This window comes from Cupressus sempervirens, chromosome 9 (genome assembly GCF_028749045.1).
Source record: "Cupressus sempervirens isolate cs-2001-9-10 chromosome 9, ASM2874904v1, whole genome shotgun sequence".
Classification (NCBI taxonomy): Eukaryota; Viridiplantae; Streptophyta; class Pinopsida; order Cupressales; family Cupressaceae; genus Cupressus; species Cupressus sempervirens.
In genome coordinates, this window is record NC_143126.1 from 585,673,428 (window position 1) to 585,817,606 (window position 144,179).

Below are 144,179 nucleotides of genomic sequence, written 5' to 3' on the forward strand. Positions count from 1 at the left end.
GTGTGGGAATCAATTATCAATTATTTCTTCAGTGAAATGTGTAAAAATATCATTTCTTCTAGAGAGTCAAAATTGCCTACTATTACTTAACTTGATTGAATAAAAATTGAAGGTCAATTTCTAAATGATTTTGCAAATTTTCTAGAAAGAATTTGTATTTTTTGTTATTTTTGTCAACATATTAGATTATTTTTCCTTTACTACGATGGCTTTGATGATTCAAACAAATAATACATAAATTAGTTAAATGTCTGGGACAAATCTTCTCTGTAGACATGAATTCACTTTGGAATAAATCTTGTCTCTGGGACAAATCTTCAAATCTTCTCTGATAAAACTTCACTATTGTATCCATTCTAATGAATTCTAAATATTTAATAGCTTCAGAACTTTCACTATCTTTTTCTTTCTTCCTTGCATTGAGAGTCACTTTGTTGGTATTGGAAGCTCATATTATATAGATACATGGGAAATATGTATTCTAAGTCATGATATTAAAGTGAATAAATTATCATTAAAAAATAAATACCAAATTTTTATACTAAATAACTCATTTTCTTAAACTTCGAGTTCAAGTAAAATTTGTAAGATTTAGTAATAATATTTTAATATAATTAAAAGGTTGTGTTGAAAGTGAACTACAAACTAAGACTCTATATAGAACTTATAGTCATGTGCCTTTATACATTTTTGTTTGTGTGCTTCCATTAAAATGTGTGTATAATCTCCTATCAATGTGTTACATGAAATCATAAGGGGTGCAAGTGTTAGTTATTAGGCAATAGGCTTTGTAAGTGGACTTGTGTTTCCAATTGTGCTTGACATACATATCTGATGACATCAACCCATTTGTAAACCTTTTTAGAATCATTTTGAGACAATAGCTAACCAATTTCATTCATCATATGTTAACCAAAGAATAATATATTTGGTGCAAAATAATGTAAGACAAATATTTAGATTTGCTTTTTTTGTCTAGGGTCCTAACAATATCCAATCTGCAACAACTTATCATCCATGTGGAACTTTATCATATATCTTTCAGGGATACGGTTGCTTTATTTGTGATAAGGGAAGTACATAATGACAAGGATGTTAGTTTCTTGTTCAAATCATGAAATGGTCATAAAAATTTGAATTAGATGTTGGATCTGGTTGATACTAGGAAGGGGGTGAATTAGTACATACTTTCATCTTTGTCAACTGAGATAATACAACAAATACTCTAAACACCATGCACTTTAATAGTAGCACTATGATAAAGGTAGTAAGATAAAAGCATACAAACTCACATAAAAATTCATACATTAATGACAGATGTATTTTTGTACATGGAAACCCTCAATGAGAGGATAAAAACTACTGTAGGAATAATATACCCACTATAACTTATAATTCATGTAAAGGGTTGCTTTGTTAAAGGCTACAATTGTTCCTTTTGAGAAGACATTCTATTAGGAATTTTCAAAACCTATGAGAATTTAAAAAGCTTATGAAAGATACCTAGTTAAAGGATTTATAAATACTCCTTCTAAGAGGTACCTTGAGAGAGGATTTATAAATATTACCACTAAAGCCTACTCAGTTAAGAGATTGCAAATAGATGCAATGATAAGAAAGAAACCTAAGAGACTGATATAAATAAAAACATTATCTTTCCTTATAGATATTTGTGATGACTCCTTGAATATTCAGTTATCTTTTTTCTTTCTTTGGCTTTTCCTATGAACTACACTATTTTACCTCTTTCTCTCTGTCCTGAACATCTATCCTTTTGTTCAACTCTCTTTTTTGCAACCATGATCTCCTTCACTACCTTGCACTCACAATGTGAACTAAAACTTCAATATTGAAGTTTGAGGGTCTTTATACTCTACAACATTTGGGTTTCATAACCCAAAATAAAATCCCACTCAAATTCAAATTCAAATTGCATACTCGAGCTTGTCACAAAATACCCATGAGACCTACTAGTAGGGGTGTATACTGGTAGGCCTACTAGCCCCTCTTTGAGTCTATATATAGTCTTTTCCTTGGCCTTTAGCTACCTCGGCCTAGATTCCTGTCACATCACTCTTTTTTGCTATCCTTTTGTCTAGTCACGTCTTCATTGACTATCCATGCTTGTTCCTCCATTTACCTCTTACTTTTCTTATTTATATGTTGTGACTTCAACTAAGTTATTGTATGCATGTTAACTAGTACACCATTCTACTGGTGGTTCATACACTCACTTGTAACCTAAGTAGCTTCCTCAATTGGTTTCAAATCAATGACAACACTTTGGTATACTAATTTTTAGCATTACCATTCTGCAATCTTCATGCTAGTGAGACTTGTAAGTCTAACAATCTCTCCCTTTAGAATTGATGTCAAAACATATTTACCATCCTTAATATTTTTTCATATCTTTTGGTCTTAACCTTTATGTTTGCACTCCTTCAACTTTATTGATAGAGACTTGGATGCTAGTGTATGGATTTAGTTGAAAATTTGTTTGAGCTCCCCCTCAATGCAATATCCTCTTCCTTGGTGATTATTATCCTAAGTCTCATTTTCTCTACTTCATTGAATTATTCTTTTATGTTATTCTCCCACTATCAATTTTGTTAGATCTTCTTTAGTGTGCCTTTCTCCACCTTTTCACTTCTCTTAATTCTCCATCTCCTTATGTCATCTTATTAAGTATCCTTAAGTCTTATCCCCCTTTTTTTCATCAATGACTAAGGGTTAGTATCTATGAAATATGCCCTTGTATTTACCTTATACAATTTCCATATGTGTGCTCCATGATGCCTTTAGATTGGTGAGAGAAATGGTCTCACTCCTGATATTAGCCACATGTTCTTCAATTCCATCCAATATAGTGATAGGTGATTTGGCAATGAGTGCTTCCACATCTTTGATTTGTCCTTGGATAGTACCTTACAAAGTTGACAATATACTTTGAAGTTCTAGAAGCCTTAGAGTTCTCTTTTCATGTTCTTCATTTACCCTTTGAGTTAGATGAAGGGTTCCCCAAGTCTTAGTTATATACTATGTTGTTAAATTTGTTACTAGATTGAATGTCCTTTTCATCAGTTAAATTGCTTGTTGAACTTAATGAATTATTTTCTCTAAGTCACTTGTGACCAAACGTGGATAAAATAACTTTCATAGTGTAGGTGTTACGAATTTGAGTGCTTCAATCATTTCATCCTTTTCCTCCTACAATGTCACATTTCCAAGCTTGGTAATGTTTACAAGCTACTCAATTTTCTTTGCTTCAACTTTCTTCAGTGCTATATTTTCAATAGCTCTGAGTTGTTCTTTAATATTGTCAACTAAATGAGTAATTTGACTATTTAGATCCATGTTGGGATGCTAGATGACCTTGGAAGCTATCTCAAAAATTATATCTCTATTCTTGACTAGTGTTTTAGCCCTTTGTTGTCTTTTATTTGCTACTATGATTTTTTCTTGCTTCTTCATAATCTTTGAGAATTCTTTAAGTTCTTTGGGACTCATTTTCTTTACTCTTGGTTTTATTTTTGCAATGATTTTGTCAAGAGATTATTTCTCTATTTCAATTTTTGTATCATGTTCAAAGAGATCTCCTTCATCCTCTGAACTGGATCATGAGGATGATGATGATGATAAGAGTCGACCCTTTGTCTTGTCTTCCTATTGGGTTCACCTCCTTCATCCCTCAACTTAATTCTTCCACTCCTCATACTTTTTTGTCCAATTATTTTTCTTTTGGACACCTCGGATCTTGATGGTGTCCCTTCTCTTATAGGTGTATGTACATCTTCATGTGCACTTCCTTTACTACTAAGTCAAACTTTTCTTATACCAGCGACTCCTTTTGTTTCTTGTATTTTCTCCTTCTTAGGAATATTCTTTTTCTTTTGCACTTCTTCCCTAACCAGGACATATGTTGGATCAATTTTCTTCTCCTTTTACAGTTCCTAATATTTTTTAGGTGGGTATCAACCTCTTATATAACCTTTTTGATTGTATCTTCTATCTCTAGTTGATTCATCAAAACAAGTGACTCAACTTTATCTCCACTAACTATTTTCTTTGGGGAATCAATTTTTAGCATTATATTTTATAGGACCAATGGAACATTAATTTTTTGTTCAAAGTTCAAAGTTGGGATTTCTAGTGCAATCTATTGCACCAGTGGATCAGGGTATTTTTCCTTAATGGTTAAAAGGTATCTATTATGCCTTGCATACTCGTCCCTACTTTTTGTGAGCAAAAAATTGGCTCCCCTCTTTTCTCTTTTGCCTTGTCTTGCTTGAGACAAGTTCTTTGTGTTTTTTTTAGTTTTTGGTGTTCGGATCCCCTCATCCCTATCCAGGTTGTCAGTCCCTTGTGTATGGGAGAATAAAGTAGGGATACCTGACCTCATGCCAAGGGGTCTATGACTAATAAATTAGTAATGGTTGTATATGATAGTGACCCTTTCCCTTGCATCTTCAACGATGAGAAAAGGCTTTTGTACTCTATGAATAAACACGTGAAGATGTTTATCAATAAAGGAAAAGTAAAATTAATACATCCTTTGATTACGATAATAGAAATGTTATTGAAGATGCATGAAGGAATTAATTCACTTAGTTCGATAATCATAATTGTGCTCTACAAGAATTTTTTTTTGTTTTGGGTTGCCATCTTGTTTGTGAGTGATCGTTTCTCAAGTCCACAAGTTTTCTAGTGGGTTAAGCCAATTCTAGTTTATGTTCAGACAAGGAAAGGTCCTAACACTGTAACACCTACACAATTTGGTGTTCTAGGTAGGTATTTTTCTCTTCACTTTCTTTGCTTGCAGTTCCTTAGTTTTCTCTAGTTTTTCATCGCTCGTCCTTTTTTTACCCTGTTAGTGTTGTTTGGTCTCTTGTTTTTCTTGTTCTACCTCCCAAAGCATTGTTTCATCGGTTATTGCTTAAATTTTTTTTTTTCCATGTTGTCATTTTATTTTTCCTTTGGTCATTTGTTGTAGGGTGGAGACTTTTGGCTCTACTCTCCTTGTGTGTAGAATCAGTTAACTTCCCTCCCACAAAAGGTACTTGGTAGCTTGTGTTCAGGTTACTAATTGGTGGTTTGGGTTCATGATACATGATAAATTCTACTGAAGGAAGGTAGGCCCCATTCAATTGTTTTTGTTGTTTCCTTTTTGTTGCATGGGATTTTACGGTGCAAGTTTGCTTCTTTTGGTTTTTTCACCCTACCAAGAGAGTGGTTTTGCATCTTGGGTGCCCTCTGGTGCCTTTTTTTTCCTTGGTTTTGTGTGGGGTTGGAACTCACTAGTCAAGTTGGTCTATTTGGCTTAGGTAAGAATTTGCAGACATGCATTCATGGATGTTTGGTTAGTGGCTTTAGATCTAGAAGTTAGAGTGTGTGATATGTTGTCATGGTTAGAAGTACACATATGATTTGAATCCTGGTGGATTACTGGTGGCTCGATGGCACTGTGCTAGTATTCTTGTTCATGCTCTTGGATGATTATAAGGGGTGATTTTTGCCTCTAATCACCTACTAAGTTGCATTCTTCATCCTTTGGTTGAGTGGCATGCGTCATTAACAATAATTGATTGGTATTTTAAATTAAAATGGATGTCACACCCAAAGTATGCAACATTAATTAATCCCTTGTGTCACATGAGTAAATATTAAATAGTGGTCTTGTCAATCATGTAAGGAAAGCTCAACATTGTAAGCCATATCACTAGAGTCTTTGTCTGGGTGACGTAATTTGGGATTCCTATGAAGAATTAAGAAAAAATATTTTTAAGTAGAAAATTATTTATTTTCTGCTCACAATTTCTAAAGTTGTAGGTGTTTAGGATTTGGGGATTTCATCTCCTATGACCGGTGAGGGATAGTTTTCATTCTTCCAAGTTATAGCTTTTGGATACCATATTTTATCTTTTACTAGAAGTTACTTCACTAAATTTGGCTTTTGAGTATTGTGCTCTTTCCTAAATGGTATACTTTTCTATAAAAAGTAACGGGAGGGCACAAGATTCTAAGAACCCTAAATCTTAAGCCTAGTAAAAGAAATATTTTTTATGGAGCTTGATATTAACATATGTTTGATCTTCATAGGTGCAAATGGATTCTAGCTCTGGAGGATTGAAAAAACTTTTTGAGTATCAGGGTAAGACAAGAGTTCATGTAAATTCTAAGAGATGGTTGTTGCCTTATAAAATGAGAACTTTCAAAAAAAGAAGGGAAGACAATTCCCCGAGGATTCTAGGTATGTTAAGTCTTGAGATCCTATCCATATAAGTACCAGTTGCCAACAAAAGACTTGAGGTTTCCAAGAAAGGAAATCTTTTGAAGCAATGAGTTAGAAGATGGAAGGGTGCTTGCATGATTGGTACGGTCCAAAATATTTATCTTCCTGGGTTGATGAGGCCTCCCCTTCTAGGTTTGATGCACCTTGTATCATGACATGAAAGGATACACAAAAAGGAAGCCATTACCAGAAATATTTTCAGCATCAAGGGATCCTTTTGGTTTAATTCAATACCTTCTCAAAAGGAGCTTCACTTACTTTTAGAAGTGCTACAACTCTGCAATGTACAGTTTGGGGTCTAGGATTCCTTCCTCCCTATGACTTTGTTAGGTGAGCTTGCATTACATGGTAGCCAACAATCAAGAATACAACTAAGATGTCTTGGAACATAAGTCCTTCCATGACACAACCATATGTGTTGGAGTTCCTTCTATAGTTGAGACTTGTTTCCCCACATAATCGGTGCATTTAATATTTTTAGGGAAGTACAATGCTCTTATCAATCAGTGGACACCTTGAGGAGATAACTAGCAAATATTTGATGGAAAAAAATGTAAAGATCATTGTTTAGATCAGATTTTCCTTAAGAAATCCCCTCTTTCTATTTCCCACTTCTTTTCACCCCCTTTTCATGGCTTTTCAAGTGTAACTTAGTTTTTCCATAGATGATTTTGTGTGAAGATAGTAGTAGATTTTATTAATAAAGATAGTAGGTGAGTTAGTTGGAGCAGAAAGTTGGTTTCCTATCCAAATTGTAAATACACATCTATAAATAAGAGGATTTATGACTATTCTAGGGTAAGTAAAATTGATGATTTTATCATCCATACTATTTTGTAACACTTTACTTCATGAATGAAAGCAAAATCATCCTTGTTTCACCCAGTGCTTTCTGGTATTTGTAAATTGTTTTTTGAGTAGAAGAACCTTGGAGTGCTTGCTATGGGATTCATTTACCTTCAAAAATAGTGAGATCTTTCTATTTTGTTTCTATTATCTTCCTTGGCATGGATAAAACTAAATGATTTTATTTACTTTAGTGCTAATTTTATTAGCAACACTTGTATGTGTTAGATTGATTGATCGAACATTTATCTAAGTTATCTCACCATTTAAGCATGTCTTGTTGATAATAATAGAAAAAAGTAGACTATAAATAGATTATATGTCTAACTCTATAAGATCTTTTCTTTATGTTATATTCTTTCCCTTCATCCCCTGGTTCTACCCTAAGATATTTTCCCAACTGAGTTTAAGTGATCTATTTCTTGACCAAGACATAGAGGAAAATGATGAAGCTCTAGCACCTTATTATAGGGATATTGGGAGTGGAAATTTTTTCCATCCCATTCTTGTAGGTGATATTGCTTGAACATTCTAGTCCAGTGACAATTGTTACTATGTTGGAAAGATGTGAAATAAGGTCCCATCAATAGATATATGGTGCTAGAAGGAGGGCCTATTCAAGACTTTAGGAATTTTTTCTTGCACCCTATGGTAAGTCTTGGGGTTGTTCAGTTTAGTGTGGTGTAAAAAATGGCACAAGAAAGTTTGAGACCACTAGCTCATATTGGTTTTTAACTCAAAGATCCTAACCAGTCTTTACCTAAATGATCATTTAGCAAATATCTTAGCCCCAAGACACTATGTCAAGTTGACTCCTTTTTCATAACACACCTTTGACAATTGAGATTGTCTCCCTTCTTTTCAAAATTTGTAGAATTTAGATCACTATTAAATTTCTCTAGGATTTGTTACAAATGTATAACACTACCATTATATTTAGTATATATTTTTCAAATGTATCCCTCATTGTATTAATAACCATAAGTTATGAATAGACATGTCCCTATAAGGGACATGTCTATTTATAATTTATATTATTAATATTATAACATATTTATAATACTATTATTATATAAATATAATAAATTATAATAATAATATATAACCATAGTTATATATATTGTTATTATATTAAATTATATCATATAATAAACACACATATATAAAGGATAAATACATCCAAATTGACTAAAATTTTAAAACTCCCTCTTAGTCAAGAAGGATAAATACATTTTGATAATCAAAGGTAAAAGGCGATCAATATTTTGAATAACCCAAAGATTATCAACAATTTTCATCTAAGCTCTTAATTATTAAAATGCCTAGTATGAATTTACACAAACAACCCAAAGATAATCAACATGATGACATCTAATCTCTTTGTTGTTGGACTCACAAAATGCATACTTACCTCATACCCAATATGCATCTATACAAACAACTCAAAGACAATCAATTTAATGACATCTAGGCACTCAGTTAAAAGTCTCACAAGATTCATCTTCTCATTATTTAAGTACAACACTTACTCAAAATGATAACATAGTTATCAATAAGATTATCTCCTTATAATAACTTTCACAAAAATATCATATGAAAGACATTTCTTTCAATAAGATTCACAAAATTACAACAATTTTGGATACAACAAATAATACGAATCTCAATTTATTGAGATTTGTACTCAAGAAACATTATCATACCAAGACCTTCTTTGAATGGTTCCACTTTGGTTTTTCCAGAAGACTTGGTAAGGATACCAACAACTTGGTACTCTGTACTGATGTAATTAAGCTCAATTACATTTATTTCAACCATATCTTGCACATAGTGATATGGTGACTCAATTTGCTTAGACCTATTATGAAACATTGGATTTAGAGAGAGTTTAATACAAATTTGGTTATCGCAATAGATTATAGTAGGTTTCAAATGTTTCTTGAATAGATCAAAGATAAGCTTTCTTAACCATACAACTTCTTTGGTTTATTCATGAATTGACTTAGAGCATTTACTACATAACATATATCAGGTCTAGAATTTACTAAATACATTAAAGATCCAATAATGTTGCAGTAAAGAGTGGGGTCAGCATTTGAGATTCTTAAGTTTCTTCTTTTAGTTTTAGAAGATTTTTTTTCCATGGTTGTCTTCATAGGTATGCTTTCCATCATTTCAAATCTTCTTAATATATCCAATGTACAACATAGAATTTAGACAACTAAAGTTTACACACATCAACACTTCCTCTTAGCTAGGGAGGATAAACACAAGAGATATATTACGCCATTGGTAATATTAGGAATGACAAGGTTTTAAGGATCTCTTTGATTAGAAGATATCCATCATAATGATATCACATTTGATATCACAAGTCTTGGTCTCTTGGAATATCGACATTTGATATCCACCAAGTACTTATAAGGTTTTGATATCACATTTGATATCAAGAGTATTGGCCTCTTAGAATATCAATAATATTCACCAAGTACTCAAATGGTTGAAACTCATGATACATGTTATTGTAAGATTGACACCTTACAATAACTTCTACAAATACAAGTGAAACCATTTGAAAGTCATCACTTCCTTATGAACACAAGGGGTAGGCTCATTAAGTCACATAGTCACAAGATATATTCAAGAATTACAGTCCTCTTGACTACTCCAATTTACTAGAGTATCCATCTTAAAATGGTTTACTCCCTCTGAAACAATAAGACCAAGATCACTGAAAGTTAACTAAATATCATCTTCAATCTTCTCCCTCTCTTCCAAGGTTTCCTCTAATAACATGTCAAGCTCCCTCTAAATCTCAATCTTCATTTTCTTGCAACAAACTTCTTGGAGGAAAAAGATCAAGGCAAATAGTTCTTATAGTAAAAATCACCAATAATAATTATTCTCGATAATAATATTATTATTACAAGAACATTAGAAATTTTATCCTATGCTTAATTCATAGTAAATTAATTATATTCCAATAACCAATATAATTTTTATAGTAGTTTACAATCATAAATCTTGGTAATAAAGAAAAGAACATCAAATTCAAACCTTTAATGATGGTTGGCCATCAAATCCTATGAGGTTAAGAGTCTGATGAAGGATATATTTTATTTTCATTACTTATCCTTTTCTTTTCAATATCTAATTTCTACTCCTTTTATTATGTCCCTTGAATTATTCATATGTAACATATCTCTTACCCTATAAGACACTTACAACAATATATTCCTTAATAACATGAAAGGTAATGCATTATATATACTTACCTGTAAGGCGTCAGTGTCTAATATGTTGTTATTTATAACATGTTATTGCTATTGATTAGATGGCCCTCTTTGTGGGATATCCCTCATCACCAAGGTCTCAAAACATCAATGTTGATGCTTTATATTTACCTTATAGACCTTGTGGGACCTGATTCTCAAGCTCACTTCGAATTTGTGTGAATGTTGTATGCATAAAATCTATTGAAGTTGTGGTATTAATTTTATCTCATATCTTTACTATGCCTTTGACCTTCTAATTGTTTTGTCAACTCTATGATTTTTGTTGACACCCTCTCATAATATTTGATCAGTGATATATTATTATATGCATAATGTGTTAGCTAATGGATAATTGGCCCTTTTATTTTTAACTCTCCTTTTGCGATATATATTTTAACTATAGTTTTTATGAACAATAAAAAAATTATTAATTTTCTTCCTCATGCATGTCATGTAAAATGCCTCCAATTAAGTTTCTTCTAGATTATATCACAATCATCTTTTGATTTGTATCACCTAGCTAAATCAACACTTGACTAAGTAAAGGGTGTGACTAGTCTCCACTATTTGTTGAGCCATGTTAAAGGCACCACAATAGGGCAGGGATTCAACCGAATGGTCAATACAACCATTTTGAAGGGAATGAAAAGTATCCCCTTAGGTTTTCTCGAATCATCTTGATAACAATAATTTCAATATGTCACAACAATTGTTAAAATGAATTTGGGATAGACTAAGGTCTTTAGTGCCCTAATATATCTTAAAACTAAATTCATATAGGAAAAATTTTAATGTCACTTTTGTAAATGAATTCGAACTGAAATGAATTAACCACAATCACTCTATTAACTATAAACATTAACAGTTGAGTGGTCCACATAGATATCTTTATAGAGTCTTTAAATTATGTCATGTGCAGTGTTATGTTATTCTTGATGCCATTCCAATAGTGATAAGAACATGAAAGTAGCATTTGAAAGATAAGTGATTTGCATGAGTATTGATTGAATATGATGAAATATGCTCAAATCAAGACTTCCTTTTTCATTTGTGGCCATATTTTGGGACTTCATTGGTGTTTTAACTTATATCATATATTTTTTGCCTTTATAAAATTATTTGCACCTAGACTATCGAATGGGAATTTCCTTTGATGCCCCTTTAACTTTGTGCATTTTTTTTTTGGCATTGCTCCCATATGTCATCTTATTCTGTGTTGAGAGAATTGGTAGGTCTTTCGACTTACTCTTGCCACACCCACGACCTTAATCTTAAGCTTCAACTTAGTCAATCTTTGCTCACTTGTACATTATTATAATTTCAAAAGTCTCACGAGTCAAGTAAGGAACTTGGCTCTAATAACATGTTAAATTTCCCTAGGATCTGTTGTAGATATATAACACTGCCCTTGTATTTGGTATATATTTTTCAAATGCATCTCTCCTCGTATTCATAACCATAAGTTATGAATAGACATGTCCCTTATAGGGACATGTCTATTGGTTAATTTATATAATTAACATTATAACATATTTATAATACTATTATTATATAATTGTAATAAATTATAATAATAATATATATAACCATAGTTATATTATTATTATATTAAATTATCTAATATAATAAACACATATATATATAAAGGATAAATACATCTAAATTGACTAAAAATTTAACAATCGTAGGTATGAAACAAGAAAAACAAATGAAAGAAGAAAGGTAAGGCATTCACGTCCCAACCTACTACTACTTAGAGTATACCTAAATTCAAATTACCAATAGGAAAATGGCCATTCCACAACAACTTGCATTCCTCGGGGCATAATTGTCACCTTTGGCAACTTTTGCAACAATGCACGCTATGCCTTCCCACCCTAAGAAAATCTATCAAAAATTTGAACATATGGGTCCTTAGAAGATGGAGGAGCACATATAGGAATTTAAGGATGCCTTGGTTAAAAATAATGTTGAATAGAAGGATGTTGCTTGCTACCTATTCTCAATGACCCTGGGTCCCAATGAGCTGAACTGGTACCTTAATATCCCTACTAATTCGATCAGTAGATGTGTCATAGATGTGTCAACATTGAGATAACATTTGTCTCATCCTTTCAATCCCATATCAACCCTATCTTATTTCATCGATGGTTCATCAGAATCAAAAAGGAACCCAACGAACCTCTTTGTGCCTTTGATAATCAATTCTAGTATGTTCTTAGGTGATGTTTGAATGCCTTCACACCCACCCTATAACTTTCTCTATAGATTTATTTGGATTCTATGGATCAAGTCATGTCAATGTTCATTCTGTGGACCATACCTCGAGGAGATAGAAGTACCTTGACCAAAATCTACACCTTGGCCTTGGAAGTCTATCCAACTTAACTATCGCCCAATGGACCCAAGACAAAGTATGATATGTCATCCTCACCGCCAAGGAGCTCCTCACTTGGGTAGCTATAACATGATCCCTATGCCAGGACTTCAAGCTTATCCAACCTCTCATTATACTTATGCACCACAAGATTCTCCTCTCCTAGAACTAGAGTATTCTCATTGGACTCAATGAACGATACCACAAGTACTAGAGACCACATTTCCTACCTCATCTCCTTAGGTCATATAATCATTTGAGGCCCCTTCATTTCTATCTACAAAATTGAATAGTGAGAACCTCACTATCCCTATCAACCATGACAAGAATGTAGACACAATCTTCACAATCACCTGATAAAGTTACAAGTCTCACAACTGACATGGATACCTTCCAAATAATTATTACTGGTATGGCTAATAACATGACCCAACTTAAGTTAGATAAGACTGCAACAACCAATCAACATTCTAGCCCCCAATAATAGGGGAATACATTCTGAGGTGCCAACAATGTCAATAGTTAGGTAATCAACAATGGAATAACATGCAAAATAATGGGGGTATTCTCCCAAGTCAACCCAACCATCAAGGAAATGCATGACCTCACCATTTTGCCTAGCTGGTAGAATTTTACCCCTTAATAAACTGGTGTCACACTCAGAGGCCACTAGTGCCACCTTGGAGAAATTAATTTAGATCTCTTACTTGGACCTCAAAGAGCAGTCTGTACAAACATCTCGAAAGGCATCAGTGGAACCTTCTTTCTTTTCCTTCATTTTCAAGATTATCTTTTATGGGTAGGACAAAAAGGAAGATGAAGAGCCCATTCTTCAAGGGTTCTTTAATGACTCCATCCTAGCTTATGAGGCTAATGATTTTACCAACTCATGACCTCCTTAGAACACAAGGATATAATTTAACAAGGGCCCCTTCACAATGTCATTTCCACCTAAAAATACACATGTTCCCTCATACCCTCATGCTAATGTAAATACACCTCCTCCAAAGGGACCAACTCCACAACCTCATGATTCCATGATGAAAATCTTTGGGCCCTCTAGAGTGGAGATTGATATTAGAAGGGTAATGGAAAGTACCAACATCACCATGTCCCTAATGGAAATATTATTGAGCTTCCCAGAGAAACAGAAGGCCCTCATACAATAACTTGACCTACCTAAAATGTGTCCCACCACTACTAAGATATTTTGAGGAAATATTGAGGATCCTCCCTTCCTTCTCAATCTAAAAATTTATGGTAAAAACTTGCACAATTGCTTCATTGACTCTAAATCTTTTGGAAACATCATGCCCTTATCCATATGTAAGAATCTCAAAGTGGTCCCCATTCCATTGTAAGGTGTGATACTATAGCTTGATAAGACTACTGTCAAAATGGTAGGTGAGCTAAAGAATGTTCAACTCTAGCTCATTTAAGAACCTAGGGTGTCCAATGTGTCATTGGAATCCAAGTGGTAGACATCCCTAAAACTTATGGGATGTTGTTAATTTAGAATTGATCAATGGCCCTCAACGGTTATATTTTTACAAAGTTTTCCCACTTATGACTTCCTTGAAGAGGGGAAACAAACCTAATCAAAGTTGATAGCGAACCCCAAATAAAACACTCTCACTGATTATGGTTAGGTAAGTGAAGCCACATGTTCCCAACTTGACCCTGCCCTATATTAGGCCATGGAGACCTTGGCCCTAGATTTCATTCTAGGAGGGAAATTCCTTGATGAGGACCCAACCACCACACATAGGATTCTAGACCTCACTATTTGGTTGAAACATGATATCAACCTTCAAGGTTATTGTGCCTCCCTATCTGATTAATGATGCATGATCCATTATGAAGGGCATTCAAGTTGGAATGTGAGCTTTGTGTGAGCATAGCCTCCACCCATCTTTTCAACATTATCAAGGGAGATCAACAGGAAGAAACCATTATATTAGACAACCATCCAATGATCATATCCAAAGGGATAACCATTGAGGGACCCATCATGGTGTCTCCTCTAGAGGTAACTCCTACATCCATGTCCCCCACTAAAGAATATCGGTTGAGATCTCCTCCACCACAAGTCTTACCCTCTATGCCACTCATGATTCCTTCATACAAGTTTATTGACCCTAAAGTTTGATGGATCCTAGGCCAAAGATGGATCACGTGGGAGATGGCATAGCATTGATTAATCTATGGGGATAATCTTTTCTCACTTCATATGATTTTTAATTTGAATGCACAAATAATGTGTCCAAGCATGAAGCTTTGGTTTTAGGTCTCTTATTTTTCTATAGAAAGGAGTATCTCACCTCCAGGCACTGGGGGATTCAGAGCTCATCGTTAAAAAGTTCAAAGTCAATACATGTGTCATGATAAATGGCTAACCACCTACCACAACTAAGTTTGGGGCTTGAGTTATGATGTAAGAGAAATCTTGCATTACCCAAAAATATTTCCTTTCTATTCTTGAATAAGGGTTTTCTAAATGTAGAGTTATTGTTTGTGGATGCTTGCTACTTAATAATTCAGTGATATAAGCTTAGAATGTCCTAATTTTAGAGGGGGAAAGTACATCTTGGATGTATCAGCCTGCTAGTTGAGGCTCAGGGCCTTATCATGAGTAATTTTGAAGTTATTGTGGATTTTTGGTCTGTGATTTTGGTAAAAAAACTTTAGGCTCAGTTTTGAAGGCCTTACAGGCTCTAGATGACCTCCAAAATGAGGTCAACTAGAGCTTACCCAAGTTTGGTTCTATAGATTAGAAGATGACAATTCCAAAATGGGGTTATAATACCCGATCAGATTAATGGTTCACAAGTTATGGTCTTTTGAAGTTGGGCCAACCAAAATTTCCAAAATAAATGTCATAATTGATTTGAGTCAATTCTATGTATAATTTTAGGGTTGGTCAGCCTCAAGGGTTAGTGTTTGATGTTTAGAAGCTTCTTGGGTGGTGTAAATTTTCCAATATAAGCAAAGCCCATAGATTGTCTAGGACAACTATGGGTGATATTTCATAGCTCCATCTTGCAAACTATTGTAGGGAAGGAGTCCATGTGGATTTACAAATTGTATTTCAAAATTTTGTAATTCTGCATTTGCAACAATAGTAAGAAGCCCATATTTTGTTCTTGTAAATTGATGTTATTTCTTTATTTCTATTATGTGTTTATGGTATTTAGGGGAGAACCCTTAATCATGTGGTATCATAGCAGGAGTTTTTGAGTGTGTGGACAAATCACCGATTGTGAGACAGTTTGCACTAGGACTGTAGTTTGGGCTGCATGTGTAGACAAATCATTGATTGTGAGGCAGTTTACACTAGGGTTTCAATAGATGTGCAAAAATGCCTCCACAAACAGAGTGTGGTGGAAGAGTTACAAGTGTTACACCTAAGGGTTTTTTAGCCCTCCAAAGACAAATGCAAGCATTGGAAGAAAAAATGCATAGACGGATGAACCTTGGTGTAAGAGATGAAAGTGAGGATGAAAGAGAATGAGGAAACACTAATAAGGAAGTAGAAGATGAAGTTATGAACCCAGAAGAGAAAAGGCCTTTTAGGACCATTTCCAAGATTGAAAAAAGACCTAAATTTGATGTTCCCACATTTTCAAGAAATCTTAACCTGGAGGAATTAATTGATTGGATCAATGAATTACAGGAATATTATGAGTATGAAGATAGTGAGGATCCTAATAGGGTCAGGTTTGCAAAGGCCAAACTGAAGGGCCATCCAAAGATCTGGTGAGAGGAGATCCTAAAGGATTTGAGCAATACAAATCCACAAATTGCAAAGAATACCTACATGCAAGAACCTGTCACAAAGAAGAAAAAGATAAGAAGAGGCAAGGGTTTTGCTCTAAAAATATGCAAATTGTATTCTCAAAAATGAAAAAGATCAAGAATAATTACAAAAGATCAATCCTTATAGAAGGAAATTGAAAACCTAAAAGGGAACCCTAAGAGGTAAATGATATTTAATAATTACTAATTAATTATTAAATTGAAATGTAAACTGCATAAAGGAAAATCTTAAGAAGGGAGAAAAGGTAATTTATTAAATTAAATTAAATTAACACTTTACTCTAACACCCCCCTTAATATGAGCAACAATGTGGCTAAAAATATTGCAGAAAGAGCAAGGAAACTACAATGCAATGCAGAAAGAAAACTTCAGTCCTAGCAACAAGGCCTAATGAGGTACCCAATCACAAGAAAATATCTATGAAATGGATAATGTGTGAGCATGTTGCTTCTTGCAAGACCATGTGATAGGACCAGAACTAAGACAAAATAAAAATCCAAAAGTAGACTTGTAATCATCAATATCACCAACCCAATCTGAGTCTGTATAACCAACAATGTGAGGATCCCCTGACATATAGTGAATGCCATAACATGTAGTACCCTAAATGTACCTAAAGATACATTTGGAGGCTTTCCAATGACTCTCATGTGGATCATGGGAGAATCGAGAGACAAGTCCAACTGCAAAAAAAAATCAGGACGCATGTGTGTCAAGTATAAAAAACTACCCACAAAGTTGTCTGTATGAAGTGGAATCCATTGTAGGAGTAGTACAAATGGTAGATAAAAAAACACCTAACTAAAAAGGCATGGGAGAAGGCTTTCAATCAAGCATGTTTAATCTCTAAAGCATATCAAGAGCATACTTTTTCTAGAGTATGGCTATCCCATCTAAAGACTAAATAACCTGTAGGCCAAAAAATAGTACAGAAGTCCAAGGTCTGTCATCTCAAACTGCTCTCTCAAGGCTTGATGAACACTCTTTATCATGGAGACTGGGCTACTTGTAATGATGAGATCATCTACATAAAGCACAATTATCAATAAGTCAGCCCCATGACATTGAATGTAAATTGTAGGATCACAATGACATCGAGTGAACTATGAAGCAAGAAAGAAGGAATCCATCTTCTCATACCAAGCCTGAGGGGCCTATTTGAGACCATAAAAAGAACTCTGAAGCCTACATACTAATGAATAGTCTTGTCAAAAAATATGAGGTTGCTCCATATAGATCTTCTCATGAAGATCTCCATACAAAAAGGCACTCTTTATATCCATCTGATAAAATCTCAATCCTTGTGAAGTTGCAAGAGAGAGTAAAAGGCAAATAGAATTCATCTTGGCAACAGTGGCAAAGGTCTCAAAATAATCAATACCCTCAACCTATGAAAAAATATTTGCAACAAGATGTTCCTTGTACCTATCAATAGGACCATCTGCAACATACTTGGTATAGTACACCCATTGACATCAAATAGACTTTCTTCCTTTTTGGAAGAGGACAAAGATCCCATGTGTAGTTCTTCATCAAAGAAGAGTACTCCTCATTCATAGCCCTATCCCAGTCTTAATGTCCTATCACCTATGAAAAACTACGTGGATCATTTGAAATGGCGTGACTCAAGAAGCCATTACTTCTAGTTTGAGCACGTGTGTGACAAGCATTGGTAGGATCACCTACCAGAGGTCCAGTTGCATCAACAGTATCACAATCCCACTTGGGCACTCGCTAAACAACTGGTGGAGGTGGTGAAGTGGGATCAATATCAAGATCTTCCTTAGAGGATGCATAATCCTATGGAGGATTAGAGGAAGTACAGGGTAGCGAGGAAGAAGCTGGTGATGGTGGGTCTATCTGAGGATAACGCTCATCAAATTGAACATCTCATCGAAACAAGACATCTCTAGAATCAAGATCAAACAACTTGTACACCTTCACATGCTCATAGTAGCCAACAAAGATGAGTGGTCAACTCTTCTTCTCCATGGCTTTTTGCTAAGCATCTGGAATAAATGCCCAAGCCTCACTACCAAAAATGCAGAAAGTAGAAATATTGGGCTTGACGATTCCAAGCCTCCTCAGGAGTCAAGTGTCGCAATGCCTTGTAATGCAACCAATTTTGAATATAGTTGGCACAATTGATAGCTTCAGTCCAAAATGAAGAACTCGTAGCTCATGACTAAATCATACAATTGGCCATGTCTCGTAATGTCCTATTCTTTCTCTTTGTAACCCCATTCTGCTAAGGGGTGTGGGGAACTATGAATTATTTTTGTAAACCATACTCAGTGAAAAAATCTCTAAAAGACTAATTCATATATTTCCCCCTTGTCAATGTGTATACACCTAACAAAAAGACTAGACTACTTCTCCACAAATATCTTAAAGATTCAAAATGAATCAAAGACATTAGACTTGTACTTCAAAAAGTACACCCATGTGTGTCTAGAGAATTCATCTATTAAGGTGAGCACATATCGAGCACCTAAAAAAGATGGAGTGGGAAATGACATGAGATCATTGTGTATCAACTCCAATGGTGCCTTAGCACATGTGGATCTACCTGCTAGAAATGGATTGTTGTGATGTTTTCCAAGTGCACAACCTTGACACACACCGTTTGTACAAGAGATATGAGGTAACCCAATCACTAGCTCTTGTGTACTCATCTACTATAGATATTTGTTGTTGACATGGCCAAAATTCTCATGCCAAATTTTTCTCACTGTGTCTACATGAGAAATGAGAGAAACACCAGTAGAATTAGAGCTCTCAAGGCCATCAAACTAATATAAGTAAGATTGAAGATCAACAATCCCTATAGCAATAACCAAGTTAGGATCATGGAGGTCTCGAACAACCACATAATATGGTGAGAACTCAACTATATTTCTAAAGCTAGAATGACAAATCTAAAAGATAGACAACAACTTCATAGAAATGGCAAAAACCAAGAGAATCATGTAGTGAACCACTTTCTAAAGAGATGGTTTCTGAACCTATTATTGAAAGTTACGTAGAATAACCAACTACAATTTGTGTAGTAACACTCTAAGAAATTGAGGTAGCCAAATTAGGTGAGTGTGTCATATGATGTGAAGCTTTGGAATCAAGAATCCAAGTAGCTATAGAAGAAAATCCTCATGCAGAAAGAGCATATCCTTTAACTAAAGGAGGAGGTGGTGGCTTTAGAGAAGCAATACTACATTGTTGCATGGCCTCCTCTAAAGCTTCAAGATTTTTCCAACACCTAGAAACTAGATGTCCTTCCTTGCCACAAAAATTGCAAGGATCACTTGTGAACTTCTTAGTCTTTGAGGAAGACTCACCTGACTTAGAAGATCCACCCTTATGAGATGGTTTCCAAAGATTTTATTTAGGATTAGGCTTGGAGGAACTCTCATTTCCTGTTGAATCTATCTTGAGCTTTGATTTCTACATCTACTTCTCTATAGATGTCTAAAAAACAAATGCATGTGTCTTTGAACTAGCAATAGCATCCAACTGTGTAATCTTGGACTTCCCTCTTGTCAATCGATCATAAAAGACCTCAAAAGTGGGCATGGTAAATATGGGACCCAAGGCATCCATATTGGAATGGAAGGTAGAAGAGAAAATTTAAAAGTTTCCTCAAAGCTTGGAGAGAATCAGGTAGATGCACTCCTTATTTGTCTTCTCTTTCCTTCATCCCTGTAACAAAATCTTTTATTTTTTGAACCTCATAAGAAAGTCCTCAATAGAGGGGAAAGCATCAGGTACGAGAGAAGTAAGCTCTGCCTCAATCTAAAGTGCTCTAAACACATTGATGGTGCCAAACAAGTCTTTAAACTTGTCCCACATTTCTTAAGGAGTGGAACACTCATCAAGATGAAACTGTAAGTTGTCTGAAAGACTCAAAGAAATTAGATGCATGGTTTCATCCATCTTATTTCTATGTTGCTAAGTTTGGTATTGACTCTAAAAAATTGGTTACATTGTATCTAGACAACACCACAAACACTTTGAAGGGAGAAGTTGTTGCATATGGGATTTTCATGTATGATAGTTGTGTGGATTTAGAAGTACTAGACAAGAAGAGGCCTCGGCCACTTTTTTAGAAGGGGTTTTTGAAGTTTTTTGATATGTTGATGTAATAACATAAAGTAATATAAAAACACCCTTCACAATGTAAATAACCAAACCCTAGCTTATAGAAGGAATTTGTAATCGAGAAAAGAGAAAAAAACTTCAAATGTGAATAAAAAATACCTAGTACAAGATACTATTGAAATGGTAGAGAATCTAGAAAGTTCGTGAGAAGATCTTTTCGACACTATTTCTAGATCAAAAAATGGAGCTATAATGAAGAAGTTATGCCCCCCAAAAAATAGAAGACATCAATGGAATTCAAGCACAAAAATAGGTAACAAACTAGAAAAAAATCCAAAAAATACCTACTCCATTGTCTCTGTCTCTCAATCATCTTCCTAATGCTTCTTTTAGATTGAAAAAAGACCCCCGTATGCTTTAGATATTGCAAAAAAATTATAGGGCCCTGGAAGAAGAAAAAAATTATTTATTTTTTAAAAAAAACTTTACCACTGTTAGTGGTGCGGTCATAGCCAGATGGTGGAGCCACTAACAACCAAGCACAGGAGCACAGAAGGGGTGGTGTCAGTGGTGGTGATTGGGCACGAGAGGTCAGAGGTGGTGGAGCAACAAGTGGTCACTTAGCGGTGGCACCGCTACTGTTGGAAACACCACTAGTGATGACTACTGCACACCATTAGCAGTTTTCTAACCTCACAGTGTTTAAATAGACCATCATGGTTTTAAAATCTACAATTTTCATTTTAAAAACTTTTTAAAAAAAATTCATCTTAGATTGCATGCAGAGGTCGTACAACCCTATTATACAAAAAATTTTGTCTCCTAGATTGACAAACTTTATATTAAAATAGGGGTTTTGATGCCTTTTGAATCCATCCGTGAGGTATTTTTGGCCTCAAAGTGCTCCAAAAATCAAATGCCCCCTTGTTTTCACAAAGAATACCCAAAAAACACCATATATGTTCTATCAAAACCTCATTCTTATTTTTCTCCAAATATCGAACAAGCTACAGTAGATCCGACTTTGATACCATGAAATATTTGAGAAAAATAAAAAATCCACAAAGCCTAAAGAATACCTACATGCAAGAACCTATCATAGAGAAGAAAAAGACAAGAAGAAGCAAGGGTTTTTCTCTAAAAATATGCAAATTGTATTCTCGGAAATGAAAAATATCAAGAATAATTACAAAAGATCAATTCTTATAGAAGGAGATTGAAAACCTAAAAGGGAAACCCTAAGAGGTAAATGACATTTGATAATTATGAATTAATTATTAAATGGAAATGCAAACTGCATAAAGGAAAATCTTAAGAAGGGAGTAAAGGGTAATTTAATAAATTAAATTAAATTAACACTTTACTATAACATATCCAATTGGAGTGAAATAGGAGGGAAAGATAAAATCACAAGATAGAATTAGATGATAGCTAAGTTAAAGTGATAATTCATTCTCTTTGATATACAAAAGAAAATGCAAGGGTTGAAGCAAGCGAAAAGATCTATTCAAGAGTATATAGAAGAGATCTACCGAGTTCTCATTAGTATTGGTAATGCAAAAGTTGATAAGGAGAAAGTTACACATTCCCTTAATGGGTTGAGGTCAACCATTTAGGAGGAGCTAAGTTTGGTTCAAATGAATAGTATAGAGGAGACATACCAGTTTTACCTAAGAGTAGAAGACAAGTTGAACAAGAAGTTTGAGATTTGACAAAGCAAAAGAGGTCATGGTGGAAGACTCGAAAAATTGTCTTATGGAAGCTAAAATTATTATCCAAAGAAGAAGGATGGGACTAGTAGTATAAGTCAAAATTAGAGGAGAAACAATTATTTCCATGATCATAATAGTAGAGATTAGAAAGGAAGAGGAAGAGGAAAAGGATCTGGAAGATAGAGTGAGTTTCCATGGACAAAAATTCACTATAGAGAAGAAGGGCATAGGGACTTTGAATGTCCCCAGCACCAAGGAAGGATGGATATGATAACCAAAGTCTAGGCCAAAGTTACACATGTGGATGAAGATGCCATATCATCACATTCTAAATATGTTGAAAAAGGAAAAGTCATAATTAATAGAAGAGTCCTACTGAGTGGTGATAATGAATTTGATCAAAGGAGGAGCTTGGTTCACACCAGGTGCAAGTGTGAAGATAAGTGTTGTGATGTGATCATTGATGGTGGAAGTACTAAAAATCTAGTATCATAAAATATTGTCATGAAGTTAAAGCTCGAAAAGAAGAAACCCCCACATCCATACCATATTTCCTAGGTGTAGGATGACCACAAGGTCATGGTCAATGAGTAGTGTCTAGTAAAGTTTAAGATTGGAAGCTACAAGGATGAAGTACTCTGTGATATCATACCTATGGACATATGTCATATGTTGTTGGGAAGTCCATGGTAGTTTGATAGGAACATTGTACATGATGGTCATGCTAATACCTAAACATTGACAAAGGATAGGGTGTAACATAAGTTGAAGCCATTGAAGGGTGCATATGAAAAGGTACATATGGCTACTAGAGTACATTTTGTTGATGGAAAGAATTTCTTAGAGGGCATGAGACATGAGCATATGTATGGTAAAGAAGAAGTAGAAGATGTACTTGCAGAAGTTTCATATTTGTTGGAAGAGTTTCTTGATATTGTATAGGAAAATGTATTTCATGGATTACTACCAATGAGGAAGATCAGTCACCAAATGGACCTGATTCCAAAAGCTAGTTTTCCAAACAAGGCAGCACACAAAATAACACTAGCAAAAAGTGAAGAATTGAATAGAAAAGTACATGAGTTGTTATAGAAGGGGTTGATTCAAGAGGGTCTGAGTCTATTTTTTTTACCAGCAGTACTAGCACAAATGAAATTTGGAGAATGGGGGATGTGTACATGTTATCAGACTATGAATAAGATCACAATCAAGTACAAAATTTTTTTGCTGAGAATGGATGATATTATAGATTGTTTGAGTGGGGTTGTGTATTTCACAAAGATAGAATTGAAGAGTGGGTACCATCAAATTTGGATCAGAGAAGGATATTAATGGAAGACTACATTCAAGACAAGGGAAGGATTGTATGAGTCGTTAGTCATGACATTTGGGCTAACCAACACACCAAACACTTTCATGTGGCTCATGAATGACATACTGAAGAAATGTATGGGTAAGTTTGTCATTGTTTACCTAAATGATATTTTGATCTTTAGAAAGACACTGGAGGAGAATATAATGCATACTCATAAGGTGTTTGAGAAGTTGAGGGAGGAAAAGTTGTTGATAAATTTGAAGAAGTGTAGTTTTGGGAAGAATGAGTTGGTGTACCAGGGATTTGTAGTTTTAGTAGAAGGTGTGATAATGGACCTTGAGAAAGTTAAGGATGTCCTCAAATGGCCTACTCCAAGGAGTACTATGGAGGTAAGATATGTGTATGGACTGGCTAGTTTTTATAGAACGTTTATCAGAGGTTTTTGCAGTCTTTATGGACCCTTGACTGAAATAATGAGAGGGAATACAAATGAGTTTAAGTGAACTGTAGGAGAAGATAAGAGTTTTAATTTTTTGAAATGAGAAGTTATAGTAAATCAAGTTTTAGCACTTCTAGGTTTTAATTAGGCGTTTCAAGTATATTATGATGCTAGTGGTACTACAATAGGTATTGTTTTCAGCCAAGAAAGTAGATGCATTGCTTATTTTAGTGAGGATTTTAACAATTATTCTTATGATAAGAAATCTTATGCTATAGTTAAAACATTGACAAACTGGAGACATTATCTTCTTCCTAAAGAGTTTTTTTGTATACTTATCATCAAGATTTGCAATATTTGAATAGGTAAGGAAAATTGAACTAGAGACATTTGAAATGGGTTGAGTTTTTGCAGAGTTAGAAATTTATTTTGAAATATAGAAGTGAGAAGTTGACAAAGTTGTGGATGCTCTAAGTAGGAGACAATTTTTGCTGGCATGGATGCAGATTGAGGTTGTTGGGTTCAAGGAACTCAAGAATTTGTATCCCAAGGATCTTCACTTTGGTGAACCTTGGAAAGATTGTACAAAACGTGCTACACTTGACAGGACACAGTGGTTGGATTTCATAATCCAAGATGGTATGTTATTCAAAGGAATTTAGTTGTGTATTCAAAGAACTTCAATGAGGGAGAATCTTGTCAAGGAGAAGCATAATGGAGGATTGATTGGAAATTTTGGTAGAGATAAAACCATTGCTTTGGTTATTGAGAATTATTACTAGCCATAGTTGCAGTGAGATGTTAAGAATTTTGTACATAGTTGCAAAGTACATTAGTTTAGAGAAAGGGGTGAATCAAAATATGGGGTTTTATCTACCACTACGTGTAAGAGAGAAATTATGGGAGGATGTTGGCATGGATTTTGTTCTTGAATAACCAAGGACTCATCAAGAGCATGATTCAAATTTTGTGGCAATTGATAGGTTTTTAAAGATGACACATTTCATTCCCTACAAGGATGACACTATTTTTTGAAGAAGTGGTGATACTACATGGTCTACTAAAGAGTATAGTTTTAAATCAAGATACCAAGTTTGTTGGGTATTTATGGTGTGCACTCTGGAAGCTAGTGAAGATGGATTTGAAGTTCAATACATCACATCATCCACAAACTGATAGATAGATAGAGGTGATGAATCAAAGTTTGGGAAACTTGTTGAGTTGTTTGGTTGGAGATAAGCCAAAAGGATGGGATCTAATTTTACCATAGGCAGAATTTGCATACAATAATTTTTTCAACTTGAGTACTGGTAAATCACCATTTTGTATTGTATATGGAAGAAATTTCAAAAACTCTTTTGGATTGAGGCAGTTGGATAAAAGAGAGATAAGTAGTGTTGAAGCAGAGGATTTTGCTAAACATTTGAAGAACATCCATGAGGAGGTGAGGAAGCACGATACAAGAATGAATACTCAATACAAGGCTAAGGCAATTGAGAAAAGGATGTATAAGGAATTTTGATTGGAGATGAATTCATGGTTTATTTGAGGAAAGAGATATTTCTAGTGGGTACATATAATAAGCTAAAAATGAAGAAGTTTGGACCATGCAAGATACTGAAAAAGCATGATTTCAAAAATGCCTATGGAGTAGAGATGTTTATTGAACTTAATATTTTACTAGTATTTACCATTTCATATCTAAAAAAATATCATGAAAGATGTGATGGAGATGAGGTTGCAAAAATGTAGTGGAAAGTTCCAACAACTATTTCAATTATAAAGGAGATTGAAGAGATATTGGATACTCGTGTTGGGAGAAGCACATAGAAAAAAAAAAAAAAAAAAAAAAACCTATGAAGAATACCTAGTCAAAAAAAAAGAGAGGTCAATAGAAGATTTATCATGGCTAGCAAGAGAGGAGGTTGACCATATTGGTTTTCCTCTGACTACCTGAGACGTGATGAGATCACTTCTTAAATACTCCAAGTGTATGATGTAGGAGCATCTTGGGTGTAAGATAAGTCTTTCATAACCTAAAAAAATCCTTTCTATTCTTGAACAAGGGTTGTCTAAAGGCAGAATTATTGTTTATGGAGGCTTGCTACTTAGTAAGTTAGTCATATGACCTCAGAATGTCTTAATTTTAGAGGTAGAGGTTCATCTTTAATGTATCAGCTTGCCAGTTGAGGTTCAGTGCCATATCATGAGTATTTGTGAAGTTATTGTGGAGTTTTGGTATGCAATTTTGGTATTAAAACTTCAAGCTCAGTATTTAACACCTTAGAAGCTCAGTATTAAAACAAGTTAGATCATGTAGATTAGAAGATGTGGATTTTGTAATGGGATTATAATAGCCAATTGAACCAATGGTTCATAAGTTATGGTCTTTTGAAGTTGGGCTAGTCAAAATTTCTAAATTAAATTTCATAATTGATTTGAGCCAACTCTATATGTAATTCTAGGGTTGTTGGCCTCAAAGGTTAGGGTTTGATGCTTAGAAACATTCTGAGCAGTGTAAAATTTCCTATATAAGCAAGGCATGTAGATTGTCTAGAGAAGCTTTGGGTGATAATTCACAACTCTCTCTTACAAATATTTTAAAGGAAGGCACTCATGTAGGTTTGCAAATTCCATTTCAAAATTTTGTACTTTTGCATTTGTGACAATAATAAGAATCCAATTTGTTTCTCACAAATTGTTTTATTTCTTTGTTTATATTATGTGTTTATGGTACTAATGGGAACACCCTTCATCAATTAAGGACTTTGATGCCTTCAACATTGGATTCATTCTCAAAACCAAGACCAAGAGGACGCGAACAATCGAAAGACCAATGAAGCTGCAGACACCCTGCAAGTTCTTGATAGGGAGAACTAATAGTTAGTGCTTTCTTTTTGTCTCCTACATTTCTAGTGTAGCTAGTTTTTTGTATCCTGGCTGCGGGCCTATCATTTGGGTTTGGATTTTTATAAGAAGATGCATTGTAGTTGGACTTTATTTAATATTTCTATTTTAGATATATTGTAAAAAAATTTGGGTTTTAGGATCCCTGCGAAACCTATTTTACTTAATCAAAAACATTGGATTCATTCTGTGAAAATGCAATTATGTCCCTGGTACCCTCGCTTTGTCAACTAGCACCCTTGAACCTATGGCTAGTTCCCACCTTCTACACTTTTGGTAGAATTAGTAGCAATCTCATGTGTCTCAGATAACATTGAACATTAATAGGTCTTTGAGGACAACTAACATACCCTTGCCTTATTTTCCAATAATGGTGTATTTAAAGAACAAATCTTGGAAGAAGAACACTATGATATCAGGCAATAAAATGACTCAGGAGAGGTCCTTCATTTCCCCACCAACACCATCCCAAAGGGGATGATATCCCTCAAATATATCTTTGACTCAAACCCTTGGGTCAAAGACAAGCCTCATCCCTCCTCTAAGGGAGGGAAGTATGAAAAGGTAAACCTCAGTATAGACACCGAGGAGAAGAACATATTCATTGGAACTTCCTCCTCCCTTGAGGAAAAGGGGCAGATTCTCACAGTCCTCTAAGCATACATCAATGTTATAGCATGGAGTTATAAATATTTAAAACCTTATTATACATCCGTGATGACACAAACTATACACTTCTAGCTAGGCGCTAAACCATTTAGGTAGAAAAAGAGACCACAAAATCTCCTGGTCGAGCCATTGATTTACCAAGAGGTTCAGAAGCTATTGTCATGATAGATAATCTTCTCAGTGTGTCATACCACTTGGGTAGTTAATTTTTTCCTAGTCCAAAAGAAGAGTGGAGAGATTAGATTATGTGTAGACATTTGGAACCTTAATAAGGCCTCAATGAATGACAACCATCATTTGGCTTCACTTGATGGAGTCCTACAGATTGTAGATGACACACAAATGATGTCCTTCTTGGATGGATATTTGAATTACAATCAGATCATTGGAAAGTATAAAGATCAGCTCAAGACAACGTTCACTATTAAGTGGGGAATATTTTCCTATAGACTAATGCCCTTCAAACTTATCAATGTTGGGGCTACATTCCAAAAGGTGATGGACACAACCTTTGAGGGATTAGTTAATAAATGCATAATCATCTACATTGATGATTTGATAATATTTTACACAGACAAACGTGATCATCCTTCTCACCTTGCAAAAATATTCAAGAGATGTTTCCTATTTGGTATATCGTTTAACCTCAAGAAATACATTTTTTAGGATCACTGAAGAAAAATTGTTGGGACATATCATGACTAAAAAGGTTATCACCATTGACCCTGAGAGAGTAGAATTTTTTTTGAACTTATAGATGCTTGACAACAAGAAATAAATGAAATCTTTCTTTAGAAAGATAAACTTTATCTGGCATTTCATCATAGGATTTTCCAAAGTTGTAAAACCCTTGAACAACATGATAAAAAAAGGATAGTAAAATTGAGTGGAGTCTAGAGGCAAAATAGACCTTTCTTTGGAAAAAATAGGTTATAGCAAAAGCTCCAATCTTGGGTAGCTCTAACTATGATCTCTCATCCTACATCTATTCCTTTGCTTATTCTCACTCTGTCATTGTTGTACTATAATACCAAACTTACACCATGGAAACTCTAACTCAAGACCCGTAATACACTGATTTAGTATATCTCTTTCTACATAACAAATTTCTAAAGGGACTCCCAACCCACAAACATCTCATGCTTTGGCTGAAGAGCACACATTTCATGATTGAGGGTGGGACTTTATTTTTTCATAACTTTGAAGGCATATACCTCAGGTGCCTTGATCAAGAGCAAGCAAGAAAAATAATCAATGAATTCCATGGACAATTCAAAATCAAGCATGGCTCAATTGATGTTGTCGCCCATCAGATCCTTAGGGCTAGGTACTATTGGCCCTACTTGTTCTAGGAATCTCAAATCACATGAGGAAATGTACCACTTCATCTAGAGATAAAAATTCTACAATGTCCCTTGGCCAATTTTTCAAGCTAAACCATCTACGTAATGTGCATTCAATTTTATTAGTATAATAAACCCAAACTCATCCATCGGACATTGATATGTTCTAACCATGAAAAATTATTACACCTGAAGGTCCAAGGTTGTTACACAAAAAATAACACGATGGATGTAGTGATCCAATTCATTAAGGAGAACATTGCCACTAGATTTGAGATTTTTTTTTCCTCGTAAGCAATAACGGTACAACATTTGCCTCTACCCAGCTCTTGGAGTGGTCTTACAACAGAAACATTACCTTGAAATACTCAAGAAATTACTATCTATAAATTAATGAAGTAGAAGTTACAACCAGCAAGAACCTCTTAGAGGTTACCAAGCACATGCTAGAGAGAAATCCCTAGGGCTGACACCACAAGGTTAGGTTCGTCCTTTGGGAAGATCGTATCTAAACCAAAGCAAGCCTATAACTTTAGGTATGAACATTGGAAATGACCAACCTTCATTGAATTTAGACAACTCTTCCATTGTCTTGAGCTAATTCAATGACCAACTAAGAAAGAAAGAGAGAAGAGAAGAATCATGATAAGAATAGAACGAATAAATTAACCTTGATCAAACTTGATGAAATTGAATGTTAAGTGGTATCTCAAGAAGCAAGTCTCTTTCCTTCCAAAAATGGAAAAAAATAAAATGAAAAAGGATGGGATAGTGAAAGATGTACTCCACATTAATATATTGAATTTTTTGTCTAAAGAAAAAAGTACCACCTCACATGTCTTCAAAATAAAAAGAAGAATGATGGAGGAATGAGATCCCTGATTCCCAAAACTACACAATACCCAACAAAAGCTAAACAAAGGAAGTCTTGGACGAGATTGGTTTCTCTATTTTCTTTGATAATTAAATGGTATACCCCTCTCAAAGCACACACTTCATGACTTGACATCATTGAAGTTTAGGGATTATGGTGAGTTAGGATGGTCAAACCCAAAGTTCATGATTAAAAGGATTTTACTTCATAATAATAAGACATTGGTGGTTCAAAGGCTATGTTTGAGAGTTATCAAATGAAAGACACTAGCCCAATTGAGTCACCATTCGTTATACCTTGCATACCCATCCCTACTTTTTGTGAGAAGAAGGTCGGGTCCCCTCTTTTCTCTTTTGCATCATCTTGCTTAAGACAAGTTCTTTGTGTTTTGTTTCAATTTTTTATGTTTTGGTCCCCACAACCCTGTCTAGGTTTCTAGTCCCTTGTGTGTGGAAGAAGAAAGTAGGAATCCCTAACCTCGTGTCAATGGGTTTATGGCTGATGAAAAAGTAATGTCTAGATATGATAAGAACCCTTTCCCTCATGTCTTCTGTAATAGGAAAAGGTTTATGTGGTATGGGAGTAAAAACATGGCAAGGTTAATCAATGAAGGACAAAGTATAATTAATATGCCCTTTAATTATCATAGTAGACATGCTATTTAAGATGCCTAAAGGGATTAATCATCACTTTGTTCGGCATTCACAATTGTTCTCTCCAAACAAAGCTTTCCTTTTGGGTTGCCACCTCACCTGCGAGCAATCATTTTGCAAGTCCACAAGCACTCTAGTTGGTCAGGCCAATTTTGGTTCTTGTTCAAACAAGAGCGGATTCTAGTTTTGTGACACCTCTACAAGTTGGTTTTTCAAGCTGTTGTTTTCCTCTTTTCTTTCTTTGTTTGTAGTTTGTAGTTTATGGTTTTCTTTCTTTTTTGTCACTCATCCTTTTTGGGTCTTTTTTTGCTTGTTTTGCCTCAGATACTATTGCTTTGGTGATCGTCACTAGGCTTTCTTTTTTTGCATTGTCATTTTTTTTCCTTTGGTCATTTGTTGCAAGGTGGAACTTTTTAGCTCTACCCTCCTTGCATGTAGAACCAATTAACTTCCCTCCCATGAAATGTACTCACTAACTTCCATTCAAGCCACTAGCTAGTGGTTTGGACTCATGATATAAGATGCATTCTATCAGAAGAAGGTGGGTTTCATTCTATTTTTTTGTTGTATCCTTTTTTTTGAGTAGTTTTGTGGACCAATTTTTCTTTTTTAAATTTTTCCAGGTGTTGGTGCTACTAAGGGAATGGTTTTACATCCTAGGGGCCCTTTAGTGCCCATTTTTTGTCCTCAGTTTTGTGAGGGGTTAGATCTCACCAATTGAGTTGGTATATTTGGCTCAGTTAAGAAGTTGTAGGTACACCTTCATGGGTGTCTAGTTGGTTGATTTGGATATAAAAGAGTATGGGATATGTTATCATGGTTAGAAGTAAACATGTGACCTTAGTCCTGGTGGGTTAGTTGCAGATTTCTAGTGTTGCATTGGCAGTCATGTTAATTTTCTTCGATGATTGTAAGGGGTGTGTTTTGTCTCTAATCATCTGCCAAGTTGCATTCTACATCCTCAGGTTGAGTTTCCTACATCATTAACAATAGTTGGGTAGTATTTTGAATTCAAATGGTTGTAACATCCAAATTAAACAACATTAATTGATCCCTTGTGTCACACGAGTGAACATTAAATAGTGGTATTTTCAATCGTGTAAGGACAACTCAGCATTGTAAGCCACGTCATTAGAGTCTCTGTCCAGGCGATTAAATTTGTGATTTTGAAAAAGAATAAATAATCCATATTTTGTAAGTAAACAACTATTTATTTTGTGCTCACAAGTTCTAAAATCACAGGTTTTTAGGATTGGGAAATTTTGTCTCTCATGATCGGTGAGAGATAATTTTCATGATTCCAAGTCATGGATTTCAAATAACATCTTTTGTCTTTTACTAGAAGTTACTTTACTTGTTTTGACTTTTGAATACTTTGCTCCCTCTTAAATGATATACTTGTCTATAGAAAAGGATGAGAGGGCACAAGGTCCTAGGAACCCTAAATTGTACATGTGTGTGAGTGATAAACATGAATTCATATACCAAATGTATTGTGTACGTCACTTCTACTGAAGCTATACTTTAACACTCCCTCTTAGCAAGGGAGAATTGAAACACCAAGGTTTCTAATATTCTCTTGACATGTGTATGGGTATCATCTTTAATGATATCTATTAGGAGAATAGGTTATCAGATTCACAATACATAGACATAGAGATCATGAGTATTTCATTTGATAACAAAAATTACAATGTCATGAACTCTATCATGATGAGTATTATGATCTCCAGCACTCTGGGACAACAACTTAATAATGTCTAATCATAATAAGTTCATTATCAAGACTTCTAGTTATTTGGAAAAACAACACAATCTTGTCAAAACTATTTGTAAGATCATCATCTTATAGTGGTTACCTTCTGAATATATATGGCAATGAAAGATTCTTACCTTTCATTACATATCTAATGCAACCATAAGATAGTAGCATATAAAACTGAATATACATAAATAAAAGAAAAACTGAAACTTGATTTTAGCATTTACAATTACAATTTAATCATACCAAGTTTGCCTCTTAAATATTCCAATTTGGGCTTGGCAAGAGGTTTGGTAAATACATATGTTGTATGTTCATTTGTATTTATGTATTCTAGCTTGAGAACATCTTGATCTACCATATCTCTAATATAATGATGGTATTTCGATATGCTTAGATCAATTATAAAAAATTGGATTCACTGAAAGCTTGATACAACTTTGATTATCACAATGGATAATTGTAGGCTTCAAAGGTTTCCTGAATAACCCGACTAGCAATTTTCTTAACAATACTACTTCTTTGGCTCACATGGAAGAAACTATGTATTATGCTTCAGTAGAGCTTAAGGTGACTTTTTTTTTTTTTTGCTAAACCAAGAGATCATCATTGACCCAACACTGAAACAACATCCTGTAGTACTCTTACGATCAATACAGTTGCCTGCCCAATTGAAATTTGAATATCCATGAAGATTAATTTCAACTTGACCATATTTGAGACCCATACCAATTTTACCTTGTAAGTACAATAAAATATGCTTGGCTTCCATAAGATGTATTTGCTTCCGTTCACACATGAATTGACTTAAGGAAATAGTTGCATAACAGATATCAAAGTGAGTGTTTACCAAGTACATTAGTGGCCCGATAATTTGCATGTAGTAAGTAGGATCAATAGATTCATATTCAAATCCTCCATTCTTCAATTTATATAGATTTTCTTCCATAGGAGTAGTTAAAGGTTTACAATCCATCATTCCAAAATTAGTTAGAATTTCAAGAGTGTATTTTCTTTGATTTAGGAAAATGTAATTCTCCTTTTGCTAGACTTCTAGACCTAGGAAATAATGAAGAACCACTTGTTGTTAGTTCTTGTTTGCATTTAGGTATAAGATGTTCTTCACCTATTATTAGTAAATCATCAACATATAGTACTATAGACACCTAAATATGATTACACCACTAGGTAATTGTATTTAGTCATCTCTTAGGACATTACTAATTAAAAATTAATTAATTAATTAATTTTCATCCCTTAGTTAATTAATTAATTTAATTAACTATAGTCCAATTGATAAAATTGAAGGATAACCCAAAATCAATTTATCAATTAAAACCTAGATATATTTAATTTAATCTCACATCCTCCATTTATTAAATAAATCATTCAATAAATTATCCAAACCCCTAAAAACATCCCTAAACCTTACCTTTACCCCTAATCTGACCCATTCACCCAAACTAACCTCACTTAGCCTCCTAACTAACTCATCCCATCAAAGCTAAGCCACTTGCCTACTAACCCCCTCATAAGCTAAGTCTAATCCCCCTCCTAAATATGTGCACAACTTTAAGCAATGGTTAAGACTTGCTAACCCAAGCCAAAGTCAACAAGTCTCCCTTGTCCTCTTCCATCCCTATCCAAGAGCATTAATGGATCTTACATGACATTAAAGCCTCTTACATCCCTCTTACACACTCATCCTCCCTCATTACTCCCCTTGACCCTCCATTTTGACCACCCAATCCCCTTGTGACACTTGTCACAAGGTTAGAGCCTTGAACAAGCACAATCCATGTGCTCCCCTTTCAAAACATCCTAGCCCTCCCTCACCATTCTTCCATCATTGCATCCCGACCCTCCATCTCCCTACCCCTTGTCCTATAGATAAAACCATTCTCTCACAATCCATAATCTACTTCCATGCAAACTTATAATACCCCACTGACCACTACATCATAGCCATTTTACACCATAACCATCCACACCTCCATTGTTGAAACCCTCACCCATCTACATGCTTGATAAAAACCTATTTGTCGGAAGCTTGAGCATACATCCCCTATCCAAGCAGGGTCATATCTACATCATCGTAGGTTACACCCAAGGAGCTTACAATTCTTGGTTTGCCTTCCTTCTTGGTGTTAACCTTGTCCTATCATAAGTGTTTGCTTGTTTAGTTTTGTGAATACTTTTCATTAATAATTAGTATTCAATTTTGCACTACTAAACTAGGTGATACATTTTGGCATGCCCAGTGGGACCCTGCATTTGGGTTATTCTAATCATCTTTTTACCCTTATTTTTTTAACTAACCAAACTGACATATTGTACTTTTTTTGTATGTAGTTAATTACTTAATATTGTTTGTAGGTACCAAAATTCCCAACCAGGAAGCGTGCTCCTAGCCCACCAATCAAATTCATGTTAAAACACCTTGCAAACACCCTATATTTGTGATCTCGCAACCTCGAAATCATGATCTTTTATTAGCAGGAATGCGAACTTGGAAAGGTGGGATTGTGATTTGTGCTAAACCCCACCATCACATGAGAGTAAAAACCCTCCCCATCATTCATGCTGACCAATTCTCCCATAAGAACATGAGTTTTACTCGTAGGAACACCTTCCATAAACTTGCGAGATCACACTGTGAGTATTTTTCCTGCGGCTTGTTTTTTCGTTGTTTTCATCAGTCTCTGTACCACGATCCCATGCTATTTGAGTGCATTCTCATGCTATGGGATCACTATTTGACTCCCATTAGAATTCTATTTTTCCAAAAAAGAACTATAAATCAAATTTTGACTTTTGGTGGTTATGTAGGATAGGGGTTATACTAAGCATTTTTACGCTTATAAAAAAGAACAAAAAAAGTTGATTTTTTTCCCATAGTTATGTTTTGATTTTGGGGATTTTTGGGTAATGCTAATCAAGGTGCTTTTTTTAGAAACATTGAAAATGATAACATTCTAGAAACACCTAACCATGTTTCCTTGCAAGTTTTCTTAACGTTTTATCATTTTTGGATAAATGAACTTGTATGGTCTAATCATTTGTCATTGGAATGATTTTTGCAATTAATATCACAATCCAAATCAACTCTTGAATGCATTTTAAAAATATCATTACACATACAATCTTGAGTACATAAATCAAATGGACAAATCTTTCATTGAATGAATGTTGCTTAAATCAATCTTGAATGTCATTGACTAAAATTAAGTTTTTCTTGGAATGCATGATTAAAACAACAAACACAATCTTGAATGCCAAGGATCAAATACCAAATGTATTACCTCACACTTCAACTTTGGGGCTTAAAAAGAAATCACTCAATCTTGAATGCATAAAGTAATTGCCTCTTTCCTTATCAAATTTCTTATGAGTGATGAATGCTCGATTTACTTATGTTGACAAACTCTCATTTCTTATCATGTTGACAATGTTATCAAGTTGGAAAGAACATTGTGTCATAAACACATGTGTCTACAATAGTAGATTACAAAATGTAAATCATCAATTAGAAAATAACAAGTATCTTTTAAACCCAAGATCACTTATGTGGTCTTGTTTTACACTTTTAAGGAGGCCTACTTGGGGATTTCATCACCCCTTGGGATGACCTCAACTCTAGCGTTCTGGTAGAGTATAAATATCAAGAGATGAATCAAAAGACACCTCTCCTGGAAGCATAATCTTGTCACTCTTGGCTAAGCCCCAAAGAAATTTATACCTTTTGGAAGTGAAGGTGGAGATTTGGGTTACCATCTCCTCCTAGTTGTGTGGCATTATTTTCTTTCATCTACAGATTTGGGTCTCATGTACCTTGCGTATATCAAGGACACCCCTAGCTAAGCGTGTATGTCTTAGTCAAAACCTTATAGGATTATTGGTGTGTTTGACGTGCCTGAGTGTTCCACAACCCTCCCCATGTTTCAGCAATATTCAAGTCCTTTTTCTAAAGAGATCACTTATATGACCTTTGAAATGGTTGTTAGAAATTCCATTCGCAACAACCTTTCATCTACTTTGCTCTATTTTATACTTTTTATTATCCATTAGTAAATCATTCAACCTAAATGAAAGGCATACTCAGTGTAGTCACTGCCTCATCAGAGATTCATCCAAACTTCCCAACACATTGTCATCCTAATCACGTCCTTTCTTACATCATTCTAGTCTTCCATCAAGTCTTCCTTATCTTGAGATAGCTAAGTCTTCTTAGTCATCCCCACCCCATTTCAATATCTTTTGGATTCAATCTTTCCTCCTATCATGAGCTTAATCCAAAATCAAATATGATCTTACCTACTTATCCTAATTTGCATTTTCATATTCCTCCATATTCATCCTTCATCCCCAAAACATAATGTTACAATCCTATTATGATGAGTTTGGTCATCTCTCCTTTTCTCCCACTCCATCCTATTCCAATGATGATGATGATTTTGTCGATTATGACAGTTATATTGAAAGCCTTAGAGAGATTGTTCCCAACATCCTCCAAAATCCAAACATTCCTCCACCCTACTCCAACATTCCTCTGTGCATACCTGCTTATTCTCCTTATCATACCTTTGACAAGGGAAATGTTGGGTGATGTGACGCGCTCCCCTGCCCACAGGTGGTTAATTATGTGGTGTTCCATGTTCACTAACAGTCATGGCTTTTGGTGCAACGGCAAATGGGCCCTACAATTGGTATCAGAGCCTAGTTTTGGCCTGATCATGGGTTCAAATCTCTCTGGTGCCTTCCCGACCCACGTAAGCACCTGGTATGCGTGTCGAGGGGGAGATTGTTGGGTGATGCGACGTGCTCCCCTGCCCACAGGTGGTTAATTATGTGGTGTTCCATGTTCACTAATAGTCATGGCTTTTGGTGCAACGGCAAATGGGCCCTACAGGAAATTCATTATTATCCTCATCCTCACCTCCTTCCTATATTGTTCCCACATATTCCTCTTATACATTAGTCATATCTCCATCTTCCTCCACCTTCATAACCCAGTCTCCACCATTCCAGAACAATTCTAGTAGCTACATCCCTAGTCCAAACCCACCATCCCAATATCCTCCAAACCACTTCCCAAATCCTCCAACCAATCCTAGTCATACAATGCATCACCCTAATCCTCTTACCCTTCCCAATCCCACACACACATCTCCAAGGAATTTTACAAGGAAACCCAAAGAAAATCCATCTCTTGCACCCATCATTCCTCTTACTTCATCCTATTGCTACCATCCTTATTTCATCCACCCCACTTATCAATCCCCTCCCATCCCCTACCCCCCATACATTGAATCCCTCCAAATCCCATTTGCATCTCATCCTCCTAGCATTACCCAAATCCCATGTAATAAACCTAATGAGTCCCTCCCCCATCAGCTAATCCCCACTAAAGAACCTCCTACCCATCCATCTACCTCACTTAAAGAAACCATTCATACTTCTCCTACCATACCATCCACTCTCATCCATTCTAGTCAAGATCTTGTCCAAAAGCATGTTGAAATATCCCATAACACAAAAGAGGATCCCACCATCCTGCTTATTCCCCTGCATGATCCACTTTTACCATTCACTCCATCCACAGAGCAATTACCATCCCCTCCATATCCAAATCTTACCATTATATCTACTCCATCACAAGATCCATTCCCATCAACCCATCCAAATCAAGATCTTATCCTTCCATCCCCTTTGCTTCATGATCATACATACCCTATAATCCATGCTGATAGATCCATAAAAGAAGAACTAACTATCATATCCAAAGCTTTGACTCCTTTAGCTAGTAATGGATTCACATCTTGTGTTCCAAATAATGAACATCATATTGAAGAAATAAATAAAAGTGTATCTCTAGATTTTGGTATCCCTTCTATCCCTACATGGTCACAAGTCCTTCCATCTTCACCCCAAAGTTCCCATCCATCTTATTCCACATCTATTTTGGGCCCTTATCCTACTACTTATTTCCAACCCTCCATTTTGGGTTTGTATATCCCTTAACTAAATCCCCCACCCTTTCCATCCATTTTTGGTCCTTATATACCTAATATGAATCCTTTATCTCCTCCATCTATTTTGGGACCTACTCCTTCCTCGTTTCCATCCGTTTTAGGCCCATATCCTTCATTCCATCCATCCATTTTGGGAAATTATATACATCCATATCCTATATTCCAATCCATCATTCCATCCCCTCAAATCCACCAACTAGATCATCAAAGGCACTCATCCTTGAATCCCTTCCAACCTTCAAACTCTATCATTCCATCCATAATCCCTCCCTATCCCCCATGTTCTTGTTCCCATACTAGGGCTAATAGAAGCAAATTGGATGCCAAAATAAGAAAGCATAAATCCAAAAATCTAAGTATCAACATGTCCCTTCTAAAATACATGTTACCAAAGAGAAGCATTTGATCCAAATCAAAGCAAAAGTCAAGAGGCCATAAAGGCCCAAGCTGAAAAAGTCAAAAATCATGTGGATACCCAGGATGCTCATAAAAGAAATGCATCTCAGAGAAAAATCTCAATTCGCATCCATTCCTACTACTCAAAAAGCCTCATTCGTACATACTTTATCCAAATCTCCATATATACATCCTTCATCCCCCGAATCCACTTCTTGTCCCTATGCTTCTTATCCTAAAATTCCAATCCTCCATCTTCCAACTTTACTTTTAGTCCTTATATTTATCTTCCTCCATTTTCTCCTTAACCTCATTGAAAAACATTTTTCCCGGTACTTCATCACCTTTTAGGGTGTGTGCCAATGATGATCTTTCCATTTTCCCCATCCATCTACCCACAAGCCTTACGTCTTCCCCATCCATTACATGCCAATTCCCACCCATCATTCCACTCATTTAATCCAATCTTTTTCCACCCATCATACCAACATCTAGGAGTAAAAATGCATAAATAATAATAATAATATTTTAAAAAATTAAGTAAAGACAAATAAGCGTCCATTGGTGAAAACTTGGCAATTCAAGTGCCTTGGACAAGTACCATGATGAAAACTTGGCAATAGGCATCATGTGTAATCCCTCCATCCAAATGCTCTGCACACTTGGGGGCATGTTCCATCACTCACCATACCCGTCTCATCCCACCATACTAACCACATCCCATCCATTTCACCCACCATCCTCCTTCAGATCTTGATACAAATACAGTCCATCACGAGATACATGCTTTTGGTCATCCTTTTGACATTCATTTCCCATCAAAGTTTGTATCCACCTATCCTTTATCCACCCATTCTTTCTTCCATATATTCCCTCCATAAGCCTCATCTACCCATCATAGGTTACCCTCTACCTCATTCACCTTTCACATCCTAGCTTCCATCCATCTCCCTCATCCTCTTGTTGACCATTCTTCCATCATATCCCACCCCTTATAAAACCTCCTCACATATAACATATAACTAGCAGCACTGTATTCCTTGGAGATCATTTCATTTCCATCTTTCCATCCCCCCATTCTAACCCTATTTTCATCTACTCATACCCCAAAACCATTCATCTCCCAATCCCTAGCTTTTTTGTTCATTCCTTTATCCAACCTTCTACCTTCTACTAGTCATACCCTTTTCTTCTATCCTTGCACTTCTCACCATCTCTCCATCTTTCCATCACCTACTACATCCCTTGTCATCAGTATCTAGCTCTAGGCTATCCCCATATACCCCAATGTTATCCATTTATATCCTATTACTCCTAGAAATCTACCATCCACTGCACCATCACATTGCACATCTTTCAACACATCCAATCACATTCTTAATATTCTTCCCAACCTTGTTGCAAGCCTTGGTCACACCCCAATCATCATCATTGGGATCCATCCTTCCCACTCCTTGTCTTCAGGTATATCATTCCCTTATCCACATCACCCTATCCACCATCAATCCATGTTCTTTCGCTATCTCCTCATCTTAAGCTTTTTCCCCCTGCTATCTCCTCTCATTCTGAGCTTTTTATTCGTTATCTCCTCATTTTAAGCTTCTTCCCCTCATTATCTCCTCTGATTTTGAGCTTTTTATCTGCTATCTCCTCATCCTGAGCTTTTCCTGCTATCTACTTATCCTGAGCTTTTCATCCACTATCTTCTCATTCCAAGGTTTTCATCCACCATCTTATCATCCTGAGCTTTTTATCCACTATCTCCTTATCCTAAGATTTTCGTCCACTATCTCCTCATCCTGAGCTTTTCATCCACTATCTCCTCATCTTGAGTTTTGTATCCACTATCTCCTCATCCTGAGCTTTTTATCCACTATCTCCTCATCCTGAGCTTTTTATTCGCTATCTCCATCCCAAGCTTTTCATCCTCTATCTCCTCATCCTAAGATTTTTATCCGCTATCTTCTCATCCTGAGCTTTTTATATGCTATCTCTTGATCCTGAGCTTTTCGTCCACTATCTCCTCATCCTGAGCTTTTTATTCACTATCTCCTCATCCCGATATTTTTATCCACTATCTCCTCATTCTGAGCTTTTTATCTGCTATCTCCTCATCCCAAGCTTTTCATTTGTTATCTCCTCATCCTCAGCTTTTTGTCCACTATCTCCTCATCTTGAGCTTTTCATCCCCTTTATCTTCTTATCCCACGCTTTTCCTCTATCTTCTCATCCTAAGATTTTCATCCACTATCTTCTCCTCCTAAGCTTTTCATCCACTATCTTGAGCTTTTCATCCGCTATCTTCTCATCCCAAGCTTCTCATCCCCTTTATCTACTCCTCCTGAGGTTTTCTTCTATCTTTTTATCCTACGCTTTATCTACTATCTCCTCATCCTAATATTTTCATCTGCTATCTTGAGCTTTTTATCCGCTTCCTCCTCCCAAGCTTTTAATCCACTATCTTCTCATTCCAAGCTTTTAATCCACTATCTTCTCATCCCAATATTTTTATCTTCTCTCCTCATCCTGAGCTTTTTATCTGCTAATCTTGTCACCCCAATCTTGAATCCACTATCTTCTCATCTTTATCTTTCTTGTCGCTATCCTACCACGCTGAGCTTTTATACGGTACTCCCTTGTAAATACTTTTGTCTATCGGCTGTATATTCCTTGTGTATCACTCCTTATCTTAGGCCCATTGTATATCTCTCATCTCTTCAAGTCAATTCATGTTTGATCACAATTTGCCATTCTCTTGGTTAGGTGCTTTAGAGAATCCTCATACAAGATCCCTTGTCCTAAAAAGTTTTGATTGCCCGTTTGATCCTAGCCCTCGATATTACCAATATATCCTTGTAGGATTCATCCTTCCTCTCATCTAATCTTGGTCCATTAGTACCCAATCCTACCGATCTCTTTGGAAAAAGGTTAATTTTTTCATGGATTTACATTTTCTTTTGATTTATTTTCTTTTCAGGATTTGAAGTTTGGTTCTTAAAGTATCTCTTCCAATTGATTTGGGTTATTCCCTCCTCAAGGTCATCACGATCTTTTATATCATAGTGTGCAACAAATGGGGCAATTTGAGAGAAAGGTTTTATCAAGTCTCTTTCATCTTCTTTTTATGCTTGTGAGTCAGTTAGATATGACCCTTGCATAGTCCAAACATGTGATCACTTATGGTTACATGGTGCACTTGGGAAACATCATTTGCTTGTGGGTTACGCAGTATCATTTCCACTTCGATTCTTCTAGGATTCATGTGTGATGTTGGGGCAATCTTTGCATGTTTATTTTGAGTCAATCCCATGTAATATTGGTGTAAAGGCCTTGATGTTCTTGGTAAACTTGGCATATACCCAATATTCCTATATCAAAATAAGTGCTTAACTATAGTGGTGCTCCCCTTTGGAACACCCCCATGCTCAAGATTCAATGGATTACTTCACACTCCCATCCTATCAAAGCATCCCATTCTATCAAAACATCCCATCCTATCCACACATCCCATCCAATCAGTCCTACAATCATGATCCAATAGTTTCATCCATATCATAATCATAGCTCTTGCACAATCATAATCATAACTCCTACATCAATCATAATCTTAGTCATCACCAATCATAATCCTAGAATCATAATCTCCCTAACCCTACCATCTTCCAAATCACTTCTTTGGGTTCAATTTAGAATAGCCGATCATCCCCCCCCTCCCCCTATAACTAGTGTTATTAACGCTTGGTTATCCTTCCGCACAAGGTTTTCCTTTGTATCATTCTCCCATAGTGAGAGTATGCACATCCTTAAACCCCCTCTCTTATCTAGTCTTCGTCCTCCTGCTCACCCTAAATTCTTGTACTTTTCAAGAAGTTGTTGGACCTTGCCTTCTCTCCTCGCCACCTTCTTGAGGGGGCATCACGCAATCCATTCTCTCCTCATCTATTCAAGACTGGGGAAACCATGTTGCTTTAAAAAGTTTTCTTCACATTGTTTATATTCAAACTTCTTTGAAATAGTGTTGTCCCAACACTATGTCAAAGAGAGGCAAAATATAGACACCTAAATCTGATTACACTACTAGGTAATCGTATTTAGTCATCTCCTAGGACATTACTAATTAAATATTTATTATTTAATTAATTAATCGTCATCCCTAGTTAATTAATTAATTTAATTAACTATAGTCCAATTGATAAAATCGAATGATAACCTAAAATTAATTTATCAATTAAAACCTTATTCCTCTATTAAATTAAATAAATGTCCAAATCTATTTAATTTAATCTCACATCCCCCATTTATTAGATAAGTCATTTAATAAATTATCCAAACCCCTAAAAACATCCCTAAACCCTACCTTTACCCCTAATCCAACCCATTCACCTATGTTAACCTCACTTAGCCTCCTATCTAATCCATCCCATCAAAGCTAAGCCACTTGCCCCCTAACCCCCTCCTAAGCTAAGTCTAATCCCCCTCCTAAACATGTGCACAACTTTAAGAAAGGGTTAAGACTTGCTAACCCAAGCCAAAGTCAACAAGTCTCCATTGTCCTCTTCTATCCCTATCCAAGAGCAGTAATGGCTCTTACATGACATTAATGCCTCTTACATCCCTCTTACACACACATCCTCCCTCATTACTCCCTTTGACCCTCCATTTCGACCACCCAATCCCCTTGTGACACTTGTCACAAGGCTAGAACCCTGAACAAGCACAATCCATGTGCTCCCCTTTCAAATCATCCTAGCCCTCCCTCACCATTCTTCCATCCTTTCCCTCCATCTCCCTATCCCTTGGCTTAAAAATAAAGACCTTCTCTCTCACAATCCATAATCCACTTCAATGCAAACTTATAATGCCCCACTGACCACTACATCATAGTCATTTTACACCATCACCATGCTAAAATCCATCCACACCTCCATTGTTGAAACCCTCACTCATCTACATGCTTGATAAACACCCATCCATTGGAAGCTTGAGCACACCGTGAGCATACATCCCCTATCCAAACAAGGACATATCTACGTCATCGTAGGTTACACCTAAGGAGCTTACCATTCTTGGTTTGTCTTCCTTCTTCATGTTAACCTCATCCTATCATAAGTGTTTGCTTGTTTAGTTTTGTGAATGCTTTTCGTTAATAATTAGCATTCAATTTTGCACTACTAAACTAGGTGATACAAGTACAAGAATAATCATATCACCTTCAACTATTTGAAATATGTGTCAGGATCAGCTTTATTTTTGGAATACCCTAATTTTGAGAGGTAATTGTCTATTCTTTCGTACCATGCCCTAGGAGATTGTTTAAGACCATACAGTGCTTTCTTTAGTTTACATACATGAGTTTTTTGTCATGAATGAAAAATCCTTTAGGTTGTTTGATGTACACTTCTTCAATTTCTTTGTTTAGGAATCTAGTTTTGACATCCATTTGGTGTATCTTCCATCCTTTAGATGCTACAACAACTATAATGGTTCTGATAGAGGTGTATTGGGAAGCTAGAGAAGAAGTTTCTTCATAATCCATTCCTTCCTTTTGTGAGAATCCATGAGCTACAAATATGGCTTTGTATTTTCAATGCTGTCATCTGGTGAATGCTTGATTTTAAATAACCATTTAGAAGAAAAATTTGATTTATCTTTCGATCTGGGTACAACATCCCACACATCATTTTTTAATATTGATTGATATTCTTCAATCATTGCATCTTTCCAAGGTTAGCATGATAATAATTCTTCAAAATTTGTAATATATGTTTTGATGAGTTCAGAGATTAGTGCTACATAGCATGAATGGTTCCTTGTTCTCTTTTTCTTTGACTACTTCATTAGGTTCTATATGATTTTCTTCTATCATTCTTCTTGCCCAAAGTGGTCACTTTTTATTGTTAGGATTTTTAATATTCTCTTAATTTGGATTAGGAGGTACAAGATTCCCAATATCAATCTCCCTCTCATTCTCTACTGGAAGGTTCTCATCTAGTTCAGAAGTAGGTTCTAAGTATGATTCACCAATGTTCTTAGAGATATTAAACGTAATGTCTTCTTCAAATTTTACATCTCTATTGATTTCAATAGTTCTTTGTCCAGGGACATAGATATTGTAACCTTTGGATGATTCACTGTATCTGATGAATATGCCCTTCTTTCCTAATGGGTCTAGTTTAGTTTTCTTTTCCTTAGGAATGTGAAAATATATAGGGCATCCAAATATTATTAGGTGGCCTAAATACGGTTGGTTTCTTGTAAATACTTCTTCAAGAGTTGTATTTTCCAATATTGAGTGAGGACATCTATTTTGGATATAAACTACAATGTTAGACGCTTCAACCCAAAAGAAGGTATGAATACTTTGATCATGCATCATAGCTATGGTTGATTCAATAATAGATTTATTTTTTTCCTTTCTACAACTCCATTCTATTGAGGATTATATGGTAAAGAAAACTCCCTCTTAATCCCAACAGAGATGCAAAAATATTTAAAGATTTCTAAAATGTACTTCCCCTCATTATCTGATCTTAAGGTTTTGATTTTCTATTCAAATTTGTTTTCAACTAGTACCTTAAATTATTTGAATTTGGATAACGCTTTGGTTGATTCTTTTTGTTTAAGGAAGTAAATCCAGGTTTTCCTAAAATAGTCATTTATAAAAATCACATAGTAGAGACATACGCTTAGGGAAAGTAGAGACATTGGACCACATAGATCAATATGAATGAGTTCAAGTACAACTTTAGATTTGTGTTCACTTTTGGGGAAGGGCCCTTTTCTGTTTTTTTCCCTAGGGCACATCCTTTGCAAATACTAGAATGATCAGATTTTAAACTAGGTAACCCTGATACTAATTTTTCTATGGATGATAAAGCATGAAAATGAAGATGACCAAGTCTTCTATGCTAGATTTATTTTGTGTTTGCGATTTCATGATTTAGGGCTAGATTTGGATGGTTACAAATTTTGTACAAATTTCCATCTCTAAATCCGTTGGATATAGCATTCTTTAATGTTGGAGTTCTTTGGCCAAGATAGTACTTTATCTTCTTGGAATGTGATATGATACCCTTGGTTTGCAAGGCCCAAGATGGAGACCAAATTTGATTTTATACCAGGTACAAACAAAACAGTCTTTAGTTGAAGAGTGATACTAGAATTTAGTTGAATTGAACAAGATCCAATACCTTTTACCAAGTATGTAGAATTATCCCCGATAGTTACATCTTCAAAGGAGTATCCTTCAAAGCTTTCAAATTTATCTCTAAAGCCTATGATATGATGAGATGCTCCATTGTCTATAATCCAAGTATTTTTGTTAGAGTTCAGTTCACTTGAGAATGCAAAGTTTTCATCTTCTTCATCTCTGACTTCTACTAGAGTTGCTTATATTTTCTTTCATTCCGGACAGAAGTTATGAGTATGACCAAAATTGTCATATTTGAAGAATTTTACTTTTGAACAACCTCCTTTCTTACATGTTTTGTTAAATTCTTTTTTCTTTTGAATTTCCCTTTCTTTCCCTAATTGTTTGTATTAACTTGAAGAGCTTGAATATCTCCCTCTTGATTTAAACTAATTCCTCTTGAAATTAATCTCAACTCTTCTTGAGTACATTCATTTTTAAGTTGTTCAAATTTAGGAATTTGAAGTCATGAGCTTAGACTGTGAATAAAAGTTTCCCAAGATAAGGGTAGTCCTTTTAGTGCTATAATGCAAAGTTCTTTGTCATCCACTTGACTTCCAATAGTTGCAAGTTTATCTTTTAACTCTAAGATTCTTATGAAATAAGATGCAATTGATTCTCCATTGATCATTTTGATGTACAGTAGATCTTGTTTTAATGTTAACAATCTACTAGTGTTATTAATTTCGAAGGTATTCTTAATAGTGGAAAACATCTCATAAGTTGTTTGAAGGCTTGATATAGATGGAAGGATGTGATCTTTAACCAAATCTATAATAATCTTCATAGCTTTATTGTTGTCTTTTCCAAGTAGTTTTGTCTGGATCGTTTTCTAGCATAGATTTATCTTCCTCTATGTATCCTTCTAATTTCATTTCTCGTAGAATAATCATTACTTGTATTTTTCATGATGCAAAGTTGGAGACTCCTTCAAGTTTTCCTTGCAGTCTTACGTGATTCACCATCATTTTAGATTGAAGATAAATTTAAATATTTTAAAAGACTGACTAAATTTCTCTATCACTATGGCTCTGATGCCATGTAAATGTAATAGGATCTCTTAAAGAGATAGGTTATACATATTTCTTACGTATAACTGTATAGATCGACCATGGTAAAGTTCTAATAGAGAAGTTGATATAGAATTATGAGTATACCTTTTATATAGAATTTTGATATATAATTTATACTATAGTTTGTATGTATTTCAATGTCAACGTATATTCTGAAGTCTTCAAACTATAACTTAGAGTTTCATCATCGATCACTGTTGAAGATAATACATTGCCTTGTGATTGATATTTTTCTCAGTCAACGATCGATAATGATATTTATATGTGCAAGAGAGGTCATGCACCTGTAGGGACATGCCTCTACATGGCCACGTAGAGTCATGTCCACGTCGGGACATGACTTTAGTAATATAATTATGTTTAACTATAAATCAAACGGGAATCTCAATAGCCTTTATTATTATTATTATTATTATATATATAGTGAGATAATCAATTGAGTATATGAAATATTACTGAAATACATAATCAGTAACTATGTAAATATATGTCTCTGTGTGTGTGCGTGTATGAATTCATATATCAAATGTAATGTGTACTTCACTTCTACTGAAGCTATACTTTAATAGTAATGGTTTCTAGCTCCTAAGGATTAGAAAATTAATTTAGGTATCAAGACGAGACAAGAGCTAATGTAAATTCCAAGAGATGGTTGTTGCCTTGTAAAGTGGGTACTTTCAAGTAAAGAAGGGAAGATGATTCCCTAAGGATTCTAGGTTCGTTGGGTCCTGGGATCCCAACCATGGAAGGACTAATTGTCAACATAAGACTCAAGGTTTCCAAGAAAGGAAAGCTTTGAAAGCAACGAGTTAGCAAATGAAAGGGTGCTTGCGCAATCGGTTCTCCACGAAAGCAAGTCCGAAATATCTATCTTCTTGGGTTGTGAGGCCTCCCCTTTATGTTTGATCCACCTTATTTCGTGACATGGAAGGATACAGGACAAGGACCCAATTACAAGAAATATTTTAAGCATCAAGGGATCCTTTTGGTGTAATTCAGTACCTACTCAGAAGGAGCTTCACTTGCTTTTAGAAGCACCACAACTCTATAGAGTACAGTTCTAGGTTCGGGATTCCTTCTTCCCTGTGACCTGGTCAGGTGAGCTTGCATTATGTGGTCTCCTTCGTGATTTTATATTCTTTATCTAACCACTTGTATTGGTCATGAATCCTACTCAACACAAATCTAACCCATTCTTCATGAAAGATGTCCAGAATGTTACGACTTAGTGTAGAGTGGACTTCTCGAAATGCTTGTTTTCTTCTCTCAAAACTCCTTTTGTGAAGAAGATTTCATACAATATCACATGTTTCTTGTATCTCGACATCCAGATACTCAATCACATCTTCAGTCAGTAGAATGTCAGTGAGTAGTGATGACAGTGCTCCTTCCACTTCTGTATCTTCTCCCTTAAACAAAATGCCCTCATATTCAGGTTGTTTGGTGCTTCTCTTGTTGATCAATACTACCTTGTTCACTTCTTCGGTCATTTGATTTGTTCCTTTGACTAGTAACACTCCACTCAATTCATCACTATCTCTCATGCAATTATCCACTCTTTGCACTTCACTGTTTTCTCAACACAATACTCAAATCTTGACACAATTCACTTGGAAGACAAGGGTTTTACAATTTTGAAAGGTCGAGAGATTTCAATCATGCAAAGTGTTAAACAGCTTGTGGTGAATATATATATCCTAGAATTGTGACTGGGGTTGCAACGGTAAGAAAAAGCTTCACCTACCACTTGTCTTAAATCATTTAGTGCTTACAATTCATTGAGTAATGGTCACATTTCACCTTTCTTCCCTAAGCTACATGTGGTGTATGTTTGTCGATGTCCAATCACTTGACAGTCTTAGGTGTCACATCTTATGACTTATCGGCTTAGACTAGGGGATTGGTGTAAGATTTGTATTGTCTTGTATAACCCCTTAAACTAAGACTTAGCTTAGTTTGTCTTTGAGGCCTCACCACTTACCAATTAGTAATCTTTGCACGCTTGACTTCCTCCATTTCTTCCATCTTCTTAGTCCAAAACATGGTGAAGTCCTTCTTGACTTGCTCTGTATCAACAGTTGTGTTCGTTCCTTTTCTGTTAGGGGATTAACTATTTGGTAGTCCTTCTGCAATCTCTCGCAAGATGCCTAATCTTGTGACACTTGAAGCATGTTATACTCATCTTTCCAAGGTCAGGTGTTGTTCCTCTAGTTCATCCTTAACTTGCAGTGTGTCACAGGATGACCATTGTCCCCACATGTAGAGAAAATTGGAATCAAAAAATTATTCCTTCCAATAGAACTCATTGACTTGGGAGATGACTAATTAGATCTTGCTCTTGATTTGTAGTCTTCTACCTTATGTCCATACTTGTTATAGTTGTAACAGTGTCCATCTATTCTCTTCTTATTAAAATGGGATGTGCACACTTGTGTGGTATGGCCATATAGATGGCAATTATTACAATACCCATCAAAGGTACACTCCTTGATAGGTGATATCTTCTTAAACCAACATACATTTGGCGTATGTCCTTTCTTACCACTGATAGTGAGTGGTATTTTTGTTTCTTCTTTGAGCTTGTAATCTTTTCTAAGCTCTCATAGCATCTTCTCAACTTCTCGTTCCTTTCATTTGTACTCATCTCTTTAGTGGGCTTGAGTGCTTTCTCGGTTAACTTCAGTACTTGCTCAATATGGGGATGTTTGTTCTCCTCTCATTTGCACCTTCTGTGCAGTTTTTTTTTGTTGCTTCCTCATCTTCATCTTTGGCTAAGATGGTGTTATCTTGTTTTTCTTGTGCATTTCTCATTCCTTTTGATAGCTCTTCCTTTTCTTTCCCTATTTGTCCAATTATTTCCTTTAGGTTCTCATTATCAACCATTAGATTAGTTATGGATTCATCAAACTCATTAGATCTACTTTGATCTTCCAACTTTTTGATGAGTTCATGACTCTCTAAGTTGCTTTGTTAGCTTGTTCCTCTTGCTCAATGACTCAGCTTATTGTTCAAACCCTCAATATGTCAAAAGCTTCATCAAGATTTTTATGCAATCTAAATGCTTCCATTAGATCTTCCCTCTAGTTGTTAAGCTTGTTGTTGCTAGGGTCTGGTTACTAACTGTTGGCCCCAACCTGTACTGAGAGGGGAGGTGAATTAGTACAAAATTTCTTCTCTATCAATTGAGCTAACAAAAGAAATATTTTAAACACTAGTTTTAGATTAAGATAAAAGCAGGTTTTGAAGGGGCCTCGAAACCCTTTACATCTAAGAGAAAGATAAACCATTAAGCACAACCAGGTTAAAAAAGGACCTAAAACTAGCTAAACAACTAATAAACAACTAAATCAGGTTATACAAGGACCTGAGACCAACAGATGTGACCAGAAAAATTAACCAAAACAATACTGGAACCTGGAAAGTCAACACACTGGAACAGCAACCTGAAAAAACCTCCCAAACCAGTATCCAACAAACTAGTAATGCAACCAATTCACCACCACAAAAAACCGGTCATCATAAGGAAACAAAAGATTTTCCGTTTGATATGAATTTTCCCTTACCCTACCGAAGGACCCTCTCTAAAGGGAAGGCAGAAGAAATAGACTTCTTCTGTTTAACCGCAATCCAACCGTCCTCAATCTTCGTAGCCTCAGAAGACAAAGACCCGAGGAACCCAGGGGACAAAAAAGCCGCTCCAACCTCCGTGAGAGAATCAGACGATGTTTGACCCCTAGGAGGGACATCCAAACCAGGGGTAGAGACCAAAGCATCCACCTCCACCACTGGCTTGGAATGAAAGAAAACCTCAGCCACAGAATCCTTAGAAGCATCCAAGGAAAGTTCCACCAGAGCATCCTCCTCAGCCACCGACTCGGAACTAGCCTTAGCCTCAGAATCCTCAAGAGCAACCAAGGAGTGTTTCACCGTGTAGCGCTCAGAGGAGGCCTTTGACCACCAAGAAGGTGGTCACCTAGATTTGGATTTCCCAATAGCACAGCGAGCAGCAATATGACCCGTCAAGTGGCATTTCCTGTAACAAAAAGGGATACCCTCATAATCCAACAATTGTGTCCAAGAAACCCTCATGGAATCCAAGCAAATCACCTCAGGAAGGCCCTTAGAAACATTCAAGTCTACAAGAAAGCAAGCACAGGTCGAGTGGAGAATATCCTAAGTGTCAGCATCCATATATAAGAAATCCCCAATAGCATTCCCAATAGTTTCAAAAACCGAATCTTGCCAAAGATGTAACGGAAGATTAGGGAGCCAGACCCAGATAGAGAACCTATTAAAGGATTTCGAGAGAGGATCGAAATCCATGTGCCACAGTTTGGCCATGAGAGGAAATCTGCCCTACCAAGAAAAATTATTGTGACACAAAATAATCTTTCTGTCATTGGTATTTTGAAACTTAAATATAAAATAACCTTTAGCACACGGGAAGATGTGGGCTTTATTTTCTATAAGTGGCATCCAGTTCTTGGAAATCCAGCCATGTAGATCAACAAGAAAGGGCCAATAGCCACGGAAGTGAAAAATGGTAGCAAGAGAAGAAAGTTCTTCTGCCATATGAAAAATATCTTTAATTGATTCTGGATCTAAAGAAACCTTGATAAGCTTTAAAGCACTTACAGGCGAAATGTGAGAGGGACCAGATGAAATGGAAGCACTGTGTAAACTAGCTTCAAAGGTAGCCATGTCTGCAAAAGACCTACATCTAGAACCAGGAGATCCTGGATGAGGAGCAAGAGACACAGAGGTCGAGCGGGGGGCAGAAGAAGCCCTACCCCCACCCGCAGATGCAGCCAAATGAGAGGCAGACAGAACACTGCCCACACCCGCATCACATCCACCATTATCAGCACCTCCACCCAAACGACAGGCGGGGGCAGAGACTGCAACATTTCTTGAAGGAGCGGGAGAGCCATGCACAGGAAAAAATTTGAACAGGAGGAGTGGGGGCCATCAAGTGGGAAAATTTTTATTTTAAACACTAGTTACTTTAGTAGTAATGCAATGATAAAGGTTGTAAGATAAAAGCTTACAAACTCACAAAAATGCATACATCAATGACATGTTTTTGTAGGTGAAAACTCTCAATGAGAGGATGAACACCACCATGTACCTACTAGCCCTTATAATGCATGTAAAGAGTTACCCTGTTAAAGGCTACAATTGTTCCTTCTAGGAATACAGTATGTTAGGAACGTTCAAAACCTTCGATGATTACAAAAGCTTATGAAAGCTACTCATTTAGAGGATTTACAAACACTTCTTTTAGGAGGTACCTTGTGAGAGGAATTATAAAGCTTACTATTGAAGCTTGCTTATTAAGAGCTTGCAAATAGATGCAATGGAAAGAAATCAATCTAAGAGAGTGATCTAAATAATAACACTATCTTGCCTTGTAGATCTCCATGATGATTCCTTAAAGATTCACTAATCTTCCTTTCTTTGGCTTGTCCCATGAATTGCATTGGTTCACCTCTTTTTCTTTGTCCTCAATAACTTGTATGTTGTTAGACTCTTTTCATTGCAACTGTGATCTCCTTCACTAGCTTGCACTCACAATGTAAACTACTCCAAAAATGAAGTTCGAGCATATTTATACACTACAACGTTTGGGCATCATAACCCAAAAGAAAATCCTTCTCGAATTCAAATTCAAATTACATACTATAGCTTGTCACAAAGTACACGTGACACCTACTAGGAGAGATCTACACAAATAGGTCTGTTAATCTCTTTGTGAGTCTATATGTAGCCCTTTTCCTTGTGTCCTTCAACTACTTCGACCTAGATGTTTGTCACATCATTCTTTTTTATTGTCCTTTCGTCTTATCAGATCTTTGCTGACTATCCATGCTTGATCCTCCATTCACTGCTTACTTTGTTTGTTCGTTTGTTGTGAGTTCAATCAAGTTATTGTGTGCATGTTAATCGATACACCATTGTATCGATGGTTGCATACACTCACTTGCAATCTAAGTAGCCTCCTTGATAGTTTTCAATCAATGACAACACTTTAGTATGGTAGTTGTTAGCATTACCAACCTACAATCTTCATGGCAATGAAACTTACAAGTCCAACATCATATTGATGAGTTGAATGGTGCTTCCAATCTTAGATTTATCAAGTGTGAGGTTGTGTGACTATATTTAAGCAATAGAACTTTCTACAAATAAGGTAGTATGAAAAGATGTCAATGTGCTTCCTATGAATAAGGGATAAAGAAGTTTTCTAACACAAATCCTTAAAGAAAGATCATTACTCTTTAGTAACAAAAAGGATCATCTAGTTTGGGCACCATCCAAAACTGAACATAATGAGATCAAGATGGGATATGAGGGTTTCAAAAAAGAAATGTGTGGGAAGCAACATAGAGCATGTACATTTTATTGGAGTGGCACGGTGCCCCAAAATGTTGGCAGCTTCACATGGCTTGTTTTTAAGAAAACAGCCCTCACTAGTGACAAATTATCAAAATTGTTAAGCCTTTTAATTGTGTTATTTAGGATAGTTGTTAAAGGCATTCACCATCTTTTCTTGCAATGTGGGTTTGCATAACAATCTTGCCAATTTGCGATGGCAAAGTTGGATGTTGCAATACTACATATAGGATACATGCCAAAGTTGTCCAAGTCTGTTTAAGAATTCATTTTTAGCTACTCTATGTATGATTGCTCCCACAATGGTTATATGGTCTTATTTGGTGGATGCAAAATAGACGTGGAAATAAATTTTTCATTGTGGAATGCTTAGGGATTGAAAGCTTGGTCACTTATTTCATTACCCTTCCAAGGTTCTCTAATATCTCTTCCCAAGGACAAAGTTAATGGAAATTTTATCTCATGAAATGCACCTTCAACTCCTTTCTCACAATGAATTCAAAAGGAGCAACACTTGGTAATCTAGACATTTCGGGGGCAAGAGTGTTTATTAGGGATTGCATAGGTAACTTAGTGGCAACGAAAGCATCACCAATCCCCCCAATGTACAAATAATCAAGCTAAAGCCCAACACTATCATTTGGATTGAACCTCACTAGAACACTTAAGATGTCTTGGAGGCTTTGATTAAGACAATGCCACAATTAGAAATTAAAGTATATCATGAAATGTGCTTGAAGGTTGTTGGATTAAATGACTTAAAAATCACACACTAAAAGTTGATTATGAGGTTAAAAGTGTTAAATAGTCAAAGTTGACTTACTTTTTCCAAGCTTAATTTTTTCTTTAGCGTATGATGTTTAGTTTAAAGGGCCCCTACTCAACAAGTTTGATAGATTTACTCTCTCACACACATATAAGAAGAGGAGCTCAATGGCTGATCAATTAGTCAATTTGGCTAGTGAGAACAAGGGGTATGAATTTCACACTATGGAAGATTTACAACCATACCCAATGGCTGTACACGCTCTAGGAAAGGATAAATTCAATGGTTTGTAATGAAGTACTATGATCTAATTCTGGTCGTATGTATTGGTGTAGCTTTGCCATTCATAATGAACAGTCTTAGTTTGCAATGTGTTACGTGTATGGAGGCTCCTTCAAATCGTTAATGAGAGAATTGGGTGAGATCTAAGCGGGTTGGGTGATGACGGTAAAGATACGCACTCATGTTTCAAAATTTGGCATGTCAATACCAGATTATTGATGGTTTTAGCTATGCAGGGCCAAAATGTACCATATTAGAGAATTTATTTTTATTTTTAAATAATTTAAAATTCCTTTTCTGAGTCAGTCATTTCATAAGGTTTATGGAGATGTTGCAACATCCATTTTGGCCCCACTCCACATTATGTGCAGCAAATTTCTGCTGACGCTAATTACTGATTTCTGCTGACGCTAATGACATCGCACTGTAATAACAGGCCATTTTTTATGGTAAACATTTCCATTTCTTTCAGAAGTGGTGCAAGCACCGAATACAATGTTGGTGAAAGGCCTCTCTAGCTGAGTCTATGCCGAGGCTACGATGGGAAGTTAGAATTGTTGTTTAATATTGAATGTAATGTGTGTAGGCACTATTGCAGATGCATCATTTGTAAGGATGTGTTGTCACCATTAGCACGTTGAATCCTCTTCAACGTTTAAGGTTTTGTCAATCCTCCTTTCTAATGTTCTTGATTTTAACAGTCCATGGAAAAGCTTTATGAAAAAAAGTTTACATGTGAGCATTAACTACGCCCAGCATATGGACAAAATGAGTTTAAGACTTTCGAAGGAGGCCGGAAGATGACAGCGGCGGAAGAAAGCCCATGTATATAAAATCCCCAAAAGTAGAATCGCATAACATTCAGACTTGAATCCACGTTTATCGTTTTTTTTTTGACTTTCCATGTAGGCATCAGCTGATCCACCACACGAGCAAAAACATTTATTTATTACTTTAAAATGGAATTTTAAAAACTGATTTCTTGACAACCCATACCTCATCCTGATTAGCATACCTATCTTAGATAAAGCTGTCTAAAAGACACACAGATTTCCTTCTCGAAGCATTTTTTTTTTTTATCAATTTAACATGTACGAGTAGAATATCTTCCTCTTACATAGATTATATGAATAAAATATTTGTATATTTTGGTAAAATTGTTTTAATTTAAGGTGTTCAAATAGTAGTTAGTTGTTGTATTTAACTGAACGACTAAAGATCATTGCTGCAACTGCTTTTGTGTTAAATTATGTGTTACTTTCTATTTGTAAGTTGATCTGGTATATTACAGGAACTTTGTTCGGCTTGAATACCTTCATTTGTTATTTAAAAAGATCATCTTCTAGCATTGAAAAAGATTTGCAGAAACCATTAGATCATATATCCATTTGACCTCCTACGCACCATACTAGCATCAAAGAGTGAACCAAAGGTTTAATAATCTTGTACTCAACTGTAACGGAAGCATACTTATTTTCAAGATGATCTAATGATTAAGAATGACAATATCATCCATTCCATTAAACAATCTATTTGGTGGTTAGATTAGTAAATGAACCAACTCTTGTGTGGATTTTGCATCAAGAAAATATGTGCAATAAAGAGGATCCCACGGAGTGGCTTTTTCTGGCCAGAACTGTTAATATATCAGACTTGCCTTTTAAAACGAGATAAACCTACTAACTTGTATGTTAATAAACAAATGTTAGCTTTGTAGTACTTAGATGGGTGGGGAAGTTTCCAACAGAAAGCAACAAGATTTGTAAGCTAATGCAATATCAACGTAAAAGCAATCCCTGTTGAAGTTTATATTATTTATGGTCTACATGTGCAAATAAGATGTAATATGTTGCGTACTGAAGTTCTGTACAGGAAACAAGAAGATAATAAGCCAATGCACATATCAATGTAAAGCAAACCCAGTCTAATAAAGTAAATGATGAAATATGTTGGGTGTGGAAGTTTGGTATTATAACCCAACGCACATATCAATGTAAAAGCAATCCCTGTTGAAGTTTATATTATTTATGTTCTACATGTGCAATGAAGATGTAATATCAATTATGTATAAGCCAATGCACATATAAAAGTAAAAGCCAATACAAGATAATCACTGTAGCTGTGTACGGGAAGGAGACTCGCAAAAATCATTGTCTGGAACTTGCCTACAGGGATCAACAAATTCTTATAATGACGTGTGCAGATTTCTAGTCATCAAACCATAATGGTCAGGGTTCAGACAGCATTTCTAAGCAAGAATTTGTAGGTAATGACATCCATAGCTTAACCTCTTGGTCAAGTTGCCAAGTACTCCCAAAGATATTTACAGTGGAAAGAGATTTCAAGTTGTTGTCTATATAAACTCACAACAAATGATTGTTTGGTGTGATGTTATGTAAATAGTTTATCTGTCATAGGTACTTACTGTTAGAGTCGGTCCTAATACAGTTCGGTGAGTAGTATGATCTCTTTTTGCTGATCAGAAACAGAATTGCAGTACTTTGTTCTATTGAGTTTCATTAAACTATCCTTAACATAGAAATTTGAGTACATAAGAATTTTTTCTGGAATTTGATTGTCTGATTTTTTTAGCATCAACATTTCGGATCACACACTGTGATCCATCATCAAATGACATTATCTAAATAAGTGTTTAGCCTGGTTTTGAAAATCAAGTGGTATGCTAATGATGAGCACTCAGCAAATCCATGCGAAAACTTTGTGACACATAATAATGGCATGCACAATGTATGTCTCTGTTGCCTCAAAGGCCTTCAAATAAGCTTGGCGGCATGCTGACAGGGGCTCCGCCACTCAACCCACCTTGTATGGCAGGTGATATGCCAGAGAGGCAGGACCACAAACCCCACAAGGGATACTGCCTTGGACCAACCCTAATGAGGAAAGTTAGAACCACCATTGGGAGACTTGCCCCTCAACACCACAAGGAGTGCCACCCTAGGCCCCTGCAAGATTCATTATCCATCAATCATATTGGATGCATTGTCCCCCAACCCTAAACCCAGACCCCTACAAGATTCACCACCCTTTAACCCCACTGAAGAAACCCCAACAAACTCATTTGGCACATGAAAAATGCTTTGGTCTACCAAGTCAAGTATCCTAACTATGCTCACATCATACAAATCCTAGTTTTTGTTGAATTTTTATAGATTATTTTTTATATAAGAAAGAAATTTCTGCTAGAAAATGTTCTGGGTTCAATTTTGACATCTAGAAAGTAAAAGTTTGAATGCAAGTAATGAACAAGAGCTCTGGTTGAGCTGGAGTCCCTGACTTCTGAGCAGTAGAAAGTAGATTATAAAAATTCTTTGGTAGTTGTCAAATTTTCTAATAGTTTAATGTAACTTTTTGATATAAGAAATCTTAAATTCATTAGTTCAAACCAAAGATATAGGATTGAGAACATGTGTTTATATAATAACATATATTAATTTATTTTTTCATAACCCCATCTAGAACTAATGTCTTAATTTTTATTGAAGTAAATATTTCAGCATTGATAAGATAATGTTATAACATTTGGCTTAGTAATTCTAAATACTTATTTTGTAAATAAATTCTTACTTCTAACCATTGGTGCATGACTTTGTTTTCTATGAATTTTTATAGTATCATAAACGTTGTTTAAATAAAAATTGATGTTTGAATATTCTTCTTCTGCTCATTACTTTCACATTTTGCATTCATTTTTCAACAAGCATTTCTATGTATGATATCTGACAAATCCCCATCACATGTACTTTAAGCAATGCCCGCAAATTTGTTCAATAAATCTGATTTCCCCATTTTTAAGGGAAGAAGACAATGGTTGAGAAAATTTTGTTCGCATTTTCCATTGCATTTGTTTGGAACTTTGTAACAAATCAAGCGACCATGTGACATCTACCCATACCTTTGTGTATGCCATTTGCCAATGCCTAAGTTTGTTGGAAATGGGAGCAGTGTTTCAAGCACTCTACACAAACATTTTGTTAATTGATTTGACCAAAGAACGTCATTAACTTTAGACATAAACCCTGAAACAAATTTTTGTCATGTTATTTTCTTTGAAACTATGTTTAAGGAAACTTTTATCTTAATGGAACTCCAAAAGTCAAAAAATCATAGGAAAGCAAAATTAAGTGTTAAAAACTAAGCATAACTGAAGTAAGGTCAAACTATTTTAATCTGAGAAATTCAAAATCTTATTCACAATTATAACATTATAAAAAATATAAAATTTATTTATTCATTTACACTTTTCATTGTATTTTATCAAAGTTTAATATTCTAATAAATGAAATTTATTGAATGCAAAAAATTTTACTTAAACGAAAAATAATAAAAATATCATAAAACCTTCTTTTATATTTTTTAAATTCTCTAATTTTATTTCAAACTTTTCAACAAGCAAATTGTATCTTAAAATATAGTTTGAATTAATATATTATTAAACTTTAAAATAAACTAAAATCTCGATATCATGTTTTTAATAAAAATAAACAACAGTGTGGTAATAATAGTTCAGACCACAGTATAGAATGTGATAAATACTTTTTGAAGTTACAGCCACATGTCTTCTGAGGTCAATCAGGCTCATGATTTTTCATTAGCAATTTGCCACAACTATACAATTGCCTACATCTGTCTAAAGATGCATAAGCTCGTCTTTACAAGAATAATTTTAAGCTGCAAAATGGAAAACCACCAATATTGTGTCAAAAAACTGTCTGAGAACAACGTCACAGTTGGAAAAATTACTCTCTTATAAGTTCTTAGAATGCTCCCTGAAAACCAATCTCAAATTTATACACGCCAGGTAAGAATTTCGCTAGTTAGTATAAGATGGTTTTGATGTATGCAACACGGAGAAGAAATTGGAACTTTGCAAATGTTCTCCCTCATTTGTACGAGGAGAGCGCCCAATTGAAGGTCAAGCAAAACCTCGCATTTTTCAAATTCGTATGATATTTCATAGTAGATCTGCTCCATTTTCTATCTACTCTAGTGTTTAAGAGCTTTTCTAGTTGTTATGTAATAGTCTCAAAAATGTCACAGCAATGAGATTTTAAGATTATATAATGTAATGACAAAATGAATATATAAATGTCTAGCAGCGAGTCACAAAGATTGGTGGCAAAAATTGTGTTGTTCAAATGCGAGGTGCTTCCCATTGTGTGGTTCAAAGGCGTTGTTTCTGGAAATGCTATTTTTTTAGCAGTTGAGCAGTCCAGTAAGGGTTTGAATTAAGAAGGGTGAATATCTGAACCAACAAGAAAAAGGATCAGCATAGACTCGAAATACATGAAAAAAATTATCCAACTGGGGTCGGAAATGTTGCACATGATCTTCCAGACATAAATGGCGAAGAGGTGTGTTGTGTTCATATGCACGATGGGGCGTCCGAATGAAATGAGTGCGGAGAAGCAAGTCATTTCAGAGGGTGAATATTGTGGGCCTGAATTCGAAGAGGATCTGGAAACTTCGTTAGCACCGCCTTCTAATTTTCAGATTTTCCATTTACCAAAATCAAAATAAACCCCAGGAAATTAATGGCTGACCAATGGGAAAATCAGAATTAATATATCATTATTAATTTTTGAAATTCAACCTTACGAACTTTACAACATGACATAGCTTGTTACGCAAAAATTAATGGGGCGGGGCTATCGGGAACATTAGTTCCCTGCCTTATATAAGGCAGGGACTAATAAAAAATTATTGTGAAGTGTAAATCAGAATGTGAAGCCACCTACAAATACAACTAAATTTACTGGATTCATAGAGCAGAAAGGTAAACTCAATGCCATTATTGGTCTTATTCTCTTTAATTACAAGTACACCACATAGATCAAGAAAAATCATCCAAGTAAATCTAAGTAACTTATTTGAGCAAAAGCAGTCGATGCAAAGATTAATCTAGAGCTTCAAGTATTCATATTCAAGATGGTTGATGAACTTGCCATGTCTGGCCACAAAAGCAATCTAATTATAATATCTATTACTGGGGAGTTCACAAAATTCGGTATTGTGGTAAGATGACAAGAATGCCAAACCCAAATCTGTTATTTATTACAAGAAAATTATTCAGTCAGATATCTTCTCACACTTTGGAAGATTTGAATTCAACTTTGCTAGGAGAAGAAAGGAGAACACATGTAAAAGATATTGCAGATGATTCTCAAACCAAAAGAGTTTCATATTCAATGAACAATCATAGATTAAATGAAGTCGAAGTGTAGATTGGTGGATATTATTACAAGCAAATAATACACAGGATATAATAGTAGAATTCAAGCCAACAACGTTGACAACAGATAGCATAAAGATAAGAACCAAATGCTCAAAGATAAGACCAGGTGCTGGTAACGCTGAATAATTTATTCATGAATATTTCATATATTAAGAAGACCACACTTTTGAAGATAATAAAGGATCTACTGTAAATGAAGCTCAGTACCAATAGCTGCCCAGATAGTTTGGGAGTTTGTGAATCTTGGGAAATATACCCTTATGTGGTTCATCAAACAACTTGATTAAGCGTGATGGACATAGCTCAATATGGTTGGTTGTCCCGTATTATTTGTGAAGTCTGTAATTCAAGAGTTTGGAAAGATGGAATTTGAGAACAAGAATTCAACTAGGAAGCTACATCTTTACAAGGGTTACAAGAAAATGAAGTTCTACTTGGTCCAGAAACTATTTTTCGAAAAAAAGCTTTTGAAAAGAATGTGATTTTAAAATATAAAAATTGGTACTCATGCAAGTGTTTTACGTTTAGGTAGTGTTATGTTTTCCTACTGTAAGTCTTAGAAGGGCGTTAGAATATAAGGCTTACCTTTGTAATGAAGATACCAATGAAACCTATTGGCATATTGATTTCTATAAAACAAATGTTAGTTTTGAGGTAGGTACATGTGGGGGGAATCTTTGTATAGGAACCACAAGCTTTATAAGCAATGCATATCAATGTAAAAGTAATCCTAGCTGAACTTAGTACTATATATTATTTGTGCTCTACACTGCAAAGATAAAACATAAAGTTCCATTATTTGTATGTTCTATCATTTTTTTCAATCCTTCACAAGCGGGACCTTGTCTCAAATAAATACTGTAGCTTAAAATTCTGGAACCTGTAAAAATTCTCCTAAGGTGTGCACTATACTTTGTTTTCTGATTTCTTACATGCCTCTGGTGTGCTAAATTTTGCTACTTGGCCTTATGTGCTCATTCTACTCCAGGTGTTTCTTCTATTGAGGCTTTATGTGCTATGCTCAATTTTATGTTCCCTTTGGTTTCCCTGTCATCTCCCCTCTAAATTTTCTTTAAGAGCCTCCAATATTAAAAAGTTCTGAGAGTTGTAATCAATTACAGCAACCATTTTCGTTTCTCTTTCAAAGTGGAAATTTTCCTTGTAATGTTCATTTCTACATTTTACCAACTATAAACTAAGGTTTTCGTCTAAATTGTAGCCTTTTATTTTCAGTCTTCCAATTTTATTGAGAAGGATCTGGTTTTCATATAGTAATTTCTCGCTGCTGGAACAAAAATGAAACAGATTCTAGTTTGACAAGAGAGAATATTTTAACATTCTGTTGGTTGTATCCAGAATGCTCATACGTATAAACAGTTGTCAAGATAAAGGGCACCCAAAATATATGAATACCAAGGTTTTTAGGCCATTTCTGCACTTACTGCTCCAACTTTAGTCTTGCATAGGCCTGAAATTTCAGTTACCAAATCAAATTCTCATGCACGCAACAACTAGACATTACATAAAATATATCAAACAAACCTGCATGATAAATCACACATACAATCACATCAAAAGTTATTCAATGTTCTACATATAACAGTAAGATCAGAATCCTCATCAGAAATCGATTTGACAAACTACTTGAGGCAATTGAATGTAGAAAAATAAAAGTGCCTACAAAACAAATACATATATCCTGACAAGACTTCAAAACTGATCGACAACAAATGTTTCCATCAATGATCTGTAGGAAAGTATATACATTAAAAATACAAATAAAACCAATGAATCCTAAAAATTAAAATTGCCATCAGACGTTGATTTGACGAACTAATTGTGGCAATTGAATATACAAAACTAGAAATGCACAAAAAAGAAAACACAATCACACAGACTTAAGAAATAATCAATAACAGATGTTTCTCTCGAGGTTGCATGGAGACGGGTACTTTGGGTATGGTACGGGTATGGGTACACCTACTTTTCAAAGTAGGGGATACGGTTACTTGGGTACATCAAATTGGTTTTTATTATGATTTAATATTTATAGTAAATCTGAAAAAAATTGAGTCATAACAATGGTTTTTAAAACAAGAAGAATGATAAAGTTTGCAGATGTAATATATTGTTTAGTTTCAGATTTCCAATCTGTTTGTAATAATAATATATGCTAAATGTTTAGAATCTTAGATGCACGACAGAGAACACGGACTTTAATTATGAAAAATATCATAATTCATATAACAATGACATAATGCAAATGATAAACTTCTGACTTGAATAGTGATGATGTTTACTGTTAATCAGTATTGTAACAAACTTTCAAAATGATTACGTATTGAATTAAGCTTCATAAACAACAAGCTGATATGCCAACAAAAAACCGTAACAAAAATCAGGAATCTTGATCAAAGTCCTTAGCTATGATGTGCTCCACTGAGTACCCAGTACTTGGGTAAGTGGGCATGCATCCTAGGGGTATGGGTGCGTGTACCCATGCAACCTTGGTTTCTGTCAATGAATGAAAGTCTGTATACTGTGCATTAAAAATGGAAATGATCAATAAGTGTGACATTTTTCTTTGGCTGATCTTGCCACAAGGCATTAGAAAAAATAGGCAGCAACAAAACCAACATAGAAATAAAAACTATACAGACAAGAAACTTTCAAAATCCTTAGAGAGATTCAAAAAAAGAATTTAGAAGAAATTAAAAGAATAATTTTGCATAATGTGCATTAAAAAACACAAATGAACTAAGGATTCCTGAAGTTTAAAAATCCTCAAAGAATTTGATTATATGAACTGCTTGTGGCAATTGAATGTTGAAAAAATAAAAGCACAAACAAAAGGAAACAATTATATCCAATGAAGCTTCAGAGTCAATCAACAAGAGATGTTTCCATCATATGAAGTAAACAAAATTTCAAAGCTCGAAGTTCAAAATTCTCATCAGAAATTGATGTAGCAACTGTGGCACTTGACTGTACAAAAATAGAACTACATACACAAGAAAAGTTAACACATATCCAGACAAAAAGTTAAAAGAGTAACAAAAAATATTTCCATCCTATGAACTAAAAAAAGCACCAATAAATGAACCTCTGAGCTAATCAAGAGATGTTTTTGCTTCATTGAATAAACCAAAATTGATTATTTTCCATACACGCAAGCTCAATCGGCAGTTAGCTGGCAGCACTAGTTGCTGCTACCTGGTAAGAAAAAACCAACATGAGATTTTGTTCAGAACTCACCAAGCTCGTAGGAAAACCTCTTAAACTCACAACTTGGGCAAAAAGTCTGCCAGGGCTAAAAATGTTTATTTCACAACATTTTTTTCTGTGGAACACCAAGTTTTTCAGATGGGCATGGTAGGCAACACAGTGTATTTCAGGGATTATAGGGACAAGACCAATTTTATGAGATGGCAGGGTATGGCAAAAAACAAATTGAAGAAATGTTAATTTAATATTACGTACTGAAATTCAGAAATATCAATTTGGTATTTTCTTTTCTTATGGAAAGTTGGCATTTCAGTGACAGGAGGGGGGGGTAGGAATTTCCAGGACGTTTCCTAGAGGGCCAAAAATAGGGGATGAGAGTATACAAATTTATATGCTTTATTATCTATATAATTTTTAATGACCACAATTATGATTAAATCATAAAATGTCTTCTCTGAAACATTAAAAAAAAAGCCTGCAACTTCAACACTTTGATGCATGCATAAAATATCAGTTTACCCCAAGTTTCCAGGACGGGAACAGTAGGGGTCAGGGGGATGCATTTCCAGGAAGACAATTTTTTTTCCAAGTTTGGGAATGGCAAGGGGATGACAAATGAGACAGCCAATAAGTATAGGGGAATTTGAATTTATACATTAAATTCATACGAAAACATGGATAAAGCATGCCATTGAAACATAACAGAACCTTAGCACACAACACTTCAAAAGTCAAACTCAATACTCGATACACATTCATAATTTGGAATTCATTATCAATGGGCATGTAATATGAAAATAATAACAACATACAAAATTAATACACCCAAGAACATAATATGGAATTCGTTGGCAATAGCAACAAGAACAATAACCCACCTTCCAAATTGAAGAATGCTGCTATCATTTAAAAATTAAATCTGATATGGCCTGTTAATGGGATTCAAAGCGTGAATCCTTTGTCTACAGCAAGGAGGAAGGTGTGGTGTCCCCCCTGAGTCTGGATGGGTCAAGATCAACTTTGATGGTGCCTCCAAAGGTAATCCTAGGCAGTCGGGTATTGGTGTTGTTGCACAAGATGATGTTGGAAATGTATTGAACTTGGGTGCCAAGCCTCTTAGGCTGAGTGTAGCAGATGAGGAGGCAATTCAGATGGGTATTAGAAAGTTGCATTAGGAAGCGAATTCTCAAATAGTGGTGAACGAGATTATTAATTGAGAATTGGAAGGTTGCCATTTAAACAAGTATATTAAACAAATTCAATCACTACTAAATGAAGTGGATGAGTTCAGAATATCACATGTATATAGAAAAGCAAATGAATTGGCAGATAAGTTATAACAAATTGGGGTCGTCGGCTCCCTTGAAGAAAATTTTGTGCTTTTTGAAGATCTTAGAGCAATTAAAGATGCAGATTTGGATTTAGATGTTTAAAGAATAATGATTTGATTGGGGTCATCGAGAAATGTGTGAGAGACACATATTTTGATGAATTTGGGTTGAATGGATGGATGGTAAGCGTTTGTACTACAAGTTTGAAGTTGGCATGTGTGTTTTTTTCCACCCAAGTATTTTGTAATGGGCACCCCTGAATGTCCCAAAAACTAAACCAAATTGCTGAAAGGAATTATGTCAAACAGTTTGCATTCAACCTCTTATTTCTCCGTTTAATATTTTAAACCCCTTATAACTCCAGAAATCAAACGTTTATTTGTTTGTTGTGTTTGTGCATGGAATTGGTATCATACAACATAAACAAGAAAGAAACTACAATAATATGCAAAGTGGAAATGAACTACAGCCAAATAAATGTTATTTTCAGAATTCATAAAACCAAATACATGGCAGATTTATCAACTCACTAATTACTTCAGCATTATTGACATAATACTCCAGCCCATGCTTTCGAACTTGCTGCTATAGTACTTTGTCCTTCAATCAGTCCACTACCTTCGTAATATCATTCTCTCAAAGCGGCATAAGCGTCAGACAAGTAGTGAAGAAGATATGAGCAAAATACCAAATCCGCCTGTAGCCGGAAATGCAACTAAACTGCCTGATAATGAAGCTGATAACAAAGAATTCCAAAGGCCAAACCCCAAGGGAATGACGTCTAGAATGTTACAAGAGAGGATAAACGTCCTCAAATGCCAAGAACAGAGTTGCAACTCACACACCAATTTCTTCTCATATTCAACCTCTCTAATGAAGCCACAAATGCTTCCTTTTATTCTATTCCCAAGGGTCCGATCAACTCATATGGGCAATGTGGGATAAAAGATGTGTAATATATAAAACATATATTAAAATACCCCTTATGTCTCCCTTGGATACACATCACCATAAAATAAATATTAAAGTAACACTTTAATATTTTACAATTAAATTAGACGTTACCTTAATAAAACTTCAGGCATTAAAATGTATTAGCAATCGGACTCCGAATAATGCGAGTGATAGCTCATCGGAAAGCTCTCACCGAGGAGTATCAAATCCAATCACCAAAATTGACCTGCACTGTGTCCTGCCGACTTACTAAAAATAGTAAGTATGCCTAAAACTGAGTAAATCAACTTCGTTTTGGCCCAAACTGGAAATGACTAGGCCAAAACACTCCAAGATCCCATTAAACCCTTTGTTAGCCCTCGGGACCATGTAGAACAAGGCTAACGCACACACACTTGGTCAACTGCTAAAATGGGGACATTACAGTCTGCCCCTCTTGAAATTGCTTGTCCTCAAGCAATCTCAGTCCAGCCTGCTGAATAACCTGCTCACTCTCCCATGTAGAATCTTCCTCCGACAGGTCTTTCCATCTGACCAAATACTCCTTCACTATCCTATTTCTAAGCTTCCTCTCTCTGGTGTCCAGAATAGCCTCGGGTACCAACACAAGCTTCCCCTCCTCATCCAAAGGAGGTAAATCTGCAGAAGGCACTACACTCTGACCAATGGCTTTCTTAAGCCTAGACACATGAAACAAATTGTGCACTCAATTGCCCTCTGGAAGCTCAAGCTCATAGGCGACTTTGCCCACTTTGCGAATCACCCTGTAGGGACCATAAAATCTAGGTTTCAACTTTTCGGCTCCGCTCTTCTTGAGCGATGACTGTCTATATGGTTGTAGCCTCAAGTAAACCATATCCCCTACCTCGAAGCTACGCTCTATTCGGTGCTAATCAGCATACAATTTCTGTTGATTCTGGGCCTGTTGTATATTCTCTTTGAGCACTTTCAGGATGTCCTGACTATCCTGCAATAAGTTTTTGGCTTTGGGCACTCTACTGTCCCCCAAAACTAAATCCATGAAGCTAGGTGCTTCATAACCATAGAGTGCCATGAAAGGAGTCATCTTGATGGACATATGATAAGTGGTGTTATAACAATACTCTCCCATATGCAACCCTCTGATCCAAGCCTTTTGTTGTGTAGATACATAGTTCCTCAAATATCCTTCCACCCATTTATTCACAATCTCTGTTTGCCCATCTGTTTGCGAATGATAACTAGTGCTAGGTGTAAGATCTGTACCACACAACCTAAACAACTCTTGCCAAAAAACACTCATAAACTTACTATTCCGGTCGCTGACAACGAATCTGGGCAGCCCATGTAACCTAAATATCTCTCTAAAGAAAAGATCTGCCACCTGTGCTGCTGTGTAAGTGGATGGAATAGCAAAGAAGTGAGCAAACTTCGTCAAGCGGTCCACCACCACATAGATACAATCCCTTCCCTGCACTCGTGGTAACCCAGTGATGAAGTCCATCGAAATACTTTCCCATTTCCTATCAGGAATGGGCAAGGGCTATAATAAACTTGCAGGAAATGTGTGCTCTCCCTTATTCTGTTGACAAACCACACACTCCCTGACATACCTCTGAACATCATCCTTGAGCCCTTTCCATGAAAACCGCTCTCGGATCTACCTGTAGGTCTTGAAGACCCCCGGATGTCCAACTGTGGGTGCATCATGAAATGCCTTCAGTATCGCCTCTCTCAAATGTGATGACGAAATCAAATAAACCCTGTCCTGAACTCTGATCAATCCATCTATCACCTCATAGCGATCATCATGTATGGTACCTGAAATCAATCCAGAAGCCCAAACATCTCCCACATACTCTGCTATAATTCGATCTCTCCAATCTCCTGAAATCTTTGCCAGAGCACATAAGTGAGGTCTCCGAGATAAGGCATCAACCACCGCATTTTTCTTACCTTTGACAAACTCTATGTCAAAGTCATAAGCCTGCAATTTAGTCACCCATTTTTATTGCCGGTCATTAAGATCACGCTGGCTCATGAAGTATTTAATATTGTTGTGATCAGTCTTGATCACAAAACGTCCACCTACCAAATATGATCGAAATTTGGCCAATGCATGCATTATGGTCAACATCTCCCGGTCATAGACAGAATAACTTTTCTCAACTCCCTGGAGCTTCCTACTCTCGAATGCAATGGGATGCTTCTCCTGCATCAATACTGCTCCAATCCCATCACCTGATGCATCACAATGAAGCTCAAAAGGCTTCGTGAAATCCGGTAGAGCTAGAACTGGACATGAAGACATTACCTGCTTGAAATGCTCAAAACACCTCTGTGCTGCCCCTATCCACACGAAGGCTCCTTTCGTGGTAAGATCTGTCAAGGGTGTAGCAATCTGTGAGAATCCCTTAACAAACCTCCTATAAAAACCACATAAACCAAAGAATCCCTTAAGCTGTGTAAGGTTTGTGGGAGTAGGCCACTCTACAATAGCTCTAATCTTTTCAGGATCAACCCGAACACCATCTGCACTAATGATATGCCCAAGGTAAAGGAGCTCAGTCATGCCAAACTCACATTTAGATTCCTTGGCATACAATGACTCTCTCTCCAGAATAGATAACACCTCCTCCAGATGATGTAAGTGCTCCTCCCAAGTCTTACTGAAGACCAAGATATCATCAAAGAAGATCAAGACAAATCTCCTCAGCTGCTTCCTGAATACCTGGTTCATACAACTCTGAAATGTAGCGGGTGCATTGGTTAGACCAAATGGCATAACCATGAACTCAAAGTGGCCATAGTGACATTGGAAGGCTGCTTTCTCAATGTCCTTTGCTCTCATCCTGATCTGATGGTATCGAGATCGCAAATCAATTTTGGTGAAGAAGCATGCCCCATGCAACTCATCAATCAGCTCATCAATCCTAGGAATGGGATACCTGTTTTTAATTGTTTTCTTATTCAGTGCCCTGTAATCGATACACATGCGCATCGTCCCATCCTTCTTCTTTACCAATTCTACTGCTGAAGCAAAGGGGCTCTTACTGGGCCTGATATGCCCCATCTCCAACAAATCCTTAATCGCCTTCTCTATCTCATCCTTGTGTTTCTTAGGATGACGATAGGGAGTAATCATAACTGGTTTGGCTCCCTCCTCGAGCTCAATAACATGTTCCATCCCTCTGTCAAGAGGAACCCCATGAGGAATATCGCTAAATACTTTAGCGTGTCTATCAAGTATCTTTTGGATATCTGGTGGATGACTCTTTTCTTGTGGCTCTGGTGAAGTTGGCATAATGTAGCACTCTGCCGCACACTCTATGTCATCATGACGAAAAAGTTTCTGCATTCTCCTCAAAGACACTACTCTGCAACCTCCATCTAAAAGACCTCTAAGTACCACAGTTCTGCCCTCATGCTGGAATCTCATCTCCAATTTCGCTAGGTTGAGTGTGAACTCCACTAGTGAAGTCATCCATGTCATGTCGAGGATGACATCATAATCTCCCATGTCCACAACATAGAACTCATCCTCCAACTCATAGCCATCTCCAAATCTAATGCGAAGATTAGATATCTTCCGAGTGCATAATAATTTATCACCGTTAGCCACCATGACTCTAAACCCATCATGCTCCTCTGTCTGTAACCCTCTCTTGGCTACCAACTGTGAATCTATGAAGTTATGTGTAGCCCCAGTGTCAATAAGAGATATCACTTTCTGCCCCTGGATAGTACCCCTGACCTTAAATGTGATTGCCTTTTGGGCCCCTGTCAAGCGTGCCAACGATCTATCATCTTTAGGAATGCTGCTCTCCTCTATAGTGTTACCCTCATCTGAATCGGAGTGCTGACCCTCCCCCTCTAACTCTGAATCTTCTGCTGAAAAATACTCCATTTGATTTGCCTTAGCCTTGAGAGAACATTTATGAGATAAGTCCCAAGGCTCTCTACAATGGAAGCACAGCTTCTTCTTTCGAAATTCATTCAAGGTTTCATTGTCTAGTCCTTTTGATCCTTCTTTGGGTTTGCTATACTCTTTCTGAAATGGTTTTCTGTCTTGGTCCTTGCGGTAGGAAGAATCTGTTGGATGGTTTTTTCCTTTGTATACCGAAGGGGCTAAATCTCGTGCCTTTTTAGTTGCTTCAGCTAAAGTGAGTGGATCATGTCCCTTCACCCAACCTCGTAATGGATCAGCAAGACCATCACAAAATAACACCACCAATCTCCTAGGAGAGATATCAGTAACAAGTACAGACAAGCACTGAAACTCGGCAATGTAAGCATCCACAGAACCTGACTATTTTAACTGTGCTAGCTCCTTGAAATGTAACTCGGAATCCCTAGTGTAAAATCTCTCAATCAATGTTTCGGTGAATTCCTCATAGGATGTAATCTGATTATGCCCCAAAGTCACCATGCCATGATGCCACCATTCATGTGCAACGCCATCCAAGTGCATAGCCGCATACTTGATAGCCTCCTCCTCAAGCATAGGATTTAGCTGCAAGTATGTATCTACCTTCTGCACCCAAGCTCGTGCAGTCATCTTCCCTGAAGCATCATAATAAGGTAAAGAAAGTTTTTCAACTTTCTTTCTCAGCTCAAAGTTTTGATTCCTCCCTCCTGCTCTAGGCATGTGTCTCATCCTCAAGTCCATATAATCTCTGAGGGAAATATCTGCCTGAAACTCTGGTCCACTAGCCTCCCAGTCCCTCCTGAACTGATCCTGTAACTCGGTAATCTGCGGTTCGTTTACTGGTTGAATCGGATCTCTGGGTGGGAAAGTGGGTAGAAGAGGTCTCGAACTCGCAATCCGCTCTGGGCGTGCAACATGTCTAAAGTTATCAGCCTCATTCCCATTGTTGCCGTGTCCATTATTACCATTAATGTTATTCTCAGGACCATTGTTGTTGCCTTGGCCTCCATGGTTATTGTTTCCCCCGTTGTTATTGTTTCTGTTGTTGGCGTCACCTGGATTAATATTGACACCCATCTGTCTAGCCATGAGCTGCAACATCATGTCCATTCACCTATTCTGCTCCTGCTGCATACGCTGCCCCTGTTCTAATGTATCCAGTAACTGTCTGAACAGTACCTCCCCCTGATCTGGACCAGCATTTCCGCCTCCGCCTAATCCTGTATTCCTGTCATCTCGATCACCCATATTATTGTCCTGATCAAAGAATATCTCCTATGTGTCTGTATGGTTGGATTCAATGTCCACCTGCACGGATGTGCTAGACTGTTTGCTTTGCAAGTCTGAAATCCTATTTTGTCTTGCTTTGATATTGCGAAAATTATAAGACCCCTGTCGCATGCTCAAACATAAATGCTTAGCCTGTGTTTTTTATTTATTTTTGATTTTAGTGTTTTGACATTTCGTCAAACACTTTTTCCCTCTATCCGACTGTTCCAAATTCCCTATAAGACCTCCACAGGATGGCAGGACTTATAGCTCTGATACCACTGTAATGGGCAACCCTAAATGTCCCAAAAACTAAACCAAATTACTGAAAGGAATTATGTCAAACAGTTTGCATTCAACCTCTTATTTCTCCGTTTAATGTTTTAAACCCCTTATAACTCCAGAAATCAAACGTTTATTTGTTTGTTGTGTTTGTGCATGGAATTGGTATCATACAACATAAACAAGAAAGAAACTACAATAATATGCAAAGTGGAAATGAACTATAGCCAAATAAATGTTATTTTCAGAATTCATAAAACCAAATACATAGCATATTTATCAACTCACTAATTACTTCAGCATTATTGACATAATACTCCAGCCCATGCTTTCGAACTTGTTGCTACAGTACTTTGTCCTTCAATCAGTCCACTACCTTCGTAATATCATTCTCTCAAAGCAGCATAAGCGTCGGACAAGTAGTGAAGAAGATATGAGCAAAATACCAAATCCGCCTATAGCCGGAAATGCAACTAAACTGCTTGATAATGAAGCCGATAACAAAGAATTTCAAAAGCCAAACCCCAAGGGAATGACGTCTAGAATGTTACAAGAGAGGATAAACGTCCTCAAATAGCAAAAACAGAGCTGCAACTCACACACCAATTTCTTCTCATATACAACCTCTCTAATGAAGCCACAAATGCTTCCTTTTATTCTATTCCCAAGGGTCGGCTCAACTCATATGGGCAATGTGGGATAAAAGATGTGTAATATATAAAACATATATTAAAATACCCCTTATGTCTCCTTTGGATACACATCACCATAAAATAAATATTAAAGTAACACTTTAATATTTTACAATTAAATTAGACGTTACCTTAATAAAACTTCAGGCATTAAAATGTATTAGCAATCAGACTCCGAATAATGCGAGTGATAGCTCATCGGAAAGCTCTCACCGAGCAGTATCGAATCCAATCACAAAAATTGACCTGCACTGTGTCCTGCCGACTTACTAAAAATAGGACATTACATATTTCAATGATTGTAATCTTTTCATGGAACTTGGTGCCCTTCTGGAGAGTTTGTAGGAGGATTTAAATGGGGTTTGTTGTTTTGAAATGAGGTGCAGAGAACAAATTTAGGTGTTTGGTGTATGAGCTGCTGATAAGGAGGCGAACTTCTCTTTGAAGACTGATGGCCAGATTCCCTCTTTTACAGGGTCAATCCTTGTGAAACAATTGGGGAATATTCTCAAGATTGACAGTGAAGATTTTTGGACGGCTGTATGTATGGTTTTGGAGAAAAATGCCTTGATAAGGATTGGCACCCATGGTTGAACCTGGACATTTCATCATTGTTTGTGGTGTTGGCTCTGCTGGTGGGAGAAAACAGGGCTGAAGTTTTATGTGCTGCTAGGGCTTACCTTGAGCCGAAGTGGGAGATTGGTTTGGAGGATACTGTTGCTTGTCCAGAGATGGGTGTTGGGCTACATATGGGCAGGGGGTTGTGGAGGTTGACTGGGGCTGGGGGCAGAGAGTTGCAACCACTGGTTGTCAGGTCTACTTCGAACCCAAACTCAATGCACTTGCCAAAGATCAGGGAAGGGTGACATGCTTTTGGAGTTCCTGGTTTCTCTGGAGCGGGTGTGAGGACTCAATGTAGATGTGGGCAGAAGGAAACATAAAGTTACCCCTATCAAGTCCTCAGCACCAAAGTTACCCCTATCAAGTCCTCAGCACCAAGGGATAAGGATGGATGTCCTGTGATTCGGCGGCAAAATCTGATTTCTCATCATGGTGGTTGTCATGCCATGGCAGGAGGGACAGTTGGTGAGGGGTCGGGTGTTCTCATGGCCTTGGAGGAGCAAGGTGTCATTGTGGCAGGAGTTGATGTATTCCTGCTGGACCATTCTGGTGATGTGGCAGAGGGTGGTGGTGGCAAGATGGCAGCGGATGGAGTTGGTGCTGAAATCCTGGATTTCACTCCCGAGGAGGCGGTCAGATGGTTTAAATGATGACATGGCTGGTATTCGACCCTTTTTGAGTCATGGTTTATAACCATCTTGTATGTGTCTAGCTTAGTCGTAGTTCCTAGGGGGATATAAGGCGGATGTATGAAGTCCAAGTCTGCACTTGACCACTAGGTGACCTTTTTTGGTAATGTAATCCTTTATTTCTACTATTAATAAAATAACTATTACAGATAAAATAAAATGAAGTCTGATATAAAATATCAGTAAACACATTGTAGGCATAGCGTTACAATTGCTTTCGAAGACAATCATTTGCACATTAGCGCATGTACATGAAATAACGTTACTATGAAATATTAACATGAAAAAACATGGAAACTGGGTTGGAGTTGACTGTTGTATGTTTGGCATTGACTCTAGACAGGGCTGCCACAGATAGCGGATCAAGTATGTCTCCCAATGCTCTTCTTCCTCTAGACCACATTCACCAGTAATCTAAATTGGAGTTACACTGTTACACCCCAAAAACTACGCCTCCACTTCATTGTAAGTCTACTTATATTAATACAAAGTCAAAGAGGTCTGCTGTACAATTCCGATCATGATATAGCCATGTTACAGCAATTGTACAGCAAGATGGCATCTTAATGTAACCTCCAATATTCACCAAATCTTCCAAAAAGCACCCAAATCAATACAAACCAACCTAACATTGTTGTATTGCCACAAAATGACATAAAGATGTATGTTCTAGGTATGTAGTGCACTTTTCATACTTCTCCAAAACCTTGCAAATAGTCTGCTAAACGATTCTGAGCATGTAGCATGACCGTAGCAATATTCTTGATTTCATAATTCTTAATGTAAACATTGCTAAATACTAATCAGAGGACCTCAAATATTAGCAATTAAACTACCAAACAGTAATAAACATAAAAGGGCAAACTTGAAAAGAAGGGCCCACTTTAATATTAAAAAAGAAAGAGTTTTATAAAAAGAAAAATATTTATTTTTTAAAGTGCAGATGCAGTCTATCCCATTGGGAACATCTATCCGTCACGAGGACTTCCAAGGCATCCCCATCTGTCTCTAGAACATCCAGTCTACCCCCTGCCAGCCCACCCCCTGAATTTTGGGTGAAGTCCCCAAGGTTATGGGAAGTCCCCTGTCATTTCTTTTAAAATGAGGATGTGGCCCCCTGTCATTTCTTTTAAAACGAGGATGTGGGGGGACATCCCATGGTCGTCCCCAGGTCGCTGAAACGCTCCTGATACTAGAATGGAGAAATTCAGGTCGAGTTGCACTGTAAAACATAGAATCAACTTAGTGCTAGCTTAGAAACATTAGTTAATGTCAAAACCCACTTGGATTTCTAACTTTGTCTTAAGAAAAACATTGACTTGGTTTTTAACATGTTCCACAATGTTTTGGGGACTAGGACAAGGGGCAATAGGGATCTTGTTTCCGAGAGGAACAAAATTAGGGGACACATAACTATGTAAAACTGTGTTTTTTGGTTTTTAACTTAATTATCGGATTCACTCATTTGGGCGCCAGATGCAGAAGCGGATAGTTCCAAAGGTAGAGGCAAGCATGGATAAAGGATCAAAGCCCACATGGAGCATAGCATCTCCATCCCTACGCATTGGTGACCATCCACATGGAGATGTTATGCTTCCTATGCACTTTCGCCTATCATCTACTCACATTTGGGAGCATCTACACACATGAATGATGAATTAAAAAAAAATTACAAAGTGAAAATCAATTCACTTAAAACATGTGCATAAAGTGTTATTTTTTAACATCTAAACCCTAAAACAGTCCTAATAGAGGCCATTCATTGTTTGTCCCTCTCATTTTGTTTGTTGCTTTGCTCTCTTCTCTCTTGGTCTCCATTTTGGCATTTTGACCGGCAAGTGATTATTTTTAGAGAGGGTCATATATGGGGTGCCAAATATCTTCCACAAAGGGGATCTAAGCAAGGTAAGCATTTGATCATTCTTGAGTCTTTTAATAATTTTTTGGATATTTTGATGAGCTTTTTCAAGTTTGAGATAAAATGTTTTGATTTTTACCCCTTTTAAAAAAGAAATAAATAAACAAGTTTAGCTCTCAGTTGTAATTTTTTAATATTTTCTAGCACTTGTATGCTTAAATTTTTTAGTCTTTTCTTAATTAATTTTTTTTCATTTCTTATAATAGCAGGAAACCAGATTTTTTATTGTGCACGAATTGCTCGTACTAAAAGTTCAATGAGAAGGCAAGAAGTCGATAAATTCAAAATCAATGAAGGACTTTCTTAATGAAGACTTACCACAAGAATATCACAAGTTGCAAGAGGTAGTTCACCTATTTGGAAGTGCAATTATGGTGATAGTAAACCATTTAATAGTTCATATTCTTGAGTTCCACTTCACTTTATGGGTCCTTCTGGTAAAGGGACGAGGATGTTCAAATGCAAAGATATGAATGGGATGACTGTTGCACAAATAGCAAGATTTGTAAAAGAACAAGAGGCTGAAATATTGTTTAAATTTATTTTTTTAAACTTACATTGGTCCATTAGAAAGAAAAAAAGGCAATTACCCACTAAACCAGTTGTATCCTTCGAACATTCATTCTTGCACGTACTAGAAGTGGAAAAGGAAGAAGTAGAAATTACCGACCGCAAAAGAGGTCCATTAGACATGACACTTAAAAATGAGGCAAGAGAGCTTGTTGATCAAGCCAGTGGACATTGCCTCTATGCCAATGGTCTTCCTTTCAACTTGGTGCATCATTTGGTACACAAGTCCTAGGTATGAAAAGGTGTGCACCACCATATTGCAAAAAGAGAGGACTTCTATAGAGAGATCTCTTCAACTAATTAGAGATTCTTAGAAAACTTTTTGTCTATCTATAGTTTTTGATCGATGGAAAGACACCAAAAACCGCAATTGATTAATGTGATTAAAGTGTCCCCCAAAGGCCAATATTTTTTAGGGCAATTGATTGTGAAGAGGAAGGGAAAGATAACAATTCATTTTGAGTATTCTCATTGAGACCATAGAGATGGCGAGTAGTGAGAATGTGGTCCAGGTAATCATGGACAATGCAAAAAATTGTAGGGGTGCAAGTGCTTTTGTTGAGGGCCAATATGACCACATTTTTTGGTCACAATGCACCATACACTCCCTCAACTTGGTGATGCAACAAGTTGGCACACAAATAGATTAGGAGAAACAAAATATACCCAATGGGGGAGGAGATCCATACGTTTGTGACAAACCGCCAAACGTCAAAATCGCTTTCCTGATCTTTCTCCAAATTGGAGTTGTTAAAAATAAATTGTAAGTACTAATTTTATATATTTATTTAATTTTAATAAATTTTACATCATGTTCAATTGTTAAATTGTATATAAATTTGTTTATTATTTATTGACATATTGTTATTAACTTACTTAGGTTGCTAGGACCCTATTTCCATCTCATACTATTCTTATTAGACAGCTTGTCAATGTGCAAGAAGCATTGAGCCAAATGGTTATTTCCAACCAATGGGGTATACGGAAGGCTTCACATTCAAAGAGGGCCCAAAAGGTCAAGACATTGGTTGTGGATGATAGTTGGTGGTCTTGCATGCAATATGTATTGGATTTCACCAAGCCTATCATGACTGTGCTTTGGTTTGCTGATACAAATTCTCGTTGTTTAGGGGATGTCTATGATGGCATGGACACAATGGTGAAGGTGGTAAAATTGCAATACAAAGACACGAGATTGACCCATAAAATGTAAACCTTATGCTCATTGGGAAAAGATTACACCCCCATTGCAGCTCCTTGCATATGCCCTATCTTCGAGGTACTATAGCTCTAAAATTACTACTGCGCCACACAAAGGAGCACCATATGCAAATGAAGAAGCTGCTAACAGGTGCAAGAAAGCTTTTGAAAGGCTCTTCCAAAATAAAGAAGTGCACAAAAAATTTACTACAGAGTTTGGCTTATTTGCCTTGGGAATAAAACATAGTCCAATTACAATAAGGGATCAAAACAAAAAGCAAACTATCACACAATGGTGCCTCTATAGTCAACAATTTAAGTATTTACAACTTCTTAAAATCAAGATTGTCTCACAAGTTTTTTTTTCTGTTTACCACTTGTATTCTACAATTGAGTACTTAACATTCTTTGCTTTGCATTTTTACGTTTAATATTGCAAACATCAGGTTGCAGGCTCTTCTAACGCTGAACAGAATTGGAGTACATGCTATCGTTGAAGACTTGGTTTACATTCATACGAACTTGCGCATTTTGTCACGTAAGGAGGAACACAACAAGTATGAGGCAGCCAAGCTTTGGGATATAGCCCCTAAGTGTGCCAACTTGGATACAACCTTGAGAATCGTACTAGACTCATTACAAGTCATGGTGATGATTATTACATCTCAGCACATGGTGTATCTAGTGCAAGTTAAACTACTTTGGGTTCATAGGATCTTGACTTGCAGCAGTTGGAGATGAAGAATTTTTTTTTGAGAATCCTTATGGTTATGATAAGTGAATCTTGATTGATGAACATTGAATCATCGACCACATTTTGATTTTCTAGTAATAATGATTTTCTTGTTTGCATTGGAATTGTGAACATAGACATATATGGTATGGCTTATTTGAATATTTGTAAGCTATCAATTGGTGTCTAATATTTATTTTGATCAATGATGAAGTATCATACTATCAAATGATTTAATTTTGTATATTTCTTGCATTTCTTTGCTTATATATATAACACATCCAAAACCCCAGAAAATATTTGTGCCTCCGCACCTGAATCAGCCACTTGGGTTTTAAATATGAAAAACTAAGGAATCGTCTTCATCTCCTCCAGGAAGGGACTTCTAATATGAGTTTCCATGCAAATCTAGAATTAAATATAAATTGAAAATTAACAATAGAAATATATTTAACAAATAGCAAATAATCAAATAGTTAGAAGTATAAATATATAATATTAAACTTCAAAAAAAAATAAGAGATAAAATATCAAACATAAAATAAAGAAAAACCTGAAAAATAAGTCTAAATGCATATTAAAGCCATCAACATCGCAAAAACCAGCAATCTGAGAGCACCTACAGAAATATAAAGATATTTTTGACCTCTATGTTGCAGGAGACAAGTTCTTCCAGCAAAATCTAGTGTCAGTGTTGAGATTTTAGTTTTTTGCCAGAAAATTATCATACATGTTGCAGATTCAGAACTTTAAAGTCAAGATCAAGATCATTCTCCTCAACTTACGGTATTCAGATCTACAATACTTTGAGTAACAAGTTGCAATTCAGTCTAGATCTTGTGGTACATAGACATATAAAATGTTTGCATTGACGGGGCTACTAAGATGGTAGTACAAAACATTCTCCTTTTTAAGCATCTGTTTTGTAAATTTAAACAGTACATGAATTTTGAAGCTAAGACCAATATCTTCTATAGATATTCCAGAAACATGAAAAAATAACCAGGAAACAATTTATAACTGTGATATTGCTATCAGGATTAAACTGTGTAGTTATTTAGTCAAACTCATTGACCCATGTTTCCATGAGTAGTTGGTTCACAAGAACTCATCTCTCATGAGAATGAATGGAACACTTAACACTCACTGCATCTAGGTGACACTAGCAGAGGTAAAGCACTGGGACTTCCTGGGAAGTCACCCATTCCAGAACTACACCAGCTCAAGCACACTTAACTACAGAGTTTCCTCCATGGTTAAGTCTGCTTTGCTTGCAACCCCATTTGCAAAAACCTTCAGCAAGTATTGAATCTTATAAAACATTCATTAGAACACCACCCCTTAAGCTTGTCAGTTGATAAGTAGGAGATATTTTCCACAGGTCAATGAAATGACCCTAGCTATAAAGGTCACTAAATCCCAACAATGTACTGTGGCAATTCGTCAAATAGTTTGCAAACAGGCTCTGATATCACTGAAACAACCCTGACAGGTTATTGCTTACTCCCGCACCCAAAAAAACTCTTTATACTTCAGGGGTTAGATGTCTCGTCAAACACTTTGCATGTAACCTTCAGTTTGTATTATTTCCAACAAAATTCACCAAGTAATATAGATGCAACAAATAGGCAATAATACCAGCGATATTCAAGAAAGAATTTTTACTACAATCAAATGTTTCAAAGTTTAATCACAAATTCAATAATCAAATAATAGACCTGGACTTTATATCAAGAATAGAATCCTGAGACAAAGTCTGCTTAATCCCAATTAGTAGAGGAAGCTGATGCCGCCAACTTACTACCACTCTCTATTCGGTCTGTGCACAATTTCTCCCGCGAAATTATAGAAATTTGCGCACCAATACCTCTGAACGGATACGATTTGCACTCCTTCCTTAATTTGGTGATTCGACCTGTGACCTGCAGGTTTATTTTCTCATTATCTATACTCCGCGGAAAGTTTCTTATCCCAACTTTGGCGACCACTATCCTTGATTGTTTTAATAAATCGCAATCATCAGCAGGATGCCCGAACTAATAGAAGTTATGTCCGCCGGTTGTCAGAAGATTACAGGGGTGATGCGGGCCAATTTAAGACGTTTACACCCTCGCCAATTCTGGAAACCGATGTACTCCCATCTTTGTAAGATTGTTCCTATAATCGGGAATCAGTCTTGCGAATAATCTGAGCCCTGTTGATTTTGCCGGCTCTTTCAATTTGACACCAGGGATGAGGCGCCTCCACTTTCAGTGCAAATCGATGATTAAAGAACTGTCGTTTCTAGCTATGATAGCTATATACTGTGGCAGTCTCTGTGTGGATAACATTCGTTTATTTGCCATTGATGGAAACAGATCGAAGAGATGGGTCTGGATCTCCTCAATCCGCCCCGATCTTGCTCCTCCCTTCTACTGTCTGCTCACACTGCGCCCCTTTTGTTTAAATTTATATTGCCCACCAAAAAGCCAATCCGGCTGAGGACAAAGCCGTCCGGGTGCAGGTATAACCAAGTGTCAATTTGCTTGCAAATCCGACCCTGTATGAGGAAATTATAACCATAGATATGCTTCCAGCTTCCTTCCGAAATTCCCCTGATCTGCAATAATTTGATAGATGACAAATGATTCTTCTCAATCAATCAGTAATGTAAGGATTTCCCAACTTGGCCTTAGACCACATATTTTTGCTCAGATGAAATGACTGAATGTCACCTCCAATCTGCAATAATTCAGATGATATTTCACACCCTCAAAATTGCGCACCAATTGAGAGTTATCGTTCTCAATGGCCAACTGTGACAATTGTAGAAACCCTAGGTTCCACAATGCACCTGTGATTGAATCACAACCTGAAAATCAAAGAGAGATAATCAACTCCTGATTCGAATGGAGCCCCGGGGTGCCTATTTATTCTTTTTCCCTCCATCCTCTCCAGAGACTTCTAGAACCTTTTTGATCTTATCCCTCAAGTGACTTTATTAAATATTTTCCAAGTCACTTTATTAAATACAAGGTTATCTTTTAATATTATTTATTTAATTAAAATAATTAATTAGTCGTCCTTGGACAACCAGATTAATTAAATTAATTAAATCGAACTGTCACCAGAAAATTGGGGACATGACAGTCAAATTGTGATATTGCTATCAGGATTCAACTCTGTACGATATTCTCCTTCTTTGCATCAGGACTTGATACTTTCAAATTTTCAAGTATGTCTAAACTTGAGACTGCATGTTTTTTTATTGTGGCTCTCTTTTAAACTTGTTCCTTTTTGCCTTTCAATAATAAGTAATAAGCATGTTTTTGAAGAATATTATTACAAATTCAAGAATTTTTTAGTGTATTATAAAATTAGCAAGTTATTCACAAAATTTTGCCAAGTCCTAAGTTTTTAATAAACATTGGGTCACCTAAATAATTGCAGAATCTAGTTTTTCAACCATGACAGAATACAAATGTATACATTAATAGGGTCTATTTCAAACCATTCCCCTATTCATGCAGCTATAGGGTTTGAGGATGATTAAAGTGGGTACAGTTAGACACTCTTCTAACAATCCTTTCAAACTGAATGTATCCCTAATGAAAGATCAGGATAGAAATGGCAACCTGTTTGGCCAAATTTTGAAATAAAGGTTCAGACTTTAGAAGCCAGTCAGAGTCTCTTACCACCTTATGGAAAAAGATGTTCCAAATCATGAGAACAAAAAAGGCTAAGGACAGAAATATGCTGGAATTTGTTCTCCAATTTAAGCTGAGCTCCATTGAAAAGAGTCTGCAAAGGTGGGGTCTGAGACGGTTGGAAGAAGAACTGAACATTTTCAACCATGACATAAACTAAATATATGCATTAATAGGGTCTATTTCAGACCACTTCCCTATCATGCAGCTATAGGGTTTGAGGATGCTAATAGTGGGACAGTCAGACACTCTTCTAACAATCCTTTCAAACTGAATGTATCCCTACTGAAAGATCAGGATACCTTAGAGGCCATCAGTATGGCAACCTGTTTGGCCAAATTTTGGATTAGAGGTTTGAACTTTAGAAGCCAAAGGGAGTTTCATACCATCTTGTTGAGAATGATGTTCCAAATCATAGGAACTAAAAAGGCTAAGGACAGAAATGTGGTGGAGTATGTTCTCCAATTTAAGAAGAACTCTATTGAGAAGAGTCTGCAAGATGTGGGGTCCAATTGACAGTTGGAAGAAGAATTGAACGTTTACAAAACGGAGCTCAGGAAAGTACAACACTAAAGGTTTCAAGGGCAGAATATAAGAGTAAGAATGAATTGGTTAAACAAAAGGGATAGGGGAACCAAATACTTCTTTAATCTGATCAGGGCCCAACCGAAGAGAGAATATATTGAGGAAAATAACTGTGAAGAAGGTTGTTATCAGAATCCTCAAGAAATTAAAAATGCCTTCTCTTTATCTTCTAAGAAAAGTTGCTCTCAACAGAATGTCACCTGCAGCCAAGAAGCACTTAGAAAATGTCTGGAATTGATCCCCAATAAGATATTTAGAGAAGATGCCAAGGGGTTAAGTAAGGAGATCACTGTTGAAGAAATTGAAGAAGCCATAATGGCTATGCCAAATGATGAATCACCCGGTGTTAATGGTCTTGCTGTAGAGTTCTGCAAACAGAACATCAAATGGATCTCATATGAGTTACTAAATTTATACAATGAAGTTTTTGAACAGGGTACCCTGGGTGTCCATAAACAAATAAGTGGTGAAGCTGATCCCGAAATCCGAGGACAAGGCACAGATCAAGAATTGGCAACCTATTACCCTTCCCAAACTGTCCTACAAGATCCTGGCCAAGTTACAGGCTAGATATGATTGCTTAAGAACATCATTTCTGTGACACAATCTGGTTTCATCAAGGGATGTATATCTTGGAAAATCTGACCACGGGATGGAAGGACTTCATTGGGCAAAGAAATATGGCCAAATGGCAGCCATAATGTTGCTCGACTTTGAGAAGGCTTATAATAGGATCGAGTGGCCTGTTGTGTTGGGAATGCTTAAGGCTTTTGGCTTCCCTCCTTATGGTAAATGAATCAGTATTCTCTTTCTAGACTCAAACACAGTCTTTGATATTAATGGAGAGTACTCGGAGCCTATTTACCTTCATAGATCCATTCAGCAAGGATGCCAATTGCTCCTGCCCTATTTGTGATTGCAGCTGGCCCTGTTTTACAGACTGAATCCCTTAGGCCCTCCTGTGAGAGGTACATGTCTACCTCATCAGTATATGCTTATCAAAACACAATTTGCGGATGATACAGCCCTCTTTGCGGAATTGGAGGAATCAACTTTTGATAATGTTCTTGAGAGGTGAATTTTTTTTGTCTAGACTCTGGAACCAAAGTTGCTCCACATGAATCAACCATTCTGGGTTGGATGGGCAACGTGACCGGAGGCTAGAGGCTGGCAATGGGCTGGATCTTCCAAAGTTGTTCAATTTGTCTCCCCCTCTCCAAAGAACATGTGGACCTGGGTCTATCCCAAGGTGGAGAAGAAGCATTTGAAATGGTAAACCAGTATGCTCTTTTGGCTGGCAAAGTTCAACTAGTACAAAAGATCTTGGCCTCTCATACCATCTACTTCTCTTCTGCCTGGCTGTTCTCCAATTACCAGATTGAGAAGTTGGACAGGGGATTTTCTTTGATCTGATGGCACGGGTGTTAGAAAAAGGCATGCAGTTAATTGAGAGTTTTGTGGCTGGGGGCGAGCCTGGGACTTCAGGGACTTAAGGCTCATGGTAAAGCCCTTGCCTCCAAGTTGATTTTAAAAGCCGTACAGGGAGATGAGTCATGGAAAGTGCTTACAAGCAATAACATTTGTAGATCCCCTGGTAAGAAAGGTAAACACTGGAAAAGCTTATCATAGGCACCTAGGAGGAAATTCAAGCTAAATATGCTATTCCCGGTACTCAGAAGAAAAATTACACTTTGATTACTAGGGCTGTGGGTTTGTTCTTTCCCGTAAGCTGACTGATGATACACAATGCATTAATCAGATGAAATGGCAAGATGCCTTGATGAATGTGTCTCTAAACAGATCTATAGTATGATTAAAGAGGATACATTAATCCTAAGTAGATTAAATGAGAATTAGAGCCTCAATTCGCCAAACTCCAAATGGATTTTCTTTGGCACCAACCTACAGAACCTAAGAAATCTTGTTTCAGATGGCTTCTGTTGCTTAACAAAATTGCTGTGGACTCGGTTTTGTCTTCTGTGGGCTTCTCCCCTGTATGTTGTCATGTAGTGTCACTGAGTCTATTGAACATATTGTCTTCTCCTGTAAATTTTCTGTCCTTGTTTGGTCTATTTTTCTTGGGTAACCAGTCACTTGGAATACTCGACCAAGTTTATCATGGATTGAAATACTTACAAGTTTTATTGATGATGTTGATGCTAATTTGAATGAACTCGCTCTTACAGCTAATGTTCTGGTACATTTGGAAAAAGAGAAATGATGAGGTTTGTCAAGGTAAGGCAAGGTCATCATAATTTTTCATCATGACACAGGCTTCAGCAGTGCTAGAAATCCCCAAGAGCATATTCATGGTTCTTGTCCAAGAGAAAGTCTTGACAGAGCAAATTTCAATTCTGCACGCCACTTCCATACTTCTAGTGAAATGCTGGACCAGAAAGAACGGGAGTTGCTGAGGCAGAATGTTAAAGACAATGTAATGTTCCCAAGTTTTAGTTAGCCTTCACGTTCTCCAAGTCTAAGTGTAGGATAAGAAAAATTAAAGTCATTCAATTAAAATTAAAAGGTGACTTAGTATTAATAGCTTCTAGGGTATGTATTAATTATTGGAAGGATGGAAGCTTCTCGTGATTTAATTAATTATTGCCAGGGAGGAATTTCTACAGTATGCATTAATTATTGGAAGGAGGAAGCTTCTAGCTCTTGCAATTAATTAATGTTTAGTTCCTTCCAGAAAGATGAAGAAAAGAATAAATAGGGCTGAAAGTTTCATTGTTGAGGATCGGATGATTATGACTTGCATTTGATAAGAGCTTGGATGTGTGAATCACACTCCTTTTTGGGCAATAGAGGACGTTCATTCTCTGTTGTAACATTCTAGACATCATTCCCTTAGGGTTTGGCCTTTGGAATACATCTCTTTGTAACTGATTGCAGCATTCTCAGCATTAATATAATTTCAGCCTTGGTTCAGCTTTTGGGCATTCCTGGGTGTCCATTACAGTGGTATCAGAGCTATAAGTCCTACCATCCTGTGGAGATCATATAGATAGCCGAATAAAGGCAAAAGTGTTTGAAAAAATGTATATTATTCCAGATCAAGATGTGATGTTTAGACAGTTGTTGGGTACATTACAGAAGGGGCAACATATGCAACAAAAGCAAAATAAGATGCAACAGGAGCAGAATAGGCGAATGGATATGATGTTGCAGCTTATGGTTAGCCTTCACGTTCTCCAAGTCTAAGTGGAGGATGAGAAAAACTAAAGTCATTCAATTAAAATTAAAAGGTGACTTTGTATTAATAGCTTCTAGAGTATGTATTAATTATTGGAAGGACGGAAGCTTCTCGTGATTTAATTAATTATTGCTAGGGAGGAATTTCTACAGTATGCATTAATAATTGGAAGGAGGAAGCTTCTAGCTCTTGCAATTAATTAATGTTTAGTTCCTTCCAGAAGGATGAAGAAAAAGATAAATAGGGCTGAAAATTTCATTGCTGAGGATCGGATGATTATGACTTGCATTTGATAAGAGCTTGGATGTGTGAATCACACTCCTTTTTGGGCAATAGAGGACGTTCATTCTCTGTTGTAACATTCTAGACGTCATTCCCTTAGGGTTTGGCCTTTGGAATACATCTCTTTGTAATTGATTGCAGCATTCTCAGCATTAATATAATTTCAGCCTTGGTTCAGCTTTTGGGCATTCCTGGGTGTCCATTACAGACAAAAGTATTGACATCAGCAAAGAGAATAAAGAAATCAGAAATATCCATGGAATAGATGAGCATAGCTGGAAACAGCAGCTAAGTCAATGCAAGCAGTTGACCCTTCAACCTGATAAAGCGAAATGCAGTTATGATGTTCCAGCACGATACAGGTAATTTATCTCTAGTTTATATATGTAATAACAGCAGAATACATTGTCATTATGTGATTAAAGCTATGTAATGAGTGAAAAAGTCATACAGCCTTAACAGCCTATACCTTATAGTGTTTATTTCCTGATCAGTCTTGCTGCCTTAAGGGACTATATACAGAAATTTTGATGTACTCAGCTGGTTGAACTATTGATATAAAAAAAATGCATTAATAAGTACATCTAGAAAAGAAACCCTGGCTAAAGAAGAGTTTCTATAAAGTAAGTTTTATAAAATATCAGGTGGTTCCTTAATCCCTTTTAGTTTTAATTCAATAGCCTTGTGCAACCAGTTTCTAGTAATGTCATATTTTTTAAGAGTATTTTTACAAACTTAAGTATACTTTGGTGTCAATTAAATTTGCTGAGTTTTTCCTGAGGTTCAGCTCAGTTATCACAAAGTCTGAGTTTTCTAACTATGAAAAAAACTAAAAGCCCAAGTTGATAAGTACATCCAGTTAAGAGACCTTGGCTAAACAGGAAATGTTTTGACAGATCAGTTTTTTATTAGTCAGGTGATTCGTTAAACCACTTTAGTTCAATCCCTCACAACCAACTCTATCTTAAATGCCTCATTTACCGCAACCCCTTTACTAATCCATAACAGAGTTTCAAAAGGAATCGAAATTCAATTAAAGCCAATGCATATCGATTAGAACTTTTCTGCAAAAAATCAATAAGAGGAAGAAGAAGAACCTTAGGTCAAACTCAGAGGTCCTCCCAATATAAACTTAGTTTTCACCTTTCTCAACTCACAATTGAACCCTAATTTCAAAAAAAACATTGACCCAATTAACATTTTCAAGGACTCTGCGTCCCCAAAAACAAATCAAAAAATGGCATTAACATTTATTGAAGGAATTCATATATCACGTCTAAATAAATTCCACATACCCAAAAAGCTAAAACGAAAAATCTCTGAGATATATTAACGCAATTAAATTTAAATCCATGACTTTTTCACACGACCAAAGCCAAAAACCTCAATCCAAAATCTTAGATCATGTCATTCAAATTTTACATTAATTTTACCAAAGGTCAGAATGAACCATGAGTCAATACCAAAGCGACCCAATTTAGGGTTCTATCTACAAAATAAAAAGCAAAGATGTTAAAATGAACAAATAAGCACCCATTAATTTTTTTAAACCATTCTAATCCAAATTCAGAGTCCCGTCAACTCTTTTCGGGGTTTCTCGCAAAGAAAAACAAATTCAATTCCTGAGCCCTCATCAACTATTTTCATGGGGTTATATGCAGGAGAACCCTAATTCAAATTCAAATTCATATCAAAAATTTTCTAGGGTTTGACGCTTAAACAAATAAATTATTTAACCCCACAGGCCACATCAAATTTCGCGGTCATGTACCCAAAAACCTTTATCCGAATCCAGCGCTCCGATTTTTGTTTCATCCTCTTCTTATTCCTCTTCAGCTGGTCTTAGTATCAGGCATGGGAATAAATCCACCGGCATTGACAGCTCCCCTGGGTGGCGCAAACCCCAAAAACTTCTGCAAATTCGATCTTATACTCATCGAGCACAAAAAGTAGAAAAAGACCATGGAACAATCGGTAACATCGTCCCCACCGAGGCCCCTGTGGCTCATCCTCTGCACAAGAGGGATGGGCGAAAAGGGTAACTTAGCAACAGCTTTCCCTTCAAACAAGGAATTCAGCAGCCCAAAAACAATCACAAGCACAACAGCCACAACTCCTCCAGATTTAAATTTGGAGAAAGAAAGATCTCTGCTAGATTCTTTCAAGCTGTTCTCAAATCTGTCCTTCTTCTTCGACTTGGACTTCTTGGCAGCAAGCGCATTGCTACTATTGTTTGTGGTCTTCATTGTTTCAAGTTTTTTTGCTGTTTTATCGATCGTAGAGCGCAGAGATTTGTAGGAGGAAGTTCTGTAGATGAGAATCCATGATATGCCTTCGCAAATGAAGGCAGAGATAATAGAGATTGAGAGTATGAGGAGGCTGTCTGCGTACCTCAGAGATAAAATTGACCAAGCCATGATTGATTTGTTCCCCGGAGGTCTCGTGCTCGATCCCCTCCTTTATTTCACCGCCGCCCTCTGGTTTACTATTCCCAAAAATATATGTGATAAATATATAGTCGTAAGGTGGTGTTATGATGAGCAGCGTTGTGGACTCGGGCACTCTGTTAATATCAATTGGGAATAACAAAGCGCCCCACTAGAACGAACACTCTGCTTCGACAAAATCTATGTTTGGGTTAGTAATTTTGAACCTTAAGGCTGCGGTTCTATGGGAACCCGCTTGCTTAAAAATAGAGCAGGTGCTGCTGAGCTTTTTAAGGAACATTTAAAGGGGAGCAGTCCCATGAGTGTTAGATATAAATCTGCTTAAAAAATTAGCTTCTAAATTCAATGGTCCCATAAATTTGAAAATAAAATCAACTTAAAAATTTTAATTTATGATTATATAAATTGTTCTTTTTAGATTTTTTTTGGCTAGATTATTTCACTTTGGAGGAAAAATGAAGGGTAGGTTATTGCCAAGTGGCAGAATTCTTCCCTAAGCTTATGGGGTTATTTCTAACCCCACCCCATTTTCATCTACTCAACTAAAAAGTAGTGGCTCTTAATTAATGTGAAAAGTAGCCCCCCAAAAATAATCATGGGACCTCTAACTCCTTAAATATAGAGCTCAAGCCCCCTCCATGGGACCCCTTGCCTAATCTTTTGTTGTATTTAACTTATTACACTTGTACTTTGGTGTGGAGAGATGTAGAAGTTCAATTAGGAAAACATTTGATCTATTATGTATATCAGGTTAATTATTATATTATTTAACAAATGATTGCATTTAAGGTCTTTATGAAGAAGTGATAGTTTCAAATCGGTTATGTGTCTACTTGTATAGATTCATTTGTGGGTGAACAAAAATCTTTGAATCAAGGGTATAAGTAGGCTCCACTATCAACAAATTGTGTTATGTTTGCAAAAGGGAGATAGGGCGCAAAAAAGATAGAAGCATGGATAGATACAGGGAGGAGAGTGAGAGGAGTAAGGAGATGTAGATGAATGATAGGGATATGGAGAGGAGAGACAAAGAGATGAGATGAGAAGAGCATGTGTGTGTGTGTGTGTGTGTGTGTGTGTGTGCGTGTGTGCGCGCGCGCGTGCATATGTATGTGTATGTGTATGTGTATATATACGTGTGTGTGTGTGTGTTTATATGCATATGTATATGTATATGTATATGATTAAATTTGTGCGTTCATTCCTTTGACACCTTGGAAAATATTACTCGAATAAGTAGAAATCACAACCAACCCTCACCTTTTGATAAAGGATTTGTAATTCTCAATCTAACCTTTATCTAATGCTAATCAAACACCCATAGCCCTATTAGAGGTTTCTAGAATCACCCTTCTCTATCTTCTGACAAGATCTAAAGTTTTGTATATTTGGAGGTCTCTTTTTAGAATCAAGTTTTATTCTCATGAGCGGTGACTTGCTTGAGCCATTATGATGTGAATGTCTCACTTCTTCAATTGGCTTCATTTCATTGCCTTTTGATACACCAGGGTAGTACTTAAGCTATGCTACATTAGTATTTAAATGTTTGATTGTCTGAGTTTCTTCCTCTTTTAACTTTATTTGATGGACCCAAGTAGTGCTTAGACTGTGCTACCCAAGCATTTAAACTATGAGTCATGTTTTTTTGACATTTTATTTTTCCATGTTCCTCATTTTGATTTTATCTCTTATAGTCATGTTTTTTACAAAGAAGGGTTCTGAGACCTGAGGTCATCCTAATCAACAAGTTCAACTCAATTTCATTTGACACTTACCAAATAAGTCCACACTTCAAATATTGTATTTAAAGTATATATTATGATTAAGATGATCAACTTTGAATATCATCTTGATTACTAGTGAAAGGTGTCACCATTCTCGATCTCTGTTTACAATTTATTTCAAGACAAATTCCTTTAAAAAAAATTGACCAAGAAATATCTCTGACTTCTTTTGAGAACCACTTGGGATGGATCACTTTCCAATAATAGCCTTGACAAAAGCAGTCACTCCTAGATCAATAAAAAAGAAACACAGCAAAGCAAAATGGAACAAAGACGAACACCTTAACAAAACAAGAAACAAAACTAACCACTAAAAACACAAGGGAAACTAACACATACCTACCTAATTAGAACTATAGTTAAATTATATAGAAAAATATTTATAAAAATAAGCATATGAGAAACTTACAACATTTTCCCTTACCACCTAGGTAAGGGACAACCTCGTATGTCACCTAGAGATGAAAGGGCCCATGAATGGATTGCAAATCCAAGACATGTTGTAGAATCAGGGGAAAAATAATGAAATGTGTGGGTTAAATGTTTGTACATGCATTCAAAGCATGATTTATGTAATCAGGAAAATAAATGGGAAGCCAAGCATAGAAATTGGTGCCAATATAGAGTTTTGAGCAATGTTGGAGGAAGAAAGGACCATGATTTAAGTAATTAAATGCAAAAGAAGGTCCTAATGTACCAAACCACACAAAGGAGGGATAAAATATCTTAAAGTAAAGAGGTTCCATTTTAAGACTATGCACTTAGCCCCTACTTTAGTGAAGTATGAGGCAATTCATAGTCACGGTAAAGGAAGAGAGAGAAGAAGAAAGTTGATGAATAAGGCAACAAAATGAAAAGACATAAGACATCACTAAGTCTAAGAACATAATCCCTCAAATGAATGATCCTAACTTCAAATTCATGCACAAGAGAGTAAAAAATCAAAACAGGAGATACGACAAAGGTTAACTCTAAAATATACTCTAAATAAACTAGTGAAAGAGTCCTTGATCATAAATGCCTCATCCACTAATATCAAATCTAGAAATGTCTTGCAAGAGCATCAATCACCACATAGGAAAAAAAAGAGCATCACCAAAGATGTTATGAATTCTATGATCTAATCCTAATAGCATGAAATAGAGAGAGTGTGTGAGAGAGATAGAGAGGTGAATACCTTCCCCAATAAGATTCATGTGTCCTATTGTGAAACAACAAGGGAATATAATTGAATAATCTAGTGAATTTGTGTTCATGATAGTCAATCCTATAAAACCAAAGGTAGGATTGAAAGGTCTAGTAGGGTTGTGTTATTAGTAGTCAATCATGCAAAACTTTGCACCTTCTAGTAGCTTTGCATGTGAACTCCCCTAAAATACAGTACTCTTATATCATGAGGATGGTTGACTCTAGGAGGGTTGATAATTAGGGCCATAGGCTCACCTAATTACTAAGCTACCTCGCATAACAACAACACAAGGAAGAGAGAGATAAAATAATAGAATAATGCATTTCATTTATTAAACTTCATACATGTCAAGTTGTAAGGTCTTCTCAGTTACAACTAGTACAATAAGAGCATATATCATAATAGTACAATTTTCATGCATCCATGCGAGATCCTAGACCTCCAAGTTGTCTAACTGCTCCTCCAAAAAATTCCCCCCAAACCTAGAACAAGACCCTATTTATACTAAACAAAATGGCTTAAAAAAATTACTACATCTACATTAGTGAAAGAAATGACCCAAATATAAGTCCACGCACTTCCTAATGATTGATCACATTATTAAATCATGATCAAAATCAAATGCACAGATCGACTCTCAAAGAAGGACTAAGCAAAATAACCTGTTGAAACAAGAAACAAGACCATCAACGAGCAGACAATGAACACTCACTAGAGTCACTCGATGAATACAACACAAACAATATAAGTCAAGCCAACTCAGTGAAAGAACACAAGAATACTCTACCGAGCCAAGTACCAAAATAGATACCAAGTAGAATCACAATGATAGTCAAGCACATCTACCAAAAAAGATTGTTGTAAACCCAATACGCTCTTGCATTACTAGAACTCAAGGTTGAAAATAAATGATTCTATAAAGCATAAGTATTGCACAACCTGAGCTAAATCCTACTTAGATTGAGAAATCCATGTAGATTCCTCAGTTGGTTTGTTCTTCAACTTCACTAAATACTCCCTATAGTCTTCTTGTGTTTTTGCTAACTCTTTGTTCCAAAATTTGTTCAACTTCTTCTATCTACTTCTTAGGATAATCATTGGGTATCATCACTCTTCATCAGTTTTATGATACTCATACAAATCAACAATATTGAATATGGGTGATATATCTATGTCATTAGGTATCTCCACTTCATGAGCATTTCCACTGTCAAACTTTCTCACTATCTTGCAAGGACCAAACTTCTTCACCTTCAAGATACTATATGTTCCAACATGAAATCTTCATATCTTCAAATGAACCATCACTTCATCACCGACCCAAAAGACCTTATGTCTCTTTGACTTATTTGCATTATCTTTTATTTATTTTAATCTATTCCAACTTATGTTTCACTTCCTCATGCTATGACTTCATATGTTCAACAAATTATTCCCCCTCAACACTTATCTTCAATTCTCTAGCAATATCCCTCAAGTCTAATATACCTCTCGGTTATATGTCAATAATAATCTAAAAAGGTGGCTTGCCAATACTCCTATTTCATTGAATTATTATATGCAAACTCTACTTGTGCCAACATTGAATTCCAAGTACTCTATTTGTCCCCAACTAAGAATCTCAACATATTACCCCAAATCATGTTCACAACCTCTATCTGTCCATCAACCTATGGATGAAATGTAGAACTAAACTTACTCAGTGTCTAGCTTCTTCCAACGAGTCTTCCAAAATATCCAACAAACTTATTATCTTGGTTAGAGATGATACTCCTTGATAATCCATGCAATCTAACAATCTCCTTGAAGAAAAGATCAGTTATATACACTGCATCTGATGTTTTCCTTCATGCTATGAAATGTGCCATCTTGGAAAATCTATCCACAACCACAAATATGGAATCATTACCTCTTGTTGTCCTAGGTAAGCCAAGAATAAAATCCAAGCTAATATCACTCCAAGGCTTCTCAGGAACATAAATCAATGTATACAATCCAATATTCTGACTCACTCCTTTTGCAACTTGACAAACTCCACAACTCTTCACAAACTTTTGAACATCATTATACAAATGAGACCAAAAATATCATTCCTTAAGCACACTCAATGTCTTATCAATGCCAAAATGTCTAGCCAAACCACCACTGTTCTTTTCCTTTATCAAATTGGTTCCCATTGATCCTCTTAGTATACATAATTGAATTCCTTCAAATAACATACCTTCTTGAATTAAATACTCTTCCCACTTACTCGGTTGATCTAGAAAAGGTGCTCTGCGCATTCTCTATGGCTCAAAAACATTAGGGTTAGTCTCAGACAAATGTTTCATATCATCAAAATCAAGAACCTTAATGCTAATTTTAGTCACCAAAGATCTCCTTCTACTCAATACATCAACAACTTCGTTAGATAGTCCACTTTGATGTTTGATCACAAAAGTGAAATTATGCAAATACTTAACCCATTTCATATGTATTTGATTCAGTTTATTTTGACTACCTAAATACTATAAAGCCTTACGATCAATATACAACACAAATTCCTTTGGCATCAAAAAATGTCTCCAATTCTTCAATGCTTGAACAATAGCATATAATTCTTGGTCATACACATAATAATTCATTTTAGCATCATTCAATTTATCACTAAAGAAAGCAACTGGTTTACCTTCTTGACTCAACATAACTCTTATTTCACTTCAACTTGCATCACATTCAACTTGAAATACCTTACTAAAACCAAGAAAAGCTAACACAAGGAAACTCAACAACCTTCTATTTCAAAGTCTCAAAGCTCTTATTAGCTCCATGTGTCCACTTTAACTCTCTTTCATCGCCTCTCACTATCTTAGTTATAGCATTACAAATTGGACTGAAATTTCTAATGAACTTAAAAAAAAACTTGGTAAACCATGGAATGATGTTACATCTCCAATATTCACATGTGTAAGCCATTCAACATTTCTTTAACCTTCTCAGGATCCATCTTCAAACCATCGGTTGAAATCATAGACCCTAAATATACATTCCCCTCTTTCATGAAAGAACACTTCGTCTAGTTAATCAACAATTTTTCCTCTTTCAATTTGTGCAATACATGTCTAATGTACAACAAATGTTCTTCTTTGGTTTTACTAAATATCATAATATCATCCAAGTGCACAATCATAAATTTACCTGAGAATCTCTTTAGAACATCATTCATTAACCTCATAAAAGTACTTGTTGCATTAGTTAAACCAAAAGGCATAACGAAACATTCATACAAACCTTCTTTTGTCTTTAAAATAGTCTTCCATTCACAACCTTATCTAATTCTGATTTGATGATATCCACTCTTCAAGTCAATCGTGGTAATATATCTTGCTCCACTCAAGCAATCCATTATAGCATCCATCCTTGGCATAGTAAATTGATACTTAACTATTATCTTGTTAATAATTTTGGAATCAATATACATTTGCCACTACCCATTCTTCTTATTTTCCAATATAGTTGGTGTTGTACATGGACTCAAACTCTCTCTGATCAAACATTTCTACAACATCTCTTGAACTTGTCGGTTAAGCACCTCATGTTCGGTAGGTGTCATTCGTTAAGGTTCTTTATTTAGAAAACTAGCTCCAATGACTAATACTGCTCATCGATGGTAAACCATCAAGTACATTATCTAAATTTATCTCTTTGTACTTGGTGATAAACTTTTCAACTTCCTCATGAGCTCAATCTTTTATTTTCTCACTCAACTTGTTAGGAATTACAAAAAAAAAAACGTCTTTCCTTTTTAGATCCTTAACAAATTTTCTAACTTCCATCAAATAAACCTTCACAAATGTACATATCTCACCAACATATTATTCAATCAAAAGTAACAATGTTTGTCTCTTCCCATTAGCCCAAATGGTATATTTGTCCAATCTTCCATCATATAAGGCATGTCTATCATATTGACAAGGTCTTCCCAACAAGATATGACAACAATCCATACACATAATATCACACAACACCTTGTCATAGTACTTGTCAATTCTTAGATTCACAAAACATTGTTCACCTACCAATAGTGTATCTTCATCCTTGATCCATGAAATCTAATATGGTTTCAATTGCTTCAATCTTTCTAGTTGTAACTCGGTAACTGACACCTCAGATACCAAATTTTCTAAACTTTTACTATTAATGGTCGCTTTCCAGACTTTGTCTGCAACTCGGCATCTGGTCTTTAACAAACTCTTTCTCACTAGATTATCCTTATTTTATTCACTCCAGAGTTCTCTTCTTACCATTGGGTTTCCTTCCTTCTTAGGTTCATTTGGTTAATCTTCTTACACCAAAGTATTTCTGTTGTTACTGACCTCCTTGTATGTCTTCTTACATTCAAATGATCTATGCCCTTCTTCTCCACAATTATAACAAGTTTCCTGAAATCTACTGCTATTGTATCCACCTTAGGATAAATGCCTCTTCCTTGGGATGAACTCTCACCTTTCTAGTTTGTCTTGATTTGTCTTGACCTAGTTAGATCTACTATTTTCACTATAATATCTACCTTTTCCTTTAGGGAATCTACCACCTCTTCCTCTATTTCTTTGCTCATGTCTCTTATTCAATTTCTTGTCAACTCTTAGGGAGGATTGATTGCTTCCTCAATACTCTCCATCTTGAATAAACTAATCTCCTCTTATAAAGAAGTTCTAAATCCATTCAAGTACCATGTAACCCTTTCTACCTTATCTTCTATATGTCTAGATCTAATATCTAATCTATAAAATTCATCAATATAATATTTCACTGACCTATATTTATGTCTCAAGTTTTGTATTCTCCTAACCAAGTTAATATGATAACCACAAGGGAGAAACTTGCCCTTCAACTTATTCACCATCTTATCCCATACCTCAATTTTGGTTTTACCTCTCTTCTGTCGATCTAATTACAGATGCTTCCACCGTAAGGGCATATGTCCTTTCAACTTTGTGCATGCAATTTTCACCTTATTCTCATATGCTATGTTCTCATACCTGAAGTATTTCTCCATCTTGGTGATCCAATCCATTAACTCATTCAAATCCAGCTTTCCACTTTATTCAGAAGGGTTAAACTGTGGTGTAGACTCAAAACCTATCAATGCTTTTAGGAATCTTTCTTCTCTTGGATCTATCATAGGTTCAAGTATAGCAGTAACCTGCGCTCCTTTGACTTCATCATCACTCACATCATCAAGATGTCTTCCACAATATTGTCACAATATATTGACTAGTCCTAATTCTCCATCTCTCTTTCCACATACCATCTTGAAACCCTCTACAATTACAAGTTACATCATAATTTTCTACCCTGCAACAAATCAAGCAACTAGGGTTTACAAGAAGGAACCCTGATTGAAGATCTAGATTCACAAGCCTAGGTCAACTTGCTTTGATACCACCTAATGCAAGGAGGGTTGATAATTAGGGCCAAAGGCTCACCTAATTACCAAGCTACCTCATAGAGCAACAACAACACAAGGAAGATAAAGATTAAATATGATGCAGGAGAACCCTTGGGTTGTTGGCTATCTTGCATCACCCAAAAATATATTTATTGTTTTTTGTTTGATAGTTATCTGCCTGATAGTTTGTTTTGGAAAACTCTTGTTTGTTATTTCCATATTCCATAGGCTTAGCTTCATATTAGGGGCATATCATGGATCATTACCCTAAGGACACATAATTCTATGTGACAACTAGCAGAAGTTATGCTTTATCTTCTGAGGTGTTGATTTCCTATGTTTCTCTTCATATGATACCTAGTATTTAATTTGGTGTGGTTCTATTTTAAGAGTTAGCTTGCACACTCTTGGATCTAGGCAGTGTTAGGGTTTGACAAATCCAGAACAATATAATAATAAATAGTTATATGCATAAACAATAGAAGAAAACACAAAGAACATAGATAACACACATATTTAACATGGTTCACCCAAAACCTAGGCTACATCCACCTACACAGCCTTTAACCTTTCTATTATTCAACAAAAACATTCACCAACATTACAATACATTATGCATCTTAGCCACTTATAATAGTGTTTTAGGGAAACCTCTAAAATCGACCATTTTAGGGTTTTTACAATGTTGTTGGTTTTGTTTTCCCAAAAAAGCACAAAAAAGGTGCCACAACATCAACCCCCACTACATGATGTAGATGCTTAAAATTGTCCCAAACACTATATTAATTGATTTAATATTTCCTTTGACATTATAATAAATAATTAATTATATTTTTCATATTCTTCTACGTATTTAATTAAATTTATTTAATTAAATAGGTTCATTTTCCTAATGTATTTAATTTTAATTTTAATACATCCCTTCTAATGTATACAAATTTATTTAATGCATGGTGCTCTGTAAAATCCCCTTTAAATAATTTATAATTTATTTAATTTTCTCCACTTTATTAAATTCTATAATCCTGTGATTAAGTTAAATCTTATTTAGTTTAATCCTAATCTCATCCTAAAACCTAGTCTACAACCATCACTCTCATCCTTCTAAGCCTACCCATTAATTAATCTCACTTAATTATCCTAAACACCTTTCTAGACCCCTTTTAACTCCCAAGTGTTTGCTCACACATGTGTGTGAAACTCAAGATCCAATAAAGCTTCCATTTTATGATTTTATTCACACCTCTTACACACTTGTCCCCCTTTCCTTTCTCCAAAGTTTCTCACACATGTGTGAGCAAACCTCGAGCCATTTCTTTCATCCAAAAGGCTTATGTTGACCTTTGCATGGCTTGTCCCCTTAGTCCATGTGTCTCCCTTGTGGCACCTATGTGGATGCGACATAGATGCCACCTCCCCAAGGCCTCTCTTAAACCTATAAATAGAGCCCTTGTCTCAAGCATTTTTCATCTCCCTCATTTGCATTATTATCATGCTAGTTTAGAGTTAGAGTTTTCTAGTGATTTTATGCATTGTTACTAACCCTTTGGTAGATGTTAGATCTCTTGCATTTATGCTTGCATCTCATGATAGATTACTATTGCTAGTTTGCTTCATTGCATTTCCATTTCACATCCTAGAATAATTTGAGATTGGCTCACTCATAGCCATTTCTTGAAGGTTTTATACACTCATTTAGTCTAGATTCACATACACTATATTACATTTGTATTATATTGGGATTCAATAATTGTGTTTGGGAGAGCACATCCACATCCCTCATTCTTAAGCACACCAACAAGGGCTCTTATGGGTGCCCTTGTTGAGATGCTTTGAGGTTGCATGAGGATTCTAATCTCTCGATTGCATAAGTTTAAAAACTTAAGTTTAATATTAGTTGCATTTTGATTCATTTTGACTCTTTGATATGCACATGTATAACTAATGTTTGCTTGTTTATGTGTGCTCCCAACAGGTTAGGTTTTCATGTATACACATGATCAATTGTCACAATATCAACAATCTCCCACTTGGAGACTGAAACCAGACAACAATGTAGTATGTGCAACTCCCACTGGATAAAAGACTTTTTTGTGTATTACACCTACTATCATCAATCAAGAATCCCAATAGAAGTTGACCAAGAAACCAACTTCTCCTTGGGGGTTGCCTTCATGAACATGTTTGCAGAATTTTCACTTGTGTGAATCTTTTCAAGTCGCAATTGGCCATCCTCCAAAACAGACCTTATAAAATGGTACCTAAGTTGTATGTGCTTTGTCCTTGAATGAAAAGCAAAACTCTTTGCAAGATGAATGGCACTTCGGCTATCATTGTACAATGGGCGATCTTCCTACTTCTAACCCAATTCTTCTAGAAAACATTGTAACCAAACCATCTCCATGCTAGCTTCCATAGCAACTACATACTCAACTTCAATGGTTGAAAGTGCATTAACCTTCTGCAATCAAGAAATCCAACTAATTGTAGTACCTCCTACAGAGAAAACATACCCTATAGTACTCCTCCTTGTATCAATATCTACTACTAGATTAGAATCAACAAATCCACTAAGAGCAATTTTGGATCTTGTGAAACATAATGCCTTTGTAGTAGTATCTTTCAAATATCAAAGAATCCATTTGACAACATTCCAATGTTCAATACTCAGATTGCTCATATACCTATTAACAACTCCTACTGCATGAGCAATATCGGTCTAGTGCATACCATTGCATACATCAAACTACCAATTTCTGATGAATACAAGATGTTAGACATTTTATCTACATCTTCTTGTGCTTTTGGGCACATTTCCTTAGTCAATTTGAAATGACTAGCCAAAGGTGTACTAACTACTTTTGCATCTTGCATATTAAATCTTTTCAACACCTTCTTGTTGGAAACATGAATGCTAATGATATTCCTATGAGGGAATATTATAGAAACATGATTAGATCATTATCATAATGATATGTTACATTCATGACTATGTTTGTCAATGATGTCAACATAACAGTTTTCAGTGGTATCTGATAGAAGAATGGCAGAAAGATCAAGTTGGTGTGAATACACAGTTGAGAATTTACACTAAGCAAGGTTAAAAGGAGATACTGCTAAGTGTTTAGTATATGTAGCTAACCTCAGAAGCAAAAGATATTAAGTCTGGAAAAAAGTTATGCAAGTTTTGATGAAGATTTTTCTAAGATAGAGTTTACAGAGGCATATTCTGGTAAACTTGTTATATCTCTTAGTAGAGTTGTTATTCTGAGAAGCCAAAGTTAAAGATGTGAAGAATACATTATGGAGATGATGTAGCTAAACTCGCTCATCATAATGTTACATGTACAGAAAGTTATTCAAGTTACAAGACAAAAGATTAATGTTATCATTAAGTGTAATGTGTTCTTAATGTGGTCCTATAATAATTAATTGAGAAGGTGTAATAGCCGACTCATAGAATTGTTGTATGGATTCGGTATAAAGGAAGGACATTTTCCTTTATCATGAATGGATGAAAGAGAATGATTGTAAGCTGCATAAAGACCAGAATGCAAAGATAAGCATAGTAGAGCGAAGGTGAAGGAAACTTCATTTTCGAGGTTTTATTGTGTGATCCGAAGTTTGATACTTGGATCCGAGGTTCATGACCTAGTCTATAAGGTCTGACAATTATTGGTCTAGTTGACAAGATAGAGGAAAGAAGTTAAAGTATAGTACATATAATTATTCTACAAGGAATAGTTGAGAGATCAGTTGGATAGAGAATTCAATGATCTTTCCCTAGAAGTTGTTTGGGTAGTGGGTCCTTTCGTCTTCTACAACTCCTAACAGGGTTGGAATCTTCTAACAAGGATTGAAAGTCTCCTAACAGGGACTCATATGTACTAAATGTTGTAATAGACTCCTAATAGGGTCCATCCTCTAACAAGAAATTTTTATATTAGTACGTCATCTTGTGGGCATCATTCCCACTGGGGTTTTCCCTCTAATCAAGGGTTTCCCTAGTTAACATATCTGGTGTAATTGTGTATGTGCATCTTTGTATGGTTGTTGTTTACTTTGGTTGAATGGTTGAGATTATTTAAGGTGGATAAATGTTTTAATAATTGGATAACTGATTCACCCCTCCCAGTTATCTTGGTGGACTATTGTATTGTTTCTAACACTTCTTTATATACTCACTTTGGGACAAATTCAAGGATCTATTTTTCTTGTCCCATGTAATCCTCATACCAAGGATTTTCTTAGTAGCACCCAAATTCTTCATAGCAAATGACCTTGCAAATTTTTGTTTAAGTTCATTTATTTGTTACATATTAGACCCATCAACATAGAGTAACAGGATAATGTAACTTCCATTATCCAATCTCTTAAAATATACACAGTGATCAGAATGACATCTATCTATGAAACTATCAAATTTTAAATACCATTGACAAGGTGCCTGCTTTAGGCCATACAAACTTTTCCTCAATCTGCACACCAAATTCTCCTTACCCTTGACCTCATATCCCTCTAGTTGTTGCATGTAAATTTCTTCCTCCAAATCTCCATGGAGAAAAGTTGTCTTGACATCTAGTTGTTCAAGATACAAGTCATTTGTAGCCACAAGACTTAGTACAGTTCTAATTAAAGTCATTGTTACAACATGGGAGTATATTTCATCAAAATCTATACCCTTTTTCTATGCAAAACCCTTTACCACAAGTCTGGCCTTATAACTTTTCTTTCCTCCATCTTCCTCCTTCAACCTATAAACCCATTTGTTAGGCAATGATCTTTTTCCTTCAGGTAGAGGGACAAAGTCCAAACTCTTATTTTTCAATAAGGAGTTCATCTCCTCTTTCATTCCTAGCTTCCACTATTGTTTGGCATCCACCTGCATTACTTCATATTCTTCTAGTTCATTAGAATCAGTTAATAAAATGGAACACAAAGAAGGAGAAAACCATTTAGGAGGTCTACCTGACCTTGTAGAACATCTAACACTTATAGGATTTTGTGGGATAACCTGTTCTTGCTGAGCATTAGGTACTAGTGACTTTTTAGTTTTAGGAGTCTCATCCAACACCATATATTGTTGTTTGACCTATTCATGCTTCATTTCCTACAATAGTTCCTTATACATGACTTTCTTATTGAATATAACATCTCTACTTCTGATTATTTTAATATTTTCAAAATCCCATAAGTGATAACCATAGTCATCTACTCCATATCCAATGAAGGTACATTTTAGAGATTTAGCATCAAGCTTGGTTATATTTTCTTAATCAACATGGACAAAAGCTTCACAACCAAAGTTTTCATAAATGAATAATTTACCTTTTTTTGAGTTCATGCTTCCTTTGGAATACCACCATCCAAAGGGGCTGAAGGTCCTCTATTTATCAAATAAACAACAATGTTTACAACATCTGCCTAGAAATGAAGAGGCAGACCAACATGCAATCTCATGCTCCTTGCATGTTCCAAGATTGTCCTATTCATTCTTACTAACACCCCATTTTCTTGTGGGGTTCTTGGAACTATCTTCTGCCTTTGAATTCCATTAATATCATAGTACTCTTCAAAGGTTGTGTTGCAATACTCATCTCCATTATTAGATTTGAGACACTTCAACTTCTTTCATGTCTGATTCTCAACCAAAGCTTTCCATTTCTTAAATCTTTCAAAAACATTAGATTTTTGTTTCAAGAAATACACTCATGTTTTCCTGGTTGAATCATCTATAAAAATAACATAATAGCGAGAGCCACCAAGAGATGATCCCTGAGTTGGTCCCCATACATCTAAATGCACTAGCTCTAACTTCTCACTCTTCTTTTCTTTCCCAACTTTGAGAAATCTGAATCTTTTCTATTTGTCATAAACACAATTTTCACAGAACTCTAAATCAATATTTTTTAGTCTTGACAATAGATTTATAGAGTGAAGGATTTTTATCCCTTTCTCACTCGTGTGCCCAAGCCTCTGGTGCCACATTTTTTAATCCGCTCTTACAACATCTATAGTAGCTTTCCTTGCATTAACATTATCAATAGAAGCTAAGGTAGAATAAGTGTTACTAGTACACAGATATAATGTGCCTACCTTTACACTTTTAGGTACTACTAATGAACCTTTAATGACCTTCCAGATATTGTTTGAAAACATGACTATGCATTCTTCACTACCTAGTTGTCTAGCAAAAAATAAATTCCTTCTTAAATTAGGGACATACCTTACTTCCTACAATATCTAGTCATTTCCGTTTGGAAACTTGATCTTTATTTTTCCTTTCCCAACAATGGGACAAGGCTCATCATCACCCAAATATACTTGTCCAAAATCACCTTGAGCATAATTTTGAAAATATTTTCTATTGGGTGTAGCATGGAATGAAGCCCTAAAATCTACTACCCAAGGCTCATTAACATTATCCAAACATAAGATTGGAGCATCTTGTAAAGTATCACTTGCAACATTATCTTTCTTGCTGCTATCTTCATTTTCATCTCCTTGTTTTTTTATGAGACCAATAGTCTTTCTTCAGGTGACTAGACTTTCCATAGTACCGACAATCTTTCTTTCTTTTAGATTGAGAATGTCTTTCTTTGACTTCCCTCATGACTTGTCATGTGAAGGCCCTTTTCCTTTTTCCCTTGTTCTTCCTATGTTCTCCACATTTAAAGTAGAACCTGATGAGGTCAAAGTTTCACTTGTGCTTTTCTGTTGCATTTCCTCACTTAGGATAACACCAAAAGCTTCATCAAATTTCAAAGTATTTGAACCAGAGACAAAATTACTTACAACCATGACCAAGCTATTCCAACTTTCTAGAAAAGAACATAAGATTAAGAGAGCCCTGACCTCTTCATCGAATGAAATTTGTACGGATGACAACTGATTGATAACTATGTTAAATTCATTTAAATGATTCACTATAGATCCTCCCTCACCCATTTTCATATTAAACAAATGCTTCATAAGAAATACCTTATTTGAAGTGAAGGGTTTCTTGTATAATGTAGCTAATGTCTCCATCAGCTCTACCATCATTTTTGCCTTTGATATGTTGAACATTACAAATGGTGCAAGACATAGTCGAATAGATCCCAGTGCCTTCCTATCCAAGATATCCCAATCTTTATTTGTGATGGTTCCCTATTTCTTGTCTTTTCCTTCTAATGGCTTCTATAAATCCTTTTGATACAGGTAATCTTCCATTTGCATTTTCCATACCTAAAATTTTGGCCATTGAATTTTTCAATCTTGAATTTGGAATCCTCCATTACTCCCACTCAAATATGAAAGTCATGTCAATCTATGGCAAAAAACCTTGCTTTGATACCAATTGTTAGGGTTTGATAGATCCAAAACAATATAAGAATACACAGTTGTCTGTAGAAACAATAGAAGAAAACACAAAGAACACATATTTAATATGGTTCACCCAAAACCTTAGCTACATCCACCTACACAACCTTCAACCTTTCTATTATCTAGCAAAAACATTCATCAACATTATAATGCATCTTTAGTTTTGATGCTTCTTTGATGGCTTTTTCTATTGTCAAAGTTAGGGGTACAATTTTGCACTCTAGGAGACATATCTTGAGCATCTGATCTTCAATTTGGGAATTCTTTATATCATTGGAAAGGTTGTTCTGAGCCCTTTCTACTGATGCTAGTTATTTTTCAAGGTTCTACTGCAAGTGCATTCTATTCAATCTTTTTCATTTTTGCACTCTGGTGGATATCTTGGTTGTTTCAGGTCCGAGGATTGATTTTGTTGCTTCAGATGATCCATGATGACTTGTATTAAATATTATATTAGTATTATGTCTCTTTTGGTCTATTTAGACATCATTTGCATGCATTCTTGCAAATGTACTAAGATAAAGTGTCATATTCTATCTGTATTTTTGTTTCAATAGTTTTGCCTTCTGATTCGAGCAGTGTCATCTGAGGACACTTATGCAAATTATTGTATTCTTGGGATTCACCATATCTTGTGTCTTATTGTACATGCACTACTCGGAGTAAAGTTCCATGGGGGGTTGATGTTTTTCCTTTGTTTGCCATCTTCCTTTGTTAGTGTATATTCCATCCATGACATTAGTCTCATGACGTGACTGAGATTGATCACCTCATTACACACATATGTACTCTTTTGTGCATCTTGATTGCGGTTCCTTGAGATGCAGTTCTTTTGGCCCACTTTTCCAGTTTCCTTTCACCTCACCCTTGTCTACATTAGGGGGAGTTCTTCTATTGTTTCTCATGCTTCCTTGGTTTGATGGAGTGAGCTATGTATTCAGCTTTTGTTCCTATGTACTAGGAGGATGCAGTGGTTGGGTACCTATGCATTTTGGTGAGATGGATCATTTACCATATAGACACTCTTCTTTTTGTTCCTATTTTGGTTGCAACCTTCCATGCTTAATTGATTAGCTCTTCATGCTTTGGTATTTCATGCCATTTGTATCTTTGAGTTTAGCTATTTCCCTTTGTGTGCCTCCTGATTCGATGCAAATTATAGTCTTCTCTACCTTGCCAGGTTCTATTTTAGTGGAGGTTCTTCATATTAGCAATTACTTTTGACAGAGTTTTGCAACTTCTACATGCTTAAATGGTGTTCTTCATGATCATCTTTTGTTCCTATCTTCTGGGACATTCCCTACTTTGGAGGCTTCTTCAGTTCTTCACTAGTTTATTTCTGCATGTTTTCCATCTCTTTTTGGAGTATGGATTTTACCACGTGATTTTATCTAGTTCTCCTCTTTTTAGAGATTTGATTGTGCTTGGTTCCCAACAAGGATGCCTCGTCAGGCTTTGTTGTTGGGACCCAATTTTACTTTCAGTAGTATTTTCTAGGTTTTTAGCTACTCCTTAAGTTTATCTTAAGGGGGGGGAATGTTAGATTAGTTAGATATTTCCTAATTAACTCTAGTTTCCTTAAGCTAAACTTTGGGCATCTAATAATTAATTCTTTTATTAATTATTATAATGCAACCTAGGTTTTTAGCTACTCAAGTTTATCTTATCTTTTTTTTTTTGGAGGGGGTGGGGGGGGGGGTGGGGGCGGGATGGGGTGTCAGAGTAATTAGATATTTCCTAGCAACTCTAGTTTCCTTAAGCTAAACTTTGGGCATCTAATAATTAATTCTCTTATTAACTATTATAATGAAACTTAGGTTAGACCTTTTTAGGGTTTCGATCTCCGTTATAAGGACAATCTCTCTTTGTAATTATAGGGTTTTGATCTCCTTTATAGGGTTTCAATCTCCTCCATAACTTTTTATTTTCTCTTTCTGTGATAGGTGTTTGCATGCAGGTGATTCTTGGGAGTTGTGGGGTTGAGCTTTCATCAACTTCAACACTTGATTGTGAGGTGACAGATTGAAGTTTTGGTTCATAATTACAAAGGACTTGTTCAAGTTCTATGGAATCATGGTATAGACCTATTGATCCTTGTTGGTGTACAAATTGTCAAAGTTTGAGGTAGTAGCACCTTGTTGTAGTCAACATGCCACCTAGAAGAATGAACCCTAGGAGGCTCAATAATATGTTGACATGAGGAATGAAATTCGAATCTCTTGAATAGTTTGAGAAGGAATCCTGAAGTTGAAGAAGAGTATGTTGAAACTACTAAAGATCTTAAAGTTACTGAAGTAGAGTTCCTTGTAGAAGAAGAAATATTTTTGAAAGTTATGGCACAAGTTGGTAAGAGTCATAGAATGGAAGTTATAAATTATTCTCATTCTTTAGATCTTGATGAATTGATAGATCGAATTAATGAGCTTGAAGATTATTTGAGCTTGAAAAATATTGTAGATCCATAGAGAGTTAGGCTAGCGCAAACTAAGTTGAAAGATCATATTGCCTTATTGTGGAAATGATTATAGAAGGATGGAGAAGATAATGATGAACCTAAGATTACTAGATGAATTTCCATGGTTTCTATATTGAAGGATAAATTCATTCCTGAAGACTATGAACTTGAATTCTTTTAGAAATTGTAGAATTTGAAGTAGAAAGATATGTCTTTGAAAGCTTATATTGAAGAATTTTACAAGATACAAATTAGATCTAGTCATTGAGAATCTTCTAGGGAAAAATTTGTAAGGCATGCTCATGGTTTGGAATTCAATGTTCAGGATGAATTGGGTATATTGAAACTTATTTAAGTTGAAGATGCTTATCAATATGCATTAAAAGTTGAAGAAAAGTTAGGAAGAAAGAAAGGCAAGCAAGTTAATAAAAGTAAGCAACTTGTTTCTGAAAAGAAAGTCATTTTTAGAGGTACTTATTTTTAATGTGGTAAGGATGGACACCGAGCTTTTGAATGTCCTAATATGAATGTTGAAAAATAGAACTTTGTAGCACTAGAAGAAAAAAAAGTGGAATTTTTTGATGTGACTTGGCTTCATGAAAATTTGGAGAATCTCTTTTGATGAGAAGAATCATGTTGGAAAAGCATGATGTTGAAATAATACAAAGAAGGAACTTATCCAAAGTATTTGTGAGTCTAGAGGTAAATTTTCTAAAGCTATTATAAATGGAGGCAGTACTGATAATCTTATTTTTGAAGAAATGGTTAGGAAACTTGGTTCTCAAAGATTGACACATCCTACTTCGTATAATATTTGTCGAAGTTGAGGAAAGATCAACCTCACAACTCCCAAGAATCACTACATACAAACACTTTTCATAGAATGAGATAAGATAACCTATGGAGGATGGAATTAATAGATCCACAAAAGAGACATTGCAATTGAATCAAAAAAATAAAATCTCAAGTGAATTAAATTACAAAGAGAGATTTATCCTTATAAAGGAGATCAAAACCCTAAAAGATAAAATCTAGATTGCATGATAATAGTTAATAAAAAAATTAATTATTATATGCCTAAAGTTTAGCTTAAGTAAAATAGAGTTAATAAGAAAATACAGTATTAGTCTAACACCCCCCCCCCCCCCCCCCCCCCCCCCCCCTTAAGATAAACTTAGCGAGTGGCTAAAAATCTAGAAACTAGTATTGAAAGTAAATTTTGGGCCCCAACAATAAGGCTTGATGAGGTACCCAAACACAACGAAATCTACATAAAGAGGAGAAATAGAGGAAACCACATGGAAAAAACCATACTCCAAGAAGAGATGGAAATAATGTTGAAAGAATTATGAAGGACTGAATAAGCCTCCAAACTAGAGAAAGTCTCAGAAGATAGGAACAAAAGGATGATCATGAAGAACACCACTGAAGCATGAAGAAGCTACATATCTTTATCAAAAAGTAACTTTTGATATAAAGAACCTCCACTAAAATAGAACCTAACCAAGTAGAGAAGACTATAATTTTCACGAGTTCTCTTAGAAGACACTATCAAGAGGCACACAAAGGCAAGCAACTGAACTCAAACATACAAATGACATGAAACACCAAAACCTAAAGAGCTAATCAATCAAACATGGAAGGTTGCATCCAAAGTAGGAACAAAAATAAAAGTGTCTGTATGATAAATGATCCATCTCACCAAAATGTATAGTTACCTAGCCATTGTATCCGCCTAGTACATAGGAACAAATGTTGAATACATGACTCACTCAATCGAACCAACTAAGCATAAGAACCAACAAAAGAACCCCCCCAATATAGAGAAGGGTGATACAATTGGAAATTGGAAAAGTGGACCAAAATAACTACATACCAAGGAACCATGATCAAGATGCACAAATTAATACATAATAGTGTATTGAGGCGATCAACCTCAGACATGTCATGAAGCTAATGTCACAAAAGAGATACTTACTGGACAAAAGTAGATGGCAAATAGAGGCAAAACATTAAACCCCCATGGAACTTTAATTAGAGTAGTGCATGTACAATAAGGCACAAGATATAATGAATCCTAAGAATACAATAACCTATATGAGTGTCCTCAAATGAAACTGCTTGAATCAGAAAACAATTGAAATGAAAATAAAGATGGAATATGGGACTTTATCTTAGTGCGTTTACAAAAATGCATAAAATAGATGTCTACAAAGAGCATAAGGGACATTAAGTTGATACAACAAATAGTACAACCTATGAAAAATCATCTAAAGCAATGAAAATGATCCCCAAACATGAAACAACCAAGTTTCCACTAGAATGCAAAAATACAAAAAATTGAATGAAATGTGCTTAGAGCAGAATCTGCAAAAATAACTAGTGTCATTGGAAAGAATACAACAAGAACTTTCCAATGATATAAATATATCCCAAATCAAAGATCACATGCTCAAGATATGTCTCTCAGAATGCAAAATAGAACTCCTAACTTTGAAACGAACAAAAAGATATAAAACAGTATCGAAACTAAAAAAATACCTAGACCATCACGACAGGCTCAGAACCAAGTTTTTGGCAATATCTCATTTGCAAAAAAAGGAGATTGTATGCTCAAGATATGAGTAATAAACCGAAGGTAGGTCCAAAAAAATCTAGGAGGGAAAACAAGCATGTTGATGCAATGCTAACGTCAACAAGTGATAAGCCCAAATTTGACGATCAGTGGTCATCAAGGTAAAAAAATGCCTAAACACTAACTAGTTTACTGGAAAAACTCGTCAAAATAAAATAGTTTATCGAAGAAGGAAAGTTAGTGCCAGAAAAATCATTCCAGTGCCCAAAAAGTGACACATGTCATTAAAGTTATGTAATGTTCCCATCTTTTTATCATTTCAGTGGAGTTCTTAGCCTTTACATTCTCTGAAGGCTAAGTGGAGAAATAAAGAGAAATTGATTAAATTAATTTCTTATAAAGTCATTAAATAAATTAAAATTAAAAGGTGACTTTATATTTAATTTATTTAATTTTATAGAAGCACAATCAATTATTGTATTGCAAGGAAGAAGCTTCTAGAGAGTGCATTTTCTAGAAATACAACTAATTATTCTATTGGAAAGGGGAAAACTTCTAGAGAATGCAATTAAATAATATTGTATTTCCTTCTAGAAGGGTGAAGGAAAAGAATAAATAGAGGTGAGAGCTTCATTGTTAATTATCCAAATATTGTGAATTGCATTTGATAAGAACTTGGGAGAAGAAATTAAGGTTTCTGATTTCAGTCAACCATTGGAGAGCATCAACTCTTTAGTGTTGCAACCATTTGAGGTGGTGAAATATCCACTAAATTTGGTATTTAGGAGAGCTTTAGTTCAGGAGTTTTATTTGTGCTTAAATTGGAGAATACATTTATTGTTAGCTACTACAATATGAAAGAATGATGTCGCGCTTTAGTATTTGTGTTTGATTCATCTCCATTCTTGGGCATCACTGTTATCAAGCTCATCTTGCAACTATTAGTAGTTAATTTTCTAATTTTTAGGCATATGATTTTGCTATGATAATTCAAAATCAGATTTTGGCATTACTATAGTCATTATTGTAAGCCCTTTTGTCTTGGAAAACTCATAGCAACATTGTACATGAGAATGAATTCAATAAAGAAGATACATGTTGCATACCATTTGTTTGACGAAATGTCCATCTAATAGCATATATGATCAGCATAATAGTTGTATGTCTATTATTTGTCAAAATGTCAGTTGGTTGTAGGTATGCATTCCATATCTAATTTCCATGTATATGCATTGAAAACACCAAAAGAACTGCCCTAGCATATTAGTTCATTGTAAGAGGCATTGTAATATCACTTGAGAACATTCTAAATTTCTTAGCATTAAAAGGTAGCATACACATTTTTGACAATATTCCTTGAGCTAAAATCAATTAGTTTGGGCAAGGGATATTACAAGTTCACCAAGCAAAAAGGCCTAAAAAACTAGCAAATGTATATAAAAAATCCACCTTCAGGAAAAACAACCACAAAAGTACTGAGTTGATTGGCAAACCACTGGAAGAAAATGTCCAATGGTTGTTGAATGCACCAAAATATTGAATTTGGCATGCACATGAAGAAAAAGGTGGCTTTGAAAATGTGCCACATGGCAATTTGTTGTTGATGGAGCAGAGTGGGGCCCCTTTTAGAGGCGATATTCATTTTGAAGTATGCATGGAGACTTTTGTGAGTGGGGGCATGGATCTCCCAAAAAAGTGCAATCACCACAAATGATGCTAGTTCAGTCTTGTGTACCTTGATCAATGAGCCCTCCAAAAAAATGAGCTAAGTCCTGTGCATCCTCCCAAAATTTGTTGACCTAAAATATGCTTAGAGCTTCAAACATTGAATAATGAGGACCTCAGGGGCATGTGCAAAGGCACGACTCTACCAAAAATAGTGTGTCCTAAAACAAGAATGCAACAATCCTGAGATCTCCAAATCATGCCATGTCAATGGTCAGAGGACAACAAAAGGCAATGTGCATGCTATAGGGAAGGTACAAACCCAAGGGGCCCATGTCAAAGAAGTGCGCTATTCACGACAAAACCCATGTTGCAAAAAACAAATTCAAAAATTCCCATAAACACAATAAAATCCATTTTTCAATTTGAAAACCAAGAAAAGGGTTCCACACACATATGGGTAAGCGTGAGGCTTGCTTCCCTACGATGCTCGGTCACAGGTGTTGATCTTGGTAGGTGGAGTTTGATGACTTCAATAACCTTGCACTTCCTTACAAAAGCTAACAACCACTAAAAAATGTGAGTCAAGAGTTGTGATTGGTGGCACCAAAACCAAAGGTTCAAATCTCCAACAATGCATTCAGCTCTGATAAGTGCAGGGCTTGTGTATAATGGTGGTAGGGCCCAAAATCAAAGGGTCCCACTTTTGGAAAAAACTCCTTACTTCTTTTTTTGGTTAAAAAAACCAATGCCTCCTAGAATAGTATGTGTCCAAAAAAAAAATGGGCATTTTTTTAACGAAAAAAATTTGATTAAAAAATAAAATCACTTCCTCAATTTGCATGCCCAGGTTGTATGACGTGGTAGAAATTTTTATTTTTCCTTAGAAGAAAATTTGTCCAAAATGGACAAATTTTATATGGAAATTGGGTTTTTGGGGCACTTTGAGCACAAGAGTGATATTTGTTTGGGATCAAAGTGATCCAAAAAGAAGGTCCCTAGATCCAATACAAAAAAACTTTTGAAAACTTAGATTTGAGAATTGCTTCCAAATCTCTCATGAAGAGAATAGGGGCATGGAAGTCTGGAGCTCTAATACTATGTTGAAGTTGAGGAAAGCTCAACCCCACAAATCTCAAGAATCAATGCATGCAAACACCTATCATAGAATAAGAGAAGCAAACCTATGGAGGATGGAATTCATAGATCCACATAAGAGACATTGCAACTAAATCAAACGAAAATATATTGAGTGAACTAAATTACAAAGAGAGATATATCCTTGTAAAGGATATCAAACCCCTAATAGGTAAAATCTAGGTTGCATGATAATAATTAAGAAAATATTTAATTATTATATGCCTAAAGTTTAGCTTAAGTAAAATATAGTTAATAAGAAAATACCTTATTATTCTAATAGTATCATTTGGTTTCAAGATGATCATTGGGTGTAGGTTAGAGAACAATGTCTTGTTAATTTTAGTGTTGGACCTTTTAATGATGAAGTCTTATGTGATTTAGTAGACATGAGTGCTTGTCATGTTTTACTTGAAAGACCTTGTCAATGTGATAGAGGATCTATAAACGACTGTAGAAAGAATATTATTATAGTTGAAAAGGATAGTAAGAGATTTATTTTTTCTTCTTTTAAAGGATGAAGAAGTTATCAAAGCAAAGAACATAAGAGTGATGAAGAAATAAAAATCCTAATTAGATGAAGGCATGCAATAGGTATGATTTATTTGATTTTAATAGTTGCAGTAGCAGTAGTAGATCTAAAATTTCTGTTGATATAGTTGGTTACAGTAGTAGGTTTGGATAGACTTTTGTGCTAATTAAATGAAGAGGATTTGAGGATTAAGAATGCGCATGGAATTTATGTTTTAAATTCTTTCAGATGTTCATAAGTCTTTATGGAAAATCTTTTTTTCATCTTGGGTGTCTAATGCAAGAGTATCCTTGGGTTGTTGGCAATCTTGCATCACCCAAAAATATATTTATTGTTTTATATTTTATAGAGTTATTTCCATATTTTGTGGGCTTAGTTTCATATTGGGGACATATCATGGATCATTACCCTAAGGTCGCATAATCATATGTCACAGTGGACAGAAGTTGTGCTTCATCTTCTCACATGTTGATTTCCTATGTTGCTCTTCATGTGTTGCTTGGTATTTAATTTGGCATGGTTCTATATTTAATAGTTAGTTTACACACTATTGGATATAGGTATTTGGTTAACATGTGGACCTATACTTGAGGCCGCATAATGTTATCTCATGTATTATATATTTGGTCATTAATTTATTAAAGGTTAGTTCTATATTGTAATGCACGCTTACTATTATTGGGGATAATGATCTTAGAGCCGACTTTTGTGTCTTGATGGCTATATAAGTAATGCCCTTGAGTCTTAGGAGGTATCATTGAAGTAGTATCATTAAAGAGATACCTAGAAGAAGCTTAAATAGTGAATTTTCATCTACAATCTAGAATGTACATTGGTCATAACCAGGAAGGCCTTACAACCTGGCATATAATATATTTTATCATGCGAGTTGTCTCATGAATAAGTAGAATGTATGTGGAGCATTGATGTAATTGAATATTAGTTGATAGTAAAGTGTCCTTGTAATTCTCTCTTGTGTGCATATGTTGTGTTGTATTTTTTGGGGGCTTGGTCATGTCCTTTAGGGACTCACCTGCCTTGTGCTACATCAAAACAACAAACAATGCATTTCATTTAACAAACTACATATTGGGTTGTAAGGTCTTCCCAGTTACAAACAATACAAAAAGAATCTATATCATAATAGAATAATCCTCATACATCCATCTAAGATCCTTGACCTGCAAGCCTTCTAACTAATCCTCCAAAAATTCTCCCCAAACCTAGAACAAGACTCCCTATTTATACTAAACAAAATGTCTTACAAAAATTTCTAGATCTGCATTGGAAAAAGAAATGACCCAGATATAGCCCACACACTTCTCAATGATCAATTACATTATTAAATCATGACCATAATTAAATGCACATGTCAACTCTCAAAGAAGGACCAAATAGAACAACTTGGTGAAACAAGAATTGGGACATCACTAAGCAGAAACAAAACAATCACCAAAGTCACTTGATGAATACGACACAAACAATATAAGTTGGGCCAACTCAGTGAATGAACACATGAATACTCCACCGAGCCAACTGCCAAAATAGCTATTGAGAAGAATTACAATGATAGCCAAGAACATCTACTGAGCAAGTTTGTTGCAAACACAAGATGCTCATGCATCAATGATTTGTGAGTGTGCCAAGATAGGCAAATGGAAGGGAAGAATATAATGAGATACCATGAAAGAAGTAAAAAGGATCCTTGTGATGGATTACACACTATTTAGGCTCCAAGGTAAGGGATTTATCTACCATGGAATGTAAATTATAAATTATAATGATCAAGTTTACAATCAAGGATGTGTCTCCAAGTAATGTAAACCAACATGTTGATATAATATTGAAGGTCATGTGATTAAAAACAACACTTGACAATAGGAAAAGTGGATCCTTGAGAGAACTAGAGATATGGATATGATTCCCTTTCCCCTAAAGTGTAGGAATAGGTGAAAGATGACCTATTATGTTACTCATATAGTGGACCATACAAAACAATGATCCCTAAAGGAATATGTTAACAATATAACATGACATGGAGTAATATAATATGATCTTAGATGTTAATTAGAGATTTTGAGACTAAAAATAGTTGTAATTGTGACAAGATGCAAGAATTATGTGATTGTCAATGAGTTGTTTTATTTTATAATGTAAATCTTGAAAATCATCAGTAGAATGATCATGGTAGCAGTGATATGTGCAACTTAGAAGATTCATAAGTTTTAGATTATTTCTTTTTACATTTAGGTCTAGTAATCACCATAGCACAAAGATGTTTAGGATAATTTTTTAATTAACAAGAGAAGATATGTTAGACGATGAAAGAGAGGATGTGGGCAAATAATGAAATTCAAAACTTTGTTGCACACATTGTGAATTATGATTAACAATGGTGGTATTTGTTTATGACTGTTTATAAGGATTGAATCCTAGCCCATAAGAATTCTCATGCCCCCATTTCCTAAGGGCACATAAATTCCTTGCTCGTGCCTACCACATCCATTCCCATTGAATTCATTCTTTGTTAATAAATGATAACCAAGATGATAAAAAGAATCCATATATGAAGGAGATAGTAGGGCTTCCTTAGTTACTATATCATCACAAATAGGATTAAAACAATCATTAGGATTAGAAGAAATGAAAAAAATGTGATTAAGTTGATTAGAATGTAAAGAATCAGATAGAGGAGTAAACTTATGATTCATCCAAAAAATAGAGGAAGAAGTAGCAAAACCTTAAGAAGTAGGAGCTACTTGTTCATCTATTGTATGTGTGGCTTTGTTAATCTTGACATGGTTGTTAGACCTCTAGAATTTGTTATGATTAGGCACATCATCACTCTTATCAACATGTACACGAGGTGCTCTGAAATTAACTCACTTGTTATTGATAATGATGAAGTGCTACACAAAGTTGTCAAAAGGAAGTACTCTCAATAAGTAGAATCTTATCTCTAAAGTAATTTTGTAAATTCACAATAAACATATGTTGAATATCAAGATCAAGCACATAATAAGAAATATGAGCATGGAAATGCTTAAATTGAAATGTCCCTTTTCTGATTTTATATGATATTTCCAACCTCTAATCAAATTTTCAAGATCAAACAACTAATATCACAAAGATCCACCAAATTTCTCAAGAAACCCCAAATCGGGTATGCCAGAAATTGTGCCAAAAGCTTCACAGCTTCACCTATTATTAATAAATCTAAAAGTGGAATTTTTTACAGAAATTTCAGCAGCATAACAGCCTAAAAAATGAAATTTCCAGATCCGTATAGCCTTTACACAACAGTTCTCAAATGTAGGACAAAAACTATGCTCGTCGGGCTCCTGAAATTAACACAAAAAAGCCCGGAAACACCACAAAAACACTAATAATCTATCTCAGAAGTTTAATCACATCCCAATACATATATTCAGCTCTATTTTAACACCTTAAATTCTGAAATACAGCAGCAACCCAAACTGATATGAAATACTCAACTGAAAACACCAAACTCATACAAAAAAATACAACCGAAACCCACAAATCTGCACTGTTCAGCACATAGGCAAACTCTGTATGAGCATGCACATGGAATGGCTTCAAACTCCCATCCTTAGCCTTCTTGGAAACCTGCAAACTCCTATTCTTGGGTCTCCCTGGAAACCTGCAAACTCCCATTCTTGGGTCTCCTTCTCCACAGGTTTGGCAGCCTCTGAAGAATAACAAAGAATCAGCAAAATCAAGTTCTGGAATCCGCCCAAAATGCCTCCAAACCCCTTAAAAGAGGGCATAACCATAACTCATGTCCAAAAGAGGTTAATGAAACATATTTTAATAATAATTTTCATTTATTAGTCCAACGGTTTCCAAAGATTAACCCCCTTTTTTCGAAACTTCACTTTCTTGGGCCTGCCTGCCTTAGCAAAGATTATTATTTTTTAATTATTTGAAAAGGGGACATGACAAGTCCTCCCCTCCCAAAAATTGCTTGTCCTCAAGCAATGGTTGAACAATAAACCAATCAATCCACCTGGATCCCAAATGTAGTCATGAACTATACTACTACCAATTAACAAAGGCTCCTGCAATATCCTCTGCAATATGACCAAGAGGAATCCATAATCAAACTGACAATTATAGCTCAACCAAACTCCAAAATCACCACTACCACAGTCAAAAACCCATGAGACACAAACTCTTAGAACATCAGAACCTAAGTAAAGTGGACAAATCAAACTACCAACACAGTAAATACCATCAACGCATCCCATTGGCCTATACGGAATGTACAATCCAACTCTGCAACAATGGTGAATGCTCTCGAATGAAACTGTACCAAGTATGGAGAATCCACACACTGTACAACTCCTGCAGTCAACACAACTCTGCAAATCATCGGCCACTATCTCATAACCATAACTCCCATGCACTGCTGATGGTGAAAAGACATTACAAGATAAAGAGTAAGAAATGGAATCCAAACCAAATTTGTCTGCCATCAACTCCTCAGCACAAGGATCAAATGCTAACTGATGTACATACTCTGCAATATAATGTTCATAGAAAAAACCAACCTCAGTTAATAGCTCACCATGAAGAAGTGATACAACCCACTGTGACTGATCACTAGCTAAGTCAGGAGATGTCATAGCCAAAGGAGTAGAATCAATAACAACACCTGCTGAAGCATCACTCCAAAACTCCTGCTCTAAGTCATGTATTATCAACCTGTCAACTGCAGGACCTATCGCCATGTCATGCCCATCACGACTCTCATCCCGAGGCATCAAACTATCCCATAACTGATGATAAGCACTAGGAACCAAAGTACATCTCTGTATCATCATCTCATCAACATGGTCAAAGGTAGATTGATAAGCATACCTCACAGTGTAATGCCAATAGAATGCACCAATCTCAGTCAGTGGCTCAGACTGCAATCCAGATGTAACTAACTGCAATCGATCATTAACCAAGTTGGAACTGACTACTACCTCTGAAGACATTTCCAAGGGAGTAGTATTATTAGCAGGAACCATGCCGACTATCAGCTCACCAACATCACACATGGTCTTTGATACAACATCTCTAGTCTTTGTGCCATTAGTACTAGAGGTCACCACCATGTTAGGCACACCATAAAAATATGCTACAGCACCCAACTCAATTGAACCTGACTCTAGTGCGAATGAACCTAATATGCCAATGTTAGTATCAAGGATGGATGCATCCCCATCTCCACTGTCTCTAACAATCTCGGCCATGGACATCATCGGATCACCAAACACCACAGCTTGTGACTGTATAGAATCAGGTAAAGACTGTAGTTGCTCTAACTCCATGGTCACCTTAGCCAAATGAAACTGTGACTCCTTGAAAGCCAACTGTGTACTCTCAAGAATCTCAGAAGTCACCTCAAGTTGCTCAGTAAGCTCACTCACCTCATCTTCCTTGGCCAATAATGCATCATATGCTGTACTGCCCCATGCCATAAGATAATCTCTGTCGGCTACCAACTGCATATAATTCTGTCTCAAAATCTGAATAGCCTCCCATAAAGAGTGGAACTCTGTCAAGGAAAGATAACTGCCTCCCTGCTCATCACTAGTAGGAGAACCCCATCCATAAATTGCTAACAACTGACGAGCAACATCGAAATGTTGGCAAGTGATAGCAATGTCTCGATCACTAACTCTCAACTGATTAGACACATGATGGCACTAGCTTGACTGTCTCCTACAAACCTCCTCTGATGCACTGTCTAAAGGAGTATCCTCAAAGTTACTAGTCTCTAGAGTATTACCATCCATATCCTTTGAATCAAATCTAAAGCTCATATCAACATACAGAGTATCAAAAACATTAGCATTGCTGTCCAACTCCTCTATACCCAAGGAAACTAAGTCTTCAAAACTGCCCACTGCATCCTCCTGGATGTCATCAATGCCAATATGATCCTGGGACTCATCTATACACACTGCCAAATATAAAATATCATCAACACATTCCAGCAAGTATGGTCGACTGGATATATGAACAACACCCAACATTGGTGTATAAAAACTAATACCAACATCAGACAAGATACTGGCACAAGAAAAGACAACACCGTGTAATCTATTAATCAAATCCATGATAGCAGCCAAACAAACAATGCTACCAAAAAGTGTTAAAGATCTCCAGTCAACTGAATCCCAAATGCCAATATAACAATCTCGAGTCCATATCTATAAACTAGAATCAACTGGTAACTCAAGAAAACTCCTCACCTGAGTAATATGACCAATACCAACTAACTCCACATACCTGTCATGATGAGATAATGAAGTCACAATACTATCTTTGTTCACCTTCAGCTGGCTGGACAAATCATGTGAAGTACTACCAGCCTCAACCTCATGTGATGAAGCATCTAACTGTGCCTGGTACTCTTTCTCAGCAAAGTCATGAATGCTCAATGTCTGCTCATCTCTACCAGGTATCTCACCATCCTGCACAACAACATCCTCATAATCATCATCTGAACCCACTACACTATAGTCACTACCTGTTGTAACTATACCATCATGAATACCTGTGGCATCACCCTTTGACGACCTGTAAACAATTGTCTTAATTTGAGTATCAAGTTGACCATTACTATCAATCTGTGTAATATCCTTTCCCACCACCTCCTATGGCAGAGTAGAATCTGAGACCTCTACCTGGCTATCAGCTAGTTTCTCAAACTCCTCATGCAAGTTCTTGGTAATTGTGTCATCTGCCCTGTGAGAAAATTTGCCAAATAGAAATCCAATCAACTTATCCACCTTAGCTGGGTCAGACAACATTTCATTCATTATACGGTGGTGCTCAATCAACTGTTTAGACATGTCATAGCTTATTTTTATAAGTTTATCTCGAATGTCTAAATAACCATCCTTTCTACTGTTTTGACTCTGGATATCAATTGTCCAAGATCATGTCCTTTGAGACTCTGTACTATACCTGTCCATTCTGGATAAAGTAGAGTGTAACCCCAATAGGATATAACTTCTTCAAACACCAAGAACTAACATGCAAATGATTAGAAGTAGCATGCAACCATAGATTTTGACATGTAACTGATTAGAAGCAACATACAACCACCAAATTCACCAAGAACTAATATGCAAATGATTAGAAGTAGCATGCAACCATAAATTTTGACATGCAGCTAATTAGAAGCAACATGCAATCATAAATTATGACATGCAAGATCTGGGTAGTTGTCAAAACTGACATGCAAGATCTGGGTAGTTGTCCAAACTGACATGCAAACTTCTACAACCACCAAATTCACCAAGAACTAACATGAAAATGATTAGAAGTAGCATGCAACCATAAATTTTGACATGTAGCTGATTAGAAGCAACATGCAACCATAAATTATGACATGCAATATTTGGGTAGTTCTCAAAACTGAAATGCAAGATCTGGGTAGTTGTCAAAATTGACATGCAAACTTCTACAAACCCTCAGGCTGGCAAGATCATGGCTCTGATACCACTGAAATGTCCCTTTTCTGATTTTATATGATATTTCCAACCTCTAATTAGATTTTCAAGATCAAACAACTAATATCACAAAGATCCACCAAATTTCTCAAGAAACCCCAAATCGGGTATGCCAGAAATTGTGCCAAAAGCTTCACAGCTTCACCTATTATTAATAAATCTGAAAGTGAACATTTTTACATAAATTTCAGCAGCATAAAAGCCTACAAAATAAAATTTCTAGATCCATATAGCCTTTACACAACAGTTCTCAAATGTAGGACAAAAACTATGCTCATCGGGCTCCCGAAATTAACACAAAAAAGCCCAGAAACACCACAAAAACACTAATAATCTATCTCAGAAGTTTAATCACGTCCCAATACATATATTCAGCTCTATTTTAACACCTTAAATTCTAAAATACAGCAGCAACCCAAACTGATATGAAATACTCAACTGAAAACACCAAACTCATACAAAAAAATACACCCGAAACCCACAAATCTGCACTGTTCAGCACATAGGCAAACTCTGTATGAGCATGTACATGGAATGGCTTCAAACTCTCGTCCTTAGCCTTCCTAGAAACCTGCAAACTCCTGTTCTTGGGTCTCCCTGGAAACCTGCAAACTCCCGTTCTTGGGTCTCCTTCTCCACAGGTTTGGCAGCCTCTGAAGAATAACAAAGAATCAGCAAAATCAAGTTTTGGAATCCGCCCAAAATGTCTCCAAACCCCTTAAAAGAGGGCATAACCATAACTCACGTCCAAGAGAGGTTAATGAAACATGTTTTAATAATAATTTTCATTTATTAGTCCAACGGTTTCCAAAGATTAACCCCCTTTTTTCGAAACTTCACTTTCTTGGGCCTGCCTGCCTTAGCAAAGATTATTATTTTTTAATTATTTGAAAAGGGGACATGACATAAATCTACCAATAAAATCAATCATTTTCTCCTTAGGACCTTGTTTACAATGCATCAAATATGCCAAAGACATTGAAGGACCAATATTATTTTGAAATTGTTGGATAAAGGCATTAGCAAGCTTATGAAAGAAATCAATAGAACAAGGTTTCAAAGTAAAGGTCATTCCAAAGCTTTGTCATGAAAGGTGTGAGAAAGTAACTTAGCTAAAATCCTCTGATCATAAGTGTAATCACTACATAGAACTTCAAAAGTTTTAAGATGAGTAATAGGGTCACATTTACCATTATAAGTATCAAGGAAAGGCATATCAACTTGTTGAGGAGAAATGGTATGGATAATGTAAAAGGACAAAGTATTAACCGTATCACATGTAGGCACATTAAAATTAGATTGAGTAAAGGAAGAAAGTTGTTGCAGCAAAGAAGAAATAGTTTGAGTAAGACTAATGATACTAGAATCATTTAGAAAATAAGTGGCACATGCACATTCAATACACTAGGAAGAGTGTATGAATTACCTAGAATAGAAGATGCTACATGTGGAACACTAGGAATCATGACATAAATGTTAGGAAAAGTTAAAGGAACAGTGTTTTATGAAGGCTGTGAAGTAGGCAATGAAGTCGACAAAACACTCATAAGAAAATAAGGAATAGGAAGACTACTAATATGAGGATTAGAAAGTTGTGTTATCATGAATTTTGATGGTATTCTTTTGGGGGAATATCCTAAGCATTGGAGAGTTTTTTGACATGTTGCATTCATGACAATGTTTGTCATTGATTTCAACATAGTATTGTTTCCATGAAGACTGGCAAAGTAGAAGATAGAGAACAAGGTTGTATAGACTGTGTATTGATGATGAGGTTGTATAAAGGTTGGTTACACTAAGAAAGTTTAGAATAACAAGTTTCACAAAGTTTGTCTACCAAGCTTGACCAAGTGGATAGTAGGTGCCAAGCATAGTCAATGCAAGCCAAGTAGAAAATTAGTTGGAGCCGAGTAAACATTTATTCTAATGTATGTTGAGCAGAATAGTGGATGTCAAGTAAAGTTTAGTTGATGCCAAGCACAAGTAAACTTTAGTTCATGCCGAGTGATTTTATAGAGGATGTTGAGCAATGCAGTATGTGCCGAGCATCAGAAGCTAGATAATGCCAAACTGTTGCATTATTCAAAAGATCATGAATTCGATGGATCTAAGCAAATAAGTTTGTTTTCTTGGATTATGTGAACTAGATGGAAGATAAGATTTATGAGCTGGAGGCACAGAATTCAAGGTAAACCATTTTTAGGCAAATTCAAAGAGGATTCAAGGAGAATTTTCTAGAAGAGATATGGAATGTGGGATAGATTCATTGTATCCTACCTAATCCATCTTAACCCTAAATTAGACGATGGAGAATAAGCGACAAAAAGATCTTAATTTCCTATTTATAGGAATGGCTGGTCATGAAGCAAGGTTGTCATGTGTGAGAACCTAAGGAAGTCAAGGAGACAAGGGTTTTGCTTCATCAAGTGAACTAAGAGAAGAATCTACAATGGCATGTCAAGCAATAATTAGGTGAACAAGCTATCAAAGATGCAATGAGTCAAAGCCAAGTAGAATGGAGAACTGAAACAATAATCTGTAATCTACAAATGGAGATGTAAGTTGTTATCCGATCAAGTCTTACTATTACTCTCTAATAGTTGTATCAGTCTAGGGAAAATCCTTTGGATTAAGGTTGACCTAATAGTCATTTGTAAATCCTTTAACCGGGTGAAATTCCAAGTGAATGGTATAAAGTCCTCTAACAAGGCTCACTTCTAATAGGGTGATTGAAATCCTTTAATAGGGCCACATTTAACAATTTGTATTGTAACCTTTAACAAGGTTGGCCTTTCATATGGCATCACTTCAGAAGAGTGAAAAGAGTAGCATTTTACTAGTGGGTGTTTCTAAATTGGGTTTCCATGTAAATCATTGTGTCAAGTGTGTTGATGAATCTGTTATGTTTCATGTTTACGTTTTTGCAAGATTGATTTAACAATAATCTACAAGTTTTAAGTGATTGCATAATCTTAAGGATGCATGCATGAAGTCAAGTGTTTTATGGGTTCACTAAGCTGTGAAAAGTTTTATTTATACATCTGGACCTTGGATAAGTAATTACGCACACCCCCCGCCCCCCCCCCCCCCCCCCCCCCGTAACCCCCCCCCCCCCTCTAAAGTTATTCTAAAGTATTCCAATAGTCCTATTATAATTAATTGGGAAAGCATCAAGGATGACTCAAGGATTTTTTTTGAGGATATGGTATATAGGAAATTTATTTTCCTTGTGATGAATGATGTGGAGAGTGTGAATTAAGTTGTAAGTGAGCAAGTGATATGCAAAGTTGGTAAATGCGTGTAAGTGATCCATGGGATTATTGGATGCAAGGTTGGTGATCTGGTATTGAGTCAGAAGAGGTTCAATCCAGTCAAGAGGACAGAGGAGTTTGAGTTATTTCATTTATATTATTTTGCAAAGAATAATGCAAAGATTAGTTGGATAGTGATTTTAGTGGTCTTGCCCTTGAAGCTCTTTAGATAGTGGGTCCTTCTACCTTTTACAACTCCTAATAGGGTTGGAATCTCCCAATATGGATTCAAAGTCTCCTAACAGGGATTGATATATATTAAATGTATTTCATTGGCTCCTAATAGAGTCCATCCTCTTACAATGAAATTTTATATTAGTACATCATTTTGTGGGTAGCATCTCCACTGGGGTTTTCCCTCTTATTAAGGGTTTCCCTAGTTAACATATCTAGTGTTATTGTGTATGTGTATCTTGTTATTGTTATTGATTACATTGTTCACATGGTTAAGGATTAATAAGGTTGATAAATATTTTATTGGTTGGATAACTGATTCACCGCCCATCCAGTTATCTTGGTGGATGTTACTTTCTAACAACAATTATCAAAGCATCAAATCCTTGTAGAAAATTCTTAACAACTTAAGTAGATCAATGACGAGTCACTTCAACAAAGAAAGTCCTAGATTTGATAGATTTAACTATGACATATGGAAAGAGAAGATGAAGACTCATTTTCTATGTATGGGTCCAAGATATTGGCCGATGACAAAGAATGGAAAGAAGATTGTGAAAGAAATCAAACTTGAGGATTACATTAAAGCTAAAAGAGATTTGTTAAAGTGCAATATGTTTTCCCAAGAAGCATTATTGTTAGCTCTTCCTAAAAATGAATACAATCAAGTAAAATCCTTAGATACATATCATGAAATTTGGAAAGATTTAGAATCTATATTTGAAGGTGATGTGCATGCCAAAAGAATCAGATTATAGAATTGGATATGTTTGTTTTAAGATGCTATGATGATGAAAGATGACTCTGTAAGAAGCTATATTGGTAGGATATTAGAAATTGTTGCAAGAATTAAGTATTGCAAAGGATCTAAAGATGAAAATGAGATTATATGGAATATTTTGAAAACTTTAACTCTGTCATTCAGATAGATAGTGTAGATGATTGAGCAAGTGATACCTTGTACTAAGAAGTTTACTAGAGGAACTCTACTTGGAAGATTGGAAGTAGTAAAAGTGAGCTTGAAGCAATCTAGAGAACTTCCAAGAGTGGAAACTAATTTTAGTACATTAAGTGTTAATCTTTCCTTGTCAAGAAGTGCAAGAACTAGTAGAGACTATGCTACCAACAACATATCCATATCTGAGGAGGATAGAAGAATTGAAGAAGGAATTGCCCTACTTGTAAGGACAAAAAGAGACAGTAAGAGAATCTTTAAATGTTCGACATGCAATGAATGTGGTCATTATGCTTCTAAGTGTCCTAAAAGAGAGAAAAAAGTATAAGAAGAATTGCAAGTCTAGAAGGCCTAGAGATTGTGTGTATGCAAATGAAGATGATGAGTCTGATAAGAGAATTTAGAGTGAAAGTGATGATGAGTTAGTATTTGTAGCTATTAAAGAAGATTTTAGAGAAGAGAAATCTCTAGTTTTACAGGTTTAAAAGAAAGTTGATTGGATCATAGATAGTGGTTGCTTGCATCATATGACTAGTGACATGAATAAATTTGTTAAGTTTAGTAGTCATGATGGAGGTATTGTTAGAGTTAGTAATAATAACGCTTGTCATATCATGGGGATGGGATCTATTGCTCTTGATGAAAAGACTAACTCTAATGATGTTTCTTTTGTTGATGGATTAAATAATAACCTATTGAGTGTTGGACAATTGGTTGATAAAGGATATCAATTTCAATTCATAGAGAAGACATGCATTATCAAGGATAAAGTTAAGTTGATTGGCACTGGTACGAGATCCAGAGGTAATGTTTTCCAATTAAACCCTATAGAGATGACATGTTTCGTTGCAAAGGTGGATACCGATTGGTTATGACAAAGAAGATTTTGTCATATAAAATTTGATAATATTATGAAGGCTAGTAGTACATTTTTTGTCAGAGATTTACCAATAATTGTAAAGCCTACTAATGTTATGTGCAAAGAATGTGTTATGGCTAAGCAGAAGAAAGTTTCATTTCCTAGCAAGAAGTTCACTACCACAATGAAATTGGAGATTGTTCATACAGATTGAGTGATCCTACTAGAACAAGAGGATTCTATGGTGAAAGGTGCTTCGTAATTTTTGTTGATTATTTCACTAGGATGATGTGGGTAGTTTGAGGCATTCAAAAAGTTTAAGTTGTTTAAGAATAGAGTTTAGAATGAATCTAGAGTAAAGATAAAATGTTTAAGATCAAATCGAGGAGGAGAGTTTACCTCAAATGAGTTTAACACCATTTGTGAAGTGAATGGCATCAAGAGATAACTATCAACCGCTAAGATCCCTGAGAAAAATGGGATTGTTGAAAGAAGAAATAGGTTAATAATAGAAGCAACGAGAGCCATGATTTTTGAGAATGATGTATCAAAGAAATTTTGAAGAGAAGTAGTCAATACATCAGTATACACTATGAACAAAGTGTAGATCATAAAAGGTACAAACATGACTCCCTATGAATTATGGTTTGGACATGCACCCTCAGTGAAGTATTTTAGAATTTTCAAAAGTAAGTGTTGCATAAAGAGAGATGATGATATTGGTGACTTTGATGCAATAAGAGATGAAGGTATGTACCCTAGTTACTCATTAAAAAGGAAATCTTATAGATGTTTTAATCAAAAAACTAAGGTTATTGTTGAGTGCGCAAATGTAAAAGTGGATGAAAAGTTTGGAGTTAAAGAAAGAATGTTGGATTATAATTTTGATGAAGAAGAAACTAATCCTAAATCTATTACAAAAATATTGAAGTTTTCTTTGAGACTAACAATAATTTGCAGAATGGTGTTCAAGTTATTGAATAGAAAGAAGAACCAAAGATGAAGAAGTAAGAGTTGAAATAGTAATGCCTACACCTAACAAGAATTTGACAAAGAATCACCCTGCTAATCAGATTATTGGAAGCAAATAAAAATGAGTCATGAAAAGAAACATAGTACATGAAACTTCTCAAGTTGAACCAAAAAGTGCAGATGAGCATGCAAGGATGGTCATTGGATTCAAGCAATGAAGGAAGAATTAGATTAGATTGTGAAGAATGAGACATGGGAATTGATTCCTAGACCTAAAGACAAGAACGTTATAGGAACTAAGTGGGTTTTCAAAAAAAAGATGAATGAACAAGGTGAGGTTGTGTGAAATAAAAAAAGATGGGTATGCAAGGGGTATTCACAACAAGAAGGTATAGATTATGAAGACACATTTGCCCCTGTTGCTAGAATTGAAGTAGTAAGAATGTTCTTGGCTTATGCAACAAGTAAGAAGTTCAAAGTATATCAGATGGATGTAAAGACAATATTTCTAAATGGAGAACTTGAAGAAGAAGTCTACATTGAGTAACTTGAAGGATTTCCTTTGACAGAAGAAAAGGGCTCGATATGGAGATTGAAGAAAGCATTATATGGTCTAAACCAAGCACCTAGAACTTGGTATGAGAGATTAGACAAGTATTTGACAAAGTTGGGATTTGTTAAAGGTATGATATATAGTAATTTATATTTGAAAGAAATTGAGAATGAATTGTTGACTATTGTGATATTTGTGGATGACATAATCTTCGGAGGTAATGATGAAGCAAGTGAAAATTTTGTTGATGAAATGAAGAATGAATTTGAGATCAATATGATTGGTGAGATGAAATATTTCTTAGGTCTCCAGATTGTGCATACGAGTGATGGTATTTTCCTATCATAGACTAAGTATTTGAAAGACTTGTTGAAAAGATTTGGCTTCAAAAGTTGTAAGCCTATTGGAACACCTATTGATGGAATTCTTTTAGAATAATTGAGAATTGTGGGTGGGGGGGGGGGGGGGGGGGTGAATCAGTTATTCAAGGTCCAGATGTACAAAATAAAAATTTTCCACAATTCAGTGAACCCATAAAACATTCATACCCATGCATGCATTCATTGTGTATTTACTAAAACTTATATGTTACTATCAAATCAACTTGCAGAAATGTAAAGCATGAAACACAACACATTCATCAACACACTTGACATAATGATTTATGTGGAAACTCAATTTGGGAAAAACCACCAGTAACATGCTACCCCTTTTCACTCTTCTAAGATGATGCCCTGTGAAAGGCCAACCTTGTTAAAGGTTACAATACACACTGTTAAATGTGACCTAGTTAAGGAATTTCAATCACCCTATAAAAAGTGAGCCTTGTTAGAGGACTTTAGGCCATTCACTTGGAATGCCACCTTGTTAAAAGATTTTCCAATGACTATTAGGCCAACCTTAATTGAAAGGATTTATCCTAGAATGATACAATTGTTAGAGAGGAACAATAGAGCTTTGATCTGATACAACTTACAACTTCACATGTAGATTATAGATCTTTCTTCAGTCTTCAATTCTGCTTGGCCTTCATACTTTTTATCTTTGACAACTTGTTTACCCTTCAAACATTCATTTTCTTAAGCTTGCTTGCCTGGTATGCCATTGCAGAATCTTCTCTTGGGTCACTTGATGAAGCAAAACCCTTAATTCCTTCTCACATTCCTATATAAAGGAAATTAGAATATGTTCCCACTCATTATCCATCATCTAAATTAGGGTTTTGGATGGATTAGGTAGGATCAATGTATCTACCCCATATCTTGTCTATTCTAGAAACTTCTCCTAGAATCCATTTGAATTCTCCTAAAAATGGTTTATATCAAATTCTGTTCCACCAGCTCATCAACCTTATCTTCCTCTTGGTTCACAAGCTCCAAGAAAATAAACTTGTTAGCTTAGATTTGGCAAAACTCTGATCTTTATAATAATGCAACAACTTGGCATTATTAATCTTCTGATGTTCGACACATACTGTGTTACCTGACATCAACTGTAAAATCACTCAGAATCAATTAGATTTTACTGGTGCTCGACATCAACTAAAATTTACTCGGCATCAACTATCTTGCTTAGCATCAACTAAAGTTTGCTCAACATCAATTGTCTTGTTCGACATCCACTAGAATTTTGCTTGCACTTGGCTCCAACTGAATTTCTACTCCGCTTGCACTAACTTTTCTCGACAGCTACTATCCACTCGGTCAAGCTTTGTAGATAAACTTTATTTGACTTATTCTTCTAAACTTTATAAGTGTAGCCAACCATTTTGTAACCTTAAGTAGATCATCAATACATCATGTCATCACTGTCTTAACCGATCCTTGTACTTCATTACATAATTATAACTCAACATTTCCTCTAGGTGCTTTTGTTAGGTCTTATTGATCAAATCCTCCTCATTAATCAACTAAGTGCTAGTACTTGAATATTTTAAGCAATGGTCTTACCAACAAATAATAGGTTTGACATCAGTGACAAAACAATGATTGAAATACATAGTCTTCTTCAACAATCTCCTTCTTAACAATCTCTTTTCAAATGATATTTTCAATCAGATATGAACATCTCCCTCTTTGGCATTGATGGCAAACCAAATTGATCAACCTATATTATCAAATGATGAACATCTTGTTGAACCAAACTGACTAGGTTAAGACAACAAGGCAATACCAAAGAAAAAAATTGTATTCCTCTTTTAACAATTTCAATCTTTTGATTAGGTTACAAAATCTCTTCCTTAAAACTCCCTCTAAGTTCCTTCTTGTACCTCCCTCTTACTAGGTAGATTACGATTTCTCCCTCTTTCTTTCTAGTTCTCTAATCGATGTTTCCCTCTTTGTTCTGACTTGATTCTTGATATTTTTTTCCCTCTCTAATCAACAGATTAGTTTAAGATTTTCTTCCACTTTTCTCTCACACTTGATCAGTAATACTCTTCTTGTGATGATGATCAATTTAATGTACTTTCTCCCTCTTTGACAATAATGCCAAAGACTTATACAAAAGAAAATTGTCATCCTTAAGATATACATATATAAGCTTTGCAGTTTCCTTATTTTCTCCCTCTATCACCTTGCTTGTGATTGATTTGAAGTTTCAACTCTATGATTACTTTAGGCAATTCCCAAAGTAAGATCCACTGCATCAATTTATATTATATGAACATTAGCTTGTTTGTTGCAGGGTACTGTTTCTATTTCTTACATAGCCTTAGATAGGGGTATCACCCCTAGTTTACCTCTTAGATACTCATGAGCATCCTTAGGTAATGGTTTTGTGAAGATATCAACAATTTGCTTCTTTGAGTTAACATATTCCATCTTCACCTCCTTGTCTTAAACTAACTCTCTTACATAGTGATACTTGATTGCAATGTGCTTTGTCTTTGTGTGCTTTACTGGATTCTTTGATATATTGATAGCACTTGTATTATCACAATAAAGTATCACTGATTTTGTTACTTCTTCCTTCATTCCTTTGAGTAGCTATTTGATCCATATGATGTTTGTGAAATTTACAATAGCAACAACATTTTTTGCTTCAGTAGTAGATTGGGAAGTACGACTTTGTTTCTTGCTTGTCCATGTAACCAATCTCTTGCTTAAGAAAAATGCTCCACCACTGGTGCTCTTTCTGTCATCAATGTTTCCAACCTAGTTAGTATTAGTGTGGGCTCTTAGGTCAAACCTTTCATTCTTCTTGTAATATAAACCAAACTCTTTTGTTCCTTTCAAGTATCTCATTATTCTTTTCATAGCCATCAAGTGATTCTCTCTGGGATTAGCAGAGAATCTTGCAACTATCCCCACAGCTAATGCAATATTAGGTTTGCTATGTACTACATATTGCAATTTGCTAATCATAGACCTGTACAATGTTTGATTCACCTTAGTTGAATCATCATTCTTTGACAACTTGTGTCCTGTCACTACAGGTTTACTTACTGGTTCGAAATCCTCTAATCCAAATTTCTTCAATATCTCTTTGACATACTTTGACTGAGTGATGTATATTCCATACTTCATCTGATGTACTTGCGATCCCATAGAAAATTTGATTTCTCCAAACATAGATATTTCAAATTCTTGCTTCATCTAATTTGCAAAATCTTTACATAAAGCATCTTGTCCTCCAAATATGATATCATCAACAAATATTTTAGATAGCAAAATACCTTTGTCCTTTTTTGCCTTTATGCACAGATCGTTGTTGTCATCAGTCCTTTCAAATCCAATCTTCACAAGATAAGTATGAAGTCTCTCATACCATGCTCTTGGTGCTTACTTCAATCCATATAGGGTATTGTGCAGTCTACATACCATATTCTTATTGTTTTCATCAACAAATCCTTCTGGCTATTCTATGTAGACTTCTTGTTCTATTATGCAATTCAGAAATGCAGATTTGACATCCATCTGATAAAACTGAAACCTTTGTATGTAGCATAAGCAAGTAGAGTTCTTACTCCTTCCATTCTTACAATAGGGGCAAATTTCTCACCATAGTCAATTCTTTCTTCTTGTGCATATCCTTTGTAAACTAATCTTGCTTTGTTTCTTGTCACTTCACTATTCTCATACGCACTTGGTGCCAATCACATTCTTGTCTGTTGGTCTAGTAACTAGACTCCATGTTTTGCTCTTCTCTATTTGTTGAATCTCTTCTTCCATGGCCTTGTACCAGTCATCATCTTCTAATGCATCTTTCACTATTTTGGGCTCGTTCATACTTAACAAACATAATTCACCTCTCAATCTATTTCTTATCATTGGCCTTGCATCTTTGTTTCCAATGATTTGATCAGTAGGATGATGTCTTTTGACATATTTAGAGAATCTTGGTTTAGTTCTTGTTTTTGCATTTTGTTTTTCAGCTTTAGTGTTACTGTGTACATTTTTTTCAAGTATCTTAGCATCTCTTTCATGTGTACTGATCTCAGAATCAGAATGTGCATTTTCTTCATTTTGCAACTCGACATCTAAATGTAGCTCAGTTCCTAAATGCAACTCGACATTCATAGGATGTGACTTGGCAATTACTAAGACTTGCTATTGGTTTGCAACTTGATTCTTAGCATCTTCTTTAGCAGGCATTCCTTCATAGAAGTATACAAATGATTTGTATTCTTCTAGTTCTTTCATAGGATCAACCTCACATACTTTTGTAAATTCATCAAAATTCACATTTGCACTTTCCACAATTTTGTTAGTGTTAGTATTTAAACACTTATAGGATTTGCTTCTTGTGGAGTATCCAAGGAATATAACTTCTTCACTCTTTGCATCAAACTTTCCATTCCTAACATCTTTAAGAATATAACACTTACTTCCAAATTCCTTAAAGTATTTCACATTAGGTGGATATCCATACCATAGTTCAAAAGGTGTTGAATGAGTACCTTTCTTGACATGCACATGGTTTAAGGTATATACAACAATACTTATAGCTTCTCTCCAGTATTTTAGAGCAACATTCTTCTCCATCATAAGTGTTCTGGCATAGTCCATTATAGACCTATTTCTTTTTTAAGCAATTCCATTTTGTGGAGAGGTCAAGGGTGTAGGTGTCTGTCTTTTGATTCCTTTGTCATTATAGAACATCTCAAACTCATTTGAAGTGAATTCTCCTCCTCTTTCTAATCTCAAGCATTTCAAACTCTTATTTGTTTCCTCTTCAACTCTTGCCAAGTACCACTTAAACATTTGAAAAGCATAAGATTTTTGTTTCAGAAACATGACTGTCATCATCCTAAAGTAATCATCAATGAATAACATTATGTCGTTATCTCCTCTGTAGTTTTTCACTTCAATTGGTCCACACAAGTCATTATGAAAAATCTCTAGTATTTCTTTAGAGTTATAAGCTTTACTCTTAAAGCTTGACTTTGACATTTTTTCTAGCTGACATTGTTTGCACACTATATTATTAGGTTTCTTCAACTTAGCCAATCCTCTAACTCTTTTCATGTTACTGATACTAACCAAATTATCAAAATTAACATGACATAATCTCTTCTACCAAAGCCATACATCATCAAGCTTTTCAAAAAGACAAGTAGCATCCTTTATATCCAAATAGAATAGATTACTTCTTGTTTGATCACCTTTTCCAATCAGCTTCCCATTTGTGTCATATATCTTGGCATTTTTGTTTTTAAATTCAACCTTGCATCCCAGATTATTCAATTGCGACACACTTAACAAGTTATAATTTAATCCTTCAACATAGTAAACATTGTCACATGAAATCTTGTCTATGAGTTTGATAGACCCTTTTCCTTTTATCAAACATGGTGCATCATTACCAAATCTTACACTATTTCTATCATAACAAGTTTAGGTAATGTACTTACTTTTGTCTCCAGTCATGTGATGTGAGCATCCACTATCAACGATCCATCTATCGTTCTTGTTCACACAAGTCACGAGTGTAGTTGCCTCATCCTCATCTATTAGTCCTTCATTGCAAAATATACCACTTCATCATCATGTTCATCATAATCATTTTCATCAGCAATGTAGCATGACTTCTTGCCTTTGTCTTTGTAATCTTTGTTGTCATCTTCTCTTCTATTTTTGTACTTATTTCCTTCTTTGTAGTTCTTCTTCTATGTACATCTTGCAACAATATGACCAACTTCATTGCAATTGAAATAAATGATGGGTAACTTGCCTTTGAACTTGCCTTTACCTCTATGAAATCTCCTTGCCAGTAGTGCTTCCAATATTTCAATGTCTTCCTCATCTGAATTACTATCACTGGATGCATATTTTATCTTTCTTTTCTTCTTCTTCTACTTTACCTCCTTAGAATCCCTCAATAACAACTTTGCTTTGAAAGTAGATTCAAGACTATCTTGTTTGTAGTTGTCAAAGTTAGATAGCTCAAAAGCAGTGAGTCTACCCACCAGACCTTCAAGGGTTAGATTATTTCCTAGAATTCATCTCAGCTCTTGGATTGTAGAAACTCTAATAGCATAGACAAGTAGTAATGTTCTCAAGACTTTACTTAACACAGTATCATCATCTAAATGACCAATAGCACCTCTTATTGCACTAACAACTTTTTTTGTCCTACCAACATATTGAGCAATATTTTCACCTTCTTCCATTCTCATATCATCAAACTTACCTCTAAGACTCTCAAACTTGGCTCTTTTAACATTTTTGTTTCCTCCATAAATGGTGGTTAGGGCATCCCACATCTTCTTTACAGTGTCGTAGCCTTTGATATCATCAAATTCAGCATAGCTTAGAGTAGAGGCAATCTCCAACATTGCTTGATTGTGCTCCTTTTTCTTCTTCATATCTTCCGTAGTTAGAGCTCCTGTTGGATCAACATGTTCCACTTTAATGGTAGATTGTGCATGATCTCCAAGTCCTCCAAGGTGTAGCTTCATCAAACTTTTTCATGTGGAAAATTTATCTCTGTTGAACTTGGGTAGTTGGGTACTTCTCTTTTAGACATCTTAATCTTTGTGCTTCTAGTACCTTGAAACTAGTCCTCTTAAGCAGATGACTCTGATACCAATTGATGGAATTCTTTTAGAATAACTGGGGGACGGGAGCAGGGGGGGGGGGGTGAATCAGTTATTCAAGGTCTATATGTACAAAATAAAACTTTTCCATAATCCAGTGAACCCATAAAACATTCATATCCATGCATGCATTCATTGTGTATTTACTAAAACTTATATGTAACTGTCAATATCAACTTGTAGAAATGTAAAGCATGAAACACAACACATTCATCAGCACACTTGACACAATGATTTACATGGAAACCCAATTTGGGAAAAACTACCAGTAACATGCTACCCCTTTTCACGCTTTTGAAGTGATGCCCTGTGAAAGGCCAACCTTGTTAAAGGTTACAATACACATTGTTAAATGTGACCCAGTTAAGGGATTTCAATCACCCTATTAAAAATGAGCCTTGTTAGAGGAATTTAGGCCATTCACTTGGAAAGCCACCCTATTGAAGGATTTTCCAATGACTGTTAGGTCAACCTTAATCCAAAGGATTTACCCTAGACTGATACAATTATTAAACAGTAATAGTAGAGCTTTGACCTTATACATCTTACAAGTTCACTTGCAGATTTTAGATCTCTGTTCAATCCTAATTCTACTTGGCCTTCATACTTTGCATCTCTGACAACTTGTTCACCCTTCAAGCATTCATCTTCTTAAACCTTCTTGCTTGATATGCCAATTGCAGACTCTTCTCTTGGGTCACTTGATGAAGAAAAACCCTTAATTCCTTCTCCTTCTTAGGTTCTCACACATGACACCAACCTCTCTAACTCTTTTGCATCATGACTAGACATTCCTATATAAAAGAAATTAGAATATTTTCTTGCTCATTATCCATCATCTGAATTAGGGTTTTGGATGGATTAGGTAGGATACAATGTATCTACCTCATATCTTGTCTATTCTAGAAATTTCTCCTAGAATCCATTTGAATTCACCTGAAAATAGTTTATATCAAATTTTATTCCACTAGCTCATATATCTCATCTTCCTCCTGGTTCACATGTTCTAAGAAAATAAAATTGTCAGCTTAGATTTGGTAAAAGTTTGATCTTTATCATAATGTAGTAGCTCGACATTATCAATCTTCTAATGTTTGACACATATTGCGTTACTTGGCATCAATTGTAAAATCACTCAGCATCAACTAGATTTTACTAGTGCTCGACATCAACTGAAATTTACTCGACATCAACTATCTTGCTCGGCATCAACTAAAATTTGCTCGGCATCAATTGTCATTTGCTCGACATCCACTAGAATTTTGCTTGCACTCGACTCCAATTGACTTTCTACTCGGCTTGCACTAACTTTTCTCGGCACCTACTATACACTTGGTCAAGCTTGGAAGACAAACTTTATTTGACTTATTTTAAAAAACTTTCTAAGTGTAGTAAGCTATTTTGTAACCTTAAGTAGATCATCAATACATCATGTCATCACTGTCTTAAATGATCCTTGTACATTATATAATCATAACTCAACCTTTTCTCTAAGTTCTTTTGTTAGATCTTATTGATCAAATCCTCCTCATCAATCAACTAAGTGATAATACTTGAATCTTGTAAGTGTCTTACCAAAAAATAGTAGGTTTGACATTAGTGATAAAACAATGATTGAAACACATAATCTTTTTCAACAATCTCCTTCTTGACAATCTCTTTGCAAATGATCTTTTCAATCAGATATCAACACCTATGATAACTAGTCACAAGTTATTTAGCAAATATGAGACACTTATAGTTGAGAAAAAGAAGTACAAACCTATGTTTGTAGGTTTGAAATATCTAACTCGCATGAGACGAGATATAGAAAATGCAGTTGGTATAGTAGCAAGATTTCAAGCACATCCTAAAGAAGCACATTATGCAGCAGTAAAGAGAATATTCAGATATTTGAAAGGTACACCTAATTTTAGTTTGTGGTATGAAAGATGAAGTGATTTTATTTCGTGTACATATATTGATGCAAATTGGGCAAGCATTATGGATGATAGAAAGAGCATCAACAATAGAGCATTTTTTCTTAGAGGAAGATTGGTTTCTTGGCTAAGCAGGAAACATGATTGTATCTCAAAGAGTACAACAAAAAGAAGGAATATAACAACAACAAACAAATATAATTAGATCATGTAGATGAAGAAAATATTGAAGGACATTGGGATAAAGTTTTCAGAACTTGTTATCATACATTTTGATAACACAAGTATAGTAAGTATGCCTAAGAATCTCGTGTTGCATTCTAAGACTAAGCATATATCCATTAAGTATCATATTTTGAGAGAGAAAGTTGTAGAGAAAGAAATTATATTAGAGCATGTGAATACAAAATAGAATATTGCATATATTTTTATGAAGCCTTTGCCTGAAGATATATTTGAGAATTTGTGCAGCATGCTTAGGTTTATGCCCCTACCTACTTATGAGTAGATGATGCATAAACTGCATAAGTCCAATGGTATAGAGCACTATTGTTTATCTAGACTGAATGTTGATACTTCTTGTGTGAGGTGTTGGCATTAAGTTACTATTTACATTAATGACAATACTTATCTATATTAGTATAGCTACTGAGCTCAGCACTCAATTTCCTACACTCATCGAGCTTAGAAGTGTTCAATAGTTTACACCGAGCATCTCAGTATCCATCAAGCATCTTAGTATCCACCAAGCATCTCAATATCCATCGAGCATCTTAGTATCCATGAAGCATCTCAGTGTCTACTGAGCAATCAAATTGTGTCATGAGAATTCAGTGTAAACCGAGCATGGAAGTTATAATGTTTACCAAGTAAAGCAAGGTAAACTCAGCGTGGAGTATCTACCGAGTCACCAGTGATCACCGAGTTCAGAACTATGTCAAGTGATTAGTATGGACCAAGCCTTCACTTCTACCAAGTGCATCACGATGCCGAGTAATGCAATGGATGCCGAGTATCATAAGGTCACTGAGTCAGTTCAGTGAAGCTGAGTTATTTACTATTGGGCCAACTCAGTAATGTTTTGTTCATTTGTGTTTTAGTCGAGCTTGCAATTATAATTATTAGAATGATATATATGTAATGTATTATATCATTCCTAATGCATGCATGAGAGTATCAAGAAGTAGACATATAATGTTTTCAGAAGTGTAAATACAAATCAGCAACAGAGCAGAATACTCAGCAAGGTCAACAAAGAACAGTAAAGATTCATCAATCACAAAAGGTGATCTATACTTCATGGATCTAATCAACAATAAAGTTGTAAGTCAAATCTACTGTTTCATCCTAATAGGTGAACCAATTTCTAAATCCTTTAACAAGGTAGACTTAACAGTCTTTTGTAAATCTCTTAACTGATTGCATACTTCATTTTATGTTTATAAATCCTCTAACAAGGTGGACCTAGTAGTCCTTTGTGCTCCTAGTAGGGTAGATCACCAGAAGTGGTCAATGTAAGCCTTAATAGGCCAACTTCACACTACAATATTGAATTTTTGTGGGTATCATCCCCACCCCAATTTTACTTTCTATTTGGAAAGTTTTTGGGTCACCAAATCACTGTGTACATATGTTATGAATGTTTGATCTCTCATACATACAGTAGATTAGATGAATGAATGGTGAATAGTATATATAATTAAAGTGCTGAACTATATTGAAGTTTGGAGGTTACTGATTCATCCCTCCCCTCTTAGTAACTTGTCATGTCTTGAATATTTCTAACAATTTGTATCAAAGCTTTGTGGTTATTAAGATAAAGTTTGACAACTTGAGCAAAGATCAAGGACAATGGAGATATTCAGACTTGACAAAGCTATTGAAATAAAAAGCTAGATCTGGAAATGGCTATGGCTCAACTCAAAGAGGCAAAGGAGTATCTTTCCAAATCCCTAAAAAGAAGGAAGGAACTTGCAAGACAAATGAATGACCATCAGTATGTTGAAGAAAAGATTGAAGACCTTTTACCATCAAGCAATTTAGATGAAGCTAATGAGGCAATCAAGGAACTCCTAGCAAAGAATGGCTCTCTGTAGGAAGAAGTAAGAAAGCTTAAAAGAGAATAAGAAATCCAATCAATCAGGCTATGTGAAGCTTTGGAACAGAGAAACAAGGCAAATGAAGACTTGGAGGCAAGAAATAATCAATCCAATCAGCATGAAGATCTTATAGATCAACTATCTAATGCAAATGAAGAAATTATGAATCTGAGATCATAAAATGAAAGCCTGAGGAATGATTTAATCACTGAAAGAAAAATCAATGAAAGTTTGGAAAATGACTTAATCACTGAAAAGCAAGTCAATGAAAGGATAATGAAATCTCAAGTAGACATGGCTCAATTAAATCAACAAAGTGAGCAAAATCTTCATAGACAAAAAGCTAAAGCTGGTCTTGGTTATAAGGAAGAAGGTGAAACCTCCAAAGAAGGTGCCCAAAGGAATCAAAGACCTACTTGCAACCACTGTGGTAAGTCAGGTCACACATCAAACAATTTTTGGAGCAATGGAAAAGGTAAATTCAATGGTAAATGCTACAATTGCAGTCAGCATGGTCATAAAGCTAATGAATGCAAGGAGAAACCAAAATTTAAAGGTAATTGTCACAAATGCAAGAAGCGTGGTCACAAGGCATTCCAATGCAGATCCAAATCATTCAATCTAGCTGAACAATTGTTAAAGTAATATTTGGATGGGACTACAATACCTGGTGCAGATGTCATTATTATGGAGAATATGGACATATTGGTATAAACTGTGCAAGACATCACCTAAGGAAGAAGGACACTACGATAAGGTGCTATACATGCACAGAACTCAATCATATAGCTAAAAATTGCATGAATATAGGAAGAATTGAAGATGAAAAGAATGCTAAAGTTGATAACATTCAGAAGAAGATGAGGTAATAGTGGATTCCTAAATCTACTGAGAAGAACAGTTCAAATGATGGCAATGTCACTCAAGAAGTGGGTGACTCCACCATTTCCAATTAGATCCATAAACAAGGATATGGAACTACATCTTCAAGTGATATCTCAAGTAGTTCCAAATGAAAGAAAGAAAAATGATCAAATTAGTATTCTAGATACACAAGGATCAAAGAAAGCGTATCCTTCATCGAGTTGCATCTACCGAGGAAAGTTAGTTGAAGAGCTTGTCGAGCTAGGTTGGGAGTAACAAAAGTTTTGTTCGATCATCAAGCTGCAAGCTTCTACCGAGCAATGAATGATAGCCTGTCAAGCACTATGTCATCTTAGCTACCTTCGCATTGAGCATTTATGGAAAAATTTTCATCAAAAGGGAAGAATTTGATTTCATTCTTCACCGCAATTTTAGAGCTAAGAGATTTCCAGGTGCACTCAAGCAAATTCCAAGTGATTCCAAGCAATTTTCTAGCAAAGAATTTGTTCAAAAAAATTTCTTACACCTACCGAGCAGCGATGGCATCTAGGAGTAGCAGTAGCAACAAGGCAAAGAAGGGTTTGAAGATGCTAGTAAAGGGTGTAGAATGGAAAGCGCCTAACTTCAAAATTGTTCCGACCATTGCAGAGTCACTTGACCCTAATGGAGCTCAATCCTAAATTCCACCAAAGGTACTCCTCATAAATGATATTCGTACACATTTTTAATGTTCTATTCAAGAGACTGGAAAACTAGAAATGGACAATGCCCTAGGAGAAATGAGTAATGATGGCTCTTTGAAACCTAAGCATAAGCATCTAGAGACCAAAAGATTAACACATATCTCATATATGCCAAGAAGTTCCAGATTAAGTTGATTAGGTACATACTCAGTTGTATTCAAAATGGTCAAATATGGTTAGAGAAACTAGTATTAATCACCAAGAAGATGATTCATAAGATTACTGGTCTCCCCATACTCAACAAAGCCAAAACTACCAAAACCTTAGGTTGGGACGAACTTCAGAAGAAAACCCTAGCTAAATGAGACGGTAGAGGTTTCAAGGTTAGCACTGTCTCTAATATTGAATTAAGGTTTGGCATTCACATCATTGCTCACAAGATTTATAGCTCTAGTCATTTGAACAATGTGCCCTATAAGGCCATGGATTTGGCATTCAAGATTGTTAAGAAAAATCTAGAATTTGATTTGTCAGAATTATTGTTGAAACAATTGAACAAGAATATGGACAGCATAAGGACCTCAAAGAATAATCCCTATAAATTTGGCTCCCTATTAACTTGTTTATTTTTCTATGTTCAAAAATTCTTTCCATCAAAGGGCTTAGTTGTATAGAGAAAAGACACCCCAATTCTATATCAGATTAATGAGTTTATTGCTGAGATGGGTGAAATTTTTGAGAAGGTTATGGATAATTACTTTGAAGACTTCAAGGAAAGAATGAACAAGATGTTTCGAATTTCACCAAAACTAGTTTTAGACTACAAAGATGATGTATGCTTCATGGTTGACAGTGATAGAGTATACATTCAGGCAGTTAGACCCTGAGTTGCATGGGTAAAATCTCTTCCTTATGAGGTCAATATTGATGAAACTAGAGATATTATTGAAGTACTGGTGAATGAGCCTGTAGATCCTAAGCTTCCTGCCTTTGGCATTTATGATGAAGCAAACGCTATAATTGAGCTTGAAATCAAGCTACCCCAGGCTATAAGAAAAGGCAAGAGGAAGATAGCAAAATTGAAAACTGCAACTGGCCCTCTAATGTGTACTAAAGGTAAAGGAGAGGATGATGAAGAAGAAGAAGAAAAAGAAGAAGAAGGCAAAAAACATAAATCTAAAAAAGAAGAGGAATTGCCAAAGAAGAAAGGAAAGGTGTCTATCACCAAACCTCAGAAGAAGCCAACTGCAATATTCACTAGGAGAACCAGGGCAGGCAAGCAGGAAACTGTACTTGTCAGGCCTCCACTCACATTTGAGGAAAGACTAAAATAGTTAAGGATTGGAGCAGGTATCGGCAATTTTAAAGCTCTCAAATATGAAACTTGGACCCCTGCAGAACAAAAGGAGATTGAAGACTTGGTAATGGAAAAGTTAGGAACTTGGAAATTCTCTCCTGATCAATTTGCATCTCAAATTCTAGCAGTACTTCTTGAAAAAATAAAAGTCAGATGGGAGAACACGGTACAAACTGTCAAAGATATATTTGAACAAAAATTGAAGGAATTAGTACCTAGTCTGACAGATGCAGAAGTCAAAAAGGAATTGAAAGATCATGAAGAAAGAATGAATAAGAGATTCAATACTTGTATTATATTATTAAAAGACATTGAATTAGTTGTCAAAAATGCTACAGATATTTGGAGTGATGCATATCATCTCAAGAAGCCATCAGATGATCCTGTTGAAATTAAGGATGATGATAGTAGTGACAATGATGATTTTGATAACACTCCATCTATCACAATTACACCAAGAGAGCTACATGCACTTATGAAAGAAAAAGAGGAAGAAGACAAGGAGGAAGAAGCACTTGAGGAAGAAAAAGATGAAGATGACCTGGAAAGAATTGCAGCAAAAGTTATTGCATCCCTTCCTCACTCTCCACCAAAGACTGGTAAATCTACTATGGAGACAACTTCTACAAGTGAATTTGTGAGCACAACAACAGTCACTTCAATTGCTCAATCTTCACTAGCCACATCCCAGCTCTAGGTATCTAAAACAGAAGTGCCAAGCACTTTATCTACCAAGCTGCCTATCACTTCTTCAGCTACTAAGTTAGCTACCTTAGCTCCTTCACCATTAGTTAGTGTAATAGTAAGTTCTAAAATTTTGTCTCCATCTATTTCAGTAAGTTCTAGTATTTTGTTTTCGTCAGCATTATCTATATCCACTTCAACTCCAATTAGTTTAGATACTACTATGGGTACTCTACCGAGTGTGACACCATTTTTGGGAAGTGTTTCTATTTTTGATCTGGTTAGCACTTCTATTGGCATTCAATCCTTGAGTCCTATCCCATTTTTCACTATGAGCCCTTCTATCTCCACTATTGTGTCTGTTTCAAAGGTCAAACCAATAATCAAAGAAGTCAAACACAAGTATCCATTAAAACTTCTAATCACTAGAAAGGAAATTGAAGAAGACATTGACTTAGACACAGAGATAGTGATACCAAAGATTGACTTTGACACTGCTACAATTGAAGAGGTGAGGTTAGCTAGTCAACTCATAGAGATGAAAGCTATGCAGAAGTAGTTAAAGTTTGAAAGGGATAAGGAGTACAGAATAATTGAGAATGCCAAAGATATAATTATGTAGGGCCCATTTACCATTGCACCAAAAGCCATGACTATTAGTGAACATGGAACACCACATAATTAACCACCTGTGGGCAGGGGAGCGCGTCGCATCACCCAACAATCTCCCCCTCGACGCGCATACCAGGTGCTTACGCGGGTCGGGATGGCACCGGGGAGATTTGAACCCATGACCAAGCCAAAACCAGGCTCTGATACCAATTGTAGGGCCCATTTACCATTGCACCAAAAGCCATGACTATTAGTGAACATGGAACACCACATAATTAACCACCTGTGGGCAGGGGAGCGCGTCGCATCACCCAACAAATTATAGAAGCTATAGGTGTTGAAGTAGATTCCACTCAACACATTTTGATTCAATTACAAGAGGTAGTACAGAAATTTAATAAAGATCTTTCCAGACAAGAGAAAATAATTGAAAAGGCTGTAAGGAAATTTTATGACAAGGTGCTAGAGCATATTGCTCAACAAATAGCAATCAAGCAAGTTGAATTGTCCACACTTTTGGGTAATTTTGAAAATTCTTTTAATAATGCAACATCACTTTTTGCCAAACTTTGTGATGTTTCTAGTTTCACTAAAGAAATAAAGGATAAACTAAATAAGATTGACATTGATATGCAATCAAGTGCATCCAAGCTAAAGGTGGACTCCTCCTCCACAACCTCCCTTCACACCAAAATCAGATATATGATAGATGTGCAGGCCGAACTATTAAGAGAGGAAGCAAGGATCCGATCTACACTAATAGACATCCAAAACATGATCCTTCCTATCATGGATACAATGCAGAAACATATTGCTCATTGTAAAACATTGGCCCAAGATCAGAACTTCTCAATGGTTGATCACATGATCCAATTATCAGCAGAATTTTAAATTGCTCTCTCCACCAGTCAAATTTTGTAGCAGACTTGGTATAATAATTTTGCCACCATCCTTAAGGTACATCAAGATTTTCTATCTCACTTTGGTGTAGCCATATAAACTATATATGTAATCCTTTGGCATTATTGTCAAAAAGGGGGAGAGATTCAGCATAATAAATGAGGAGAGTTATTAGTATAAGTGAAAGGGGAAGTTAGCACTCAATAGAATTAGCATGTGTACATAAGTATCTTTGTATATACATCATCAAGAAGATATATGTAGAAATGTAAATGTAGCAGTCCTACAAAGAGTTCTACAAAGATCAATTTTGAAAAACCAAAATTCAGTGAGTCAGGTTATGTACATATGTTTTGGCTTATAAGTGTTTTGTCACTAATACCAAAGGGGAAGATTGTTGGCATTAAGTTACTATTGCCATTAGTGACAAAACTTATCTATATCAGTGTAGCTACTAAGCTCAACACTCAATTTCCTACACTCACTGAGCTTAGAAGTGTTCAATAGTTTCAACCGAGCATCTTAGTATCCATTGAGCATCTTAGTATCCATCGAGCATCTCAGTATCCATCAAGCATCTCAGTATCTACCGAGTAGTTAGATTGTGTCATGAGAATTCAGTGTAAATCGAGCATGGAAGTTATAATGTTTATCGAGTAAAGCAAGGTAAACTTAGCGTGGAGTATCTACCGAGTCACTAGTGGTCACCGAGTTTAGAACTATGTCAAGTGATTAGTATGGACCAAGCCTTCACTTCTACCAAGTGCATGATGATGCCAAGTAATGCAGTGGATGTCGAGTATCAAAAGGTCATCGAGTCAGTTCAGTGAACTTGAGTTATTTACTATTGGGCCGACTCAGTAATGTCTTGTTCACTTATGTTTTAGCCGACCTTGCAATTATAATTATTGGAATGATATATATGTAATGTATTATATCATTTACAATGCATGCATGAGAGTATCAAGAAATAGACATATAATGTTTTGAGAAGTGTAAATGCAAATTAGCAGCAGAGCAGAATACTCAGCAAGGTCAACAAGGAACAATAAAGATTCATCAATTACAAAAGGTGATCTATACTTCAAGGATCTAATCAGAAATCAAGTTCTAAGTCAAATCTACTATTTCATCCTAACAGGTGAACCCGTTTCTAAATCCTTTAACAAGGTAGACTTAACAGTCT

General features: G+C 35.7%; 1 protein-coding gene across 1 annotated transcript; it reads right to left on the reverse strand.

Moving 5' to 3' along the window:
• Window positions 1-87,284: 87,284 nt before the first annotated feature.
• Window positions 87,285-88,551, reverse strand: LOC149540036 (uncharacterized). Its single transcript, XM_089801226.1, has one exon. The coding sequence runs from the start codon at window positions 88,315-88,317 to the stop codon at window positions 87,733-87,735; it is 585 nt and encodes a 194-aa protein (XP_089657352.1). The 5' UTR covers window positions 88,318-88,551; the 3' UTR covers window positions 87,285-87,732.
• Window positions 88,552-144,179: the final 55,628 nt, after the last annotated feature.

Excerpts from the sequence above, each read along its gene's own strand:
- LOC149540036 (XM_089801226.1), bottom strand. The coding sequence starts at position 88,317 with ATGGCTTGGTCAATTTTATCTCTGAGGTACGCAGACAGCCTCCTCATA.